This window comes from Melopsittacus undulatus, chromosome 1 (assembly GCF_012275295.1).
Source record: "Melopsittacus undulatus isolate bMelUnd1 chromosome 1, bMelUnd1.mat.Z, whole genome shotgun sequence".
Lineage (NCBI taxonomy): Eukaryota > Metazoa > Chordata > Aves > Psittaciformes > Psittaculidae > Melopsittacus > Melopsittacus undulatus.
This window is the reverse complement of record NC_047527.1, coordinates 100,142-233,277: the sequence shown is the minus strand read 5'-3', so window position 1 is coordinate 233,277 and position 133,136 is coordinate 100,142. Positions and strand designations below refer to the sequence as shown.

At 50.9% G+C, this 133,136-nt stretch overlaps 2 protein-coding genes across 7 annotated transcripts; both read left to right on the top strand.

Annotated features, from left to right (window-relative positions):
* Positions 1-2,134: 2,134 nt before the first annotated feature.
* Positions 2,135-22,378, top strand: PUF60 (poly(U) binding splicing factor 60). Of its 3 annotated transcripts, none has more exons than XM_034074370.1 (11): positions 2,135-2,232; positions 6,598-6,693; positions 8,792-8,881; positions 9,825-9,875; positions 13,529-13,690; positions 14,087-14,179; positions 15,629-15,842; positions 16,612-16,802; positions 19,894-20,029; positions 20,454-20,689; positions 21,949-22,248. In XM_034074370.1, exons 1-11 carry the CDS (start codon positions 2,206-2,208, stop codon positions 22,246-22,248), a joined length of 1,596 nt encoding a protein of 531 aa, XP_033930261.1. In that variant the 5' UTR covers positions 2,135-2,205. The 3 variants fall into 3 exon arrangements, with proteins under 3 accessions (XP_033930261.1, XP_033930263.1, XP_033930257.1); XM_034074366.1 differs by having other exon boundaries at positions 2,184-2,253; positions 21,949-22,378; XM_034074372.1 differs by lacking the exon at positions 9,825-9,875 and having other exon boundaries at positions 2,183-2,253.
* Positions 22,379-25,098: 2,720 nt separating this feature from the next.
* On the top strand, positions 25,099-125,680 carry SCRIB (scribble planar cell polarity protein). Of its 4 annotated transcripts, XM_034070232.1 has the most exons (44): positions 25,099-25,343; positions 39,545-39,662; positions 39,884-39,962; positions 42,082-42,171; positions 42,938-42,994; positions 46,194-46,257; positions 47,741-47,815; positions 47,904-48,048; positions 48,579-48,697; positions 49,625-49,824; positions 50,611-50,777; positions 51,355-51,479; positions 52,641-52,766; positions 53,264-53,491; positions 54,276-54,593; positions 56,471-56,533; positions 69,511-69,600; positions 70,194-70,271; positions 73,247-73,561; positions 73,995-74,075; positions 79,739-80,002; positions 80,672-80,782; positions 81,299-81,475; positions 81,910-82,026; positions 86,225-86,413; positions 87,112-87,231; positions 87,413-87,469; positions 91,840-91,896; positions 92,610-92,693; positions 99,363-99,431; positions 103,089-103,130; positions 103,984-104,109; positions 105,693-105,800; positions 107,618-107,665; positions 107,895-108,060; positions 109,578-109,746; positions 111,234-111,323; positions 111,628-111,816; positions 116,356-116,520; positions 117,179-117,318; positions 117,709-117,746; positions 118,571-118,645; positions 120,485-120,536; positions 123,399-125,680. In XM_034070232.1, exons 1-44 carry the CDS (start codon positions 25,182-25,184, stop codon positions 123,557-123,559), a joined length of 5,514 nt encoding a protein of 1,837 aa, XP_033926123.1. In that variant the 5' UTR covers positions 25,099-25,181; the 3' UTR covers positions 123,560-125,680. The 4 variants fall into 4 exon arrangements, with proteins under 4 accessions (XP_033926123.1, XP_033926132.1, XP_033926137.1 ...); XM_034070241.1 differs by lacking the exon at positions 116,356-116,520 and having other exon boundaries at positions 25,100-25,343; XM_034070246.1 differs by lacking the exons at positions 116,356-116,520; positions 118,571-118,645 and having other exon boundaries at positions 25,101-25,343.
* The last annotated feature ends 7,456 nt before the right edge of the window (positions 125,681-133,136 follow it).

Here is a 133,136-nt window from a genome sequence, read left to right as displayed (position 1 = left end):
GCATGGAATGGTTTGGGTTGGAAAGGACCTTAAGATCATCCAGTTCCAACCCCTGCCATGGGCAGGGATGCCTCATGAGGGCATGAGGGATGAGGATCCTTGCCATGAGGGATGCCTCATGCTAGACCCTGTGACCCAAGGCTCTGTTCCACCTGGCCTTGAGCACTGCCAGGGATGGGGCAGCCACAGCTCCTCTGGGCACCCTGTGCCAGCGCCTCAGCACCCTCACAGGGAACAGCTTCATCCCAATATCTCATCCAACTCTTCCCTCTCCCAGCTGGAAGCCGTTACTCCTCATCCCATCCCTACAGGCCCTTGTCCAAAGCCCCTCTCCAGCTTTCCTGTAGCCCCTTTAGGCACTGGAAGGATTGCTCGAATCCCTTCACTGGCCTCTCTCCAAGCCCACGTGTCTTGTCTGGGGGAGCCCAGCACTGGGTCCAACACCCCAGATGTGTCTCCCTGGTGCCCAGCACAGGAAGGCTCAGTTCCCTTGAGCCTCTGGCATGTTTCCCCTGGTGCAGCCCTGATGCCACCGACCATTGCCACATTCACAGCGCTGGCTCACAGGCAGTTTGGTGTCCAGCAAGGCTGGCACCAGGACAGGGGGAATCCTGCCTGCACAGCTGACAGGCAGACACATTCCTGTCGGACAGGGAGGAGCTGTGTCCTCAAACACGTGGAGTTGAGGCTGAGCAGTTCATGAGGATTGTAACTGCTGCCCAGAGATGAGAGCTGTGCTGTGCACCCCTCTGAGGGTCCAGTCTTAACTGGAAGATGCCACAATGCAGGAACCCACTGTGTCTCCATAACAAGGTTTCTCAGGGGTTAACTGCTGTCACTTACATTTGGGCTTGAAATAATGGATGATTCTGTGTTCCACTCCAGATATTGTACTTTTATCTCCCAGATGACAGGAGCTTTTGGAGTGCAACTTTCTCACCATAAGGGTAACACGGTGTTAAGCCATGTTTTAACTGCCTTTGGTAAGCTTTACTGACCTGACCTTTTGAATCCTTTATACAGAAGCAGTCAGGCTCTGTAGATGTCTTTGGTCACAGCACTCTCCTGCCACTTTAACCAGTCATGTGTAAGGCAGAAGGCCATGAATCTCCATCCTCACTAAGGGTTTGCCTTTGATCAGGACTGACAGCTGAAGATGGGGTGTCTTTGGGGGGCTTGTTTCAGAGGAGCAATAGCAGCCGGTGACAGACCACCCATGCCAGGCTGTTCCACCAGCCCTTGCACTGGGAAACACAACCACCCAGGCTGGGAAAGAGCTGCAGGACCACACAGTCCATCTGTGCCCCAGCACTGCCAAGGCTGTCATTAACCCACGGCACCGAAGGCCCCGTGTAGCCGGTGTGTGAACACCTGCAAGGGACGGTGACTCCATCCCTGCCCTGGGCAGCCTGTTCCGATGCCTGAGCACCCTCTGGGGCAGGAATTGTTCTTCCCTGTGAGGGTGCTGAGGCACAGGGTGCCCAGAGAAGCTGTGGGTGCCCCATCCCTGGCAGTGCTCAAGGCCAGGTTGGACACAGGGTTTGGAGCACCCTGCTCCAGTGGAAGGGGTCCCCAGCAGTGCCCAAGGCCAGGTTGGACACAGGGTTTGGTGCTCCAGGGGAAGGGGTCCCCATCCCCAGCAGTGCCCAAGGCCAGGTTGGACATGGGTTTGCAGCAGAGTAAGGGGTCCAGGGCTCCAGGGGAAGGGGTCCCCATCCCTGGCAGTGCCCAAGGTCAGGTTGGACATGGGTTTGGAGCAGAGTAAGGGGTCCAGGGCTCCAGGGGAAGGGGTCCCCATCCCCAGCAGTGCCCAAGGCCAGGTTGGACATGGGTTTGGAGCAGAGTAAGGGGTCCAGGGCTCCAGGGGAAGGGGTCCCCATCCCTGGCAGTGCCCAAGGTCAGGTTGGACACAGGGGTTGGAGCTCCCTGCTCCAGGGGAAGGGGTCCCCATCCCTGCCCCTCAGTGCCCCAGCCCAGGTTGGACACGGGGCTTGGACCAGTTCACGATCGCTCCCGAGCTCCGGTAGCTCCGCCCACCCCCCTGCTTACGTCACTCACTGCCACGCCCCCAGACCACCCCTGCCCACGTGACCCCGCCTCTCTCGCGAGATGTCCCCTCTTGCCTCCCGCGAGAGTTTGAGTGCCGTGCGCACCTCACGAGGCTCTCGCGAGAGTCTGGCGCCGAGCGCAGGCGGGGCGGATAAGATGGCGGCCACGACCACCATGTCTCTGGTGAGCGGCGGCGGGGCCGGGGTGAGCCTGAGCCGGAGGTGGGGATGGGGTGAGGCGAGCCCCGGCCCTCCGGGTGTGTGTGTGTGTGTGTGCGGGGCCGGGGTGAGCCGGAGGTGGGGATGGGGTAGAGCCGAGCCCCGGTCCTCAGACCGTGTGTGTGCGGGGCCGGGGTGGGCCGGAGGTGGGGATGGGGAGAGGGGAGCCCCGGTCCTCCGGCTGTGTGTGTGTGTGTGCGGGGCCGGGGTGGGCCGGAGGTGGGGATGGGGGAGAGCCGAGCCCCGGTCCTCCGGGTGTGTGTGTGTGTGTGTGCGGGGCCGGCCTGGGCCTGAGCCGGAGCTGGGGTTGGGGTGAGGCGAGCCCCGGTCCTCCGGCTGTGTGTGTGTGCGGGGCCGGCGCGGGCTCCGCTCCGCTGGGCCCCTGTGGGTGCCGCGGCCTCCCCGCTGACGTCCCGCCTGCCTCAGCGGGGCTTCCCTCTTCTGAGCTGGGCCTTACCAGGCCAGCCGGGTCCGTGCCCGGTGCGGAGCTCCCGGGGCTGTGCCCGGTTCGGGGCTCCCGGGTCCGTGCCCGGTGCTAGGCCGGCTGTGCGGGGCTCCCGGGGCTGTGTGCGGTGCTGGGCCGGCTGTGCGGGGCTCCCGGGTCCGTGCCCGGTGCTGGGCCGGCTGTGCGGGGCGCTGAGCCGCTCTGGGCAGTGCTGTGGGAGGGAATGGCTCTTACCGGGCCGGGAAACGCTCTCGCCGCCTCCATGGGGCTGGGTTGTGGTTTCCTGAATTCCCTGTTCCCGAACCTCCCACCCGTTATCCGGTGTTCCCGAACCTCCCTCCCGTTATCCGGTGTTCCCGAACCTCCCTCCCGTTATCCGGTGTTCCCGAACCTCCCTCCCGTTATCCGATGTTCCCGAACCTCCCTCCCGTTATCCGGTGTTCCCGAACCTCCCGCCCGTTATCCGGTGTTCCCGAACCTCCCTCCCGTTATCCGGTGTTCCCGAACCTCCCTCCCGTTATCCGGTGTTCCCGAACCTCCCTCCCGTTATCCGGTGTTCCCGAACCTCCCTCCCGTTATCCGGTGTTCCCGGGTGAAGCCGCTCGTGGCCCTTCCTTGCGGTGCCCGGGGCTCATTTTGCATCTCCTCTCCCTGCTCTTGTGCGCCGGGAGGGATCCCAACGAGATGGGGTGTTTGGAGTTGTGTTTTCAGGAGTGCTCATTCCTCACTGGTGTGTGAGCAGCGGGATGCTCCTGTTGAAGGCTGCTTGTTTTCTTTGTGATTGGCCTTCAGTAGCAGAATGAATCTTTGCCCTGCTCAGCCTCCCCTGGAGTCCATGATTTACTGTTGTTATCTATGGAGGTGTGTAAAGGGAGATGTGAAACCTGCTGGTGTCGGTGTCAGGGCTGCAGGGAAGGAAGTCTCTGATGGAATCAATCCTAGAACCATGAAGGGATTTGGGTGGGAGGGACCTTAAAGCTGCTCCAGCCCCAACCCCTGCCAGGGCAGGGACCCCTTCCCCTGGAGCAGCTGCTTCAAACCTGTGTCCAACCTGGCCTTGAGCACTGCCAGGGATGGGGCAGCCACAGCCTCTCTGGGCACCCTGTGCTAGTGCCTCAGCAGGTGGCAGATACCAGGAGTGAAGGAACCTGAAAGGATTAGTGTTGGCTCATGTTGGAACATAAGCCTTGAGGTGCAGGAAGTGCTGCCTTTAGTTTGGTGTTCCCAGCCTGGGTGGTGGTATCTTAGTGTTTGAATGGCAAAGTGTAAGAGGTGCTTCCAGGAAGCAGCATTCCAGCTTGACTGCATGCCCCATGCTTTTAGCCGCTATGGGCTTGTGTAGCATTTGCTCTGAAAGGTCTGTCCTACACTTGAGTCTTGTTGCACCTCTTCAGGGAAGTCCTCAGTCCTGCCAGTGTCACACAGGGTTAAAACACCTTCTCCAGTAGGCTCTGTGTGAGCTGGGTGCCCTCTGCGTGGGTTGAGCTCCCATCTGTTGGTGCTGAGCTGAGCCTGTCCATCCCTGAGCACTGTGTCAGGATGTGTTTTACCTCACTAAGCTTCAGCAGCTGCCCCATGGCCTTGGTGTGGTCCCTGCAATGAGACCCAGCTCCGTGTCCCCACAGGCTCCCTGGATTCCTTCTTCTCAAGGTGCCCCTGTCTGTTTAAACCTCCTTTCCCTGCTGGAAAGGACATTGGCTGTTCCTGCTGTGACCATGGCATCAGCCTGAAGAGTCCAATGCAGCTGCACCAGGGCAGCTGCAGCCTTTCCTTTGTCCTAGGAGCATGGGAGTGGGGAATGCTGCCTGGGAAATACTGAGTTAGGGACAAGGTAACCCCGAGTAGCAGGAACTGAGCTCTGGGTTTAGGAGGCTCAGGCTTTGCCTTCAGCTGACTTCCTGAAGGGAGGTTTGCAGCACAGGCTCTGCTCCTGTTGTGGGACACACAAATGGGGAAGAATTGAAGCAGAAAGCAGAGGGGTTTCTCAAGGGCAGTGATTTAAGAACATGGAGTTGGGTCTTGGGAGTTATGACTGAAAGTCCCCAGAGCTTTGATGCTTTTCAGGTGTCCCCATAAACTGTCAAGAACCCACCATATGCTGGGGCCGGCAGCACATCTACTGAGAGCATGTGAGAGCCATGCAGCTGCACTGGAAGAAGGGTGGGATTTGTCACTTCTGTATTGAGCCTGTTGTTTCTCAGTGCTCCTGCTGCTGGGTAAAGCATCCTTGCTGCTAGCTTGGAATTGAGATGGGATTAGACTTGATACTGAAGTAGTTTCACAGCTCTAATGTGACCTGGTGTTGAGTGCTGCTGATAACAGCAACAGGTCTGTGCTGCTGTGGTTTGTTACCCAGAACACTAGTGGTGTGACCTGCAGGACCCAGGCAGGGATTGTGCCCCTGCACTGAGCACTGGTGAGGCCGCACCCCAGGTCCTGTGTTCAGCTCTGGGACCCTCACTGCAAGAGAGACCTTGAGGGGCTGGAGCAGGGCCTGGAGCCCAGAGGTGATGGGGAACGGCTGAGGGACCTGGGGCGTTCAGATGGAGAAGGCTCAGGGGGGACCTGATGGCTCCCTCCAAGTGCCTGACAGGAGGATGGAGCCAGGAGGGGCTGGGCTCTGCTCCCAAGGAACAAGGGATGGGACAAGAGGGAACGGCCTCAAGCTGCACCAGGGCAGGTTCAGATGGAGCTGAGGAACAATTCCTGCCCCAGAGGGTGCTGAGGCATTGGAACAGGCTGCCCAGGGCAGGGCTGCAGGCATTGACCCTGTGAGAGTTCATACACTATGGAGATGGGGCCTCAGTGCCATGGGTTAGGGGAGCCCTTGGCAGTGCTGGGCAATGGTTGGACTGGATGATTCTGAAGCTCTTTTCCACCCTGATTGGTTCTGTGATTCTCTGCAGCTTCTCAGCAGCTGTGGACAGGATCTTCTGCTTTTGAACACTGGAGCTTTCTGAGGCTTCAGGTGTGGCCACGTGAGCTGTTTGCTGCTCTCCATGTTGGTATCATGTTCAGATCTTGATGTACCCCTAAGATTATGGATGTTGTGGAGGACTCGGTGCTCCAGAGACATTTGTGCTGCAGGGAACATCCCAGCTGTGGCCAGCACGAGCAGTGCCATGAGCTTCTGTTCTGCAGGAGTTCCATCCAGTGGGACACCCGTGGGTCCTTCCCTGAAATTCCTGTTGCTTTGTATCAGCTTTCCCAAGGGCAGCTCTGTCCCAGGCTGCCAGAGCTGCTGCAGGGCTCTGGTCCTGCCTCTGCCCTGCACCTGCTGCAGGTTGCTCACGCACACACTTGTGGTGTTAGTGTTACTGGTCACTGGAGAGCTGAGGCCTCTCTGAGCGGGGGTTAATGGTGAACCCTATTTGAGCTGGGAATTGTCCTGGCACTTCTGGGATGCAGAGATTCTCCTGATGCTACAACCTGGTAGCTGCTCCCAGAGAGATGGGAGCTGCTTTGGTCTGTTAATCCTGGCCTTGGGTGGTTCCAGGGCCAGGTGGGATGGGGCTTGGAGCAGCCTGGGCTGGTGGAAGCTGTCCCTGCCTGTGGCAGGGGGTGGAGCTGGTTTTAGTTTTAAGGTCATTTCCAACCCAAACCATTCCATGTTCCTGTGCTGAATCACTTCATCAAAAGGCAAGTTGATACCTTGGAAGAACTTGCCAATACTTGATGTTGCAGGAACAACTGACCATGGGTTCTACAGGACAGACCTCAGTCGATGGGATAACTCTCCCATAGGGAGTGCTGGGATACCAGCAGCTTTTCATGGACTTTCAGCCGTTTGTGCCAGTCTGACATGAAGTGCTCAGGGGTGTGGGAAGGAAGGAATGGTCACCCCTGTGGGAATGGGTTTTCCATGACTGTTTCCTGTTTCCTCAGGGCACAGAGTCCATTAAGATGGAGAATGGCCAGAGCACAGCAGCGAAGCTGGGACTTCCACCCCTCACACCAGAGCAGCAGGAAGCTCTGCAGAAGGTGAGTAACCATCATGTGGGCTTGGTTATTGGTTGGGGGGTTCTGTTTGGTTTTGGGAGTTTTATGATGCTACAAGAGGGAGCCCACCACCCAAGAACAGGCCTGGGGTCTGGCCGTGCTGCGTGTGGATTCACGCTTCCAGTTGCCCAAGAATGACTTGGTTTGGCTTAGAGCTTGGAGATGCTTTTGGGGAGCATGATGTGGAATTTGCAATTGGGGTGGGGAGAGTGTTTTTAATTAAAATCCCAAGTAAATGACATTTGCAGTTGACATTGTAATGCTGAAGCAACATGCAACAGCTACAGGGCTCCTGGGGTTAGCAGTGTGTGCTCCACAGGGAACAAGTTTCTGCTGTGTTGCAGCTGCTCTTTGAGTCCATCCACACAAGAACACATCACAAAATGGCTATTTTCCCTTATGCTCTTTCCCATGTTCATAGAACCATGGCATGATTTAGGTTGGAAGAGACATTAAAGCTCCTCCAGCTCCAACCCCTGCCACAGGCAGGGGCACCTTCCACTAGAGAGGTTGCTCCAAGCCCCTGTGTCCAACCTGGCCTTGAGCACTGCCAGGGATGGGGCAGCCACAGCTTCTCTGGGCACCCTGTGCCAGTGCCTCAGTACCCCCACAGAGAAGAGCTTGTGCCTAAGAGCTCAGCTCAGTCTCCCCTCGGGCAGGTTCAAGCCATTCCCCTTGCCCTGTCCCTACAGGCCCTTGTCCCAAGCCCCTCTCCAGGTTCCCTGCAGCCCCTTTAGGCACTGGAGCTGCTCTCAGGTCTCCCCTAAGAAGCCTTCTCCAGGCTGAACCAGCCCAGCTCTTAGCCTGGCTCCAGAGCAGAGTTGCCACAGCCCTTGCAGTATCCTCCTGCAGTGGCCTCCTCTGAATTCACTCCAGTACCTCCACAGCACAGCCTACTTGTGCTGTTGCCCAAGAGCTGAACCAGGACTAAGGGGGGGGGAAAGGAAGGAGGAGTTTCTCCTCAGAGCAGTGAGGGGGCAGTCCCTTCCCTGACCTGCTGCTCACACTGATGTGAGCAGCCCCATTGGAAGTGTTTTCCCCCCATGTGAGCCAAGCTGGTCTAATCCAGATGACATCTGAGTGCAGCTCTTGGTCTGGGGTGCTTGGCCCTGTCTCCCACGGCGGGTGGGAGGTTTCTGCGGCCCTCCCACTGCGGGTGTGATTCCCAGCTCAGGAGAGAGGTGGAGCTGGGACTGGAGGGGCAGGAACCAGCCCTGCCTGTGCGGTGGCAGCTGTGCTGTTCCAGGCTCTGTGTGTGGCTCCCGGTGCGGAGCGGCCTCTCCTGGCTCACAGCTGTCAATGCCATTGTCCGTTTCCAGGTTCCGAAGCACCCGTCTCACATCCACGGTTTAGAGCCTCCCCAACCCCTGCAGCCATGGAAAGCAGGTGCCCAAGGGGTGGCTGAGTGCTGGGACCTCTCCTGGGAATAGGGTTTCAGGTGCTCCTTGACAGGGAGCCTCCATGGCAGCACCCTTGGGGTGCAGCTGGGGCCCTGTAGTGCAGTGTAGGGCACTGAAAGGATCAGAGCAGTGAGCCTGTGTCTGAGGCAGGAGGTAGAGAAACAGTGGGAGCCTTGTGTGAGCAGAGTGGGTGCCCCAGCCTAGGGCAGGCCAGGGAAGGGAGAGCCCAGGCCAGACTGGACCTGGTGTTTGGGGGGCCTTCCGTTCTGTAGAAACTCTTTGTCCAGATGTTCTCTGAGTGGAGAGGACTTGAAGGAGGCTCTGTCCTGCCCTGATCCCAGCAGGTAAGGTGCTGTGGTGGGATTTAAGGGGCAGAGGGAGGAAGAGGGGAGATGCCACGTGTCTGGTGCATGCTGCTTCCTTGATGTGGTGCCTGCTGCAGGTCGAGTCCATCTGCGCAATCCCTGTGCTATATTCCAAGGTGTATTCCAGAAATCCTAGGTGCAGAGCAGGATGTTGGTGAGCTGCTGGCTTATGTATGGTGCCGTGGTGCATAGGGCTGGAGTGCTGGAATGTTCCCTGCAGCCAGTGTGTGGATCTGGGGAGCTGTGTTGTGGAGTTAGATGCTGTTCCCTGCTCTAGGGTGTTGTCATATGACTACAGAGTCTGTTTCTTCCCAGGCAAAGAAGTATGCGATGGAGCAGAGCATCAAGAGTGTGCTGGTGAAGCAAACCATCGCCCACCAGCAGCAGCAGCTCACCAACCTCCAGGTGAGAGACCCTCCGAGATGCTCCTTCTCTGTTGGTTCTCCCCCTCAGGGTGGAGTTTTGTGCACTCAGAAGCAGAGCACAGCCCTGAGGCCGGGCACACTCGGCTGTTTCCACAGTGAAATAGCAATGCTCTGTCTCCAGCTCACTAAAACCACCCCAACCATTTGCCCACCTGCCCAAATTGCCCCAAACCTCATCCAATGAGTGAGTTTTAAAGCATTTCTCTTCTGCTGGCTGCCCAAATGCTTCTTGAAATGCCAGAAGCCAAATATCTTTCTGCAGGTTTCACTTTGAACTGATGTGTAAAGTGTTGTCTGGGGTTATTTGGAACAGAATCCTCTTACCATCAATTCTGCTTGAGGGGAGGGTCACTCTCTCCCCTCTCTGAGCCCCCATTTCCCTTTCCCTCACAATGTGGCAGATGTTCCATGGCTGTTCCTGCTACTGCTGGAATAAATGCCAGTGTGCTGGTCTGTACATCTCCCTCTTCAGAGGTGTCTCGGGTGCATCTCACTCCATGTGAGGGAGCCCAGAGCAGTGGCTGAGGTCTGCTGGATGGCTTCAGTGGAGGAGCACTGCTCACCCATAGGCAGTGTAGCCTCTCAGGGCTGTGCGTGTTTCTGAGTGTCTGACCCTAGGGCTCCTTTTTAAATGCTGGGGGTGAATCAACGACAGTGGTTACAGAGGTTACTATTGCCTTGAGTCCCCCCGGGAGAAGACCCTGCTTCCTGAGGCAGTGGCAGCAGCACAAGTCACCCTGGCCTGGTGGGACTGGACTCTGCGGGGTCCCAGCGCTGGACAGTCCTTGGGCCCAGGCAGTGAGGGGCAAGGAAGGAGAGGCCTCTCCGCAGGTTCCCCGTGCCGCCGCTCTGCTTGAGATGTGACAAACAGCCATAGTATGCTCAGCTCCAACAGACTGAACTCTGTCTTTACTGTCTTTCAGATGGCAGCAGTGACAATGGGCTTTGGAGATCCTCTCTCACCTTTACAATCGGTCAATAGACATATTCACTTCTTCTTGGGCACTTTGTCTTAGTCAGGGCCTAGAGTGGGGAAGGACGTAGTGGTAACGCAATGCTCTTAAGTGAACCCAGCACAACCCTCCACATACCCGTTGTGGACGAGCACAGCAAGCAAAGGCAAAGTGTAAACTCCCCAGAGGAAGACCCTAGGCCGGGTGCAGTCTGCTGTGACACTGGCACTGGGACATGGGCCACTGGCAGTCGGGGTCCTGGAGTCAGGTGGCAAAGCGAGCGTTAGATTTCGGCCAGTTCCGAACCCAGCCTGTGAAAGTGTGGGAGCTGCGTTTCTAGAGACGCTGCAGTTCTGAGGTGCTGACCCCAAACTGGCTGCCAAGGTAACTCACACATGGGTGATCTCCTGAGAACCACACTGAGAGCACTGGAGCCCTGCAGCCGCGGTGCTGGGAGCTCTGGCGCACAGCAGGTCTCAGCAGGGCTGCTCTGCAGTCCCCACACTGGGTGAATATGGCTTGGAGTAAAGGCAGGAGGGAAGGAACCACACTTCAGGGTGTACAGAGAACCCACACAGCCCTTCAGTGCAAAGAGCTTAATTCCCTGGGATTATTCATCCCCTTCTTTTCCCTGGACATGTTGGACAATGGCTACCGTGTGTCCTCTAAGCTCCACTCCACATGCAAAAGTTCAGTTGTCACCATTTCTGCTGGAACACAATATTTCTGCTTGGTGTCAAAGGCAACTGGATGCTTGTACCCCAAAATGAAAGCAGCAACTAAAATCACCAGCTTTCCCTCTAACAGCAGGGTGTGTCAGCAGGGGAGCCAAAGGAGGTTGTATGATGGAATGTAGAGCTGGAATGGGTTGGGAGCACACATCTCCCTGTGAATTTGGCACCCAAGAACCTCCTCTCAGTTCATGTGGATGTTCCTCAAGAGCAGAACCTCAGCACTTGTGCTTTGTAAAATGGTTTTGGCTCCTTATTCACAGCCGGGCAGTGAAAAGCCTGTGCTGGAAATGGTGAATTTCCTGTTAGCAACAAGGGCAGAATCTGGTGCTTCCTTTTCCTCAGCCATTCCTGTAGGGATGCTGCTGAACAGGACCCATAGGCAGGAACCTCCGCTGAAGCCTTCAGCTCTGGTGCTGTTCAATGCTGTTAAGATGCCCTGGTCCCAGCAAGTGCTTTATCCCAGAGCCCATCAGGAATGCAGAACACAGAGTCCTGTTTGCCCAGTGCTTGCTGACAAGACTGATCAGTTCCTCCGTGAGGATCGTGGTGCCTGGGATGGAAGCTTCCTGGCTCCTTACCCCTCTGAGCATTGCAGAACAGCATCTCCCTGTCACAGCAAAATGAGCACCTTTCCTGGTGCTGCTGGATTAGAACAAGCCAGTGGTGGTGATTTTGTATAGAGAATCAAGATGATGCTTTGGCTTGTCTTTAAACCTTCATAAGCACTTGACAGCAACATGACAACTATTAACTGCTGCCTTTATGAAATATAGAATCGACCAGGTTGGAAAAGAGCTTTAAGATGATCAAGTCCAACCATTCCCCAACACTAACCCGTGTGTCCCTGAGGGCAAGTGGAGGCTGCAGGTACTTCAAACTCCATTTTAGAGGAGGAGGAGGGCCAGTTACCAGTCAAATCTGCTTGGTGCAGCCAGTGAGGTTTCTAGAGATGAGTGTCTGACACTGTTATGTGCTTAGTTCACAGGTCCACTGCATCACCATGACTTGATGCTTCCAGGTGCTGTTAGTGATCCACATGTAGCCACAGTGGTTCATCCCAGTCATGTCCGTTTCAGGTCCAGATCCCAACGTTGCTGATGTAAAGGTCCTAAGGCCACCCCTCCTATTGCCCCTCTGCAGCAGGGTAAGATGTGGATTTCCTCCTGCAGAGGAGAGGACAGATGCCACTGCATTTTCTCCTGTAGCATGGATAAGGGGTGGAGAACACGACCTCTTCATGTCTCTGTATTTCAGAGGGTGAAGAGTCCCTGTGCAAGGCTGCACAAGCAGGGGCTTGACCAGAAGCACTCCCTGGTGAGACACTAGAGGTTTCTCACAGTCTGGGTGAGGTGGTTCATGATGGCTCTGACCCCTGCTGTGGACATACCATGTACTAAGGGGCTGGTGATCACTGGCTTTCCTGCACCCAAGCTGGGAATGTGTTAAGAGAACCTGGGAGACACCACCTCAGCTGTCCTGCCTGTGCTGTAGTGCTCCCTGTCACACCACAGTACCTTGAACAAGAGCTTGTTGTTAACAGTGGGAAGTCTTAAACCAGGCAAGAGGACCCTAAGGTCCAGGACCACCGCTGAGCTTAATGTCACATGAGGAGCAGCAGTGTGGGGTGAGAACTCTGTTTAGTATCCTGCTGAATTCCAGAACAGGAGCTGAACCTCTCCAGCCTGTCCTCCTGTGGCAGATGCAATCCCATCCTGTGGGTGCTGGGAGGGAGAAGGCTGTGACCCCCTGTCCTTCTGTCCTGCTGCTTGAGGTGCAGCAGCTCTGCACACATGGTGCTTGCACTGGTTCTGGCGTTCCTCAGACAGCATCCCACAGGGATCCCTCCTGAGCAGGGTGGTGGGAGGAGGAGGTGATGCAGAGCTCCCAGTACTGGGCTGTGGTGAGGGGCCTCCAACCTAATGCTGCCTTTGCCTCCCCTGCAGCAGCCCTTGGCTTGCCGCTAGCTCCACCAGTGCCACCAGAGCAGGAGCCTCCTGCCTGTCTCCAGCCACTGCAGTTCAGTCTTAGGGAGCTGCCTCCACACAGCCTGATTCCTCCTTGGTGCCAGGACACTGCTGGGCCTGGCCTAGCCCCTTGCCAGAGTTAGCAGCTCTAGAGCCACCCTGGGGGTCCCAAGGAATTGAGGGATTTGCTGCTTGTTGTGTATTTTCTGCTGGAAGGAATAATGGGATTTGTCTTGCAAACAGGTTTTCAGGCATATTTAGGAGAAAATAGCCCAGAGACCCTTTCTCTGCACCAGAGGGCAGAGGCTTTGGGGTTGTATCACTCTGGGCCAGTGGCAGCAGGCAGCAGCAGTACTGACACCACACACTGAGCTGGGAGGTCCCATTAACCCTTTGGTTTCTCTTTGCTTCAAGCAGTGGATGTGGTGCCCAGTCCTGGAGCTTGTCCTGCCGGGGGAGGGGGGTGAGGTGCTCGAGGGGGTGGGGAGGAGGTTCCCAAATCCAGCTCCTTTGCTGCCTGGGAGGGTGGATGGTGGGGGGTGGAAATCTGTGGTGGTGCCCAGTGTTGGATCTCTGTTGTCCCGTGTGGGAGGGAAGGGGAGGGCTGATGAATAGGGGCTGGGATGGAGTCCTTTGCTGCCTGGAGGGGGAACTGTCCCAGAATGAGGTGATTTCCTCCTGCAAGAGTTGCTGGAGCTGTGATGAGGCTGGGGAGGGTCAGACCTCCCGGTGGGGTTGGAGCTGAGGCTGGGAGGTGGCAGAGCCCATGCACTGCCCCGGGAGGGGGCCGTTCCTTGGCCACTCCTGCCATGTGTGCTCCGAGCAGAAGCCTTCCCCATTGGCACGTGTGCTGCAGCCTGAGGATGAGCTGCCTGCTGCTGGGCCATAGCTCCAGGGAGGGAAGGAGGAAGGGAAAGAGGTGCTGAGGTCCAGGGCCACGTCTGAGCTAACCAACCAGTTCTTCTTTCCAATACAGATGGCAGCTCAGAGGCAGCGCGCTCTGGCCATCATGTGTCGTGTGTACGTGGGCTCCATATACTATGAGCTGGGAGAGGACACCATTCGCCAGGCCTTTGCCCCCTTTGGACCCATAAAAAGCATTGATATGTCTTGGGACTCGGTGACCATGAAGCACAAGGTGGGATCACAGCCCTCAAATGATGCTTTGTTTTCTCTCCAAGGCTTTCCTGAATGTATGTGGGAGAGGACAGAGCCTTTATCCTTGCAGGGTTAAGCACTGAGCTAAAGATTTGTTGCTGCCTGTTCTGCTGAGCTTGGCAGGGGCAGATACGGGGCAGTGAGCATGGAGCACCATAGTGCTTGTGTTCAGTGATCTGTTGCTCTTGGCTCTCTGAGCAGGAGAGGCTCTGGAAGCCTGTAGCCTCCTCTCTACTTCCTTGTGCCATTTTCTTCCTTAATAAAAAGCTTCTTTAAGGAGATGCCTTCTCAGGCCACAGCAGGGATCTGGAATATGGGAAGTCCTGGCCATGAGGCAGACCTGAGGGGATTCAACAAGTGTTTCCTTCTGTCTTAGGGTTTTGCTTTTGTGGAATACGAGGTTCCTGAAGCTGCTCAGCTGGCCTTGGAGCAGATGAATTCTGTCATGCTGGGGGGAAGAAATATCAAGGTGAGTAGCAGGAATGCTCTGAAAGCTCTTGGTTCTCTCTCCTGTGAGTAATGGGTTCCTGCCTTGGAATGCTCCCCACGTGGAAAATAACCTGAGGTCTGCTCCATGCTAAACCTTGATATTCCACCTGTTGGGTATGTTGTGGCTGGGTCTGTGCCCCTGCACACTGCTAAAGCCCAGCAGCCAGTTCTGCTCAGCTGGCTCAGGCTTTTCCACCTCACAGAATGGAAGCCACTTAAGCTCAAACCAAAGGTGCTTCTTGATATTTTAGTGCTGCCTTGTCTTGGACCAGTGGATGCTGGATGAGCAGCAGCAAACTTGTGCCTATGGGTGGTGTGAGGGACAAGCAACTGGGAAATGGGAGTTTTCAACAGGAGCAATGAGGGATTGTAGCTGTGTGTTCTCAGGCAGTGAGAGGGGGTCTTAAGAAAGGGAAACTTTGGGGTTGAAATTGGGGGAAACTGGCACTTTCTGTTGAGTGTTTCATATCCTGCATTGATCCCTGACTCACTCTCCAGTGTTCGATGGCTGAGGGGGTTTAGAATCAGAGAATAGCTTGGGTTAGAAGGAACCCTAAAGCTCGTCCAGTTTCAGCCCCTGCAATGGGCAGGGATACCTTCCACTAGAGCAGTTTGCTCCAAGCCCCTGTGTCCAACCTGGCCTTGAGCACTGCCAGGGATGGGGCAGCCACAGCTTCTCTGGGCACCCTGTGCCAGCGCCTCAGCACCCTCATGGGAAGAACTTATATCTAATTTGAACTTCCCCTGTTCCAGTTTAAACCCATCACCCCTTGTTCTATAACCACAGCTGCTGATGAAGAGTCCCTCTCCAGCATCCCTCTAGGCCCCATTCAGACACTGGAAGCTGCTCTAAGGTTTTTACACAGCTTATCTTTCATTTGGCATATCAGGATACACAAATGGGGGGGAGGAGGAAGCAGGGTCCAGGCTCTCAGTGCTGTGGCATCTCCTGTGGTGCAGGATGTAGCCCAAGCTGAGTCAGCTTTGCTGAGCATGGCCTCATGAGTGGGGTTAGGTTTGGATGGGTGCTCAGGACACTTGTGCAGGATGGCCCTTGGGCTCTTGGCAGTGTGAGGATGGAGCCAGGAGGTGCCTGGTCTCTGCTCCAAGGAGTGGGACAAGAGGAAACGGCCTCAAGCTGCACCAGGGGAGGTTTAGATGGAGATGAGGAACAGTTCCTTCCCAAAGGGTGCTCAGGCATTGGAACAGGCTGCCCAGGGCAGGGCTGGAGTCACTGTCTGTGGAAGTGTTCACACACTGTGTGGACAAGTGGGTAGACAAGGCCCTGTGTAGATGGTGCCATGGGCTATTGGTGGCCTTGGGAGTACTGGGGAATGGTTGGATTTGATCTTAAAGGTCTTTTCCAACCCAGCCTCTGTGGCTTCATGATTCTGTGTCTGTGGCTCCATGATTCTATGGCTCTCTGCAGGTCGGGAGGCCCAGTAACATTGGGCAGGCTCAGCCCATCATAGACCAGCTGGCAGAGGAGGCTCGAGCCTTCAACCGCATCTACGTGGCGTCAGTACACCAGGACCTATCTGATGATGACATCAAGAGTGTGTTTGAGGCCTTCGGGAAGATCAAATCCTGCACACTGGCGCGAGACCCCACCACTGGGAAGCACAAAGGCTATGGATTCATTGGTACTGGGCTTGGGGGAGGCCAGTCCCCTGCCTCTCCCTGCATGTCCCTTGCCTCTCCCTGCATGTCCCCTGCCTGTCCCTGCCAGTCCCCTGCTTTTTCCTGCGTGTTTCCTGCCTTGTCCCTCTTTTCCTCTGTAACGAGTGGCAGGGTGGCATTAGACAATGGGCTGCAAGTCAGTTTGGACAGAGTGTGCCTGAACAGAGATACAATCACAGCTGAGACTTTTGCGCTCAGCTGTGCAGGTTGGGGTGTCCCAGGGCAAGTTGGTGTGTCCCCAGGCAGGTTGGGGTGTCTCTGTGCTGTTCTCACAGTGCAGGTTGGGGTGTCCCAGTGCAGGTTGGGGTAAGCTGTGAGGCAGTAGCTGCTGGTTGGGGTGTGTCTCTGCAGGATGGGGTGTATCTGCAGGTTGGGGTGTCCCAGTGCAGCTTGGGGTGAGCTGTGAGGCAGTAGCTGCTGGTTGGGGTGTCTCTGTGCAGGTTGGGGTGTCCCAGTGCAGGCTGGGGTGAGCTGTGAGGCAGTAGCTGCTGGTTGGGGTGTCTCTCTGCAGGATGGGGTGTATCTGCAGGTTGGGGTGTCCCAGTGCAGCTTGGGGTGAGCTGTGAGGCAGTAGCTGCTGGTTGGGGTGTCTCTCTGCAGGATGGGGTGTATCTGCTGGTTGGGGTGTCTCTGTGCAGGTTGGGGTGTCCCAGTGCAGGCTGGGGTGAGCTGTGAGTTGGCAGCCACCAGTCGGGTGCTGCAGCCTCACGTGGAGCTCCTGTATCCCTGCAGAGTACGAGAAGGCTCAGTCCTCTCAGGATGCCGTGTCCTCGATGAACCTCTTTGACCTGGGCGGGCAGTACCTGCGCGTGGGCAAGGCCGTGACACCCCCGATGCCTCTGCTGACCCCTGCCACACCAGGAGGGCTCCCCCCAGCCGCTGCCGTGGCTGCTGCTGCTGCCACAGCCAAGATCACAGCCCAGGTGAGGCCCCAGCACGGGGACGTGGGGTGACGCTGCTGGAGACAAGCGGGTGCTCCAGTGCCCTGGGCACTGCTGGAGGAGCAGTCCTTGTCCTGGGTCATACCTTGTTCCCAGCACTTCCCATGTAGGAGCTTAGCCATGAAGCTTGTGAGGATCTGCTATTCCAGCACTGCAGAATGAAGTCTGGCACAGCTGGCCAGGACTTTGTCAAAGGGAATGGAAGATGGGAAGGGATTCTTTGTCTGGAGAGGCAGAGCTGTGCCTGGGGAGCTGGTTGTGGTAGAGGCTAAAAGAACAAGGGAAGGTGCATGAAAGGGGGCAGGCAGTGAGGGCAGTAACAGTCCCAGGAGCTGATAAAAGACTGACTGTGGAGTAAAGTGGAAGGTGTCTGATGGCTTTAGGCTCTTCAGAAACAAGGAGGTGTTGGAACTAGATGAGCTTTAAGATCTCTTCCAACCCAAACCTCTCCATGATTCCAGGTAGTGATGGAGCAGAACTGGATGTTGAGGTAGGAGTTTTGGAGTTCTCAGTTTGCTTGTGGTGCCAGAAGCTCCTGGCTGTGCTTGGAGGAGGACTGTCTTTCAGGGCAAACTGCACATCTGTGTCCATTGTTCTCACCTTCAGCAGCAGGATCTCCTCTGTGCCACCACAGCTCATGGCAGAGACAAACTCTACCACTGCTGGGTACTTGGGTTCCCAGGCAGAATGATTGAAGTGAGCAGCCTGTGTGTGCTGCTGCAGCTGGTGCCTTTGTGCTTGTGAGCAGCTTCTTCTGAATTAACACAGCTCTGAATGGTGAGGTAAAGGCAGAGGTGGGAGGAGCTGCCTCCAGTGTGGGGTTTTCCAGTGATTCCTGTGTCCCCAGGTCTGGAACCTCTGCAGTCAGCTGAGGAAGGGAGTTGAGGCACCACTGGAAGGATTGTTGGCATCCAAGTCAAAACTGTTGACTCCTTTCTGGAGTGAGGCAGTGGAGATCTGTCACTGCCATGGATAAGTGTTCCTGTTTCTTTCCCAAAGTGCTGCAGGATTTGTTAATGTGAGGAACTTTGGAATTCCATACGTAGAAAACAGGCACTGGAAGACCTCAGATGCACTTAGCAGTCCTCATGCCATGTTGCAGATGTGGGTAATCTGCTTGGTTTTGCCACCTGAGATGTGGATGAGTAAGGATAGTTCCAGAAGGCAGGATCTGTGTTCCTGCACAGTTGTGGTAGGGAATGAAAGCACACACAGTGCTGATCTGCGGGGTTTAAACCCAAAGGAACCAGCAACCTCAGAGCAGCTGAGGGGATCATGAGCATGGGAGAGAAGCTGAAGACAGAGATAGAACTTTGGGTCTGGGGTCAGAACTGCAACTCCAGCCTGGAATTCTGTGCCAGCCAGGGAAGGTGGAGTGTGTCCAGGGTTATGGTGAACTCTGGAGGGGAGGTATTGAGCAGCAGAGACAGCTCATGTCTTGGCAGTGATGGTGGAGGAGTCTTGCAGAAGTAAAGAGTATTGGTGTAAGTAAGTATTGGAGTAAGTAAAAAGTATTGGAAAGAGTTTCTTTAAGTATAAAGAGGGGGCAGCTCATGGGCACTGGGATGGTCCTGCTGCAGCACCCAGTAATCAGGGGATGTTTTCCCTCCAGTAGGAGCATGGGGCAGGTCCAAAGCTGCCACAGGCAACTTAGAGATGTGCAGGCAGATGAGGAGAGGTGGGCAAGAGGTGCTGGGGGAGGTTCCCACAGATCCATGCACTCTGGTCACAATAGCAGTGGCTGCTGTAAACACTGGGAGGACATGTGGAGCTGGCTGTGGCACAGACAAGGGTGGTTTTGGTCATGGAGTATCACAGCAGGATGGAGTAAGATCCACGCAGCAGTTACTGCAGAGTGAAGGTGCTGCACTGAAGGGACAAAACTCTGCAAGTTTTTGCTCCCCAGTGGAGGATCTTACAGGAGCCCATGAAAACTTGGGAGAGAAGGATGTGAGCAGCTGAAGTGTGACTGAAAGAGCATGAAGAGCAATGAAAGCAAACTGTGATCCTGGGCTGTGTTTTGCACCCAATATTCTCAGTAGTTCTATGGAAGTGATGTATCATTTCACTCCATGTTCATCTTCAACGTTGTTTGACTCCATCATCCAGGGTCAGGATGTGTATTTGGGCTATAGAAGGTATAAAACAGAATTATTGGGAGGATTGGAAAACCTGATGTGCAGGAAGAACTTGGGAGAGTTTGACTTGTAGGGAAGTGCTGAAGGTGCTTCAGGTTTCTGCTCAGGTGCTGTGTGGAGGGAGGTGGGTGAGGGGATGAGGGAAGAGGCACCAGAAGTGATTATAAAGTGTTTCAAGGCTGGAAGCTGAAGGACGTTTCCAGTTGTGGACAGTGGTGAAGGACAATGGGGTTTCACCAGTGACAGGTACATGGTTGTCTCACGGGCATTGAGCTCTGCTGTAGGTGCTGGGTCACTAAGTCCAGTTTTGGTGCTGGGTTGGTGCCTGCACCTGCAGGATGGGGACCAGAGGCAGGGTTTCTGGTGCAGCTCCTTTGGAAGGTACAGTTGCAGGCAGCAGAGCTATGCTCTCCCTTGCCCTGTGCTCGCAGAGGGCATTTGACCACAGTGTTCCCTCAGACGAGGACACATCCATTAGGAAGTACTGAAGCTGTTCCTCAAGAGCCCTGGTGCTGTCACCAGAGGGGTGGGATGACAGCTCTCATCCATCTTTTTAAATGGATCACATTCCTTGGCATCAGTAAGGAGCTTTGCTTGTGCAGAAGGTGGAATCTAAGAGAGATTCCTCTTGCTCTGGAATTTCTGCACCTCTCAAGCCATGTATTGAGTCTCCTGGTGCTGTCAGTAAGCAGCAGCTTGAGAAGGTTGATGGCATTTGAATTGCAGAATGTTTTCATTCCAGGACTTGGTGTCTTCATGTCTCTGGGTGGCAACTGTCCTCTCACAGTACCAGTGGGAGCTGGCAGCTCTCGGTCACACAGCTGCTGGTTTAGGAGTGGAATGAGCTGAGCCATGGCTGAATGCACTCGGGGATGGGCTCTCGGGCAGCAGGACCAGGACCATGGGGTGATGTGTTGGGTCTCTCTGTCTTGCAGGAAGCAGTGGCAGGAGCAGCAGTTCTGGGCACTTTGGCCACCCCGGGGCTGGTGTCTCCAGCCCTGACCCTGGCCCAGCCCCTGGGAGCTTTGCCGCAGGCTGTGATGGCAGCACAAGCACCCGGAGTCATTACAGGTTGGTCACTCAGGTCCCTGCTCCACAGCATGTTCCCTGGAGCTGTAGCACAGGCAGGTTGAACCTGACACTGGATCCCTCCTTCCTGCCTGCCCTTGACAAGAGCATTTAGTATTCCAGTTGTGTAGTGTATCAGGAATTTATTTTGGTGTGCAATACATAGGACAGGACATGGGCTTGCAGCAGGAGTGCCTGGCACTGAGGGAAAATGGGGATCATTGTCACTCCATGCAAAGTCCTGCACTCTGCCTCCCTTCTGGGCCAGTGTGGGGTGCCTGTGTCCTGCTTTTGTATCCCTGGTGGTGTTGATGCAGAGCAAATAAAGCATCTGCATTCTGTGATGTTCTTACACTGCCTGATATGTACTCAAGGCTTGCAGAGCATCAGCTCTTCTCTTTATGCTACAGAGTTTGTGCTCTTGCAGGTGTCACCCCTGCCCGGCCTCCCATTCCCGTCACCATTCCACAAGTGGGAGTTGTGAATCCCATCCTGGCAAGTCCCCCAGCGCTGGGTCTCATGGAGGTCAAAAAGGAGAAGGAGGAGGAAGAGGTGTTCCAGGAGTCGGAGCGGCCGGAGATGCTGAGTGAGCAGGAGCACATGAGCATCTCGGGCAGCAGCGCCCGCCACATGGTGATGCAGAAGCTGCTCCGGAAGCAGGAGGTGGGTGCAGCATTCCTGGCTTTAGGACAGCCCTAAGTAGGTGTAATCTGTGGCCTCCTGCAGCACATGTTGTAGGTACCTCACAGAGCTGGTGCAGGGCTGTGAAAGCAGCCAGCTTGTGTGCTGCTTGTGATGGATCTTACACTGACTGTAGGATCTTCTCAGCTTCAATGAGGGTTCAGAGTAGTCACATGGTGAGAAGAGGATGGGCTGGGAGGTGTCTGTGGTGGCCACCACGTCAGGGGGGATTCTCCCCTCCTGCAGTCCTGGTCCAGCTCTGGGGCAGCAGCACAAGAGGGATGTGGAGCTGCGGGAGCGAGGCCAGAGGAGGTCACGGACATGCTGCGAGGGCTGGAGCAGCTCTGCCCTGGAGCCAGGCTGAGAGAGCTGGGCTGGGGCAGCCTGGACAAGAGAAGGCTCCTGAAGGGGAGACCTGAGAGCAGCTCCAGTGCCTAAAGGGGTTACCAGAAACCTGGAGAGGGGCTTGGGACAAGGGATGTAGGGACAGGCCAAGGGGAATGGCTTGAACCTGCCCGAGGGGAGACTGAGATGAGCTCTGAGGCAGAAGCTGTTCCCTGTGAGGGTGCTGAGGCGCTGGCACAGGGTGCCCAGAGAAGCTGTGGCTGCCCCATCCCTGGCAGTGCTCAAGGCCAGGTTGGACACAGGGGCTTGGAGCAGCTGCTCCAGGGGAAGGGGTCCCCTTTTGTGGCAGGGGCTGGGGCTGGAGGAGCGTTGAGGTCCCTGTCAACACAAACTGTTCCATGATATGTGAGAGGTCTGTTGCACATGCTCTGACTGACTTGTGTGGTTATCCCATGAAGTGGGAAGTATCTGGTGAGCCCTCACTTGTCAGAGGTGTGAAAGACCTGGTTGATACTGGTACTTGGTTTAGAGAAGTGCAAAACACACACTTGTGGTGTTGAAGAAGACAAACATAACTGAATAGGAGCAGCACAAGGAAAATTATGGTGGTCTCCAGATGAGCTGAGCTTCAGGGATGGGTCTAAGAGAAGCCAGGAATGGCCCAAGGCTTCCCTGCCTGAGGCCAGCCACACCATGAGGGAGGTTTGACTGTGCTTTAGGTGTCTGGGAAGAAAATATACTGATTTATCCCTGGGACATTGCTAATTCTCTCAAATATGCTTGTATGCTCTAACACTGGAACGTCTGGTGATGCTCGGGCATGTACAGGGTCTGGTGGGGCTTTGCAGATTTGATCTGAGTGTCTCTGGTGTATTAACTCATCCGTTTCTCTGCAGTCCACTGTGATGGTGCTTCGCAACATGGTGGATCCAAAGGACATCGATGATGACCTCGAAGGAGAAGTGACTGAAGAATGTGGCAAATTTGGAGCTGTGAACAGGGTCATCATCTACCAGGAGAAACAAGGAGAGGAGGAGGACGCCGAGATCATTGTCAAGATCTTTGTGGAATTCTCCATGGCCTCAGAGACTCACAAAGCCATCCAGGCGCTGAACGGGCGCTGGTTTGCAGGGAGGAAGGTGGTGGCAGAGGTGTACGACCAGGAGAGGTTTGATAACAGCGACCTCTCAGCATGAACTCTACTGAAGGACTTTGCCCCCAGCCCCTGCTCCTGCCCCAAGGGGGGCGCTAGCCTCATGTGAAGAGGGCTCTGGGGTGGGCCCTGATCCCTGGGATGTAGTTTGGATAAACACACAGAGAAAGCCACTGTGCATCGAGTGTGTTCATGGGGTGAGGCTCCTCAGCACAGGCCTGGTGTGTCCTCACAACAGCCAGAGCCTGAAGAGGGCTGGTGCTTCTGCTCCTGCCTTTGTGCTCTCATCAATTGGAGCTTCTCAGGTCATGATCCCACTGCAGCTTTTAAGGGGCTGGAGTAGCAGGCTCTTCAGAGAGGGGCCATAAATGTTAGAGTGGAGGAGGGAGTCCCTTCATGAGGTATTTCAGCAGCAGTCTGGACAAGGGAAATGGCTTTAACCTGCCAGAGGGGGAGACTGAGCTGAGCTCTGAGGCAGAAGCTCATCCCTGTGAGGGTGCTGAGGCGCTGGCACAGGGTGCCCAGGGAAGCTGTGGCTGCCCCATCCCTGGCAGTGCTCAAGGCCAGGTTGGATGGGGCTTGGAGCAGCTGCTCCAGGGAAGGGGTCCCTGTCTGTGGCAGGGGCTTGGACCTGGATGAGCTTTAAGGTCCCTTCCAACACAAACCAGTCTGGGATTCTAACCCTAACCCTTGTACAACACTAATTAAAATACTCCAACATGAGCAGAGCACGAACGGATGAGGAGGAGCTGACAAAGTATCATCCTAAAGAGAAAACCTGAACAAGCCCTGGCTGGTGGGGGGGGGCTTTGTTTACCTGGGGTCATAGAGTCATGGAATAGTTTGGGCTTACAGGACCTGCAAATGTCACAGTTCCAACCCCCAAATACTTCAATAGCTCTTAAGAGATCTGAAATTTGCCACATATGCTCATATCTAATCACAGAATCCCAAACTGATTTGGTTTGAAGGGACCTTAAAGCTCATCCAGTTCCAACCCCCTCCCACAGGCAGGGACACTTTCCACTGGAGCAGCTTGCATCAAGCCCCTGTGTCCAACCTGGCCTTGAACACTGCCAGGGATGGGGCAGCCAGAGCTAGAATGAGGATTCTGAAGTACGTGTAGCAATAGGCAGCATCAGGCAGGTCAGTACTGTGTTAGGCTCGGCCTAAGTGGCTGAAGTCTGGTTTAATTTGTGTTTAAAATGATTTATTCAGCAGAGGTGGGAGTGTGTGATGAGGGTGTCTGACTTGGGGAGCTCACATTCTAATTGTGGAATCATAGAATGGGCTGGGTTGGAAGGGACTTTAAAGCTCAGCCAGTTCTACCCCCCTGCAGTGACCGGGGGCACCTTCCACTAGAGCAGGTTGCCCAGAGCCACATCCAGCCTGGCCTGGAATGTCTCCAGGGATGGGGCATCCACCACCTCTGGGCAATCTGTGCCAGTGTTTCCCCTTGTTCACTGGACAAAGGATCTTCCTTGCATCCAAACTGAGTCCCCCTCTTTGAATTTAACCCCATCATCCCTGTCACAGCAGCCCTGTGAGCAGTGTCCTGCTCCCCAGCAACCCACAGGGGTGTAGGCATCTTTGGGTGCAGCATGGGTCTGGTATGAGCACAACAGGAGGTGGGTATCTCTGCACAGCCTGTAAGGCTTCAGTCTTGATACTCCTCTTAAGTGGCTGTAGACACAATGGCTTTCAGACAGGGTGACCAGGTAACTGTGTCCTTGAGTTACTTCATGCTCTTCCTATTGATGGAATCACAGCATCAGCTGTCTTGGAAAAGACCTTTAAGCTCACCCAGTCCAGCATTGACCAGCACTGCCAAGGCAGCACTGAGGGCATCAGCTGTGGGGGGTCTGAGTCTTCCTCTCCAAGCCAGGACCTGTCAGTCTTGCTTTGGATCCATCACTGCAGAGGAAGTTCCCAGCTGCGGGTTTCTCACCTGGCCCTTTGGCAGCTCTGCCCTTGGGGGGGAATGATGTGGGAAACGGGTTTGTGCAGATGTTACCTCAACGCCTGGATGCCACAGAGCTCCCTCCATCCTGGCAGTGTCCCAGGCCAGGCTGGGCACAGGGGCTTGGACCAGCTGCTCTAGGGGAAGGTGTCCCTGCTCGCGGCAGGGGTTGGAACTGGAGCAGCTCTGAGGTCTCTTCCCACCATTCCATGAACGGGCACTGAGCAGCCGCCGGTCCCGGTGTGTGTATCCGTTACCCAGGAGCCCTCCCGCAGGTCTCCCAGTCTGTGCCACTGCTCAGGAGCTGCTTCCCCAGGGAGCTGCGGGGGGTTCGACACCGGCACCCCCAGTTCTGCTCACGGGGCTGCTCCGGGTGCTCTCCCGGTGTCCTGGTTCCAGTGTGTCCCGATCCCGGTGTTCCCATTCCTGCTGTCCCTGTATCCCAGTGTGCCTGTTCCCAGTGTTCCTGCTGTTGTAATGTCTTGGTGTCCCTGTATCCCACTGCCCCGTATTCCTGAATCCCGGTGTCCCTGTATCCTGCTGTCTGTCCACATGTTCCTGTATCCCTATATCCCACTGCCCCGTATTCCTGAATCCTGGTGTCCCTGTATCCCACTGTCTGTCCCCAAGTTCCTGTATCCCTATATCCCACTGCCCCCGTATTCCTGAATCCTGGTGTCCCTGTATCCCACTGTCTGTCCCCATGTTCCTGTATCCCTATATCCCATGTTCCCATATCCCGCTGCCTCCGTGCTCCCGTATCCCGCAGTTCCCGGCGCGGGGCATGCCGGGAGCGGACTCGTTTTCCCAGCGCCGCTCGGGGGGGGCGGTGCTGCCGCCGGAGCCGGGGCCGGGGCCGAGCTGGGCTGAGCTGAGCTGGGCTGGGCTGTGCTGGGCTGGGCCGGGCCGAGCTGTGCTGGGCGGGCGCGGCGGGGCCGGATCGCGGCCGGAGCCAGGCCCGAGGCACGGCCGGACCCCCCGCTCGGCCGGGCCCGCTCCGCTCCGCTGCCGGCAGGATGCTCCGGTGCATGCCGCCGCTGTGGCGCTGCAACCGGCACGTGGAGGCGCTGGACCGGCGGCACTGCTCGCTGCAGGCCGTGCCCGAGGACATCTACCGGTACAGCCGCTCGCTGGAGGAGCTGCTGCTGGACGCCAACCAGCTGCGGGAGCTGCCCAAGGTGAGGCGCGGCCGGGCCCGGTGCAGGCCGCGGGCCCGGTGCAGGCCGGAGGCCGCCGCTGCCGCCTCCCCCCGGCCCTTCCCCGCCCCGGGAGCGGCCTCCCCCGGCTCGGTCCTCCGTGGCCTCGGCGGGGAACGCGGCTCCGCCTGCCCGGAGCCGAGTCTGGAGCCGAGCTCTGCCTGGCCGGACCCGGGGCCGAGTATCGGAGCCGAGTACCGGAGCTGAGCTCCGGAGCCGAGTCCCGCAGCCGAGCTCCGCCTGGCCAGACCCGGAGTCGAGCCCCGGAGCCGTTGCGGTCTGGGGCGAGGGAAGCCCCTGTGCCCGGTTGGGGGGGTTCGGGGGTTCCTTGTCCTGCCCGCGCTGTGTGAGCCGGCCCCGTGCGGAGCGGAGCGGAGCGGGAGCTTCAGAGCTCGGGTTTAACCTTAACATACAAAGGAGTCTGAGGAAGTTTGTTGAAAGTGAGAGAAAGCCTCTCACTTGTGTGGAGCTGCACTTGTGTGGAGCTGCACCTGCGGCTTGGTGCAGAGCCGGGGATGGACTGGGCTGGAAGGGACCTTAAAGCTCCTCCAGCTCCAGCCCTGCCATGGGCAGGGACCCCTTCCCCTGGAGCAGCTGCTCCAAGCCCCTGTGTCCAACCTGGCCTTGAGCCCTGCCAGGGATGGGGCAGCCACAGCTTCTCTGGGCACCCTGTGCCAGCGCCTCAGCACCCTCACAGGGAACAGCTTCTGTCTAAGAGCTCAGCTCAGTCTCCCCTCGGGCAGGTTCAAGCCATTCCCCTTGGCCTGTCCCTACAGGCCCTTGTCCCAAGCCCCTCTCCAGGTTTCTGGTAACCCCTTTAGGCGCTGGAGCTGCTCTTGCGTCTCCTTAGAGCCTCCCATAGTTCCGTTCATGCACAGAGCTCTGCACTGGTGACACTGGTAACACTCTGGGAGGCTTTAAGATGTTGCTGGGTATGGGATGTTCTGGAGGAAGTGTGCACATCTCTGTGGAAACTACTGGTTTATAAAGTGAGTGCAGTACAACCTGTGTCAGGGAGAGAACATGGGTGTTGCCTGCAGGTGTTTGAATGGCTCCTCAGTAACGATGGACAAAGTCACTGCTGCAGTGAAAAGCTTGAGAACCAGGTGATTATTTTGTGTTTGGAAGCCGCATGTTGAGTTATTGACACGTCAGGAATTGTGCCATGAAACCTGGGAACAGGCACCCGGAATCGTGGCTGAGGTTCAGGCCAAGGTTCTGTTTTGTCCAGCCAGGCAGTTTGTGCATCAATGCCTCCTGTAGGAGCAGCAGATTCCTGCTCTCATGGTTTGGGTTCCCTCTTCCCTGTGGATTGCTGTGAGCTGCTGCTGGTGAGGTTCAGTTGTGGGTGTGGAGATGCTCGTGTGATCCTTCATCATCTCTGTTCCATCGTGTCGCTCGGGGTCTTGCTGTACTGTAGTTCCCAAGCTATGGAAGATGTGTTCCAGCTGGTTGGGATTTAGGGATGAGGCTCTTTTCTGCAGAGGAGGCTGGTGGTGACACATCTGAACCTGCTGATCCTGGCACTGCCCAACTCTGCCATGTCCTGCCTCGTGGTTACCCTGGACCCGTAGGGCTGGGCCTTGGGTGGCTTTTGAAGAGCATCTTTTGGATCACATCTTATTTACCTGTGACCATATCCATATAATCCTGTGAAAGAGAAAACCCTGCTGAAAACCTGCCCTCACCCAGAGCCTGTGCTTGGGAGTGTTCAGCCTGGAGCAGCAGAGCTGCTGCCGGGGACTGTCCTGGACTCCTCTCTGCTCTTCGGCTTCCCCCGAATATTCAGGCTTGTCTGGTACAGAATGGTTAGAAACTGTGAGGGAAGCATCACTGAGGTCCTGCTCCTTCAGCCTCTAAGCAGATGTAGGGAAGCCGGAGGAGGTACCGGGCATGGGGAGCAGGAAGCAACATGCAACAGCTTCTGCAGCAGGAATAGGAACGTGGAGGGGATGTCTCCAGTCATGAAACCTATGGTGCAAGGTGGGGTTCTCCATCAGGTGATGGGGCTGGAGCATCACATGTGGCCTGGAGGGTGAGGACAGGGAGCGACTGGCCACACAGTTCTCCTTGCTTTGGAGGGAGGCAAGTAGCTCTACAAGGGGCTCAGTTCAGGACAAATGAAATCATTTTCCATGCGAATGGAGTTGAAGTGAGAAGGGACCTGCCAGGAGGAGCGATGGGTGCTCAGATCTGTCATGAGATCAGAGGGAACCAGTTCATGTGGGAGGAAGCGACTGAGAATGAGCATCTACAGAAGGACCACTTTGTGCTGCGTGTCCCAGGAGTGTGGGTTTGAACTCGCTGTGCTCACACTGTTCCTCACCCAGCACTGTCTGTAGCTGCTGTGGGCTGGCTCCAGCTGTGATGGTGTCAGCCCTACCCAACACTCACAAGCAAGGGGAGCATCAGACCCATGTGGCTGGGAGAAGCCTTTCCCCTTTTCAACCCCTTGCAGGTTTCTTCCAGCTGGTGCCACACGTGGTCTGGGGTAGCTGGAGAATTGCAGTGTGCTGGGGTGAGGATGCAGGGTTAGACCTACCTGAGGTTTTGACCCAGTGTGTGTCCTAATGTGCTGCTAGAAGATACTTGAGCAGTGAAGAGTTCTGCTCCTTAGTCCCAGGCACATGCATTGTGGGCAGGATGCTACTGCTGGGGCTGTGTGGGTCATGGAATCATGACCTGCACAGATCATGGAACAGATCATGGAATCATGGAATAGTTTGTGTTGGAAAGGAGCTTAAAGCTCCTCCAGCTCCAACCCCTGCCACAGGCAAGGACGCCTTCCACTAGAACAGGGTGCTCCAAGCCCCTGTGTCCAGCCTGGCCTTGAGCACTGCCAGGGATGGGTCAGCCACAGCTGCTCTGGGCACCCTGTGCCAGTGCCTCAGCACCCTCCCAGGGAACAGCTTCTGCCTAAGAGCTCAGCTCAGTCTCCCCCAGATACTCAATGTATGAGTAAGAATCTGCACATTATACAAGGTGGAGGTGAAAACTGCAAATGGATTCACCAGCTCTTCCACCAGGGAAGGAGGAGACAGCAGCACTCGGTTTGGGCACATATCTTCTCTGAAGGAGAGCAATGGGAGATGTCTCTGGGATGGGAGATGCTTCCCACTTGAGGAGCACTTAGTGGAAATGAGTCTGTTGTGTAAGAGGGACTGGGAGAGGATCTGCATGTCCCACCAGGGGAGGTTGGGACGTGTGCTGGCTTCCCAGGACAGGGCTGTGTGTGCCCATCCCTCTGGAGAGCAGTTCCAGGGACTGCAGGAGGGGCTGGGAGAGGAGATCAGCATGTGGAGGTCACTCAGAAACTGTGAATGAAAGTTGTGGCATTGGCAGCAAGTTTGACCAGAGCAGGTTCAGGTTTAAGGGCTGCAGCAGAATTGCTGGCGAGGGCTTCCATGTGGAGGTGAGTTTTGGAGCAGGAGGGAGGGTGGCTTTTGGAGAGGTCATTTTAGAGTCACAGAATGGTTGTTCCTGTTCTGCAGTCAGCAGAGAGCTTCCTTTGGGAAGGGCTGGGTTTACCTGGCCTGGCCCATGACCTGGCTGCCTCCGGCTGACCTGCTTCTGTTTGTCTTCATTCTGTTTGTCCCAGAGTCCAGAGCCACTGGAAATCTCTTTTCCCATGGCACCATTTCCTTCCATACCAGAACTTCCATGCCCCCTTCCTTGTCCTTGGTCTTGATCAGATGGGCCTGACACCAACAGGCCTCTCATTCCCAAACTGTGGAGGTGAACACTTGTTACCCTGCTGTGCCCAATGTTCTCCCTTCTGCTCTTGCTTCTGTTCTATTTCTCCTGGGTGGAATCTTCTCTGCTCTAATGGAAAATACAAAATCCCATTGGATCAGTTCTCTGAGCTCCTCACAAGGGTGTCTCAATTCCAGAGATCCGGAGCTCTCTTCCGGTTCCTGCTCTACCTGCCTTGCTTCAGGTGATCTCTGCAGGGCCTGGAGCTCCCGCAGTGGGATAAGGAGCAGGTCCTTCAGCCTGGTAAACCAGGACATCAGAGCTACGAACCCACTTGACTCATTCCCTCCACTCTACCAGCACTTGAGAGGTGCAGGTCTCACCAGAAAGGAATGAACACAGCCTGGAATTCTGCTGGAATTTGGAGGTGGCAGATGGAGCCAATCACAGACCAGGAGCTGCTCAACAGGGATCCATCCAGAGGCTCTTGGTGTGCTCTGAGTGCTCAGGTTTGGACTAGGGGAAAGCAACAGGGAGAGGTCGGAAGGGACCTGGGTGTGGAGCAGAGCCTGTAGGACCTGGTGGAGGAGGAGGGAGGAGCTGGAAATCATGAACAAGCTTCCCATTACCTGGCAATGTGTCTGCAGCAGAACCTTCTGTGTGCTGGGTGCATCCCCAGTGTGAGCAGCAGCTCAGGGGGGGATCCTGCCCCTCTGCTGCAGGAAGGGGAGAGCTGAGAGCAGCTCCAGTGCCTAAAGGGGCTGCAGGGAACCTGGAGAGGGGCTTGGGACAAGGGATGTAGGGACAGGCCAAGGGGAATGGCTTGAACCTGCCCGAGGGGAGACTGAGCTGAGCTCTGAGGCAGAAGCTGTTCCCTGTGAGGGTGCTGAGGCGCTGGCACAGGGTGCCCAGAGAAGCTGTGGCTGCCCCATCCCTGGCAGTGCTCAAGGCCAGGTTGGACACAGGGGCTTGGAGCAGCTGCTCCAGGGGAAGGGGTCCCTGCCTGTGGCAGGGGTTGGGACTGGATGAAGCTCTAAGGTCCCTTCCAACCCTAACCAGCCTGGGCTTCCATGATTCTATCAAGTTGACATGAAGAAGGAAGGAGACCTCTTCTGTGTCAAAGCCAGCTCCTTAAGTTCCTGCTTTCCCCCTCTCTGCAGTAGTAGCTTTGACACACAGTCTGGGAGTGGGGGTGGTGCTGGAGGGGCAAAACCTTGGGATGTCTAATGCACTTTCTGCTTTGCTTTTCCGTACTAAAGCTCCCATGACAAGTTGGACACTCCAGAGACCCTGTTTTCCTACTATCCAGTGAGCTGTTGTTACCTTGTATTGGAAGTTATGGGAGTTGGACACCAGGGAGAGGAGACCCTGTGGGTCCAGCGCAGGTTCTGTCCTGTTCTGGCTCGTTGCTGTTTCCATCTTGGTGGGGTAATTTCTGGCTGGTTGGAGAGTCTCAGCCCAGGTTTCAGTGACTCCTTGGTGGCCTGAGGCTTAAGCACCGTGTCCTTCATCTTGAGCTGGGTCTGGAGGAGGGTGAAACCCCAGTGCTGTTTGTCACTTTCCCAGGACAAGGTGGGGCCTTGCAAAGCTCATTAACAGCAGCTTTGGATTTCCTGGCATCTGGGGCCTGCACAGAGGACCTTGGGCTTCATTTACTGCCAGGCAGACTCAGGCTGCTCCTTTCATCCCTATGCTGACAGCCCTTCCTGAGTGAGCCAGGAGTCACCAGTGCCAGGCTTGTGCTGCCCAAGCTCCTGGGTGTGATGGGCACCTTTTCCTGTGCTGCATGTGAACTGTCAGAGCTGCATCTGTTTAACAAAACCAGTCCAGAAACTGGTTCCACTTGATTGTTGTGAGACCTCTGCTCAGAGCTGGCATCTCTCCCCATTCCTTCCGGGACTTCAGGAGCCGTCCCACTTCATCTACATGTGTTGTGTTTGTTGTCTTCAGAGGCAGGGTCTCCTGGACATGCTGCTGCCCAGAAGCTGACATTAGTGGAGACCATTTCACCCTCCTCCTTTGCTTTGTGTGCTCACACTGTCTGATGAACCCTGGGTGGTGAGCAGGCGGCTTGAGGGGTTGTACTGGAGTGGTAGCAGCTGAGTATGGGCCCAGTTGTGGAAAGAACTTGTACAACTCTTGATCATTCCATGCTTGGACATGCATAGAACCCCAGGCTGGTTTGTGTTGGAAGGGACCTTAAAGCTCATCTGATTCCAATCCCTTCCCCTGGAGCAGCTGCTCCAAGCCCCTGTGTCCAACCTGGCCTTGAGCACTGCCAGGGATGGGGCAGCCACAGCTGCTCTGGGCACCCTGTGCCAGCGCCTCAGCACCCTCACAGGGAAGAGCTTCTGCCCAAGAGCTCAGCTCAATCTCCTCTGATCCAGACAAGGGAGCAGGAAGGAGGAGCATGGAAGTGATTTCATGCTCAGGTCCACAAGTAAAATGAACTGTTAATATTCCCTTCCCTGTGAGCTCCAAGGTGTGGGGTCAGCTTTGCTGTAGACACTGGGTGGACATGCTGCTCTGTGTGGGTCTCAGAAGATGCTCAGGTCTTGGAGCAGGCTCAAGTGAGTGTGCCAGGGGGTTAAAGGCATTCTGGGCTGCAGAGTTCAGTAGAGCAGAGTTCAGGAGGGTTTAGGGACTCTGGCCAGGACAGTGCTGCCTCTCATCACATCTCCCTCTGCCCTGGCTTTGGACCATGTGGGAAGGTCACCAGTGGAGGCTCCCTCAGTCTGCCCCCTGGGTTCAGCTGCCGTGGGTCCTGTAAACCTCTCAGTGTCTTTCTGTCCTCCTGTGGTTAATAACATCTTCCATGTCTCTGGGTCGTTGGCTGCTTGGAATGAGTTTGTACCTTTGGGATTCCTCCTGATCCTTGGTGACAGTTACTGGTTCACCTTCCCTTGCCCACCCTCCAGGACACTGGTGACAGTTGTTGGTGCAGGTTCACCTTCCCTTGCCCACCTTCCAGGACACTGTTGCTCAAGCATAATCGTGGTATCAGTGTGACCATACAGATTCTTTGCTCATCCCCTGATCTGTTCACACCTTTAAGATCTTTTCTTATTCCCTTTGTCTGTTGCCTGAACATCTGCCAGAAATTACTTAGCTGGTGTTCATTGATGGTTCGAGGTGAAGGCAGGACCAGTGTAACGTTGTCAGGTCTCCTCTGACCTGTCCCCTTGAACACCCCTGGGCTTCACAACCTTGTTTCCCCATCTCCCTGATAGAGCTGGGCTGGGGCAGGGAGCAGTGGTGGGACTGGGCAGAGGGAGGAGGCACCTGCAGAGCTCCTGCATGAAGAGGTTCTGTGTGGATCCTGGCTCCTTGCTTCCCATCTCTAGTTCAGGGTGTTTAATGGTGTGTGTCTGAACTGTTCCTTGTGCAGCTGCTTTGGCTCCTTCCTCTTCTTCCTGCTCTTTAGGTACTGGGAGGCTGTTGTAAGGCTGTTAAATGCCCATTGGTGCCCCACATCTGCCGCAGGAGTGCTGATATGTTGGCGGCCCTCAGATGTGTAAGTGGTCCTTGGTGCCCTTTGGAGACCTCCCATCCCACCACACAGGGCTGAGCTGGAGCTCTCTTGGTTACTCTGGCAGGTTCTGCACTTGTAGCTGCTGCTTTTGTGTTCCATGTGCAGCCTGGGACCATGAACTGCTCCATCACTGGTCCCCATGAACCCTTGGCTGCAGAGGGGTGTTCACTGCAGTGTCCTGGTCCAGTTCTGGCTGGGGATCCCCTCTCTGGGCCCTGCTTTGGGTTGTCATTTCACTGGGAGCAGATTCCGCTGCTTCTGCACATCCTGCTGTCTGCAGGGGAACAGTTGCTGCCTCCGCCCCGGAGGGGGCTGCATTCCTTAGTCCCTGCCTAAAGGCCTGGGAAGGAGCAGCTGAGGAGCTTTTGGCCTGGAGACAACTTGCTTTGTTGTAGCTGGAATGTGTTCCTGACGCTTAAGTGCTTTTAGATGTTGAAGCACATTCCTGAGGGCCTGATCCATGGGGTTAAATAGTCGGAAATCCGGGCAATGCGTGAGGGAGGGCTGTGTCCCACAGGAGCAGCCCTTGTGCCTGTCATAGAGTCATGGGATGGTTGAGGTTGGAAGGGACCTTAAAGCTCCTCCAGCTCCAACCCCTGCCAGGGCAGGGACCCCTTCCCCTGGAGCAGCTGCTCCAAGCCCCTGTGTCCAACCTGAGCACTGCCAGGGATGGGGCAGCCACAGCTGCTCTGGGCACCCTGTGCCAGCACCTCAGCACCCTCATTGTACAAAGTTTTCTCCTCACATCCAGTTTGAATCTCCCCTGTTTTAGTTTAACCCCATCACTCCGTGTCCTGTGCCTCCATCCCTTGTCCCAAGCCCCTCTCCAGGTTTCCTGCAGCCCCTTTAGGCACTGGAGCTGCTCTCAGCTCTCCCCTTCAGGAGCCTTCTCTCCTCCAGGCTGCCCCAGCCCAGCTCTCTCAGCCTGGCTCCAGCCCTCACAGCAGCTCTGTGGCCTCCTGTGTACCCTCTTCAACAGGTCCATGTCTTTCCTGTACTGAGAACTCCAGAGCTGGAACTGGATCTCCAGGTGGGATCTCATCAGTGTCGGGTCAGTCTCCTTGAGCTTCAAGCTCAGTGTGTTCAGTGGGCTCAGCACCATCCTCACCCATGGGTGGGCAGGGGAGCAGCATCCCCATCTCATGTGCTTACAGAGCCACCCTCTGATCCCTGTGGAATGATGTGCAGGACTGGATGCACACCAAGCATTGCACTGCTCCATGGCACCAGCTGCTCCGCTCTGGGATGCCCTGGGCTGAGCCTTGCAGCTTGTTGTGTGCTAGTGGCCAGGAAGGGCTGAAGCACTTGGGTACCTGTGGCAGGTGCTGTGAGGTGTGAAGAGGGGAATGGCTCTGTCACTGAGGTCAGATCTTTGGGAAGGTTCCTTTGGGATGGCACATGGTCTGTGTCCACTGTACCCAGTGCCCAGGATCCGGCCCAGCATTCAGACAGCAGGTGAAGCACTGAACCCCAAGCAGTGTGCAGAGTTCTCTCCCCCTTTCTCCTCTACCATTCATCTTGCCCTGCCCTACTCAGGTGAGTCAGACCCACCTCTGGGTACATGGCACAAGGCACACCTCAGAGGTGTGAGGATCTACATGGGTAATGGTGGTGTGACCCTCGCCATGGCACACAGGTTGCCCCATGGGGCTGAGATGCTGGAGCTCCAAACTGATGCTCTCATTTCCCACCTTAGTGGTCACTGTTCTGACCTCTGCTACCAATAATTCTGTTATCCACACTAGATTTCAGGTGGAATGATGATCTTGGATCTCACTGTCCTGGGAGTGTATGGTGCTTGTATTGTTTCACAGAACCCCAGACTAGTTAGAGTTGGAAGAGACCTTAGAGATGCTCCAGCTCCAACCCCGTGCCACAGGCAGGGACACCTTCCACTGAAGCAGGGTGCTCCAAGCCCCATCCAACCTGGCCTGGAGCCCTGCCAGGGATGGGGCATCCTCCCAGCAGAGGGGAAGGTGTGTTCTGGGTTCCCTGCTCTGGGGATAGAGTGCAGTTTAAACCAGCAGTCCCGGCCCTGCTGCAGTGGCTGCTCCTGCTCTGCCCATGGAGCTGGTGACCTGCAGGGCTCAGCTCTGGAGAGGATCTGGCTCTGGCTCTGGCTCTGTGGCCTCACCTGTGAGGGGTTAACTGGAGCACAGGGACTCTGAAGGACTGAGCCTGACCAGAGCTGATCCAGGCACAGACCCAGGTGGAGCAGCCTGAGGAGCAGCACTTGGGGGGCTGGGGGAGGAGAAGCTCCCCATGAACTGGCTTCAGTGAGCGCTTGAGCCCAGAGCCCCCTGTGTGCTGGGTGCAGCTCAGTGTGAGCAGCAGCTCAGGGAGGGGATCCTGCCCCTCTGCTGTGGGGAGGGGAGACCTGAGAGCAGCTCCAGAGCCTGAAGGGGCTGCAGGGAACCTGGAGAGGGGCTTGGGACAAGGGATGTAGGGACAGGACAAGGGGAATGGCTTGAACCCGCCCAAGAGAGGGGAGACTGAGCTGAGCTCTGAGGCAGAAGCTGTTCCCTGGGAGGGTGCTGAGGCGCTGGCACAGGGTGCCCAGAGAAGCTGTGGCTGCCCCATCCCTGGCAGTGCTCAAGGCCAGGTTGGACACAGGGGCTTGGAGCAGCTGCTCCAGGGGAAGGGGTCCCTGCCAAGGCAGGGGTTGGGGCTGGAGGAACTTTGAGGTCTCTTGCAGCCTAAACCATTCTATGATGTGGAGGATGAGGCCGAGGCTCATTCCTAAGCCAGGTGGGTTTTCCTGAGTTCATTCTGCTTGCCCATGGAAGAGCTCAGCACTGACTAAAGTGAAGCTGTGGCTTAACCTGGCATGTAAACTAAGCACAGGCAGAACACTTCCCATGTGCTGAGCTCGGTGGGATCAGGGACTTTGTGCTCTTGTGTCTCAGTGGATGAGAGGCTCTGCAGAGCGGGTGTTGGGCATCCCAGTGTTACCAGTGAGGAACGTGTCCTGCACCCGTGTGCTCACGCCTGTCTCAGTACACAGGTGTTTCAGTTCCTCAGCTGAAGCTCCCAAACCTGAGCTTGTGCTACCAGTGTTTCCTGTTCTCACAAACTGGCTCAACTCGTTGCTGGTTCTGTGGATGACCTCAGATGGAACCACACTGTCTGGAAGCGTTCCCTGAGTAAGACTCGCCTACCACTGGGGATGGATGTGTGGACAGGTTGGCTCTGCTTGCCTGGGTGAAACATCTCAATGTGAAGCTGCCATCTCTTTGCAGTGGTGATGGGTTTGAATGTCTGCAGTGATTCTGCTCTATTGGATCTGATATTTCTCTTTTACAAAGGCCATGTTCTGATCAAGAGTTTCATTAATAATTGCATTGGGTTCAAGCCTTCCCACTTCTGTCTGTATTGTCCTATTTCAGTGCTGACGTGGATCTTGTACAGCTGCTGAAGCATCACTCGTAGGTACAGCAGAGGTCTTTGTAGTTCCTTGGGGTTCTTTGGCCTTGCTGCAAGGGGGTGTTTGCTCCAGCAGGCATAGAACCAAGAGCTGTGAGGAATCTGTTGGCTTTGGGGAGGTTCTTGGGAAGCCAACCTGCTTACAGCAGATATCTGTGTGACTTCCAGGGGCTGGTGTGCTTAAACGGGGAGATATTTGTCACGGTTGGGGCTCTCCCAAAGGTTCGATGCTTCATGTCTGTTGTTTGACATAGTTCTGAGCTTCAGTGTTCGTCTGGCACCAGCGAAAACTGATGTTTGAGAGGTTTCATTCAGTTATGTTCTGAGTGTCACTTATGTCGGGTGTGATGGGGAAGGGCTGAGGGACCTGGGGGGTTCAGATGGAGAAGAGAAGGCTCAGGGGGGACCTGATGGCTCCTCCAAGTGCCTGCAGGAGGATGGAGCCAGGAGGGGCTGGGCTCTGCTCCCAAGGAACAAGGGATGGGACAAGAGGGAACAGCCTCAAGCTGCACCAGGGCAGGTTCAGGTGGAGCTGAGGAACAATTCCTGCCCCAGAGGGTGCTGAGGCATTGGAACAGGCTGCCCAGGGCAGGGCTGCAGTCATGGACCCTGTGAGTGCTCACACACTGTGAGGATGAGACCTCAGTGCCATGGGTTAGTGGTGGCCTTGGCAGTGCTGGGCAATGGTTGGACTGGATGATCGTGAAGGTCTTTTCCAGTTGTTGCCAGGATTTGATGATTCTGAGGACTTTTGACTGTGAGGATTGTCAGTTGTTGGAGCCAGGGGCCCAGAGGGTGTTTGGATCCTCCAGCACTGGAGGGTTTGAAAGACTTCACAAAGGTTTGAGCACCTACATCTGAATTCCCACCCAAACCATTCCATGATACAAAGTAAATGGGATGGGGTGGACTGTGGGATTGTCACGACAGTCTCATGCTGAGGTGTGGTGTGACGCCGCTCACAGGGTCTGTGGTGGTTTTAGGGTGTGTGGGTTCTTGGTGTGACCTCACTCACAGGCTCTCTGGAGGTTCTGGTTATCTGCAGTGAGGTTGTTACAAAGCTTTGAGTAAAAGCTCTGACTAAAAGACTGTTACCATGAGCAGGGCAGTTCCTTCAGGTGCATTAGACACATGGTACAGCCGGGCCAAGGAGCTCTCTCTTGGTGACCTTGGTGGTCCAGCTGTGGAAGTGCAGCCCAGGCACAGGCAGAGCTGCATCAATGGTCACAGTCACCTCCAAACCTCTGCTGTGTCAGGAGATGCTTCCCATGTTTATTGCAGTGAATGTGCAGTGTGCTCCTGGCTGGTTTATTGGGCTCTTTCTCAATGCCACATACCCTGAGCCTGCCTCAGCTGTGCAGGAGTGCCCGGACTGGGGCTGGGGATGCTCCCGTTGTTGTTCCCCAGCAGCTCACACAGTCGTGCCTGGAATTTCCTTGTGCTCTAAAATTAGGAGAAGGCTCAAGGAAACAATAGTGGATCCGGGCTCTGAACCTCCTGCCCTGGCGTGAACCTTTGTTGTCAGTTGGACTTTCACCTACTTCCTTTCCTGGGGAACTGATTTGTGTAGATAAACGGGGTAGGACTGTGCTGTGCAGTGGTGGGAGGAGCTGTTTGCTTCTGGTCTTACTTCTTATGGTCTGTATCACTTCAGGACATGAGGAGCACGACTTTCATGTCCCTGTTATTCATCCCAGGGCACTTCTCCCTTTCCCTTTGGGAAGGATGTGGAATGATGGCCCCAAAGGTGCAGCAGCACTTCCTGAGTGAGGCTGCTCCATGAAGAACAGCAGTGGTTCTGATCTCAGGCACAACCCTGTGAGGGTGCTGAGGCGCTGGCACAGGGTGCCCAGAGAAGCTGTGGCTGCCCCATCCCTGGCAGTGCTCAAGGCCAGGTTGGACACAGGGGTTGGAGTACCCTGCTCCAGTGGAAGGGGTCCCTGCCCTGGCAGGGGTTGGAGCTGGAGGAGCTTTAAGGTCCCTTCCAGCCCAAACCATTCCATGATTTATTCTATGATTCATGGTTGCTGTATGTCACTTTCTCATTCCTTATCCCTCCCTTGTCTGGTCTGTAGTATTGTTCTTTGCAATGTTATGAGTGACAATTGTGGGTGTCCCATCACCCAAACTTGAGCGAATCTCAGTATCCCCAACCCTGGGAAGATCTGTTTCCTCCCGTTATGCAGATGGATTACTGGAGAGGGCACTCAGAACAAAGGTTCAGACCTCACATTCTTGTTTGATCCTTCTCAGAGTGGTCTGTGTGAGCAGCCCAGGGCAGTTCTGGAGTCTCCATCATAGAATCATAGAATAGTTAGGCTTGGAAGGGACCTTAAGATCATCTAGTTCCAACCCCCCTGCCACAGGCAGGGACACCCCACACTAAAGCATGCCATGCAAGGCTTCGTTCCACCTGGCCTTGAACACTGCCAGGGATGGAGCATTCACAACCTCCCTGGGCAAACCATTCCAGTACCTCACCACCCTAACAGTAAAGAATTTCTTCCTTATATCAAGTCTTAAACCTCTGCTGTTTAAGTTTCAACCCGTTAGTCCTTGTCCTGTCACTGCAGTCCCTAATGAAGAGTCCCTCCCCAGCATCCCTGTAGGCCCCTTCAGATACTGGAAGGCTGCTGTAAGTGTTCTCACACCATGCAGACCAGGCCCTCAGTGCCATGGGTTACTGGTGGCTTTGGCAGTGCTGGGCGATCTTGAAGGTTTTTTCCAACCCAGTTGTTTCTATGATTGATGAACGTCATCATCAACCGTTCCCAGCTCCTGTAGTTGGCTTCTGAGGCTCCGCAGGTGTGAAGACGTTGGCTGTTGTTAGACTGGGAGGCCTCTAGAGGTCACTTCCCATTAACTTTCCCATGACTGCTGTTTCTAGGAAGGAATTTGCTCCTCTTTGTCGCTTGTGTCCTACAGATTTCCTGAGCCTTCCCTTGTACAAGTGAGGCAAACACTTTCCCTGTTGGTGTAGGCACCTATCACTGATGGGTGAGCAAGCTGGTCAGGTGGAAAGTGTCCCTGCTCATTGCGGGGGCATTGAAGGTCCCTTCAACCCAAACCATTCTATGATGTCCTGACAACAAGGCCTGCACCAGGATGTGTGTGGCAGCAGGGACAGGACCTCAGTCTGGAAGTCACCTCATGTGTCTCCTCTTGACCAGGCTCATAAGCTCTATGGTGTCTGCTGCATAGTGACTTCCTCTTGGTGCTAGTATTTAACTGCCTAAGGTGAAAGGTTGTCTTAGAAAACAAGGAGCATCCACTTTGATCCAACAAGGGAGAGAAGAGCAGTGTGATGATAGAGATTGTGAGTGAATCATGAAGCTAAACCCATGAAATGCCTTTCTGCTTCACTTGTCTCCTTGAGACCTCATGGGGTCCTCATCTGTGCAGCCACTGCTCTCTGAGGCCCTCCCCGGGACAGAAGCTCTTGTGTGCATGGGGGGAGGCTCAGGTTTGCCTTGAGGTGAGCAGACAGGTTCCCCCAGAGCTGCTGCTGACCCCCTTGTCTTCTCCCCTGTCACAGCCTTTCTTCAGGCTCCTGAACCTGCGCAAGCTGGGTCTGAGCGACAATGAGATCCAGAGGCTTCCCCCCGAGGTGGCCAACTTCATGCAGCTGGTGGAACTGGACATCTCACGCAATGGTAAGGTCAGAGCTGGATGGGGAGGGGTGCCCCACAGCCATACCGTGGGCACGCACCTTGGGAGTACCCTCCACAGTCCCACAGAGTGATCTCTTGGAGTTTTGAGCTATAGAATATGGGTGTCCTGCTGTATCTCAGGCTGTCAACAGGACCTGGTGTCCCATTTTCCACATGTTGGCCTCTGCTCAAGCCTCATTTTTTCTCTCACATATTTCTTCCAGACATTCCAGAAATTCCTGAAAGCATCAAATTCTGCAAGTCCTTGGAAATCGCAGACTTCAGCGGGAATCCTCTCTCCAGGTAGGAAGGCAAATGCAACCCTTTATGCAGCTGAGAATGAGAATTGAAGCTCCTCATTCTCCTGAGCTTTCTCTGGTCTTCATCTTGTCATTGTCCTTGTATGAAGTCAAGACCTTGGATCACATACAGGTTGGCTGCCAGCACCTCCAGGTGCCTGTTCACTTGGCATAAGGAAGAGCTAGTGTGTCCTCTACTGTGGGGCCTGTGGCTTGGATTGAAGAGCCTCTAGTCTAGCTATTGCCACTGGTGTGAGTGGTGTGAGGGCTTTTGTCCTCTTGCAGTGTGTTAGTCAATCCTTAGCCCGTCACCCTGGTGCACACAACCAGAATGGATGTGGACTTGTACTGCTCTGCTCTCTATTGGTCCCTTTTGCTCTGTGTGTTATTTATGTCCCAGGAGCTGTCCTTTGAGCTCTGTGGTCCTTGCCCTGATCCCTCAGTGCCCAGAGCTGTGTCCAGAAACTGAGCTCTCTGCCCAGCATCTTTGTATTCTTTCTCTTATTCCATGTTTTGGGAATTCAAGTGTGGTTCCTCTGCCTTGGTGAACCATACCCCAGGCACTGGTGTCTCCATGCATTGTCTGCGGTGTCTGACTCCAGATGTCTGCTGCCAAAGCTGCTCTTCATGCAGGACTTCCTTCCTGTGGTGCCAGGCACTGCCAGAATAGAACACACTTTTCTGTTGGTGGGAATCATAGAATCCCTGATTGGTTTATGTTGGAAGAGACCTTAAGATCATCCAGCTCCAACCCCTGTCACAGGCAGGGACCCCTTCCCCTGGAGCAGCTGCTCCAAGCCCCTGTGTCCAACCTGGCCTTGAACACTGCCAGGGATGGGGCAGCCACAGCTTCTCTGGGCACCCTGTGCCAGCGCCTCAGCACCCTCACAGAGACAAGTTTCTGCCTAATATCTAACTGAAACCTCCCTTGTTTCAGTTTGAACCCATCACCCCTTGTCCTGTCGCTGCAGTCTCTGATGAAGAGTCCCTCTCCAGCATCCCTGTAGCCCCTTCAGACACTGGAAGCTTCTCTGAGGTCTCCATGCAGCTTCTCTTCTCCAGGCTGAACAGCCCCAGCTGTGTACCATGGTGTCGTGGTTTAAACCCAACCACACAGCTCATTCACTCACTCCCCCCTTTCTCCCCCAACTCCCAGAGAGCTGGGGAGGAGAATCCAAAGAATGTAGCTCCCATGGGTTGAGATAAGAACAGTTTAATAACTAAGGTATAACACAAATCACTACTGCTACTACTACTACTAATAATAATAATGATAAAGGGAATAACAAGTGAAGAGAATACAACACCTCACAAGCCGCTGACTGATAACTCACCCCACCCCGCCCATCCGAGCACCGACCGATACCTCCTCCAACCCCCCAGAGCCCCAGCCCTTCCAGATAACTCCCGGTTACATCCTGGGCATGACATGCTATGGTATGGAATACCTCTTTGGCTAGCCTGGGTCAGGTGTCCTCTCTCCTTCCTCCCGGCTTCCCCTCCTCCCTGGCAGAGCATGAGGCTCAGGAAGTCCTTGGACAAACCAAACATTTGAGCAGTAACTACAACCATAGGTGCTGTCAGCACCGTTCCCAGGCCGAAAGTCAAAACACAGCACTGCACCAGCTACCAAGAAGGAGAAAACATGACTGCGACTGCTGAACCCAGGACACATGGGAAGGACCAGCACTTCTATATTGGAAGTTCCCTATTAGAGTCATTTTGTGGCCCAGAGTTACAGGACGAGTGTCATGAGCTGTGGAACTGGCTGTGAACAAAAAAGGGTTTCTCCTTTTTTGTGTTAATCTCTCCTTTTGGTAGCTCCAAGGCCAGGTTGAACAGGGCTTGGAGCAACCTGCTCTAGTGGAAGGTGTCCCTGCCTGTGGCAGGGGTTTGGAACTGGATAAACTTTGAAGCCTCTTGCAGCCTGAACCATTCTATGATTCTATGGAAATGGGATGTATTTTGGATCAGGAGGCAGAGTCAGAGTCGGTTCTTGCTCTTCTCCTTTCCACATGTTAATACCAACTGGGATAATGCTGGCTTTGGGGAGATTTCAGTGAGGGATTGAAGGCTTGCTTTGTGCCCAGCTAATGGTGTGTTGTCCTCTCATGCTTTCACAGGCTTCCAGAGGGCTTCACGCAGCTTCGCAGCCTGGGCCACTTGGCCTTGAATGATGTATCCCTGCAGAGCCTCCCCAGTGACATTGGGAAGTGAGTATTCCCCTGTCCTCCTAACAGGGAGGAGGGCTGGGTGGGGGTGTCATTGGGGTGACACACAGATAGGGGTGATACCCCAGCAGTGTCACCGTGCTCTTGGGATGGTGACATCAGCAGGACTTGGAGGGCAAGAGCCTACCACCACAGTTAGATGTTGCCACCCTGCTGCACATGCTATGTGAGCACCTCTGAGGGTGCCTTTTGCTCCAAGACAACCTTCTGTAGAATGTTTTGTCCTGGTCTCAGCTGCTGCTGCTCTGCTGTGATGCATGACACAGGCAGGAATGCATCCAGGCTTCCCAAGCTCCTGTCTCCCCTTGTTTTATGAGTTTGCCCCTTTCCAAACAGTAATGGTCTGTCCAGTGATGCTGAAATGATTTATGCTGCTTGCAAATGGCCAAGGCAAAGCCCATGTGGGATTGTCTGTGGGATGCAGTGCCTTTCCATGGGATCTGGCTCCTACACATGAAGGGTTTTACCTTTGTGGGCACAGTCCTGTGTGACACCACCTTTCCTTGTCCTCAGTCTGGGCAGTGTTGCATCCCCATGGTGTTGCAGTAGCTGTCACCTTCATCAGAAGTCATTTAAAATCCTCCTTGGTTTTTGGTTTCCTTTGCCAGCCCCATCCATGTCTACACACTCATGTACATGCATCTGTGCAGGCCAGGAGGGGTGCTCCAAGGGAAGGGATATGAGCATCTCCATGTATCCCTGAAGCCTGTTCAGTGAATCTGGCTTCTCATTCCCTTTTCTCTTGCAGTTTGGCAAACCTGGTGACTCTGGAGCTGCGTGAGAACCTGCTAAAGACTCTCCCCACGTGAGTGTCTGGTGGCTTCAGGAGTCTCCTGCCTGATCCTTCTTACTGATTTCTCAGGGATCTGCTGGCTCCAGGACTTTGCCAGGGAGGGCTCAAGGCTTTGCATAAATCAGCCGTATCTTTTGGACTAGTGTAAACTGGGGAGATTAGAGCTGGGCTTAGAGCAGGGTAGGATGTTCAGAGTCTACTCAGCTCTGTGCTGGGATTGATTTGGAGTAAGAGGTGGTTCCACGAGAAAGCTGCTGGAAATGGTGAGAACATTTTTCCTGGAGAGGTGGAGCAGATGATGGATTCTTTTGGAAAAAGAGAGAATGATGGGGGCAGAGGAGGACCTCTGCACAGTGAAGTTCATTTGAAAAGCAGCAGAATGTGGCTGAAGATAAATCTTGTTTCCAGCATCTGTTTTCCTGGTTATCCTGTCTGATTGTTGTGGGTGAGCAGAGTGTGGAGCTGGTTGGGATAACAGGCTTCCTGTACCAGGCAAAAGCTAAGGCAGCAAGGGAGAAGAGGTAAGAGATGTTGAATGTTGCTGAGAATTAGGGACAGGTGGGTTCCTGGAGAGCGTCTCGTTGGTACCACTGATGCCATCAGGTGGATGGGGCATGGAGAACTAACGATTCTGTATGTTCATTCATCTCTGGCTTGGAGCTCATGAGAGCTGTTTGTTGAGTTTTCTACCTACCTTAGCTCTGTCAGCTTGTTTCTGCCTGCTTATCCATCTAACTGATGATTCCTCATGTCTTCTGGGAAGATATGCTGGAAGGGATCTACCTGGTTTCTGTCCGAGCCAGCAGTGTGGGTTTGGGCATACATGGATTACATCTGCTTGAGGAGTTCTGTGTCAGCTTTGACCCAGAGGAAGAGGTGCTTCCAGAAAGGAGCTGAAAGAGCCTGCACTGGACAGCTCCCAAGCACCACAGCTCGTGGTTACTCCGTGGAGAGGCTCAGTTCAAATTAACAGTGTCATCTTGCCTCTGATGCCAAAGTCACTGGATCTTCTCTGCACAGAAGTTGTCAGCATTTACACTGTCACAGCCCAGCTGAGATGGCCCCAGGTGGAATACAGCCCGAGGGAGGACATGAGAGCCAAAGCTCCTTCTGGCAGATGAGACAAGCAGGAGAAGTTTGGGTCCTGGTACTGGGACCAACTGCTGCATGTTGCAAATGTGTTCATACCGACAGGCACCACCACTGTGATACTGTCTATATGAGGAGGTGCAATAGCTACATCCAAAGTTGGGCTTTCAGACGGCAGTGAAGAAGGTCCCAAAGACTTTCCACCATCTAAGAACCAGCAGGAATCCACAGTTTGAGAATTGAGTCTGTGACCAGCTCCATGAGGTTTCTGGGGAGCATTCTCATGCCCAGTGCTCCCTCATTTCCCTATGAGTGCCCTCAGCAAGATGCTGGCAGCATGACAGGAGTTTTTTCCTGAGATAAGTCCAGGCCTGACACTCACCCTGCAGTTCAATTCCAGCTTCTTCTCATCTTTCCCCAGTTCCCCCTCTGGGTGATATCTGAAAGTAGAGGGAAGATCTTGAAGGTCAAGGCAATTTTTATCAGATTTGTCAATCAAATACAAGGCTGAAGTCAGTGGCCAAAGAGATCTCAGTGGTGCTCTCAGGTCTACCCAGGGCTGAAGCTCTTGTGCTTAGTCTGGCTGCAAATTGTGCCCAAGAATGTCTTTGAGCAAGTCCAAGTGATGTTATACAGAGATGGTGATGCTTTCAGTTTTCAGGGTTGCTGAGCCTAGGAGGGAGATGGGCTTTAGTATTGTGAATGTGTGAGTGCAGATGCACCTTTTGGTTTCGTTGTTGTTGAGCTCCTTAAAAGATGCAGCTTGAAATGACCTTTATGTATTAAAACTTGATCTAATTGGTTGATCTTCTGCTGTCAGTTGAGTTTTCACACAGTTCCTCTCGTCCAGCTGATCACTGCTCCTCCTCGTCCCATGCAGAGCATGTGATGTGTTCCCATGAGACAGTGGAGGGGGCTCTCAGCTGAGGCATGTTGCAAGACCTTGTACATTGACATGGATTCCACAGCTCGCTTGTCCCTGTTTTGAGAACTCCAACTGGGAAGGGACCATCAAAGCTGCTTCACCCTTCAGAGAAGGCAAAGAGCAGATGAGCAGTCATGATGGGAGACTGCTACACTGCTTTTGGTGATGCTTTTGAGAAGCCTTGGCTTGAGTTAGTACAATAGCTCAAAATCCACCAGCTCTAAAGTAAGAGCTTGCTTTTCCTGCATAGCCCAAATGTTGTCATAGTTGGCTAGGCAGGATGGATCTCTTCCTGCTTTCTCACAGCATGGAGATGTGCAGCTCAATTCCAGAGGAACACAGAGATTTCTGCATTAGGAGAGTTCCATCTGAAGAGAATAAAGAGCTGCAGACCCTCCCTGCTGGGTCAGAGCTGAGATGGCAGCTCTGTCCCAGTGTGAAGGGAGAGACAGACCCCCTGTTTGGGGCATGACAGTTGGTGGGTCCCTGAGAGTTGAGTGAATGTCAGAAGTGAATCCTGGTTTTGTGGGGCTGCAGGTTGCAGCTCTTCATATCACCAGCTCATAACGTGTTTGGATGCTCAGGCTACATCCAGGACCACCAGTGCTGATGGGCTTTGGCTCCTCTGTAGGCTTCTCGCAGCATCTTGCCTAGTGAGCTGCTTCTCTGTACATCTGTCTCTTCTGAGACATCACCATAGACATCATCATCATGTCAGCCTTGTCTTTCCCTTCAGCAGCATCAGCATCCCACTGGGGGAAACTGAGCCTGTTGGATTTGTCATTCCTGCCTCTCCCTGCAGCTGTGTGCCCCTGACTCCCCAGATACTGTCATCTGCTGATTCCTGTTACCTGTTAGTTGGTGCCCAGGTCCCCAGCCTTGCTACAGAAAGAGGCAGCAGTATTAAGGTCGCTTGTCATCTGTCATGGATTTGCTGAGTATTTTGTGGTGGGAAGGGGAGAAGGTAAATTTGGGATAGAAACTGGTGGAATTGGGATTGCTGGTGCTTCTCAGCCCAGTGCATGGACTGGCTTGGAAAGGGTGCATCTCCCCTAAACTGCTTGGCTCAGAGGGACAAGCTCAGGATTGTCCCTGGTTTAGGAGTTATTGCACATGATGTAATGTGTGAGATGTGCATCCAAGATGCTAACCTTCATTCATTCTTTCTCTCTTCTCGCTGCTCCCTGTGTCTTGCAGGTCTCTCTCCTTCCTTGTCAAGTTAGAACAGTTGGATCTTGGTGGCAATGACCTGGAAGTATTGGTAGGTGAGGGATGGTGGGGAGGGAATGTGGGTGGTTGGCTGGGGCAGAACCCTGCACCACAAGTGGGTTTTCATCTGCAGTGCAAAGAAACAGACCCACTGTTTGTTTGGAATGATCCTGATCTTCCCACTGTGGCCTTGTCATCGTTCTCAGCATAATGTTCTCTTTACGTTGGCCCTTGTGCCTGTCTTCACGCACAACTTGCTCTGCTCTTTCGAAACACTTGTGCTCTGGGATGTAATCCCTGATGTTAAGCCAAAGGTTCTTCTTTTTCCAGTTGGGAATCCCTGGTTCTTCCCTGCTCTTCAGTGTTGTGCTGTCCCCAGCTGTTTCTCACCTCTACTTGGCCAACTTTGCACTTTTCTCCTCTCTGATTTGGTTTCCCTGCTGCACAGTGCAGGACCACTTGTGGTGTTCCTGGCTGTGGGATCAGCCAAGTGAGGATGTGTGTCCTCTGGGCTGGGTGCTCCATGAGCTCCAGTGTGCTGAGAGCCAGTACCCAGCCTCGACATGCAGCTTGTCTTGACATCCAGGGGCAGCCAGTGGTGTTTAATTCTACAGCTGTGGATTAAGCTGTTACTGGATCCTGCTCTTAACACTCTGGAATGCTTTCTGGCAGAAGCCCGTCTAAACTGGGAGGCAAAGGAGCTTGTGCAGCTTGCTTGGGGGAACAGTTGTCTGACACTTGAACCATGCTCCAGTGGTGCCTTAATTGCAAACCCAAATGCTCATAGAGTCATAGAATAGTTCGGGTTGGAAAGGACCTTAAGATCATCCAGTTCCAACCCCCCTGCCATGGGCAGGGACACCTCACACTAAAGCATGCCATGCAAGGCTTCGTCCAACCTGGCCTTGAACACTGCGAGGGATGGAGCATTCACAACCTCCCTGGGCAGCCCATTCCAGTGCCTCACCACCCTAACAAGAAAGAATTTCTTCCTTATATCCAATATCCAATCTAAACCTCCCCTGTGTAAGTTTTAACCCGTTACTCCTTGTCCTGTCACTACAGTCCCTAATGAAGAGTCCCTCCCCAGCATCCCTATAGGCCCCCTTCAGATACTGGAAGGCTGCTGTGGTGTGGTGTTTCTGGAGTGATGCTGTGAACGTACATCCACATTGATGATGGTGCTGCTGGGTTGTGTGGAGTTGGCCAGTGTCACCCAAATGCTTGTTTTCATGCCTGAGAAGAGGAAGAGGAGAAAGGTTCATTTGTTCACTAAGGCCAGAACTTCCAAACCCTGTTTAGTCTTGCCTCCTACCAAACAGTTCCTGCTGTTGCTTCCTTATTTGCTCCTGGGAGCTCCTTCAGCTAGGATGCTGTCCCAGACACACGTGCTGCTGTCCATCTGGGAAATGGTTCTAGGAGGTGTGAGCACAGGAACAGTTGGCTTTCCAGAGGTGTGGGGTGGTTTGGTGTATCCCAGAGCAGCTTCTTCCCTATGGAAGGACTGATGCCATCCCTGTCCTGCTGTCTTACAGCCAGATACCCTGGGAGCTCTACCCAACCTGCGTGAGCTCTGGCTGGACCGGAACCAGCTCTCAGCCCTGCCTCCAGTGAGTACCAGTTCGGGCCCTTGAGCCACCCCTCTGCTCCCTTCTCCAGTGGCCCACTCGAGCCTCAGTGTCTCGTTTCTGCCCGCAGGAGCTGGGCAATCTCCGCCGCTTGGTCTGTTTGGATGTGTCAGAGAACAAGCTGGAGCAGTTGCCCAACGAGGTCAGTGGGCTGGTGGCCCTGACAGACTTGCTCCTGTCCCAGAACCTGCTGGAATGCATTCCAGATGGGATTGGTGAGTACTGCGGGATGCAAGCAGTGCAGAGCTTCACTGCCCAGCACAGGGGCTTCAGGCAAGCGTGTGTGTAACAGGGTGTTAGGGTGTGATGAACACAGTCACCATAGATGGGTGCAGAAGCAGTAAGTGACACACTGGCACAGGGTTCCCAGAGCAGCTGTGGCTGCCCCATCCCTGTCAGTGTGTCCAAGACCAGGTTGGACACAGAGACTTAGAGCACCCTGCTCTAGTGAAAGGTGTCCCTGCACATGATGTGGGGTTGGGACTGGCTGATCTTAAGGTCCCTTCCAATCTAAACCATTCCATGGTTCTGTGATATGCTGAGCAGAACTCTACAGGATGAGTTCAGGTTCTTGATCTGCAACCATATGTAGGTGAACCTGTGAACAAGCCTGGTGGGGAGGAGAGATTGTGCCTGTGCTGTTAGGTTGGGTATCCCCCGATGTGAGGCATTTTGGCCAGATGGACATAGAACAGCATCCTTGTGTCTGTGGCATAGTTCACACCCAGCTTGTTGCCCTGGCCAGGTCAGCTGAAGCAGCTCTCCATCCTCAAGGTGGACCAGAATCGGCTGACAGAGGTGACAGAGTCAATTGGGGACTGTGAAAACTTGTCAGAACTCATCTTGACAGAGAACATGCTGACCGTAAGTACCCCAGCAGGACCCTGCATCCCCTGGGCTGCTCAGGGTAGCCACATGCCAGGGACCTTCTCCCATCTTCTGAGCTGCATTTCTGAGGTGCTTCAGCTTCTCTGCTGCAGAGCTCCACCAAGCTCACAGCCCCTGAAAACATCCTGGTGGAAACTGCTTTCTCCCCCTGTTTTCCTGAAAACCTCTCCAGGATAGCTGAGCTGCTGCTCTAGGATGAGCAGTGCTGAGGCTTGTCCAATCCGATGGAGCAGGACTACATCCAAAGCTGCATTTGGCAGTGGAATAGTGCAATTTAAAATGGTCCTGCCGCAAAATGCTCATGGTCTGACAGTTAAAACACACGTGCTGGGAATAGGCAGATGAACATCCTTCTAGTGGAAGGTGTCCCTGCCCGTGGCAGGGGATTGAAACTGGATGATCTTGAGGTCCTTTAGAATCCTTTTGAGTCCTTTCTGACCCAAACGATTCAAGACTCATTCTATGCTTCTAATAAGAAAAAAGTCCTGACCAGTGGAGTTCTGGGTGTGCTGTGTGAGGTGAGGAGTTGGCATTTCACAGTCTGAGAACCTGAGGGAGAATCTGCCGCACACTGTAGTGAGAACTTGTATTGAAAATGTGTTTGTTAGAACAGAAGGCAGCTTTTTTTCTTCAGGTAGAGGATTCTGTGCCTTTCTGACAGTGCTGAGGCACTGGCACAGGGTGCCCATAGAAGCTGTGGTTGCCCCATCCCTGGCAGTGCTCAAGGGCAGGTTGGGCAGGGCTTGGAACCACCTGCTCTGGTGGAACAGGTCCCTGCCTGTGGCAGGGGGTTGGAGCTGAAGGAGCTTTAATGTCCCTTCAACCTAAATTCTATGATTGATTCTGTGATAGCTTTATTCTGCTGCTCCTCCCTTTGCAAGCACCAAGTCCTCTCCTCCCCAGGCCCTACCGAAGTCCCTGGGCAAGCTGGCCAAGCTGACAAACCTGAACGTGGACCGGAACCGGCTGACGTCCCTTCCATCGGAGATCGGAGGTTGTGCCAACCTGAATGTGCTGTCCTTGCGGGACAACCGCCTGGCCCTCCTGCCCCCAGAGCTTGCCAACACCACCGAGCTTCATGTCCTGGACGTGGCTGGGAACAGGTCAGCAGCAAGAAGGGTGCAGCAGGCTCGTGGGCATCTTCCTACGGAGGCCAGTGTGAAGGAGCAGTGTGTGCTGGGCCCTGGTGTATTTTGGGATCTGTGCTGCTCTCAGGATCTGTGGTTTGGAGAAGCCCAGCCTGGCTGCTGGATCTTAGAAAGAGGGCATCTGGCTCTGAAGCTTTGCATCTTAAGCCCTTCTGCACATTACTTGAATACAGGGCAGAACTGATGCAGAAGTGTGGGGACATTTTGTCACATGTGAAATAAAGAACAGGGGAGATCCCTGGTCCAGTGTGTTGCTTCCTGCAGATACTGCAGTTTCCTGTCATCAGTCCTCAGGTGACTGATGCCAAAGCCTGTTCATGATGTACACCACCAAGGGGTGCAGATACCTGTGATCTGTTCTGCAGGATGCTGCAGGTTTTAGCTGTGGTTCTGTTAGCTGAGGCTGGTGGTGTTTGTAGCAGTTGGAAGCTCACCAGAGCTTCTGTGTGGAACACTGTGTCCAGCTCCCTGCAACCATTATTTTCATTGTCTTCAAACCCCTCTCCAAAGTTCAGTTGTCACCCTGTTGATAGGAGTTGTCCTCTGTTAAACACTGCTGAGGGTGGGCTGCCTGACCCAGTTTCTGACTGTGGCAGAGCCCATGCAGCACGAGCTGCTTCAGTGCCTGTATCAGTGAGGTACCCTGCGGTGCTGTGGCTCCTGCAGTGCTGATGGGGCAGCCTGGAGCTAAGCTGAAGTTCAGCTGAAGTTTAACCAGCAAGTTCCTCCCTCCTGTTGCAGGCTGCAGAACCTCCCGTTCGCGCTGACAAATCTCAACCTGAAAGCTCTGTGGTTGGCAGAGAACCAGTCCCAGCCCATGCTGAAATTCCAGACGGAGGATGATGAGAAGACAGGAGAAAAGGTTCTCACATGTTACCTGCTTCCCCAGCAACCCTCTCCCAGCCTAGGTAAGAGAGCACGTCATGAAGGGTGTCTGCAGGTCTGTGTACTTGGGCAGTGCTGTAGGGAAGAGGCCATGAACTGTCTTCTCTGTGCTCCATTCCTGTGATACCTGTAGCAGACTTAAGTTCCAGAGTGGCTGGTGGCCACTTTCCAAGGCAGAGGTAGTTAAAAGTGAGAAATTGCTTCTCTGCCAGGTGATAAAGAAGCTGCAGCCTCGATTTAAAGTCTTCTGCTTTGATCTATTGACCAAGTACTTGCTTGTCTGTAAGGTTTGCTTGCCATAGTGATGATATTCTTGTGTCAGTACTTCTGGTTCATGCCTTAATCCTACCTGTTTCCTTAGTTCTTGGGTAAGGAGTGCTAGAGCTGAACCATCTGGGTCCTTCTGTAGAGGCTGCTGTAGATCTGGTGGGAGCTGTACAGGAGGTGACGAGATCTGGAGGCTACATCCTTTTTCCTCAAGGCCTCTGTGCTTTGATGCACGTGTTGATATAACAGGATGGGTTGAGGACTGTCATTCACCCAAGCCTTCAGCCCTGCTCATTCAGAAGGTAGCTCCCACCGTGTTGTCTTTCTCCCCAGAGAATCTTTTGCAGAACAGTGTGGACGAGAGCTGGACAGACACCAACTTAAACAGAGTCAGTGTGATTCAGTTCCTGGATGAACCCAAAGGAGATGACGAAGAGGAGTCAGGAGCTGAGAGAAGGGTAAGAAGAGTTTCTGGAGGCTTGCTTGCTCCCTGTTGGAGGCACAGGCACAAGCTAAAGAGGTGCCTAAGAAGCGGAGGCATTGTGGTGTCTGTGTTTCACTCTTCAGAGACGTGCTGTGGTTTTGCAGGGCAAAGAGCATTTGGTGCCCTGAGGAGTTAGTTACGCAGGTATAAAAGAGAATTCCCTGAGAGCCACTCTGGTGCTGTGCCATGGGAGCTGAGCTGTGACTCCAACCCTACCCATGGAGCATTTGGGTAGTCCAGACATCCTGAAAGTCAGAGCACTGTCAGGACTGGACTTTACTTGACCCCTCATGGGAAAAAGCTGCTCAGTCAAACCCGAGCCAGGTGATCCAAGTGTGGAGCTGGAAGCCTGTGCTGTGGGATATCCCATCACTAAAGTAGCTGAACACTGTAGGCAGCCTCAAAAACTGAGACAGATCTTTCTTCTGTAATTGCAGATGCAAAGGACAGGGTGAAAGTTCCAGTTCCCAGCAAGAACTCTCCTGGGTTCAGTCTCCTGCAGGATTTTTTCCCCTTTTCATCTTGCAGAGACAGATTCTTGTTGAGTTCTGAATCCTTCTAATAAATGACATTTGCATCCATCCTTGCACCATCTGGCCTTGAGCTGGTGTTGGCAGGGTTTGTGAGTGGCTTTGATTGGTTTATTAATTTTAGAATACCATTTTTCTGGCCTCTCAGCTGGGATGGAACCAGCATCACAAATTCCAGAGCAGGAGAATCATAGAATCATTGAAGGCTTTGAATTGGAGAGGGCTTTAAGGCTCCTCCAGTTCCAACCCCTGCCACAGGCAGGGGCACCTTCCACTGGAGCAGCTGCTCCAGGGCCCTGGGTCCAGCCTGGCCTTGGGCACTGCCAGGGATGGGGCAGCCACAGCTTCTCTGGGCACCCTGTGCCAGTGCCTCAGCACCCTCACAGGTAAGAGCTTCTGCTTAGTGTTGTAACACCTAAGAGTGAGCTCCAGACACTGTTCCCTGCCTCCATTCCTTTCCTCTCCCTGGCTGTAGCAGTGGAGAACCCGAATCAGATCCTGCAATGTGACATTCAAGTCCTGTCCATCTGGGTTCTGACACTGATGTGGTTTGATGTGGCTCAGCCCTGAGCCCTCACTGAGCCTCCATGGTGCTTCCTTGGCAGGGTCTGCAGCGCCGAGCAACCCCTCACCCCAGTGAGCTGAAGGTCATGAAGAAGGTGATGGAGGTGCGGCGCAGTGAGGTGTGTGCTGCCAGGGCCGACGCCAACAGGAATTCCCCCAGCTCCGAGGTAAGGCCTGTTCCCTGACTGGAGAGCATGGAGTGGGCTGGGAGCGTGTGTGAGCTGGGCTGAAAGAACCTACCTTGGGTAGGTGAGCATGGGTTGCCTGGAAAACAAGGGTTGGGAATCTGCCTTGTGTCAGCTGGGGACACTGGGACAGAGCAAGAGCTACAACCGGAGAACAGCATGAGGGGAGCTGTGAGCATTGGTACCTCTTCTGTCATAACACAGGAAGAGGAAAAGATTATCCCAGTAAAGAATGGTGGGAATGGGGTATGTGGAGGAGGCATCTTGCTGCTCAGGTGGGGTACTGAGAACAAATGCCTAAACTGATGGTGGAACAGGAGTGGACCTGGGTGAGGTGCTTGACAGGGAAAGCAGTGGGCAGCCTGAAGGAGAAGCTGGTTCTGTTGGTGCTGGATCATTCCCCACCTTGCACTAGCCACATGACATTGCTCCATCTGCTGCTTTGGTTTTCATCTTGACCTTTATGACCCTCTTCCCAGGAGAAGAGGCTGAGCGCCCTATCTAACCGCAGCGAGGATTCCCACCTATCCAACAGCACTGCCTCTGCTGACTGCAGGGGAGAGGAGCTGGGAGAGGACAGGGAGAGGAGCTGGCCAAATGGGCAGGATGTGAGGGACCTGGAGAGGGAGGAGAAGCCCAGGGCTGAAGAGGAGCGTAAGGAAGCTGCTGACCAAGAGGAGGAAGATGTGGAAGTGGAATACAATGAGGTAGGAGCCTAGGAATTCCAAGGTTCATGGTAAAAAATTGAAGGACTTGAAGCCTCTCAGGGGGGACCTTATCACTCTCTGCCTGCCAGGAGGGGCTGGGCTCTGCTCCCAGGGAACAAGGGATGGGACAAGAGGGAACGGCCTCAAGCTGCACCAGGGCAGGTTTAGATGGAGCTGAGGAACAATTCCTTGCCCAGAGGGTGCTCAGGCATTGGAACAGGCTGCCCAGGGCAGGGCTGCAGTCACCATCCCTGCAAGTGTTCACACACTATGGAGACGAGGCCTCAGTGCCATGGGTTAGTGGTGGCCTTGGCAGTGCTGGGCAATGGTTGGACTTGATCTTAAAGGTCTTTTCCAACTTGGTTGATTCCATGATTCAGTGATTCTGTGAAAGTTTCAAATAAAATGGTAAATGGATTTACAAGTCTGGGCATTACTGAAGGCAAATAATGGCTGTGGAAGCCAAGTGCAGATAGATCCAGGCAGCCTTTGGGAGCTGGGTCCGTGGGAGAATAGGAGGGAGAGTGTGGCAGTCAGACAGGGAATATGGGAAAATCAGGGGTTCGGGTTTGGGTGCACTCAGTCCCTGGAGCTGACAGAAGATGTGTCTGGGTGAAGGGGACAGGAAAAAGGCAACTGTGGAGAAATGCCATCCTGCATGTCCTGCAGCACAGCAGCAGCACTGGCTTCCCTGCACTGGTGAGGGGGACAGCAGGTTTTGCTCTGCCTCCAGGTATTTCCATTGCTTGAGGTTCACAACCTTTCTGGGACTTTGCCATTGTAGCCCACTGTACACTTTGCTGAGGACACACTGATACGGAGTGAGGATGAGGATGAAGATGAAGAGCGACCATTCCCAGTGGAGAAACAGAGGCTCATCCGCAAGGACACACCCCATTATAAGAAACACTTTAAGATCACTAAATTGCCCAAGCCAGAGGCAGTGGTGGCACTGCTCCAGGGGCTGAGCACTGATGGAGTCCCCAGAGAGGAAGAGGAGTTGGGAGGCTGCAATAACAACACAGAGCCTGAGGATCCAGAGGAGGCCTGGGATGAGGATGACAGGAAGAACGGAGTTTTATCTGCTCAGCCACCAGTGAAGGTAAGGCCTTGTGGGGAGGGGGTAGCTCAGAGGGATGCCAGACCTTCCTTCTACTCTGAACTACCAACCAGGCTGATGTGGTACCACTGGACACATTGACAGAAGGCTCCAGCCCTTCAGGACACACATGCATAGGGATCTGGGGCTCAATGGTTGTCCAAGAGCTGTGCCATGTTGCTCCTGCCTGACTCCTTGCACCCTCCTGATTATGTGTGGTGTGTTCTGTACTGCAAGATCAGTTCCTGTGTCCTATCCCTGACAGGTCCTTCCATTCCTTTCAGTCTCCTCCTCACTTGCTGGTTGTTGTACCTCATCTGCAACAGGATGAGCTTTATTCCTGGTGGGTCTAATCTCAAGCTGATGTTGAGGCTGCTTACACTTGTGCTGAGAGGAGTGGATGGGGAGGACAGACAGGAGAGAGCTGGCTCCAGATGCAGCCTGACAAAGAGTGCTGGGTTTAGGGGAACTTGTGCTCTAGAGTTTTGCCATTGCCCTGGACCACAATGAGCTTCTCTGGTTGTGCTGGGGGCTGATGAGATGGGAAGCCCTTTGTTCTACTCAGCTGAATCACCATGTCTGGTCAAGAGGGCACAGAGATTCTTACCTGAGAAAGATCCTCACAGTGGAACAGGAATATTCTGATAAGGGACCCTGCATGAGGTTAGAGCAGTGCTGACTGAAGGCTGCTCCCAGACTGATGGTTCTGGGAGGTGTATTTGGCAGGCAGGGGTTAGATGTGGCTGAATCTCCATCACAGTCTGACACCAGCAAACCTCATGGGCGAGATGTGGGTCTCTGAACTGGTGGAAGGTGTTGGAGTGGAATCTGTTATTCTGTTACTGCACGTTGCAGGCTCTGGGGTCATTTCCACCCTCGCTGGAGTTCAGGCTGCTCAGGGGAAGGTTCTTGCACTCACGTTTGCTTTGGAGCCTTTCAGTGGCTGCTTGCCCTGTTGTGTCCGAGCTGATGCAGCTCATCCCGTGCTCCCTGGGGATAAGGCTTTAGTCTCCTTACTGCCTGTGAAGTTCTTCAGAACAAAAAGGAGTTGCTGCTGCTTGTAAGACTGTGTGAGGCCATCCTGAGCCCCTTCATCCCAGACCTGCCATGCTTGGAAATGCCCTCACCCAGAAAGGTTCTTCCAGTCAGGGTCTGCAAGCTGCAGATGCACTGACTGACCCGCTGGCAAAGCCTGTACCAGAGTTACCTTTGTTATCAGCCAAGCCTTCTGCCTGGAAAGCACAGTTCTCCTTGTGGGGCTGGGCTGCCGCCTGCTCTGTGAAGGATTTATTAGCTTGCCTCTTGAGCTGTCCTTCGGGAGTGGGAATGTGGGGAGCAGCGTCCCTGTGCAATGGAGTTTGAAGAGGTGCTGCACGCATGGAAGGAGGAGGTAGGACAGGATGCTCAAGAGGCTGAATCCTTAAACCAGAGGGTGTTTTGCAAAGACAGTGGCTTTTCCAGAGAAGTTCCAAGGTTTGTGTATTTGGGAGTACTGGCAGGATGTACTGCTCCACCAGGGAGGCTCTTCCCTTTGCAGGAGGGACCATGCAGTTTCATTTGGGATTGCTTCATTCCTGTGCAGCAGCTGGATGGCACCAGAGGTCCCTCTGTGCTTTCTTCCATGTTTAATCCTTCCTCCTTCACTGAATGACTTGGTCCTCATGGGTTAAGATCAGCTTGTGAGGTGGTGGCCACAGCCTGAGAGGGTGGCACCCTGTGAGCCCGGCAGCCCCGCTGGCACTTGCTGGGACAGGAGCGGTGTGAGTGGGGTACTCTGGTGCTGCGTGGTGTGTGTCTGTTGGGTGGTGGTGGTCGTGGTGGAGGGTTTGGTTTATGCTCCACTAATCCGCATGCCTCTTTGCTGGTTCCTGTCCTAACAGGGGGTGTCGTTTGATCAAGCCAATAATCTGCTGATTGAACCTGCTCGCATTGAGGAGGAAGAGGTCTGTACCACTCCCACTGTTCTCTCTGCCAGAAATCACCCCGTCTGCTTGATTTGCTTCCCAGGCTCACCTGTTGTTGTAGGGGTACTCTGATCTCTCTGGGTCAAGTGGCTTCTGGACCTGGCTGATCACAAACACACAATGATTGTTTCCTCCCCTGCTTTCACCTCCTTTCCCTACTTTTCCATACCTGAGGTGAGAATGGCTGCTGCAGATCAGGAGTGAGAGGGAAGACATGTAAAAACAAACCCAAAGGGGCCAAGGTGGAAGGTTCAGTCCCTGCTTCCTGTGCACTCAGGAGAGAAAGGTGGAAGAGAATAAACGGATACTTCTGGGAGTGGTGGGTAACCCTGAAGCTGAGAGGCCTCAGGAGTCTGCTGAGTGCTCTGTGTGTTCCTTTGGGAGAGGGAGGAGGATCTGACTCAGGACAGTGCCATGGCATGAGGAAGGTGGGCTGGAGCTAAGGATTTGTGCACCTCGTGCAGAGTCCCCTGTTGAATCCCCTCCAGTCCTCACATGCAGCACTTTGGGATGTCCGAAAGGGGCAGGTGGCACTGAGGGTCCATAAAGCTCCTGGCACCATAGTGATCTATGCTAGCATCAGGTCCTGTGTCTCAGCTCATCCTCTGACTGTGATCAACTCCCTGAGGTTGTTTCCAAGTGGGTTTGCCTGATCCTTTTGGCCAGGCTTTCTGCAGGCAGCATTCCAAGGAGCTCTGGTGGCACCAGACCCATATCTTACTTGAGTGCTGGCTGGTTGTCTCTGTGAACCTGGCTTTTGGCTACTCCCTTAGGTGTAAGATGGAGACTTTCAGTTTTGGAGCAAGGCTTTCCAGGAGGGAGATGAGAAATTCCCTCCCCTCCAGGTGAACACAAGCTGGCTTGAAGTGTGCTCCAATGTCAGTGTGTCCTGAGGATTTGTCTATCTTGGCTCTAGATCATGTGAAAGCATATTGATACTTGTAGTGTTGCTCTCCTGTCACTCAGAGGTAACACTGAGTATAGGCAGATGCTTCCTGATCCCATGTCTGGGAATCAGCACTCTTGGTCCTTTTTCCCAGCTGTCAGATGTCATGTTCCAGTTGCAGTTTTCTTGCTCCTCGAGGTGCTGGGTCCAGGAAACCTCAGTCTTGTACCAGGAAACAGCCTCTCTGGTCCTGCCTTGCTCCTGCCTGTGCTCTGACTGCATCGGGTGGAAGTGCTGGAACTTTTCTGGGTGGCTGTGAGAGGCCCCATGTTTGCTCTGTGGTCCCTCCAGTGCACTCTCCTTTGTGCAGGTCTGTTCTCTCACTGTAAGGAGCAGCTCCCAGGGACAGGCATGGTAGAGACCCCCCACATGGGTGGTGGTGGCTGAAATCACCCCAGAGCTCAGGTCAGTGCATGGATCCAGTCAGGGACACTTTGTCAGCCCAGCACAAGAGGAACGTGGAGCTGCTGGAGTGAGGCCAGAGGAGGTCACGGAGCTGCTGCGAGGGCTGGAGCAGCTCTGCTCTGGAGCCAGGCTGAGAGAGCTGGGCTGGGGCAGCCTGGACAAGAGAAGGCTCCTGAAGGGGAGAGCTGAGAGCAGCTCCAGTGCCTAAAAGGGCTGCAGGAAACCTGGAGAGGGGCTTGGGACAAGGGCCTGTAGGGACAGGCCAAGGGGAATGGCTTGAACCTGCCAGAGGGGAGACTGAGCTGAGCTCTGAGGCAGAAGCTGTTCCCTGTGAGGGTGCTGAGGTGCTGGCACAGGGTGCCCAGAGAAGCTGTGGCTGCCCCATCCCTGGCAGTGCTTAAGGCTAGGTTGGACACAAGGGCTTGCAGCTCCCTGCTCCAGGGGAAGGGGTCCCTGCCCTGGCAGGGGGTTGGGACCAGATGAGTTTTAAGGTCCCTTTCAACCCAAACCAGTCTGGGATTCTATGATGCTGTGATTTTAGTGGGATCATGGTGGGATCTTCCAGGACTGCAGCTCAAGTGGAAGATAAATTCTCCAGAACCATCAGTGGAAGCAAACTGTGGGACTCGGGCCAAGGGTGCACTGTGCGGCTGGGACACCTCATTCGTGGGCAGAGGGGTTCCCTTGTCTTTCCTGGCATGTTGGTTGTGAAAGGTGTGTCTGTCAGTGAATGGGTGGAGGACAGCAGGGGAGGTATTCAGGGCCTTAAAGACTACTCAGCATCTGAGTAGAGAATTAGCTTGGGAAGTGACTGATCCCAGAAACAGCATCTACCTGCAGCTTTTGGAGATGAGTTTCATGGCCTTGAGAAGAAACCAATGGGCTCATGAAACTGAGCAAGACCATTGCAGAGTGGAGACCATGGTATCCCTTGAGCAGCAGTTTAGGTTCATGATGCTGCTGTCACATTCCTTGTGTAATTTTATACAGCTCTTAGAGAGAAGGAGCTACTGGTGGTGTGTTCTCTAAGCCTAAACCATCATCCTGTGTCAAAGACTATGAACCTTACCAGAGCAGAGCTGGAGACATCTGCCCAACTTGTGTCAGCACGTCAACATCAGGGTGCAGGGAGCCTGGTGCTGTGGATGCAGCTGGTGCTTCCAGAGCTCCAGTAGCTGCTGGTGCCAGAGAGACTCGACCACAGTGGAAGAAATGATTTTGTTAAAGCACACGATGCTTTACATGGTGCAGATATCTGATAGGAGGTATCTGGAGCCCACTGCTGACTGGTCAGTCTCCATCTGTGCTGCAGAAAAGGCTGAGGCTGTATCAAGGCTGTTGGAGGAGGAGGGAAGCTGCTCTCTGAACGCATGAGGCTGCACCTCAAGTCTCCTGTTTTCAGACAAGTTTTGAAGAAATCGTCCAGAACGAGCTGGAGGATGTGAATGGAAAGAGGGTCCTCGGTTCTGTTTGAGTGATGAATGCTCCTTTGTCTGCAGCAATGGCTCATATGTTTGCCCAGGTTAACCTGCAGAGCAGCTGAAAACAGGAGTCTTGAAGGGCTTTGCCTTGGCAAAGCTTGTGCTCATCAAGGAGCTTTATAGGATTTTCTTGTCTTGTGATGCTTTCTCCCAGGAGCACAAGGCTGTCCAGAATGGACATGCTGCTGCTTTTCCTCCCTAGGAGAAAATCAGGCTGGCAATAGATGTTCCAAGTCCCTTTCCCCTCCTTGCAAGGGGCTCAGCTTTGGAAGGCTGGGGCTGCCCTGCCATTATGAGCAGTCCTGTCATAGCAGTGATGCTGGAGCAGTGTGGTTGTGTTGTGTACTGGGTGAGAGCACGAGCCCTTCAGGACATTGTCAGGGTCAGAAGTCTTAGGAAGTGAATTTGATTTTGCCACAATGTGACCTGTAGGTTTTAAGCCCTGGAAAGATCAGTAAACCTCTCAAGCTCACATCGCCTGTATCTGCTCAGATGGCTTGACTGAAATGTACCTTCTGGCAGAGCAGAGTCCTTGCAAGGTCAAGGAAGGGTAAAACACTCCTTGCTCTCATTTACTTTTTTAAATGAGTAAAATTCCTATTGAGCAAGGAAAACTCAGCCATATTTTCTGTTTGACTTTGGCTTTTAGCTTATGGCTATAGGAATGGTTTTGTGCCCTTTTCCTACTGGCTTGAAGGGCCCAAGTATTATTCTTTCTGATGCTGTGATCCTCCAGCTTTGGAGGTGGGGACTGTAGTCTGTTCTTGCAGATGTCCAACTTCACATTCATGGCTGTTGAGGCACAGTTTGAATATGATTCACCAACAGCATGAGAGAGCTACTTGTGTGGTTGCTGCTTATTCGTCAGCATCTATCACTCTGGGGCAGCAGCAAGTTTTATCTCATCTGGAGCTTTAAGGACAAACTGGCAAACTGTGGAATGGTTTCTCATACAAATAAAGAACTGTCTGCAGAGTTACCTTTTCCCTTGCTTTGCTCTCTCAGAGCAGAAAGCAATAGGGAAGTATTCTAAACAGAGAGAGAAGATGCTGTGTTTAAACACAAACCTCCACTGTGACTCTGTTGTTTGCTTTTGAAATAGCAACAGGTAAAGTATATAACAGGTATGGGTCTTGTAGAATCCTTGTCCTAAGCAGCAAAATAAATAGACATTAAAATAGCCCCTGCAGAAATTAATTGGTCTTGAGCCTTTGTCTGCCTTGAAAAACTGGCCATAGAATGGTTTGAGTTGGAAGGGAGCTTAAAGATCATCTTGTTCCAACTGCCCAGATTTGAACCCAGTTTACAAGCTCAGTTGGTCCCAGTTTGCAAGCTCACCAGTATTTTCTGGCTGTGTCCATAGAGGAGATAGATAAACTCCTAGAATGGTTTGGAGACCTTGTGCTGGATGACAATCCCCCTCTTGGAGCTGGGCCTGAAACAAGGCGATGCTGGGATGGGATGGTTCCCATTTCTGGAAGATGTGCTAATTCAGGAGCAATGGGCTGAATGTACAGCAAAGACAACAAGGATTGTTTGGATAAATCCCAGAGTGAAGCCTCCTTCCACCACTAGCAGCAGCCTCAGGATCTCATGAGTCAGTCAAACTCTGTTGAGCATAGATTGTTTTTCCTTTTACTGACGTGTATGCACATGCTCAGCCTCCTCCTACTGGGAGGACCCAAAGACTTCTCCAGGTTTCTGCCCCACTTGCTTTCAGGCTGAACTTGGCTTTGTTAATTCATTGGTTTTGTTATATTTTATCTTGAAAACTCTTATTTCCTGCTGTCTGACCCTTTGTTTGTCCTTGGTACATTTGCATGGACATCACCGTCCTTCAAGCCTTCATCTCACTAGAGGAAAGAAACCAAATGCTTCCAGTATTCTGTTGTCAGGAAGGTTTCAGTTTCTTGTCTTTCTCACTGCCTTTCCATGCAGCTCTTCTGATTGGATACAGGTTTATTGACTGTGGATAACATGACAGAGTTTATTCAGACTTTAGTTCACTAAATTCTATAGTTTTTCTTCCACTTCATACGTGGTTCTTTCTGTTCATAGATGAGAATTCTCTTGAGCCACCCAGTTTTTGTTCCTGCATTCAACATCAAGGTCCTCAGGGAGTTTGGTTCTCAAGACTGTTGGTGTACATAAGGTCTGTGTGCTTTAAAATAAGTGATGTCAGGTTTGGTGCAGGAATTCCCATTTATCTCCCTGTCACTGTGGACAAATGCTGCCTGCCCTTAGAGCAGAGTTAAGTCCTAGTTCAGAACTATTCTGTAGTCAGAATGGTGCAAAATGAATGACTGTATCAGTGCTTTTACCACACAAAATGAATCGGTGAGAACAGGAATAAGAATTCTTCATTGCTGAAGAGAGGAGGTAACACAGCATGCTTCAGTGTCACCCATTCCAGCTGAATCCACAGAACTACTAAGGAACATGAAAAACAACAGGGTGGTTGGTGACAGCCAGCAGGGCTTCACTAAGGGGAAATTCTGCCTGACCAATTTGGTGGCCTTCTATGATGGGGCTACAGAACTGATGGACAGGGTGGAGCAGTTGATGTAATCTACCTGGACTTGTGCAGAGTGTTTGACGCTGTCCAGCACAACATCCTTGTCTCTACATTGGAGAGACATCAATTTGATAGGTGGAGCACTCGGTGGGTAAAGAACTGGCTGGATGGCCACATGCAAAGAGTTGTGGTCAATGGCTCAGTGTCCAGCTGGAGACCAGTAACGAGTGGTGTCCCTCAGGGATCGGTGTCTTTTAATGCCCTGTTGCGTTCCATAGTGTAGCCAACCCAATTGCTTTCATGATCCCTTCTTTCACTGTTGGTGTTTCCATGCCTGTGGCAAACCTGGGTGCCTGTCATGATGAGAAGAAAGACTAGCTTCTTCAATCCCTATTTCTGGAATTCATTGGTGAAAGAACTACTCACAGAATCATAAAACAGCCCATGTTGGAAGGGACATTGGAAGATCCAGCCTTTTGTGTTAGAGGGAGCCTAAGTAAGATGATCTAGTGCCTGGTCCAGTACCGTCTTGAACCCCCACTGATGGGAACTCCACCACATCACTGGGGAGTTTGTTCCAGTGAATGATTGCTCTCAGTGTAAATGCTTTTTCCTTATATTGAGATTAAATCATATCTCTGTGGACACACATATATAGGTATAAATATTTGTATATATAATGGATAAATAATACAGGATTCATGTCTAGATGATCGTAGAATCACAGGTTTGCTTGAGTTGGAAGGGACCTTAAAGCTCATCCAGTCCCAACCCCTGCCAGGACAGGGACCCCTTCCCCTGGAGCAGCTGCTCCAAGCCCCTGTGTCCAACCTGGCCTTGAGCACTGCCAGGGATGGGGCAGCCACAGCTTCTCTGGGCACCCTGTGCCAGCGCCTCAGCACCCTCACAGGGAACAGCTTCTGCCTAAGAGCTCAGCTCAGTCTCCCCTCGGACAGGTTCAAGCCATTCCTCATTGTCCTGTCCCTACAGGCCCTTGTCCCAAGCCCCTCTCCAGGTTTGGTGTAGCCCCTTTAGGCACTGGAGCTGCTCTGAGGTCTCCCCGGAGCCTTCTCCGATGATAGCTGCATGTTCATATCTGTATATATTCACATCAAGATTGTATCTGTATGAACCTATTTTTTATTAATGGTTCCAAAGTCTTCATACTTAATGTTCAGAAAATGCATCCTTCCTTCATCCTTACTGAGTGAAATGTTGGAATCTCCTTGGGGAAGGGGATCTGCAGGAGGACACCAGAGCTTTGACGTTGCCTGGCCTGCCTGCTCAGTGTGCTCACTGATACCAGCAAACTGCTCTTATTTCCACTCTCTGGTTAGCACTAAACTGGGTGCAGAGGAGTTCAGTGAGTAAGTGCTTGACTCTGGCCTGATCCCTGCCACCTCTGCCTTGCCAGTGGCCATTCCGTTGGACGCTAACCCCCATCTGGACAGAAGAAGAGGTCGCATCAGAGGCAGGATCTTTTCCCATGGTTGGTTTTAGCTGCCCACCGCTCCCGCAGGGATCTCCCACCTTCCATCCGTCAGTGGCATTTCCAGCCCATCCCTTGTCCTCAGAAGCTGCTGCTGACGGAAGCAGGATGGATTTAGCTCTTCTCATCTTTCCTGGTGAATCAGTGCCCTGGCCCCACGGCTCCTGGGGATCGGGGCTCCAGGCTGGGTAAGAACCCTCTTTTGTTAAGGTGTTCCAGGAAAGGGGAATGTGGTGTCTGTATGAAGGCATCTCCAGTGGGGACTGTGAGGGGATTCCTGCAGGGATGAGGAAGCACAGACCTGAGCAGGACTTGGGGACCCTTTCACTGGTGTTTCCCAGCTCCTTCCAATCTGTAGTTTGGCATTTCTGGACTGTTGTACTGAGCACAGTGGAGCTGTTGTCTATGAAACTCTGTGATCTCTCCAATCCCTTTTGTACATTTCAGTTCCATGGTATTTAGTGGTAATAAATGATTAAATTTATTGTGCTTTATATTAAAAAGCATTTTTTTTAAGCCTGCTGCTGAGGTTCCAGTGGGTATCCAGAATTCCTTTGTTGTTACAAACATGGAATAATCATTTCATGGAAGGTTATTAATGGCATGAAAAGATGAAATTCCTTCCCCTCCCATTTTTGAAAGCTCCTGCCTCCCCTTGTATGGAACTGGTAAGACTTCTACTGTCACTGATTTGGAGTAAGCTGAAGCTGAACCCAGCTCCTTGGTTTGTCTCCCATGACTGGAACTGGACCTCTGCTAGTTCTTAGCTTGTATCATACGCACCTAAACCCAGCACTGTATTATGTCCTGTGAGAACAAGTATCATGGGTTACAATATTCTCATATTAAATCCTTGGGTTTACTTCACCAGCCAGGTTGGGATTCTTGTCAGAGGAGGGAATTGTGCTGGGTTTGGGTTCTAAGGGACCCAGATCTCCTGGGATTCAGCTGTTTGGCACAAGTGCTATTTCTGGGTGCTGGGTAAGGGGCATATTCTCAGTTACTGTTCTGGAACTGGTGCTAGGAATGAACTGATCACTACAGCCATCACCCTGTGTGATCTTGTAGTCTAACAGCACGATGTAAATGCCATTTCAGTGTTCAGGCTGGTGTGCCAGTGCCTCACCACCCTCACAGGGAAAAACTTCTTCCTAAGACCTCATCTAACTCTTCCAGTTGGAAGCTGTTACTTCTCATCCCATCCCTCCATCCCTTGTCCCAAGCCCCTCTCCAGCTTTCTTGTAGCCCCTCTAGGCACTGGAGCTGCTCTCAGGTCTCCCCTTAAGGAGCCTTCTCTTGTCCAGGCTGCCCCAGCCCAGCTCTCTCAGCCTGGCTCCAGAGCAGAGCTGCTCCATGCAGCCCTAGGATCAGAACCAGAAGGATTTAGAATCATAGAATCATAGAATAGTTAGGGTTGGAAAGGACCTCAAGATCATCCAGTTCCAACCCCCCTGCCATGGACAGGGACACCTCACACTAAACCATGGCACCCAAGGCTTCATCCAACCTGGTCTTGAACACTGCCAGGGATGGAGCATTCACAACCTCCCTGGGCAACCCATTCCAGTGCCTCACCACCCTAACAGTAAAGAATCTCTTCCTTATATCAGATCCAAACCTCCGCTGTTTAAGTTTCAACCCGTTACCCCTTGTCCTGTCACTACAGTCCCTAATGATTAGTCTCTCCCCAGCATCCCTATAGCCCCCTTCAGATACTGGAAGGCTGCTCTGGGCCTTCCACGCAGCCTTCTCCAGGCTGAACAGCCCCAACTTTCTCAGCCTGTCTTCATACAGGAGCTGCTCCAGCCCCTGATCATCCTCGTGGCCTCCTCTGGACTTGTTCCAACAGTTCCATGTCCTTTTTATGTTGAGGACACCAGAACTGCACACAATGCTCCAAGTGAGGTCTCAGGAGAGCAGAGCAGAGGGGCAGGATCACCTCCTTTGACCTGCTGGTCATGCTCCTTTTGATGCAGCCCAGGATACGGTTGGTTTCTGGGCTGTAAGCACACACTGCAGCCAGCTCATGTTCATTTTCTCATCAACCAACACCCCCAAGTGCTTCTCCTTGGGCTGCTCTGAATCTCTTCTCTGCCCAACCTGTAGCTGTGCCTGGGATTACTCCGACCCAGGTGTAGGACCTTGCACTTGGCATGGTTAAACTTCATGAGGTTGGCATCAGCCACCTCACAAGCGTGTCAAGGTCCCTCTGGATGGCATTCCTTCCCTCCAGTGTACCAACCGAACCACACAGCTTGGTGTCATTGGCAAACTTGCTGAGGGCACACTCAATCCCACTGTCCATTTCACTGACAAAGATGTTGAACAAGACCAGTCCCAACACCAATCCCTGAGGACACCACTTGTTACTGGTTTCCAGCCGGACATTGAGCCATTGACCACAACTCTTTGCATGTGGCCATCCAGCCAGTTCTTTATCCACCGAGTGCTCCACCTATCAAATTGATGTCTCTCCAATTTATAGACAATCACGTTTGCATTTTCTGTGTCCTCTCAGTCTCATCTAAAATTTCTAGTGATGTAGATCCAGGGATTAGACACACACGCATCCAGATGTATCACAGGTTGCAAACCATTGCCTGTGCATGCAGAAACCTGCTGCTTTCTGGAAAGAAAGCCCTTAAACCTGCACCCCCCTGGGTATGTCTGGAAGAACAACTCCATCTTCCAGCGGGTTCTGAAGTACAAGAGCTCCCTGCTTTGGCAGTTGGATCCTGTGAATGTCTCTTCCTCTGTGTCTGCTGTGCCTGTGTCACAATCAAGCTGCAAAACCCCTCAGCAGGCAGTTGCAAGGCGCAGTGTTGAGTAGATTCACGTTTATTGGGCAATGCTCAGATAGCCTTGGCTGCTCCTGACAAGTGACCTGTCCATGTGTGCAGCATTTCTAGTGGCTCCAGAATGGTGTACACTTCATGGAATCATAGCATCCCAGGTTGGAAAGGACCTCAAGGACCATCTGGTCCAACATTTCTAGGCAAAGCATGGCCTAGACAACATATCTCAGCACCCTGGGGTATGCCAGCTCTTAACAGTGTCTAATGTTGGGGAGTCACCACTTCTCTTGGGGGGATTATTCCAGTGGCTGATTGTTCTCACTGGGAAAGAAATTCCCATTGTGTTCAACAGGAATCTCCCCAGGAATAACTTATGCCCTTCACCCCTTCTCTTTTCCTTGTGTTTCCTCATAGAAAGGGGGTCTCCATCCTCTTTGTAGCCACCCTTTGGTTAGTGGAACACTTAACTACAAGTTGGAAAATCTCACAGGATCAGGTAAATCTGTTAAAAGATGGCTGTATTAAGAAATGTATGAAAAATAGGTTGAGGTGGAATCAGTCCTTGTTGGAGTGTGTTCCCTGGAGACAGAGGTGGTACTGAGAGGGACAGAGGAGGAGGAAGGGCGGTAGAGTGGAGGGAGATACAACTGCTTTGTGGCTTGTGCTTTGGTGCCATCAGTGAGAAATGGGTCCTCCCTAGTCTCCAGTGGCAGTTCAGGTTGATGAGCAGCAGCTTTTCTCCTTCCCCAGTAGCACTTTCCTATGGAGGGCATGGATGCTGCTTTGCCTGGAGGCACTGGGAAGAAACCTTGCCCACTTAATGCAGGTTCTGCCCTTGCTACAAAAGAAGGAGCCAGAATCAGTTAAGCAGCATATTTGCTAAGTGGGATCACAGATGAGCAATGGCTGCACTGCTGCTGACATGTGGAGCCCTGCTCCTAGGAGAAAGGATGCAAGAGGAATATGCAGGGAAGCTGCTGGCCAGAGGGGTTGCAGGGATGGGTGGGAGCTCTGCTCTGTGCCAGCAGGGTGGTGCTTGCTGTGGTTCCAGAGCATCGGCTGCACATCGTGGAAGGCAAGGGTTAGTGCACACAGCAGCACCTGGGCTGAAAGGTGGAACTGGATCAGCTTTAAGGCCATTAAAAGCTGCAAGGCCATTACAGGCTGCTGGATCCAGTTCCTTCCTGCTCAGGTGCATATTCACGTTCCTGATTCTTTTCAGACTTCAAACACACAGTTGCCAGTTCAGGTTCTTACCTGTTTTTATGGGAGAATTAATTTGCTTTGGGAGTTTGAAATCTTCTTTCCAGCCTAAATGTATTTATGTCCAATTCAAGCCCCTTTGCTGTTCTCTTGAGTTGAATAGGGTCTGATTCCTCCTGGGTGTTTTGCATTTTCAGTGTATGCTGATAGACAGGAGGGTCTTAACCCTCAGCCATTTTTCTGGCAAATTTCCCCATATTTTTGGTCTGGTTTCCATGAATTTGGGAAATCCATGGGGTTTGTTGTTGATCTTGCAGCTTGTTTGCACAGTCAACTTGGTGTGCAACAAGAAGTGGCTTTCTGTAACCAGTGACATTATATATTCACTGTCAAAACCAGCAATCCTGTCCTGTTGATTCAGGCACTGAGAAAATCCATCAGCTATCCTACTTGGAAATACTTGGATCCTGTTATTAGAACACCCTCCAATCTTTGTCTGGAAGCCTAGTTTTCTATCATTTTTAGAAGTTCTCATGTTGAATAAGGACATAAGTCTTAAGAGCATTACTAGGATCCAGCAAGACTGGAAGGATAAAAGTGATATTTGTAATAAGAGTTTAACAGACTTCTTCCTACAAGAATCCCAGGCTGGGGATTGGTTAGAAGGGACCTTAAGGCTGATCCAGTTCCAATCCCCTGCCATGGGCAGGGACACCTTCCACTAGAGCACGTTGCTCCAAGCCCCATCCAACACTGCCAGGAGTGGGGCATTGGAAGTGTTAGTCTAATCTATAACTGGGTTAACTTGTGCTGTCCATGACATACAATCCTATCTTATGGCTATCACATTTCTCTGTCTCACCTGAATTATCCTTGTCTTTCAGTACTTGGATTTTACTCAGTCTCTTGTTCTTGCACCAGGGAGGATGTACTCGTGCTCTGTCTAGAATCAGGGATTTCCTTGTGAAGATCTAGCAGCTTTCAGCTGCTTGTTGACTGGGCAGCAAAGGAAATGGCAGGAGCCTTGTAGTTCTGCACTCACTGTGGTGGTGGTGGTTCAGGTTTGGGTTAAGCTTAGCAGAACATGAAGCCCACAGGCTGTTGCTTCCATCACTGTAGGAAATGAAGAAGGATTTGGAGGGATGTTAAGGAAAGCAAATCTCCTGCTGCTTGTGCTGCCCAAGCTGTGGCCAGCCCAGGCCAAGCGACCTGATGCTGAAAGTAGACAACTCTGCAGCAGCCGCTCTCTGCTCTGGATGTTGTTTCCAGAGAAGGGACATCTGGAGGGCAGCAAATTTGGTTCTCTCCAGGAGTTTTATGTCATTTCTGTCACTCCCCTCACCAGCTCCTTGGTCCTTGGCCCTGACAGATCCCTGAGAGAGTCCTCTCCATGCCATTCCTTTCCCTGTGTCCTACCACACGCTCCCTGTCTTTGTCTCATGGGCAACATGAACAGTTGGTGTCCTGAAGCAATTTTAGTTCAAGGTTGACCAAAAGTTTTGCTGTTGTAAATGGGCATAATTTGGTTTGTTGAGGGGGGAGACAGGAATAGAAGAGATTTCTGGACTGCACAGATACAATCCTGAGCCTGCCTGTGCCAAGGGGAGAAGAGGAAGGAACCAGCAGGACAAAGCAGATGGCTTTTCTGGGATCACATATTGATTTCCATTGGTAGAGCAAAGCTAAGTGTCTGTCCAGGGTATTATGGGAGAGGCACCACTCTTGTTACTGTACACTGCATTGGGGTGACCCCCAGTCTCACAGCAGTTGTATGGAATCACACCCCAAAGGGAGCCATGTGGTAGAGCTGGGCTGTGATGTGACCATCCCCGTTTCTCCATCCAGCCCCATCCCACTGCTGCTCAGTTTACTTGGTGGTGGACATCTTGTTCAGAGTGTTCATTACAAGCAAACTGACTCCTGGTCTTGAGAGATGGACTCAAGTGAAGAAGAATCTTTGTTAATGTGTTGTGAGTTGGGTGACTGAGGCGTGGACACCATGGCTCACATGAGTGTGCATGCACATGAAGTTGATTCTCTTGTGCTTGTTCTTTAAGTCATCCCTTGCTCTTCAAGATGTTCTCCTGCTCTGACCTGTCCCCTGTGTCCCTTCTGCTTCCAGTTGACACTGACGATCGTGCGGCAGACGGGGGGGCTGGGCATCAGCATCGCGGGGGGCAAGGGCTCCACCCCCTATAAGGGTGACGATGAGGTAAGACCCTGGACCCACTTTCAGGCACTGGTTCTCTGTAGCTGGAGGTTGGGTGTCCGTAGGTGTCAGCTCTGTGGCTGGCTTGGGCTTCCAGAGCAAGGTGGGAGCAGCCCTCGCTCCAGCCTGAAACAGGAGCCTGGAAGGGCTGAGCCAGCTCATGCCTCTGGGGCACAACTAGAACCTTCCTGCCATGACCACCAAAAGCAGCAATGAGAAAGCTGCTTCCTTCCTATGGGTGTCCTGAGATACAGGACTCACAAGGCAAAGAGAATGGGGTTGTCATCCACACACGTGGTGGCATCAACTGTGTCATATTTTCATCCCACTGGAAAAGGATTGAAGGGTCATCATTCTCTTCTCCCCTTTGTCACGTATAGGGTAGCCCTGCAATGGGATTTCTTTCCCTTTTCAACCAGCTCATGAATGGGGTGATGTGGTTGTCTTGTCCCCACATCCCAGGGGATGGGATTGGTGAGGGATTGCCCTTAAAGTGGCCAGGATGGAATGGTGTCTTAGGTGGAGCAGGGTTGAGGGGTCTCTTAGGGGGTTGAGGGGTGGGCTCCACCCCTTCTAACAGGTACTGTTCTTTCCAGGGCATCTTCATTTCCCGTGTGTCAGAGGAGGGTCCTGCAGCTCGTGCAGGCGTTCGTGTTGGGGACAAGCTTCTGGAGGTAAGGACATAGCTACTATGGAGAATGAAATCCTGATGAGGGAAGGGAGAAGTGTGGGTTGGGATTTCTTGGCATCTCCCTAGTTTGAGGCCAAGTTAAACATCAGAAGTTGTGCAAGAACAGATTTTGAGAGATGAATGATTATTCCCTTTCCCTACAGTTCAGTTCATAGCACCCAATTATTTTGTGTAAAGTGGATCCCTCTTCAGTTACAACTTTGGAAAAGGCTCTTTTTTTCCCCACTCCTGATTCACTTCCCATGGTGCTTATTCACCAGTGCCTCCTGCAGGTGCCTGGACCTGCACAACACAACTCAGAGTTGTGATGTTCCTTCTAACCCACGTGGCTGAGGCACATCAGGCCTGGGTTCCATTCTCTTGGCTAGGAATTGCGAGGAATAACTCTACCCGAGAGCAGGGATGTGTTGGTCAGTAATGGAGACCATGATGGGAAGAAACCAAAAGTGCCATGAAGTGGAGGAGATAGATTTGAACACAGTTTCAGGCTGAGAGGCAGGCAAGGTCTCCTGAGAGCGTGTGTTAGTACAAAATGAGATAGCTGCTGGGAAATGCTTCATGGGCCCCACTTTGCATTTCCTCAGTTTCTGATGTGGTAGGACTTCTTCCTGAAATCATGGGAGCAACAGTGAAGGCAATCGTGTCACTTCCCTGAGAGCTGCAGAGCCTGGTGTCCTCCCTGCAAATATGTTGCTAGTTTTGCATGGGGAGGGAGGAAATAATCATGGAATTGTTCTGGTTGGAAAAACTCTTTGAGATCATCAAGTCCAGCCATAAACCTCACCCTGCCAAGGCCACCACTAAACCATGTCCCTCAGCACCACATCTGCACCTCTTTTAAATACCTCCAGGGACAGTGACTCCCCCACTGCCCTGGGCAGCCTGTTCAAGTGCTTCATAAACCCTCCCAGTGAAGAAGTTCTTCCTAATCTCCATGTAACCCTCCCCTGGTGCAGCTCAAAGCCATTCCCTCTTGTCTCATCCCTTGTTCCTTGGCAGGCACTTGGAGGGAGCCATCAGGTCACCCCTGAGCCTTCTCTTCTCCATCTGAACCCCCCAGGTTCCTCAGCCCTTCCCCATCACCCCTGGGCTCCAGGCCCTGCTCCAGCTCCATTGCCCTTCTCTGGCCCTGCTCCAGCCCCTCAAGGTCTCTCTTGGAGTGAGGGGCCCTGAGCTGAACACAGGATTTGAGGTGCAGCCTCAGCAGTGCCCAGTGCAGGGGCACAATCCTGCCCTGGCCCTGCTGCAGCACTGGTGCTGATACATCAGTGTATCATGTGTGTGGATGCCATTGGCTTCTTGGCTGCCTGGGCACAAACTGCTCATGTTTGGCTCTGTCGGTCAGTGCCCCCAGGTCCCTTTCCATGAGCAGCTTTCCAGCCACTCTTACCTAAGCCTGGAGCGTTGCATGGGGTTGTTGTGGCCCAAGTGCAGGACCAAGCACTGAGCCTTGTTGAACCTCATCCCACTGGCTTCTGTTCCTGGATCCAGTCTGTCCAGATGCCCCCAAAGAGCCTCCTGCCCTCCAGCAGATCAACACTCCCACCCAGATTGGTGTTGTCTGCAAACTTAGTGAGGGTGCCGCCGATCCCCTCATCCACATCACTGATAGAGGTTAAACAGAACTGGCCCCAGTCCTGAGCGGGGGGGAGCACTGCTTGAAGCTGGTGCCAACTGGATTGAACTTTATTCACCACCACTCTCTGGGCTTGGCCATTCAGCCAGTTCTTTACCCAGTGAACAGTGAATGAGTTTACCCATTCAAGCCATGAGCAGTCATTTTCTCCAGGAGAAGGCTGTGGGAAGAGGTGTCAAAGGCTTTACTGAAGTCTGGATAGAAAACATGCACAGTTCTTTCCTCATCCACTAAGTGTGTCACCTTGTCATAGGAGATCAGGTTGGTCAAGCAGGATCTGCCTCTCATAAAGCCCTGCTGGCTGTGCCTGATCGCCTGCTTGTCCTGCACATGCCATGTGCTGGCATTCCAGATGATCTGTTCCATGACCCTCCCCAGCACCTAGTCATTCTGACAGGCCTGGCTGTGTCAGGGTCTGAGGAGGTGGATATCCCTATTGAAGGTGAACAGGATGTTGTACTGAGATTGGGTAGAGGAGGCAGTTCTGGGTGAGTGATTATCTTGGAGTTTCAGAGAATCCCAGAACGGTTTGGGTTGGAAGGGACCTTAAAGCTCCTCCAGCCCCTGCCACAGGCAGAGACCCCTTCCCCTGGAGCAGGTTGCTCCAAGCCCCTGTGTCCAACCTGGCCTTGAGCACTGCCAGGGATGGGGCAGCCACAGCTGCTCTGGGCACCCTGTGCCAGCGCCTCAGCACCCTCCCAGGGAACAGCTTCTGCCTAAGAGCTCAGCTCAGTCTCCCCTCGGGCAGGTTCAAGCCATTCCCCTTGTCCTGTCCCTACAGGCCCTTGTCCCAAGCCCCTCTCCAGGTTCCCTGCAGCCCCTTTAGGCACTGGAACTGCTTTCAGGTCTCCCCTTCCCACAGCAGAGGGGCAGGATCCCCTCCCTGAGCTGCTGCTCCCACTCTGAGCTGCACCCAGCACACAGGGTGGTTCTGGGCTCAAGCAGTCACTGAAGCCAGTTCATGGGGAGCTTCTCCTCCCCCAGCCCCCCAAGTCCTGCTCCTTGAGGCTGAGTTAGTTTCCTGCAGGAGTGATACAGGTGATGGGGAAGTTGGAGCTCCCTATGGGGGGACATTTCCTCTTGAAGTTCTTTTACAGTGCTTGGCAGGAGCTACCTTGGACTGGGACAGGCACCTCCTGTGATGGGAGCTTTCTGTGCTGTGTGAGTGCAGGGAAACTCCCTCCAGGGCAGCATATGAGGTCTGGGTGTCCCTGTTGGAACAAGGTCTGGTTGTCCTTGTGGGAACAAGGTGTTGCCCCAGCTCTGCAGGGAGATGTGCTTCCAAGACCTCCCCATGGACCTGAGGTTGTGCCCATCCCCAGGTGAACGGTGTGTCCCTGCACTGTGCGGAGCATCACGTGGCGGTGGAAGCTCTGCGTGGATCAGGAAGCTCTGTGTCCATGACCGTCCTGCGGGAGCGGATGGTGGAGCCGGAGAACGCCATCACCGTCACAGCGCTGCGCCCCGAGGATGACTACAGCCCTCGGGAGAGGAGGGGTGGCCTTCGCTTCCCAGAGCGGCCTGAGGGAGCAGCTCCCACCGAGAGATATTCCACCTGCCTCGTGCGCAATGAGAAGGGTCTGGGCTTCAGCATTGCTGGTGGCAAAGGCTCCACACCCTACCGCGCTGGTGACACGGTCAGTAGTGATCCCATGGCAAGGGAGGTGCTTGGTCCTGAGTCTTGGCACTGCTGGAGCAGTGCAGGGTCTTCCTCACCCCTTGGGTGCTCAGCAGCGCAGCATGGCCCTGTGATCCGAGAGCTCTTAGGTCAGGGAAGGAGAGTTCAGGAGGAGGTGGGGTTGGGACTCACAGTCCCTGCCAGTGACATTTAATCCTCCCACTGCCCTCCTGACATATATTCCAGGCTCTCGGCCACGTGGAGGCTTTGCTGCAGCTGGAGTTTCTGCAGAAGCAGAAGAGGGTTTGTGCGGAGTGAGGAGCAGATGGGAAGTGCCAGGACAGGGGAGGGGAAGGGGCTGGGATGTTCCTGGTGTCCTGGAGTGATTGTGGGCAGCCAGGCCGTGGTGACAGAGAGCTCGGGCTGCTCTGACCCTTGTGACTGTGTTTCAGGGGATCTTTATCTCACGGATTGCAGAGGGTGGCGCAGCCCATCGGGACGGAATCCTGCACGTAGGAGATCGGGTCATCTCGGTGAGTGGAGGCATCTCACTCAGCTCCCTGCCCTCCCTCACACTTTTCTTGCCATTACAGCTGGATTTTGAGGGTCCTTTTTTCAGCTCCTGAGCCTTCTGGGGAACAGTTCATCTTGGTGGTCCTGCCCCTGCCTGGTGGGTGCAGTTAATGCTTCCCTTCTCCCCACACACTCCGTGTGAATTCTTCACCATTGGAAGCTGGTGTCTCTCCAGAGCTGGTAGGACAGCCTGAGAGGGCTCTGGGCAGCACGGTGTGTGTGGTGGGAACCCTCTGGGAGCAGCTGACTGTCTCCCTATGGGGAGCAGGGTGGCAGGGGCAGCAGAGGGAGGCTCCATGGGGTGGTGTGGAGCTGGCAGAGCATCCTATGGTGCTTCCCTCTGCTTCCATGTGAAACTCCAGCCCCAGTTTCCCTTCCTGTCTGTGCTGGTGGTTTGGATCTCGCCACTCCCTCTAACCTTGAGTCTCTCTGCCTCACATGTCACTTGCTCCCATCCTGTGGGAGTCTGCTGAGCTTCCTGACCCTCTTCCCAAGCTGCATGCTGCCTCCGAGGGAAGGCTCCTGCATCCTGCTGCTGGTGGTGGGTTTCTGGTCCAGCTCTTGTGGTAAGAGCATGTATTACCACAGAGCTGGCGTGAGTAAACACTGATACAGCCTTGTCAGTGCTGGCTTCTGTCTGCTCTATCCCTAGGCTGAGGGCTGTGTTATATTTGCTCTGGCACAGAATTTCAGTGGAGCTCTGGCCCAGGTCTGGCACTGGTGTCGTGGCAGAGACTTGGACTTGTGCAGCATCTCTCCCCACATCCAGTGCTCCCCCTTTCTCCCCAGATCAAGCTCTGACCTTGATGGTTGTCAGATAGCCTAAATATTTTGGATTTGCTCATTGTGTGATGCTCTGCTGGTACAGAGGCATGACTGAGAGGCATGACTGAGAGGCATAATTGCAGACACAGAGCCTATCACATATCACTGATTTGCTCTACCTGTGGCTGAAAGGAAACAAAGGACCTCAGAACAGAGTCAAAAGTCAAACCTTTCCACCCCCCATTAGCAGTTCTATTTATATCTGTGTGGAGCTTCATAGGAAAAGCTGATGCAATTCCCTAGTTAGAGCTTTCAGTGTCTTCAGACTGCAGTGTCCGGGCTCAGGTTCACACAGCTCAGGGCCTTTGCTAGATGTGGATGAATCATTGGTGGCTTTAGTCCTCTCTCAGCCCCAACAACAGTGATGAGTTCTGGCATAGCTAGAAATATGTCCATGCTGGAGACCACGGTCCTCTGCTCTCAAGGGCGTTACCTGTGCTGAAGTGTGTGTAGTCATTCAGAGCTTGGAGCTGAGCATTAGCTGCGGATCCAATCTTGTGCTCAGTTATGATGGAAGTGGGAACAAACCATTATCTTCCAGCAGAACATTTCCCTGCTCTGGACTATTCACACAACTTCTGTGCCTTCCAGCAAGTGTTTTGCTCCTCCAGCAGCCGTGTCTCTGGGCAGCAGTTCCCTTAATGCCTTTTCTGCTGGTGGGGTTCCCTGCTAAGGGTGATACCCATCATGTAGTGTTACGTCCTGAGGCCTCTCATATCTTCAGTGACATTTGTCCTCCGGAGTATCTACTCTCTGTAAGAGGAACGTGAGCAGCTCTCTGAGTTCTGCTGTCTCTGGTGAAACCTGGTGCTAGGTTGGAGCTGTGGGGCTGTGCTGGCCCAGTGGTGTTGAGTGCCTGTTCTCTTCAGAGCAGAGCCCTTATAGCATCACAGGAAGCCCCTCTTTACCACAACTCTTTTGAGGCAGTGGTTGCCCATTTTTATTGGAAAGCTTTTCAGGATGTGATGATTCCTGGGATGTGCAGTGCAGGTTGCATGTGTTCCCCTGGGTCTGTATGGGGAGAGCAGGAGGGGCCTTGTTAGTATCATGTAATTATGGAATGGTTTTGGTTAAAGGGATCCAGCCCCAACCCCTGCCACAGGCAGGGACCCCTTCCACTGGAGCAGGGTGCTCCAAGCCCCTGTGTCCAACCTGGCCTTGAGCACTGCCAGGGGTGGGGCAGCCACAGCTTCTCTGGGCACCCTGTGCCAGCGCCTCAGCACCCTCACAGGGAAGAGCTTCTGCCTAAGAGCTCAGCTCAGTCTCCCCTTGGGTAGGTTCAAGCCATTCCCCTTGGCCTGTCCCTACAGGCCCTTGTCCCAAGCCCCTCTCCAGGTTTGCTGTAGCCTCTTTAGGCACTGGAGCTGCTCTCAGGTCTCCCCTTCAGGAGCCTTCTCTTGTCCAGGCTGCCCCAGCCCAGCTCTCTCAACCTGGCTCCAGAGCAGAGCTGCTGCAGGGCAGGATAGAGGTGGTTTCATAGGTTCTGCAGGCAGAAGCCCATTTCCAAAGCCATACCCTCCTAGTCATGCCTCAGTTCTCATTTTTCCAAAGGGTTGTTGTTTTCTTAGGAAAAGCAGTACAGCACAGCCTCATCCTCTTCCCCTGTGCTCTAAATCATCCTGGACTTCTCTGCAGAGGAAGGACTGGGATAGCTCCTTTTATTTTCTTAAGGGAGCTTTGAGTACATGGATTGAAGAGCCCAGCCTGGATCTCTCTTCAGAGTTAACACCCACAGAACTCACCATTAACTCCCGACCTTTCTGTTATATGTATTATATTGTGGTGTGTCTTGAGAGTCATTTGGGTAGTGAAAGAGTTGGGCAGGGAGCTGCAAGGGGGGAATGCTGGAGAGTTTCTGTTGTGGAATGGGAATCCAGCAGGGAGAGTGCAGGACTGGGAGTAGTGGCTAAGGGCAGCTGGTTTTTTGGGAATAGGACTGGGAGTAGACTGAAGTAAACTGATTCTGGGGGATTTAGGGCAGCAGGAGCACCAGGCAGCACATGGGATCCCAGTGATAGCAGTCTGATTGCTGAGGAATTTGGCAGAGTAATACAACTCCTTGGCACATGGAAAAATTTGTGGAGCAGGGAAGGACAGATGAAAGTCCCCCTTCCTCTGGGGACTCAGGTAGCTGGGCTGCACTGGTTGGCCTTATTCTCTTGCAAAGCAGAGACTTAGCAATAAGGACCACTGCAAACTACCTGTCCAGAAGCTGGGAAGGCATCACGATTGCCAGGTGATGGAGAAGTTAGTGAGAAGGGCTGTTACATATGCTATTCCTCTGACTCAGGATGTTCTGTGTCCCTTTCATTAGCCTGGGGAAGTATCACTGGATACTTTTGCTCTGACCAAGTCTGACCATTCTCATCTTCTTGTCAACGGCAGAAAGTGACAGTGGGGATGTGTAGGTCAGGAGCAGGAGCTGCTGCAGCAGGTCTGTCTGGGGAGTATCTGGGCCTTGGTCTGGTGATCAAAACCTGGGACCAACCCTCTTCTGTGTGTCATCTTGGTTAAGAGTCAGTGTATCAGGTAGACAGGAGGACCCAAGGAATCCCCCTTCCCAGTTCACTGGACACAAGGCTGCCACTGTTCCGTGTTCCCAGGTCCAGCCATCAGGAAGGTTGTATGCAGATTCCAGAGGTGAAACATCCTGCAGCCATGGCTGGGCACAGATTTACACAGGCAAGAAGGAGGGCAGCACCTTCACAGGCACCCACATAAGCACAAGCAGATCCTTACAGGGCATGACCAACACAGAGAACCCTGTTTCTGTCCTCTGGCTAATCGTAGAATCATGGAATGGTTTGGGTTGGAAGAGACCTTAAAGCTCATCCAGTTCCAGCCCCCTGCCACAGTCAGGGACCCCTTCCCCTGGAGCAGGGTGCTCCAAGCCCCTGTGTCCAACCTGGCCTTGAACACTGCCAGGGATGGGGCAGCCACAGCTTCTCTGGGCACCCTGTGCCAGCGCCTCAGCACCCTCGTGTACCATTGGAGTGATTCCATTAATGGTCCATCTGTGTCTTGAGTCTTGTCCCCATGAGCTGTGTTTCACTGAGCTCTGTGCACTCGTGTGTTTATTATCTTTCCTGCTTATTACCTTGTCTCTTGTGCTCAGCAGCCGTTACCCAGGTACCTTCACATCCTTACCCTTCCTGTGTGCCTGGACAGGCTGGAATTGCCTCCACATCCTTGTGCTCCTCCTCTGTGGCTGGTGCCAAAGGTGTCGCTTTGGGGACAATCCTTTGTGTAGAGGAGATACTGTGGGGCTGAGAGTTCCCTGTCTGTCTCCACATAGTGTGGGGTGTTTTTGTCTGTCTTATTCCATGTCATGAGCAGGTTGGGTCAGGGGGTGGTGATGGAGCTTCTGGACAAAGCCTTGTAGATTGTTTGCAGTCAGCATTGTCCAGAAGCTGTTCTTGGGAGAAGCTGGGGAGTAACTGCAATATTCCTGGGAATCAGTGAGGAATCAGGCTACAAAATCCACTTGCTGTGGCTGTTACAAAGTCACATTATTATTTCATCAGCTGATCAGACTCCATCTCAACAGCTGTATTTTCATGTCCTCAGAGTTCATTTTGGGAAGCTTTTCCAGAACCTGAGGACTAGAAACCTTGTAATTCTCAGCTTCAGCTTTGTCATGGCAAGTTCCATCCTTTGGCAGTGTTTTAGCTGAGCTCTCCTCTCAGCATTCTGTCCCTCAGACATTGATGGAGAACAGCCACATCCTTTCTGGTGCTTTGAGTTCCCAGGCAGGCTAGTTTAGATGTTAATGTAGAAAGACTGCCTCTTGCATCCTGTGAACTTATGTTAGATCATTCTTGTGTGTGTGAAGGATGAGAATCGAACACAGGTTCAGCTGAGTTCTCTTCAGTGTTTGGTCTGAATGTCTTTGGCTTCCCTGCCTGTTTTGGAAGTGCCTCTTTGTCTTTCACTGATATCACAAGTTGTATTCTTGAAATTATTTAGCAGAGTATATTGGACAATGGGTTCTTGTCCAAAAGAATTCCAGTTTTCCCCTTGTGTCCACACTTGGTCACCGTGGATCAGCAGTCTCTTTCTCAGCCCTTCCAAGTGTTTTTAAACCTGGGGGGCATTTTTTATGGCTTAAAACTGACGTTTTCCCCAGCCCACCATGACCTTGCCCAGCATGGGCAGCCCAGTGACAGGTCCTGGCACATCAGCTCATGCTCTCCAGTGCCTGTGTCTGGGCTTTTGGAGTGATTGATGAGCTCAAATGGCTGAGTGCAAAGGCAGCTGATGCAATAGTACATTAGTGTGCAGTGGCATCACTTGTGGGAATTGCTGGGTTTTTTTCATCCCATGTTGAGATCTCTGGAGCCATTCCTTTAATGCAGTCTCTTGGGCTTCTTTTGCCATGATCAAGTAGGAAAGCTGGAATGCAAAGCCTGAAAGGAGTGGCAGCGACTCTCCTGGTAGTGCTGAGCCACAGCATAGCCAGGCTTGTGGTGCTCCAGGAGGTACAAGGGGCAGCGTGCTTGAACTTCATGATCCCCTGGAGCATCACTGGTGCCTTTAGGGCTTGGAGGTGTACAAGAAGGTGGAAAAGGGGCTAGTAGACTGCCTAGAAAGGGATTGTGGTCAGGTAGAATCAGCAGATGCCTCTTTCTTTTGCAGTTAGGAAGGAGTGGGGTAAGTTACAGGGTGATCTGGGGAACAGGCTCTTGAGAAGGGGCAGTTCCAGCAGGACACGAAAATACGCCCTTAGTGTGCTTGGCTGCGTGTTAAATGGCAGGGTGTACTCGGGCCACAGTCTGACGCTGTTTGCGGGTTGTTCTAGATCAATGGGGTAGACATGACAGAAGCCAGGCATGATCAGGCAGTAGCGCTGCTTACCGCATCCTCCCCCACCATCGCGCTGCTGGTAGAGAGACAGGGTGTGGAGCAGCTCAGCGACGGAGATGCGCCCGGCACAGCACGGGCACGGATGCACTCACCACCACCGCCCCCCGGCCCTGGCCCCGGGGACAGCCCACACGAGGATGCACCGGTGCCGCTGAAGAACCACCTCTCCAAAGGGATGGAGGATCAGTATCCCATTGAGGTGAGGGTCTGCTGGAATCAGAACCATGGAATGGTTTGGGTGGAAGGAACCTGGAAGCTCAACAAGTTCCAACCCCTGCCATGGGCAGGGACACCTTCCACTGGAGCAGGTTCCTCCAAGCCCTTGTGTCCAACCTGGCCTTGAGCACTGCCAGGGATGGGGCAGCCACAGCTTCTCTGGGCACCCTGTGCCAGTGCCTCAGCACCCTCACAGGGAAGAGCTTCTGCCTCAGAGCTCAGCTCAGTCTCCCCTCTGGCAGGTTCAAGCCATTCCCCTTGCCCTGTCCCTACAGGCCCTTGTCCAAAGTCTCTCTCCAGGTTTCCTGCAGCCCCTTTAAGCACTGGAGCTGCTCTCAGGTCTCCCCTTCAGGAGCCTTCTCTTGTCCAGGCTGCCCCAGCCCAGCTCTCTCAACCTGGCTCCAGAGAAGAGCTGCTCCAGCTCTCTGGAATGTGGGATAGTATAATCTTGAATATTTTTAATTTGAAAAATCAGTACTCTGATGAGGGCTGGCAGCTGTATTACTGGGGTGTGGAGAAGTAAAAGGGAACCTTCTTGTTCTATGGGTATTTATCTTGTGCTCACACCTACAAAACATCCCTGACTCTGTGTTTGTTTGTGCTCCTTACAGTATCCTTTATTACCTTTGACTCTGCTTCTTGTTCCCTCCAGGAAATTCATCTTGTGAAGGCAGGTGGTCCCCTGGGACTCAGCATTGTCGGAGGCAGTGACCATTCAAGCCATCCATTTGGGATTCATGAACCTGGTGTCTTCATTTCAAAGGTAGAGTCTGAGCTCTTTAGTTATTGGGTTAAGATGAAGGATTTTGATGCAAGAGTGTGAGAAGTACAGCATAGGTTGAAAACATGGGGTGTGGGAGGGATGTGTGCACATGTGAAATGCTTATACCAGACATGCTGCTGCTGTTGTAGGAGTCTAAATGGCATGTAGAAGTCTCTGAAGGTGATCTGTTTGGGGAGAGGTAGCTTTTGAACTTGCTGAGGTTGTGTTAGCTTTTCATGAATGCTGGAAAGCTGCAGACACACAAAGCCAGTCATCACGCAGCGAGTTTTCATGGGGTTCAGATGAAAATGATAATATGATAATAAGAATATATCGAATTAAAGGAAATCTTTCTTCATTCTTTGCCAGTGTTCACAAATTGGGGAACTTGAGTTGCAGAGAGAAAAATCAAAACAGGCCTCAGAGGATGGGAGGATGGGACACAATCAGTGTCTCTCCAAGGACAGATTGACTTCCCTTCCCTTCTCTGGTTGTAATATCAATGCCTCTTTACAGGTGATTCCCCGTGGACTGGCATCTCGCAGTGGGCTCCGGGTAGGGGACAGGATCCTGGAGGTAAATAGCATTGACCTGCGCCATGCTACCCACCAGGAAGCAGTCAATGCCCTGCTCTCCAACACCCAGGAGCTGACCATGTTAGTGAGGCGAGATCCACCACCACCGGGTATGCAGGTATGTTCTCAGTAGGAGAACTGGGGAGCATCACACTCCTCTTTATAGAAGAAACACTTCTGAAGGCAGTTTCTGATCTAGCTGGAAGTCTGGGACTAGGATACAACCAAACTTCCAGGTGAAATTGCCTCATCTCTTGGAAGAACCCAGTCTCTTGTAAGTACTTGTCTAGTTGAGGACTGTGGAAGATCTCTTGCCATGCCAGTGGTGATGCTGTTATCAGAGAGTGATCAGATTTCATGAAGACCAGACTTGAAGAGGAGACAGAAAAGAGCAGAGCCTCATCACAAAAATAAACTGTGCCCAATGAGTGCAAGGTCAAATTCAGGTCCTTTTCAGGGTGTTTAGAATATGACCAGCTACTAGGAGTGTTTCATCTACAATTTCAGTGTGATCTTGATCCAGAAACAAGGAGACCTGTTCTGTGTTCACAGGAGATATGCATTGAAAAGGCTCCAGGAGAAAAGCTGGGCATCAGCATCCGGGGTGGAGCAAAAGGTCACGCTGGAAACCCATTTGATCCCACTGATGAAGGCATCTTCATTTCTAAGGTACCAGACACTAACTCTGCACTTGGCTGCATGCAAGGACTGCTAGGGAAACGGGAATGCCTGTGGAATTTGATGTGCTCTCTCCACTTTTCGCTGGGTACATCAGTTCTCCTGCAGTATTCAGAATCCACTGAAGGTCATCTCTTTGCCTTTATTTTGCCTTGGGTTTCTTCTCTTGACTTTGTTTTTTTATCGTGAATCTACGTATCATTCCTTTCACCCTCCATTCTTGTTGCTTTCCCAAGTGCTTATGGCCTTCCTGCTCACTAAAACCTGCATGGTCTCCTTTCCTTACATTCAAAACATTATGAATTGCTCACCCTTCTCCTGTGCAACACACTGTGTGATTCTGTTCCCTTTCCTTTGTGAATGACAGCTTGTCCCTTTTTCCCAAGAAATATTACATACTTTCTTTTCAGCAATACCCTATATAAGCTTATGCTCCTCCTGACCTTTACCAAAAAATATTGCCTCTTCTTTCCTGCTAGCACAGAGCATAGTGATAAATGGTGTCATTTTTGGTCTTGCTGCTGACCAAAAGGGGACTCTGGATGTTTACATTAATGTCATTTGTTCCCTCTTTAGCTCATATAGTGAGGTAGAAATTGTGCTCTAGCTCTAGATGTCTTAATAGTCACAGAATCACAGAGTGGTTTGGGGTTGGAAGGGACCTTAAAGTTCATTCAGTTCAAAACCCTCTGCCATGGGCAGGGGTACCTTCCACTAGAGCAGGTTGCTCCAAGCCCCATCCAACCTGGCCTTGAACCCTGCCAGGGATGGGGCAGCCACAGCTTCTCTGGGCACCCCATGCCAGCACCTCAGCACCCTCATAGGGAAGAGCTTCTGCCTAAGAGCTCATCTCAATCTCCCCTCTGTCAGGTTAAAGCCTTGTCCTGTCCCTACAGGCCCTTGTCCCAAGCCCCTCTCCAGGTTCCCTGTAGCCCCTTTAGGCCCTGGAGCTGCTCTCAGCTCTCCCCTTCAGGAGCCTTCTCTTGCCCAGGCTGCCCCAGCCCAGCTCTCTCAGCCTGGCTTCAGAGCAGAGCTGCTCCAGCCCTCGCAGCAGCTCCGTGGCCTCCTTTGGACTCATTCCAACAGCTCCACATCCCTCTTGTGCTGGGGTCCTCTTGCGGTTTAAGCCCAGCTGGCAGCCCAGAACCATGCAGTCACTCACTCACTCCCCCCGCTTCTTCCCTCTGCTCTCAGAGGGATGGGGAGCAGGATCAAAAGAATGTAACTCCCACAGGTTGAGATAAGAACAGTCCAGTAACTAAGGTATAACACAAATCACTACTGCTACCACCAATAATAATAATGATAAGGAAACAACAAGGGAAGAGAATACAACCGCTCACCACCCACCAACTGATACCCAGCCTGACCCAAGCAGTGACCTAGCCCTTCCAGGTAACTCTCCTCAGTTTATATACTGGCCATGACGTGCTGTGGTATGGAATACCTCTTTGACTAGTTTGGGTCAGGTGTCCTGTTTCTGCTTCCTCCTGGCTTCCCCTCCTCCCTGGCAGAGCGTGAGACTCAGAAAGTCCTTGGTCAGAGTCAACGTTACTGAGCAGCAACTAGGAACATCGGTGTTATCAGTGCTGTTCCCAGGCTGAAAGTCAAAAACAGCACTGCACCAGCTACTGCTGAGCCCAGGACAGGTCCTCATTCCTTGCTCGATGGTGGACACTCAGAGTTGCCAGTTAACTCTTTCTAATAATTGGCTGCCTTCACAGAAATAGTTATCATTTGTTATTACTTGGGTATAGTTTCTTTAGCTGAGTTTTAAAAGAGGAAATTCACTCTATCAAAGCAATAGTTGCCCATTGAGCTGCAGTATCTGTAATAGCAGTAAAAGAAAACTTGAGTTTATTGTAACTTACAGTTATTTTTAATTATTAGAATCAAAGAATAGTTAGGGTTGGAAAGGTCCTTAAGATCATCTAGTTCCAGCCCCCCTGCCATGGGCAGGGACACCTCCCACTAAACCATGTCACCCAAAGGTGTCATTAGGTGTCATGAGGTTTGGCTTTATCTCCTTCAGGGGGTTGGGGAGGTTTACAAGTTAGCCCCATTGCAGGGTTAGTTTACACCCCCCACTTTTTATTCTCACTAGTGGTTGTTTTGGCCTTATGCTCTACCTTATCTGTGTCACATCACCTTGATCTCTCGTATCTGTCCTAACCCTGGTGAGTTCCTGCTTCTCCCATTTGGGCTGTATATTTCCAGTAACTGAGAGACAAAGTAATGCTTTTGCTTCTCCGTCTCCCTGTGATGTCTTAATTTCCACTTTCTGTCTCCTGAGTTTTCCTTAATTTGCATTTCCATTGAGTCCCTTAATTGTCATTTTTTCTTAAAGTTACAATGAGGTTTTTCCTTGGTAAAACTTCTCAGTGAAACATTAGGAGTTGAAGACTATGAGTGGTATAAATTAGATCTACAGGTTGAAATCCATGGTGTGTCTCATTGGGGATAGCTCAGTGTCCCTCAGGGATGTAACAGATGACAGTTGGCTTTCAGGACATTTTTCCTACATTAACTTCACCTCCTCCCATTATTTCTGGGTGTTTTACTCTCACACTATGAACTTGCTGTCCCTGGAAAAGAAACTGTGAGTACTTGGTCTTGTTCTGGTCAGCTGCATGTGGCCGCTTCTGTGCATGCACACACACATGCTTCCATGTTTTCCTTCCCAGCCCTGAGGAATCATGTGCAGCGTGCATGGCTGCTTCACCTCGCCCCAGTCCTTAAAGCGAGAAGGGCTGCAGCATGTTTTCTCTCTTTTTACAGGCACTTTATTAAACATGTATCCATTGGATTTTCTCCAAAGCAGCTCCCATCAATCCAGTACACCCTCATGCCTTTGCTTTCATTTGGGGATTTTTTCCTCTCTGGGTCCAACAATACATGGTGTGCAGTATCTTTACTTCCTTTCTTTCCTTCCTCTGATGTTACCTGTGCCTCCACCCTACACTGACGACCAGCCACATAGGTCCTTGCATTTCCCATCCCCAGCCACCAACTGTGTGTGCCCTTGTGCTCTTCTTAGCCTCTTGTCATAGCCCCACAGACTTTGCTTGAGATCCCTGGCACAGGCGCACTCTGCAAAGCCCTGGTGTAGCACTGCTCATCACTCTCCTTGGAAAGCTTGGTCATGTTGTCCTTTGGCTCTACCCACGTCTCCATTTCCAGCCTGACTCTGTACATCCCATTTTCTGCCAGCCTCTTTGCTTTCCCATTAGAAAAAGCAATGCCTGATGGTGATTGTCTTCCTTTCCCTAAGGCGCTTGAAGTTGTATCTGGTATTTCTGTGAGTTCCTGGTAGTAGCTTCTCCTATAGGCACTGTTCAGTTTTTTCTCGCTTTCCCAGCTCACGTCTTTCTCCTGAGCCTTGTGTTTGCTTGTGTTTTGGGGGTCTGGTTTTTTTCTTTCACTCTATGCCCACAGCCAGTCCTGTTTTCCTGTTCCAAAAGGAAAAAGAAGACTACAACTCCTTGCCTTTCCTGTCTTTGTCTTGGTGCCAGAGTTTGCACTTGCATTTCATTCTCTCCTCAAACATACCTGGATGCTTGCACTCATTCAAACAAGCTGTGACTTTCATGTTGCTTATCAATATACTGCATGTAGTTGCTTTCCCTGTGACTGCTTGTGTATGTGAGGTAAGTGGGAGTTCCTGTCACTTGCTGAGGAAAGAAAGCAGGAGTTAGACATTATTTCCCTGAAAGAGAGGCTGAAAATCAGACAGGCATCATTATTGGTTGCTTCTGTCTCTGCCTCAGTTATCTTTATCCACAAAAGTTATTCCTATCCCATTTTCTGCCTCTCTCCCAATAAAAAATTCCTCCACTTTCCGTGAAGATAAACTGGGGACAAGAGCTTGCTTCCTCACCCACTGCACTGACAAAACAAAAGCAGTTTCTTTCCTTGGAACAACACATTCCAAAAAGATTCTTTTTATCTCCCAGAATAAATTCCTTCCATGCCTCTTTCCTTTACCAAACTGTTCACGTTCTTCCTTTTCTGCCCTTTCTGTAACTAGATGTAAGTACTTTCAGACGCTTTCCCTGACATGTAGCTGCAGCCTTTCCCCGTCTCCTTTGTATCCTGTCCTACTTCATCCCTTCTTCCCCATGGTTCCCAAGCTGTCTGATCCTCTCTTACCTCCTTTGGTGATATCTCAATTCCCCACACTGTGTTCCAGGTGAGCTCCTCTGGGGCTGCAGCCCGGGATGGTCGTCTGAAGGTGGGAATGAGGATCCTAGAGGTGAACCATCAGAGTTTGCTGGGAATGACGCACACAGAAGCTGTGCAGATCCTCCGAAGTGTGGGTGATGCTCTCCTCGTGCTGGTGTGTGATGGCTTCGATCCCAAGGCTGCTGCTGCCATTGAGGTGAGGACTGAAGTGCAGGGTCCCCTCGCAGTGACCGGTGCCACAGGGATCCTATCTCTTTCTTCAGAGAAGGTTCCTGGATTTTTCCAACTGGTTGCTGCAGGTTATTTTTGTTGACTGGGTTTTGAGGCCCCAGTCTCAGTGTCTGGTCTCCTGCTCTATGAACTGGAGGTGATTGCCAGCTCATAAAAGCAACAGTATCAATAGACTGTCTCTTGTGCTGCTCGCAGAAGTGTTCACAATGTCCCTGCACTGGTTGGAAGGAGACTGTTCACACTAATTTTCTCCAGGCTATTTATGCCTGCTTTTTCATGTGCTAGTGTATATTTAAAGCAAATTGTCTATTTATTGGTGCCTTTCCCTGCAGGGAAGCACTTTCCCGTAGCAGCCCTGTGCCTTCACAGCTTGCTTTTTTCAGGGATTAGCAAGTAAGCATTTTTATTCTCCACCGGAATGTGTACCCAGTCACTGGTCACGTTATTCCATGGCTGTACCTGGTTCAATTTAAATTCATCTTTCTTTAGAGCTCAGGTTCCTTGAGAAATTGACAGCTGAAATGAGGTTTCAAGTTGTGGAAAGCTCTGACTTGCCTAGGATTGATTGTCTTGGTACTCTCTATTTGGGAGCCCAGGATGCAGAGCTTTTTGTATGGCACACTGTGGGCTTCCACCATGTTTGACTGTCTTTTTGCTTTCTAGCTGTCCCCAGGAATTATTGCAAACCCTTTTGCTGCTGGTATTGGGCGCAAGAATAGCCTGGAAAGTATCTCTTCTATTGATCGGGATTTAAGCCCTGAAGAACTGGAGATCCTCCAGAAGGTGGGTGTTCTGGCTGCAGCTGGGAGGAGGATGGGTAGTGGACTTCCTTCTTATGGGATCAGCAGTTCCCAGCACTTTTGTCAGGAATGCTCTAGGATGGGACTCAAAAGTCTTCATGAGCTTACAGATGCTCCAGTGGGAGAGCACCGGGTGAAGTGGCTCTAACTTTGGTCTCTCCTAGGAGATGGAAATGGTGAGAGAAGCAACTCAGTGGGAGAGAGAAGAAATGGAGAAAGTGGTGAGAGACTTTTTGTGTAGCAGAGTCTGTTCTTGGCAGCAGTTCTGCCAAGCCTGTGAGGCCCAAGGAAAATGCCACAGCTCATCTCTACCCAGTCATTCATGCTATGGGGGCTTTGGGCCTTCCCTCCTCATAGTGCACTGCTCAGTTAGCTGCTTCTTGGCTTTGCCATCCCTTCCTGTGCTCCTCTGTGGTCGAACTCTCCTGTTATTTACAGAGTTCATCTTTGTTGCCTGCTGGTACCTCCTGGCCAAGCTGCAACTTGGAAAACGACAGTCTGTTGGCTGGGAAGTGCCACATTCAGTCGGTTCTCTCTGTACAGCCCTTCATGACCTGGCAGAGCTTTTCTGAGCAAAGATGAGAACACACAGCTCAGAGCTGCCCTGAAGTGAAGCTGTGGCCCTGTGAGTCACGCACACACTTGTGCCCCTCAGTTTACGTGGTCATTTTTGTGATTCGTTATGAGAGTTCTATGTTCCAGCACTTGAGTCTTTCACAGGGAGATGAGCAGGGCCAAGCCCTGAGAGGACTTGGGATTTCCAGTTATCTCTCTTAAAACTAATTTATGCAGTCAGATTCTCTTGAAAGATGAAGGGAAGTGGAATTCTTCAGTGTTCTCAATTAGGAATCTGCTTTCCTGCCTCTGTTTTGCAGGTGTTTCTCCAGGTTTCCAATTCAGACAATCCTAATGTTTCTCTAGGTTCTTCCTGTAGGTACAATCCCTCATCTTGTTTCACATTTGCTGCCCCACAAGAGTGTGGTTATGTTGGAAATTCTGGATGGGGGTGATCTTTGAATTTAGTTAATACTTGAGATTTTACTTGATTTGGACAAAATGGCACAGGCTGTAAGAGGAGACAGCAAAGAACAAGGCTGGATTAAATATACATGTATATATTTCATATCCCTATAAGCCTGCTCTACCTTTTGTCAGTGAGTGGAGTGGGCTGTGCAGGATGTGACTTTATGGATGATTGGGGCAGAGAGACAAAAGGCATTCAGTGTGTGGCAGAATCCCTTTGAAAGCTTTGCATTATCCTCGCTGGCCTACAGATTAAGCTAATGTGGGCACATGCCAGAATTAGGCATGGGATTTCTGTCCTTAAGATTGGCAAGGTGTCCTGATGGTTTTTGTGATGTGTACTTAGACAGGAGATCTTCCAGTGGAATGATCTTACAGAATAATCTTAGAATCATAGAATCCCAGACTGGTTTCTATCGGAAGGGACCTTAAGATCATCCAGTCCCAACCCCTGCACGGACAGGGACCCCTTCCACTGGAGCAGCTGCTCCAAGCCCCTGTGTCCAACCTGGTCTTGAACACTGCCAGGGATGGGGCAGCCACAGCTTCTCTGGGCACCCTGTGCCAGCACCTCAGCACCCTCACAGGGAAGAGCTTCTGCCTAATATCTAACCTGAACTTCCCGTTTCAGTTTGAACCCATCACCCCTTGTCCTGTTGCACAGTCCCTGATGAAGAGTCCCTCTCCAGCATGTAGTTGAAGATGTCTCTCTTATTGCAGGGGGGTTGGATTAAATGACCTTTAAAGGTTTCTTCCAAGCCAAACTCTTCTGTGATTCTGTGAATCATTTGGGTAGGAAGGAACAGGTCACTTGGTTCAGCTCAGAGCAGAGCCAGTTTAGATCAGATTTGGGTTTTTTCTATGAAATGTCCGGTTCCTTCCAGAGGAAGGAACTGAGAGTGGTTTGTTGTGGTTTCAGAAAGCCTCATTTTGTAGTGTTGCTGTTACAGCAAAGGGTTTTCCTACCAGGCTTAGGTTGGCAGCATTTGGGTCTGAACACTCTCCAGGAGTCTTCAGGTACTATGTGTCGTTACCAGCATTTCTAATACCACTGGATGAAACAAGAGCAAGTCTGGCCCAAAATGTCTGTCTGAGCAGGCTGAATGGGTTCAATCTTAGGTAGATAAAGGTTCTCCCCAAATTTATGCTGAGATAAAAATACCCCAGAGACTTCGTCAAAAACCAAACCAGAAAAACTTTCCCTGTTGGTAATATGGCCTTGGTCATATCTCATTTCAAAAGTGCTCATGTTACTATGATAGCTTTTGATGGGAAACTTGCACTTGACATTTTATTGCAAGGGTTAATGTAAAAGAAATCAGCTCAGCAATGACAAACCATTCAGCTGTATCAGCCATAGTCAGCAATGTTTCAAAACACTGGTGGGCCTCCTCTAACAAATATCCAGTATTCTTCCTGGATGCTGAGCAACCCCCAGTCACGGTGCTTCCTCCTTCTGAGCTGTTCCCCTTTTGAAAGACTGTAAGATTCTGATTTTAATTTAAATTTAAGATTCCAAGATCGCAGTGACACGTATTTAAGGAGCTCTGAGGTCTGCATTTCCATACACTGCCTTTCTCCCACTACAGCAGGGTTCAGTGTAATGAGTGTAGTATGTCCAGCCTCTGCAGTATGTCTGTAGCTGGTGATCAGCAGAGGCCAAGACCCCCTCCAGAATCGTTTGTGCCTCGAAAAGATTCCACATTTTCTGCTGCCCCTTCCATTGGGGTACAAGGAGGAGGTGGCACCTGATGTTTCAGGCTCCTCTGACATCTCATGATCCGTGGTCAGAGACCCAAGAGCAAAGATATTTTTCTGCTGCTGCCTTCTAGCATGGCCTTGAAACTGGGAATCTGTTACTGGATTTGATTATTAAATTTGTAGCAGTGATGGAGCCAGCACTGTATGGTTGCCATTGTAATAGTGGAGGAAGTTCCCACCTCAGTCCCAGATGCTCAGTCAATCTATTTGTGTCATCATTTCTGTGCCTTTTCTCTAATGCTTCAGCATTTCATGTTCAGTCTTGAACAAGAGTGAAGGAGACCAAACGTGTCTCCTTGCAGTGAGATTGGGAACTGGAGAAATGGGAAGAGCTTTGTCTTTGCTACACTCATCTGTAGAGGTTTTCAGACACCGCTGTTGCATTCACTGCATCAGTCTCTCAAGTTCAAATTCAGTTCTTTGATAATTCAGTTTCTGATAGAAATACCAGTAATTTGGACTCTTCACGGTGCACTTCTCTATCCCAGCTCTGTAGCTGCAGTTATTTTTCTAGTCTTAATCCAGAGCTTCCCCAGATGATGAGCTCAGAGCTGAACTTTGAACATTCCACAGCTCCATCTAGGCTGGCTCGTGCTCTTGTCTCTCTTCAGCTGAAGACCTCAGGGGAGGATCACACATCCAAGATTACTGTCAGCATGAACACTTGGCCAAAAATAGCACTTGCCAAAATAAGCATAACCAGATTCAGAGTAGACTTTAGCTTAAATATCCCTAAATATCCCTTTGGCTCTTGTGATCTTCCAGAGCATTAGTGTCTTTTCATGCTGCTCATTACTGTCTGGAGATTGGGGGGTGTGATGTGGGACACTGGTTTTGGCAAAGCTGAGATGCTTTTGAAGGGGAGGGCCCTATCAGAGTTTTTAGTTAGCTCCTCTCTATTTCTCAGCTACCTTCCACCTCCCTTCCCTCCAGCCTGGGGACTTCTGGACATGGGGTTGCAGCAGTCAGGAGGGCTGCAGTAAGCAACAGAACAGCAGAATGATGCTGCTTTTGTCCACAGCCCTCGCCCAGCAGCACAGGAGCCAGGCAAACAGACACAGAAGTATAAATGCACAGAAATCATTCTTCACGACAAGTAATGTTATGACCTTCCTCTTCCAGCTTGGAAGTAAGCCCGTAGCTGGGGCTTGTGGGATTAGTCCCTGGTCACTCCTGTGCTCTGCTGGTGGCTGGGAGCTGACCAGCTTATTTTAGCCTGCCTTATGCTTAGACAGTTCTTGTCTCTACATAGAGTCTTTTGGCTGTGATGCTATTAACAAGCATGTGATTTTTTTAGGTCTTTTTCCTCAGTGACATCTAGGCCTGTGCTCTGTAGAGTTGTTTTCCCATTTCCTTCCAGCCTATCCAGTCTGTGCTCTGTCAGGATGTCTCTTCTAGGAATAAGCAATGTTCTTTTTTCCCTCAGTGATGCTGTAGCTTGTGCTTGGCCAATGGGGGGGGGGGGGGAGGGCTTTAGCTCTCTTCACTGTTCCCCAGGAGTGACCCTGCTGAGGATCTTGGAGACATCTGCTCTCTAGCCTTCAGCTGGTAACACTCTGGCTGGTGTTGTATGGGGTGTCTGTGCCCATCTGTTTTGCTGGTGATAACTCCTGCAGAATTCCAGCTCCTATTTCCCCAGGCCCAATGTATGTGCTGGGTTTCTGCTCATCCTTTCCCTGTCCCAGCACTGCTCATGCTCCTCTGTCCCCCCTCTGGAGTTCCTGCTCAGCATGGTGATGACCTCTTTCCATCTTTCTTTGCCTGTGCTGCTTGGATGCTGCTCTGGCTCTGTCCTATCTCATGGAAGGAGTGGATGCGTAGGGAGCGGGAGGCAGCCACCCAGCAGCTTGAGGAGGAGGCAGAGGTGAGGAGCATGGTGGGAGGGTTGGAGAGTCACAGAAAAGGGACACAATTGGCCTTGAAGGCCATGGAAGTATCTAAAAGTGCTTGTTCCACATAACTTCTGTTCTTCATTCTCTGCATTCCCCCAACAGACTTGACTTTGTGGTATAAGGGAAGATAGCAGAAATGAGGAACTCTGTAATGGGGTTCAGGAAGGAATGGTGAAAAGCAATGGTTCAAAGTAGAAAGGCAAATGGGAAACAAAATTCAATGAAATTACACATGAAGTGTGAGTTAAGGTTGAGAAAAGATACAGTAGAGGAATTGTAGATTTGCAGTCTCATGTGCCTCCAGATCCAGGCTGGGAGCCTCTCTGGATGCTGTTCAGAGAAGATGGGTACATATGTCACATTCTCCTCTCCCCCATGAGGAATGGACATGTACATGTGAGGCAGGAGAAATGGGGGATCTGTGCACTGGTGGGTGACCAAGGGCCGGAGCCCATGTTCTCTGCGGGATTTCTCAAGCCTGGCCCGTGTCCTGGGTGCTCATGGTTGTGTTTGGAACAATTCCAGGTTTATTTCCAGGCAATGGGAGCTTCCTGCAGAGTTTGGAGACAAGGCCTTGGTTGTTTCTAAGGGTAGTTTCCTTCTAATCGCTCTTTCTAGCTGATGTAGTTGACTTCAGACCTGATCTCTTCCTGGTGGTTGTGTTTTTGTGCTCCTCCCTCTGCAGAACATCACCAGTGAACCTTTGAGGCTGGACTACCGGACCCTGGCTGCTTTGCCCAGCACTGGTCTACAGAGGGTAAATCGCACTGTAAGTGGGGCCTGTGGGTCCGTGGGGCGGGCTGTGGTTGTTCTGTTGCCCTGTGTCCTGGGTGAGAGGTGACATCTCCACAGAGGAGAACCAGGAAGCAGAACTGTCATGGACTTTGACACTGTCTGAGGCAGGAGGTGGCCACAAAACATCAGAACAAGGAAATGAGCAGAGCAGAGAGCCAGGTCATGTTCAAATGGCCTGTGTCATTGCTGAGATGCCAAAGAAAGTGTCTCAAACCAGGCAGAGAGAACAGCCCAGCAGCAGAGGACACATGAATGGGAGAGTACAGCAGGAATATCATGGAAGGAGGCAGCTACTGCAAATTGCAGAGGAGGGAGGGGAACAGTCTTCCTGACTCAGAAGATGACAGTGTTATGTGCATGGCTTAGCTGGAAATTCATCCTGAGGCAGTATTCAGAAAGGAGGAGGGATGCTGGGTGCTGATACCAGAGGTATTAAAAGAACATGAAGATCCATCTGGGACTGCAGAAGGCGAAGTGGCAGTGACTGCATGTTATGGCTTAGCACTGACACAGCCTTGGCTATGCCTCCTCTGAAACCTGCATTTAGCCCCTGATTTTTGGTGGCAGCTCAGACAAGAGAAAATCTGTATTTCACAGACTTCACAGATTGCAAAATCATCTCTCTCCCCTGTGTTGTTTAAAATCCCACCCCTCCATCCTTGCTTCCTTTGGTCACGTTTTATCTTCTCTGCATCATACCTATTGCAATAGGTTTCTCCCTGCTTCTTCACACACATTCTGTCTTCACCTCCATTCCTTTCCTCTTATTGCAGCAAGACCACCCTTTGCTGTCACCATCAGGTTGTGCATTCCTGGCTGTTCACACAGCAAAGGATTATCAGGAAAAGGTTTAATGTATTTTTAGTATTTCTTGGTGTAAGTCAGCAGCTGGAAACAAGGGGAGAGCCAGCCCCATGCAGGCAGCTGCCTCTGCTGCTCAGCCCTGGTGTCATCCAGAGCAGAGCAGCATTTGTGTGCAGAGCAGTCCATGTCAGCCAGGAATGCTGGGTGCTGGAATGTGGGGCCAAACACGCTGTAATGCCGGGCTGTATGGGTGGCATCTATAAATGTTCCGTTTAGGGGGAAGAGCCAATTGGTGCCCACGCTGATCTTTTTCCAGCTGTCATTTGCTCAGCCCTGTCTTTGCTCTGATCCTGAGTGCAGGGAGATGTGGGCTGCAAGGACAGGGATGTTCTGGCATTCCTTCAGGAGCTGCCCCTGGCCCGTTTGGTGACTGCCTGTGAGGAAGAGTCTGGCACAGATAAGTGTCCTGTTTGGTCAGCAGAGAAGCACAGGGTTCATTTAGCAGGTGGCAGACAGGGTGACTCAGTTACGTGACTGATGCTATTGCCTGATTCCCGTAGTACTGTTTCTTTCTCTAGGCCTACGTTCTCACATGTACCTCCTCCTTTAAGCAGTGTCTGTGTATCCTTTGCTGCTGCCCAGCTCCCTGAAAGGAGTCTCAGGCCCTGCTGTTCGCACACTGCTGAGCAGGAGCTGCAAATGGATTGTCTGGATTGTGTGTGGAATTTGTCCTGAGGTTTCCCCAAGCATGGCCCCTGCAGAAGGGGCAGATGGTGTCTGTCTTGGGTTAATCCTTATTGCTGTGTATTGGGCCTTTTGTGAGCCAGAAGAACAAGGGCTGACTGAGCTGCAAGCCTTCTTTGTTTGTAAACCTCTGAAACCCCCATGCAAAACTCCAGTTGAAAGCTGCATGGAAAGCTGATCTGGGTGATGCCCTCAGGCTGTGCCAGCTTCTCAGTCACTTGATGTCTGCAGAGTTTCAGATGGCTGGGTACTGCCATCACCTAATAAAAGAACTGTTGTAGCCTCTGTCTTCTCCATAATACAGGTTTGAAAGCTGTAACCATGAAAGACAGCTGCTAGCCACAGCAAAACATTTAGAATCGTGACCGTAGGAAATGGAGATTTTTACATCTCTCAGCAGTGTGTTCCCATGGTCAGTTCATTAACAATCTGCACTTTCTGTCCTGAATCTGTTTCTCTTCAGCTTCTTGCCATTGATTCTTTCTCTCTCCTTGTCAATGAGATTTCAAATTAGATTTGTGTCGGTGGCTGGGGCAGTGATGGATCGGAAGTGCAAATGCATTTCTTCTGCCTTTGCCTTGGCAGACACAAGGTAAAATGTAATGGTCCTGCCTGAGTGACAGGCAAGGTTGGGAAAAGCACACGGCATTGCCCAAATCTTTGCTTACCCCAAATGGAAACTGCTGCTTGTCTGATAAAAATAGCCCCTGTGAAGCAGGGGGAGCAAAGCCTCCTGCACTGGCACACACTGCAGCAGCACTGGAGATGAAAGCGAGGGGTAGATGGAGCTCAGTTCCCATCATTCCCATGAAGAAAACAGGGGTTGAGGCTCCCCATCAGACTTCATGCAGGCTGGATGAGCTGCCCATCTCCACGGTGCCCTAAGGGCATCGTTTGCTTTTTCACTCTGTGCAAAGCAATCAGCCCGGGGGGGGGGGGGGGGTGGGTGGATATTGTTCTCCTAGAGCCTGGCTGTGCAGTGTTTGTGCTCTTCTGCCTGCAAGGGACAGGGGTAGCGGTGTTGAGGGGCCTGCCCGGAGCACCGACAGACCCAGTGTGTGATGGTGGGTGCCTGGCTCTGCTGCCACTACAGCATCCCCAGTGAGCTGATAATGTTCCTGAAAGCGCTTTTTGCCTGGTGTAACTTAATCTGCACTGGACCTCTTACTGGTGTAGTCTGTGGCACTCTGGGGAAAGAAAACTGGAACTGGGAGGATTTTATTGGGGTTTTTTTGGTAGGTGTTTTTACATTGGAAAGTCACATAGCTACAAGAGCAAAATATCTAAGGGTCACACAGGCTTCATGGTCTGAGGAAACAGGATATGACCCAGGGCCCTGCCAACGACTGCTTTAGGTTGGGGTGGGGGCTTGGGAAGGGCCCCAGACATTCCTGAGCCTCTCAGCTGCCATTGTAGTCACCACCCAGCCCTTGAGAGCTATTTTTGTGAGCTGCCATGACAGAGGAGCTGGAGAATGTGCTTTGAGCAGAAGAGCTCTTTCTGCTCTCTGGCAGGCGCTCGGGTAGAAGGAGATTTGATCATTGCTTTCTGATTATCTCTGCTTCCCTGAAGAGGACTTTGGCTGGGGTAACAAACTCTCTTTTATGGTATTCAAAGAAGAAAGGTCAGTGCTTCATCTTGGATGGGTACAGCTGGGCCTAGGCAGAACTGGAGCTCTGTTTTAGTCCTGCCTTCAGGAAGAATGTTCAAAGGGATCTTTGCTCTGTTGGCTGTTATTTAGCTCTCTGCTAGTTGTTGAGGTGTATTTTGATGAAGTGGAGCCATACAAGCTTGTTTGCCCATGCAGGTGTGATGCACATGGGTGGTGTGATGCTCTGGTGATAAGTGTTTGACTGTATGGAGGTGCACTGGAGGGAGGCAGGGGGTGCTCCTCTCTGTGGATCTGCTTGAAAGTATGAAGGGTGAGACAGCTGATGTTTGACTGTGATGATAGAGTTGAACTGAAGATGTGCTGCAGTGAGATGGCAAGGATGTGCTTGCGCAGGTTTTAGCAGTCAGTTGCTGGAGAGCAGTGGTGTGAGCTGCTGGAGTGTGGATGAGAGCTGGAAAAGTGCAGGGAGTGTGCTTGTGCCTGTCAGCTACTTGGTGTGTGTGTTGCATGCTGACTGTGACTCTTGCAAGGAGCATTGGGGATCACAGGAGTGGTGGTAGAGTAGAAGTTCTTCTCTCCCTGTCCTTCAGCATCAGCTCTGTATTTTCTTCCTCCTCTCCTTTACTCTGTTCTCCTTATTTCTTTCTGATCCTTTTGTTTTCCTCTCAGCGTGCTCTGTGTAATAAAGCCAGCTCCAGAATGGAGGGTGACTGCACTGTGCTGTCCGTGCTGGTGGCACAGGACAGCCACGATTCATGCCCGGATTCTTCCATCGGAAGCATGGCTGCCCTTCCTCGGGACTCAGCATCGCCCAGCGCAGGCACGAGCGGGGCAGAAAAGCCCCTGGTAGACAAGCAGGACCCTGCAGGTGCCCCCGTGTCCCAGGAGCAGATGCCAGAGCAGGAGTGCCTGATCGACTCCCAGCCCATCCTCTTCAGCCAGAACCCCTTCGTGGTGGCGAACCGCAGGGGCAAGGCCGGGCTGGGCGGCCCTCCCCTGGGCTATGGCAGGGAGGGAGTGCTGCAGACCAGCCTGTACTCCAAGGCAAGCTCCAGCATGGTGTGTGGCATGCAATCACGCAGGCAGGGCTGCCGGCACTCAACTAAACCCTCTGCATGCTCCAGTCCTGCCTAACACGAGTACTTTGGAGCGTGGCCTGCAGGGGCTGTCGGGCACTGATGGGCACTGAGGTGTCTTCCAGCCACTAATGAACCCTGTTCTTGCCAAGCGTGCACTGCTGAGCCCTCTCTGAGGGGAGGCAGCCACATCGGGCAACTTAGCAATGCCAGTCATGAGTCCAGTTCTGCTGTCCCCAGCATGAGGACATGGAGCGGTTGGAGCAAGTCCATAGGAGGGCACAAGGATAATAAGGAGGCCAGAGCACCTCTGCTCTGGAGACAGGCTGAGAGAGCTGGGTTTGTTCAGCCTGGAGAAGGGAAGCTGCATGAAGACCTCATAGCAGCCTTCCAGTATCTGAAGGGGGCTAAAGGATGCCAGAGAGGGACTCTTCATTAGGGACTATAGTGATAGGACAAGGAGGAATGGCTTTAGCCTGCCTGAGGGGAGACTGAGCTGAGCTCTTAGGCAGAAGCTGTTCCCTGTGAGGATGCTGAGGCGCTGGCACAGGGTGCCCAGAGAAGCTGTGGCTGCCCCATCCCTGGCAGTGCTCAAGGCCAGGTTGGACACAGGGGCTTGGAGCAGCTGCTCCAGGGGAAGGGGTCCCTGCCCTGGCAGGGGTTGGAGCTGGAGGAGCTGTAAGGTCCCTCCAACCCAAACCAGTCTGGGTTTCTATGACTTCCCCTGTGTCAGTCTTGGTGGGCAGGAGTCAGGCTCATAGCTGTGGTGTTCCCCATCTGCTGGGTTGTGAGTAGGGCTTGTAGAAGAATGGTGGTGGTGCCACATGTGGGTATCTGGGCCTGAACACAGCCGTTTTTAGACCTGTGAAAGCTAAGAAGCAGTGCAGCTGACATGGTTTATCTGCAGCCCAGGAGCACACTGCTCCTTGAGGAGACCTTTTAGTGTATCCAGACTTTCCAGTTTCAGGGGAGAACTTTCTGCTCTGGGAAATCCATGTTTAACTTACTCATTGTTGCACAGGAGACTGTGGCAGAGCAAGGACTAGACCCAAACATACTATGTTCCAGGTTAGCACTGGGCAGGGTGCCCAGAGAAGCTGTGGCTGCCCCATCCCTGGCAGTGTTCAAGGCCAGGTTGGACACAGGGGCTTGGAGCAGCTGCTCCAGTGGAAGGTGTCCCTGCCCATGGCAGGGGTTGGAACTGGATGAGCTTCAAGATCCCTTCCAACACAAACCATTCTATGAAGAAAAGCAGTGGTCACAAAGCAATTTTTGAAGGTAGACTATGTCAGATCAGCTGTCATCAGACTGGAGGTGGGTGTCACAGGTAGCAGAGCCAACCTAATTCCATGTAGCTCTCAAAAGGGATCGTTTCCCACTGCCTGCATGTTCTGTGTGCTGGCACAAGCCCTAGAGCAGTGATGTCAGATGGATTAGGGAGCTCGAGTCCCTGAAAGCAGTACTGTAGAGCAGCTCCTGCCTTGGGGGTTGGCAAGCTGATGTGCTGGCACATGGTAGGACTTGGACAGCAGTAGCCAGAAGCAGGTTGAGCAAGAACATTCTTTGCAGTGGGGGCATGGGAGCGTATCAGTTGGTCCTGCTGTGTTCTCTGTCATTACAGTGCTAAGGAGGATCAGATGTTTTCTGTGCTCCAATATAAGCTTCAGATCATGTCTCCTGGCTTGCTCAGTAGCTAAGGCTGACTCAAATCAAATTGGCATTATTCACTCCTGCATGGGTATGGTATTAATGACTGTGGAACCCTAGCTTTGCTCAAAGTTCTCTACAACCCAAATGACCTGTTCCCAGCTTTAGGCATCTAAAATACTGTTTAAATCATGCTCCTGAATCCTGTGAATAGACTGTAGGGAATGACTGGAACTCTGCTGTCTTGTTCTAGCTGTTAGGGCTCGCTGCAGGCTGGTTCAGCCTGAGCACTGGTGACCACAGGGTTAAAACCCTGTCCTTCCCATGCTCTGGACTACTTGGAAAGGACATACCAGGAGGCCCACAGCAGTGGCTGTGGCTGGAGATGAATCTTGTTTCCTCTCAGTCGGAAGTGGGTTTTATGCTCCATGTCCATAGAACAGGTAGATTGCCTGCACTAGGCCCAGCCTGTTGAGGGGCAATGTCTTACAAGGCAGAAGGCTTTAGCCTGATTCAGTTGGCCTTGATGATCTCCATTCTAACATTTAATTCCTTTGCTGTTTCCAACACTTTTCACAAGTTTCTGCAGTGTGCCAGCTGCTATTGGCCCCTGCTGAGTGTTCTATCGTGGTGAGGTGGCCCCTAGCTGGCCTCAGCTGGATGTCCATGGTCTCCCTTGTCTCCCAGCCTCAGGGCTATGGGAGAGGCATGGAAGTTGCTGCTGTATAGTAACTATCCAGCTTTGTCTTCTCTCTTTCAGGCTCCTGCGGGCGAGTCGGGGACAGGAAATGCCAGGCGTGAACCCCCCTATTCTCCTTGTAACCAGCAGGTGAGAGTGTCCCAGGGGAGGCAATGTGGGAAGAGGCAGGGAGCATGCTTCCAGGGCAGGATGGTACCCGGGCACAGGGAGCTCAGGGTCATTTCCATCCCTGAGGTGAAGGAATGTCAGTCACAGGAGGAACTAAAGAACTGGGGGGAGAGCTCTGCTGTTTCAGAATGTCTCAGAGACCCAGCAGTATAATTAACTAGTCATAACCTCAGTGGAAAGTTGCTGCTCTGAGGGGTAATGAGCAGGGCAGTGCCTAGAGTCACTGCAGAATAGGAGCTGTATCTTTTGAGAAGTGGCCTCAGCAATGCCTTTTCCAGAGACTATTTAATTTGGCAATACCAGAAGAAATTGAGAAGTCAGGATATGGAGAATCATCCTAGATCTGTAAACCAGGAGAACCATCTCAGGTCTGTAATGCAGAAGAACCATCCCAGGTCTGTAAACCAGGAGAACCATCTCAGGTCTGTGATGCAGAAGAACCATCCCAGGTCTGTAACCCAGGAGAACCATCTCAGGTCTGTAGAATAGTGCTGCTCAGTCTCCCAGAGGCCTTGGTTCTGTTGGTGATGCTGCCAGCTGCCCACATGAGATGTTGGGAAGAGAACAGGAGGATCCTGTAGCAGTCACAGGTGAACCTCCCCTTAGGGAGTATTTTCTAGCACTCTTTGGTACGAGGCCAGCTTTCACTCTGAAATGGGAAGTTTCTGTATTCCTGGTGATTTGGATTTCATGGTGGGTTTGATAAGCATTACCTGTTCTCACAAGCCATTCTTGGTTCTCATTTCAACTCTGTTATCTTCTTTTAAATTGTCCCAAGTCTCTGCGTTCACTCCTCATCCTGGGGCAGGAGGTGCCAACAATCACTTCAGCCTTTGGAAGGTCAATATTCATAAATAGAATTTTTGAAATTTTCCCTTCAAAGTCAATACATGTTCCTGTTTTTTCTGCTGGGGGCTTTGTTCTCCCTCCTTAGTCATCCTGGGTCTGTGGCATTCCTGGGGAATCTAGATATTCACTTGCTGCTTGGAACAGGGCCATAGAAGGGCAATGGAACTTGTGCAGGGCCTGGAGCACAAGTGTGATGGGGAAGGGCTGAGGGACCTGGGGGGTTCAGATGGAGAAGAGAAGGCTCAGGGGGGACCTGATGGCTCCCTCCAAGTGCCTGCAGGAGGATGGAGCCAGGAGGGGCTGGGCTCTGCTCCCAAGGAACAAGAGATGGGACAAGAGGGAACGGCCTCAAGCTGCACCAGGGCAGGTTCAGATGGAGCTGAGGAACAATTCCTGCCCCAGAGGGTGCTGAGGCATTGGAACAGGCTGCCCAGGGCAGGGCTGCAGTGACTGTCCCTGGAAGTGTTTAAAAGATGTGCAGATGTGGCACTTAGGGACATGGTTTAGTGGTGGCTTTGTGCAAGGTTCGTGGTTGAACTCCATGATCTTAAAGGTCTTTTCCAACCTGAGTCTGTGATTAATGATCTTCAGCTCTCACATGAAAATGTGGCCCAAATCCCAACGGGTGGCCATGCAGCTGTTCATAGAACAATCTATGGAGGATGGCCTGGTCTAAAAGCACAGTCTGAGCAGGTCCAATTAGATGAGGTTACTCAAGGCCATGTGCAGATCAGTTTTGAACACCTCTAGAGATGGGAATTCTGAATCTTTCTGAGTCCTCCATTGTGATTTTTTTTAACTTGTGTTTGGATGGAATGTTCATCATTCCAGTTTGTTGTAGGCAACTCTCCTAGTACCCTTATGCTTCTGTTTATCAGTGTTTTGACACCGGAAGGTCAGTGCCAGTGTCCTTGCCCCTAGCAACCATCTAATGCCATCTGTTCTTCTAAACCATGATGGGCTTGCTCAGTGATAAATTGTCTTTAGAGTCCAATGTCTTGTCATTATCCCGTTCCTGTGGCAGCAGCGACAGCTTTGTCTCTCACAGAAGTCACTGCTCTGACAGTGGAAGCTTCCCAGGTTCATTCTGTCCTCCATGGCTCTTGGGAAGAGTCAACAAGGTCTCACTGATACATTCTGTGGAGTTAAGAGCATCCAGGACCTTTTTTTTTTGTAGGTGCAGGCATTTCCTCTCCAGTTTTAGGCTGGATGTCTCAAATTCCTGTTATGTAGCACTTGCTGTACTTTGTTCTGTCACTTCAGGGGTTTTGTATAATGAATTCTCTGTGGCTTGAGCAAAGTATTTAATGATCTAATAGCCAATTGCATGACTTTGTCCTTTGTTTTAGCCCTCTGAAGCCATCAGCAGGTTTGCTCCCTGCTTCCATTCCTGAGTCGGTGTCTACCTTCCAGAGCCTTTTTCCTTGGTCTGTGTCTGTTGTGAATTAGTGCCACTGGCAGTTGTTCCTGAAGAAGCCTTGGTGTCCAGTGCTGAGCCCTTAGTCATGCCAGTGGCATTCTCAGCCCCACACTTTCTACATCAGCTTTCTGTCACATTTATATGATTTAGTATTTTCTCGATCGGAGCTTTACGCAGGAGCCTCCTGTGTGTCAGGTAGAGCTGTATCTAGTGGATTTAGTTCTCTCTGGACAATGAATGTTATGCAGAATGGAACAGGTCCAGCAGATAACACTGAAGGACACAGGGCAGTCACCAGCCTTGGGGCTTGTACATCTGGTGGGGCTTCAGGAGACTTGCGCTTCACACTTGCTCTGGAGTACAAGTTCCAAGGAGTTGCATCTCTAATTCTCTGCCACCATTTATTTTTAATGTAAATTCCTTGATTTTGTCATCCTGTACTCCAGCCAGAACTTAAGGCGTAGCTCCAAGATGTGTGGGACCCTGGGGGAAGTGGGCTTGCTGAAGGAAGCCAGTGTCATGACAGCCTTGCCTGGCCTTGAGTTCTGGTGGCTTCCTGTGGGGGAGCAGCAGGCGAGGGGAGAAAGGGGGTGTGTGGTGGGTCTGTGTGTGCCAGCCGAGGGGGGCCGAGGGTTCCTCCAGGGCAGGAGCTGCGTCGGGCGCTGCCCGCTCCGGGAACGCGGTTCCGTGCGGGGAAAGGCGCTGGTCTCACGCGGAAATCGCGGTCTCTTTTCTCTCTCGGTCTCTCCCCCGACGATCTCCCTGGCACTGCCCCTCTCCAGACGCCGGCAGCCCCTCGGCCTGCTCACCTGGCAGGCAGGGAGACCCGCTTTGTAAGTGCTGCTGGTGTGCAGTGTGCGCTGCTGCTCCGTGCTGCTCCCACCCGGCGCCGCCTTCCCTGCCCCTGGGCTCGGTGCTCGCTGCCGGGAGCAGCCGTCGGGTTCGAGGGGCCGTTCCCTGCTGGCCACGGCTGGGATGGCATCGCCAAACGCTTCCTGGCAGCGTGGAGGCTTCCTGGTGCCTTTGCTCAGGCTCGGTAGCAAATGCAGAGGGCAGGGGATGCAAACAAGAGCTGGAGCAGGGAAGGGGAAGGCGGGGGCCACTGCTTGAAGATGTGCAGAGAGCTGTTGTGCCTTCTCACGTAGCAGATGAAGCTTCTGTGGGTGGGCTCTGGCCTGCGCCCCATTTGAAGAAGGAGGTATGGTGGGGGTTAGTGTGAAGCTTGGGGGCTTTTCCCTCTATGGGGCAGGGAAGGGGTTGGAGTTTTGTATTTCTGCTTTTATGGAGCAAGGTAAACTAAAAGGTTTCCTGTGTGGACTCCAAATTTACACCAGTATTTCTGTTTGCAGGCTTCCATTAACTTCATTACATCGCAGGATGAAAGTAAATCTGTAAGTACATCTACCATGAGACCTTCTTATAGTGTCCCTGTGCATCATCCGGCACATAGAGCTTGTCTCTTCCTTCTGTGTGTGCTCAGTTCCAGCCCTGCAAGTCTTCACTGTTGGCTTGTATTCTGTCTTCTTCAGTTCTCTGTTATACCTCAAATTTGCACATAGCACCACATCTTAAATACCATAAACTTGAAAACTTGATGCCACTGTTTTTGCAGCCTTTATTCCGATTTACCCTTGCAGCTTTCACACCTGATTTTTTCCTGGCTTAATCAATTCCTGCTTTTATTCTCTTTAGTACTGGATGTTTTCCTCACTTCCACATGGCATCCAACAGTGATGACATCTAGGTCAAAGCTCAGACTCTTGTCTCTGCTCTTACATCCGCATTTCCAGCTGCAGCCCTAGATGGGCCTCAGTTCATTTTCCTACCCAGCTTTTGCCAATACCCATTTCTGGCTGATGTTTCCCTACTGCATCTTCCATTCATGACACTTAGATTCTGCAAGCTTTGATATACTCGTGCCATACCCCTCTGACCCTTGTAGCTGCTACTTGTATGGCAAATTCTTCCTTGTGTCCTGGCAATCTCTATGACCCGCTGGTCCTGTTGTGACCCTGACTCGTCTGAACCTCTGCCTGTCCAGAGTACTTGCACCAGAGTCATTGGTTGGTGTTTGCTTCAGTAGCTCTCCCTCTTGAGCTCAGGTGCATGGATTTGTCTTACTCACTTGCATGGCAGAGACATCTTGCTGCCCTAACTGCTCATTTCTCTCTCCCCCATCCTCTCCCTCTCTCTCCTGCCGTTCTCCTCTGGCTCTGCTGCGCTGTGGGGCACTGACACGAGCAGACCAAGCCAGGCGTCATTCAGCCTCTTTCCCGAGTGCGACAAAATGCTGCCTCACATAATTCGGAGGACGGGGACAGCCCCAATCCCTTCCAGCAACCTGAGCTGTGCTTCAGTATCCAGAACTCTGTAAGTGGCCTGAGCTCCTCCTTGCTGAGCGGTGTCTATCTGCCCCGGGTTGCTAAAGTGCCACTTCTCCTGGTGGGTAGGTGGCTTGGTCATTGAAAGATGACATGCCTTAGCTAAGGCTGGTCCTGTTTGTCTGTCACTCTGGATGCCCTGGATAAGAACTTCTCACAAGTAGAATGTCATGGCTGCCCCATCCCTGGCAGTGTTCAAGGATGGGGCTTTCAGCAACCTAGTCTCTAGTGGAAGGTGTCCCTGCCTGTGGCAGGGGTTGGAACTGGATGAGCTTTAAGGTCATTTCCAACCCAAACCATTCCATGGTTCTATGATTCTATGATTTTTCTAAAAAGGATGTCACCAGTCTGTGTCTTCACTTAGCAGTTTGAGAAGTTAGCAAACTGTAGCAAAGAAGTTGAAACTGTATCGTAGCTGAAATTCCCTGATCAGATACAGATTTAGATCATTATTTATGAGGTGTTGCCTTCTGTTGAGGCATAAATCTGTCAGGACCTTTGTCTGTCATGTCTTGCATCTCAGAGCGGGAGCTGAGACCAGCCTGCTGATAGTAAGTTTTATGATTTGCAAAATGATCAGTTTTGAAAGATTAATATTCCCTGGGCTGTATGTTGATGGGTAAAAGTTTCAGGTATTTTGGTCTTTGTCATGACAGAAGACTGTATACCTGCAGTACAGCCCTTCTCTTTTCATATAAGCTTGTATGACATGAGACCAAATCACACCTGATTTGCAGACAAACAGCCATATACACCCATTGGATGGGCCAGGATTCACATATTTACAATCTCTTCTGATCTTGATGTGCTGTTCTTTAGCCTATGCAGAATGGAACATCATCAAACAACATAACTTTGCCTCAGTCCAGGACACAGAAAAATCACAAACACCTGAAACGGAGTTAGTGCAGCCAAACGGATTGAAAAAATGAAGCAACTAAAGGGGGTTTCCTTTCTAGTAGAAAGAAAGGTGATGGTGTCATTTACTCCCTACTCCCATGCATCTCTGTGGTGCTTTGAGCAGGTCTTCTCAACTCTTCCTCCCCGAATGTGATAGGAGAGATCACAGGGAAGATAAGAGAAGAAAAGCCCTGTAAAGACAAGCAACAGGAGGGTCCTCTTGGACCATATTAGATGTTTCTGAGTAAGTGGAATTCTGTGAAGGGAAAATTTGAGATCAAAAGCAGATCTTCTCCAGATTAGAGATCCCTGAGTGAGCTGCCACTGATTCCACCAGACACATGCTAGTTGAATTGGGTGGAACTCCACGAGGACTGTGACAACAGTGTGGCCCCTTGACCAAGAGATCAGTCACAACATTCTGGTCAGGTCAGGGAGGATCTGTACCACCGAAAGTATCATTCCTTCACTACCCAAGAAGTAAATCAGGGCTGTGATACATGTTCTGCTGTACATAGCATGTATACAATATGCTACTCATGTTTCTGCAGGAGCTGTGTCTTACATACTCCACTCCTCAGGCTTTGCAGGCTGAGGGCTGTGCTGTGTTTCCCCTGTTGGTTTTTTTATAATACCTGTTGTTATTCTTACCTTCTGTCTTTGTCCTTGTAGCAGAAGCCACCTTCACCACCCTCTCCAGACGAGATCCCCTTCAATGTCAAGCAAGCATACAAGACCTTTGCAGCAGTGCCCTTGTCACACCCTCTGCTCGAGACACAGGTAACTAGTGCTGTCTGGGGCTGTTAAACCAGCAGTGGTACAAACTGTTTGTACGGTGCTTGTACACCAGCAGCGGTACAACGTGTTTGTACGGTGTTTGTATGCTGTTTGTACAGACTGTACAGCTGTACAGACTGCTTGTACACTAGCAGTGGTACAAACTGTTTGTACACTGTTTGTACACCAGCAGCGGTACGAGCTGTTTGTACACTGTTTGTACACTGGCAGCTGTACAGACTGTTTGTACACTGTACACTAGCAGCGGTACGAGCTGTTTGTACACCAGCAGCTGTACGGACTGTTTGTACACTGTTTGTACACTAGCAGTGGTACGAGCTGTTTGTACACTGTACACCAGCAGCTGTACGAATGTTTGTATGAGTGTTTGTACACCAGCAGTGGTACGAGCTGTTTGTACACTGTACACCAGCAGCTGTACGAATGTTTGTATGAGTGTTTGTACACCAGCAGTGGTTCAAGCTGTTTGTACACTGTTTGTACACCAGCAGTGGTACAGAAATGTGCATGAGCACTGCAGGTAAGCAAGGGAGGTGTGAGAACAGGAAGGAGGTAATAATCTGGTTCCTCTCATGAATGAGGGACATGTGGAGGGCCCCTTGGGAGTTGGAGTCTGTTCCTTTTGTGGATGGTCATCCTGCAGAGTCCTGTCCATAAACATATCAAGTCCTGAAAGCTCACTGAACTTTGCATTGCTGTTATTCTCCCACTGGGATGCTGTGGAGTAACTGTGCTATTGTGAGAAAAAGAAACTGAACTTCCAGAGTCCAGGGCCAGGCTAAACCTATTCTGAGGATGTTTTTCTTAGATTTTAACTTAATTGGAACTGTTCCTTCTTCCCTTCATGTACTTGAGTCATGGAACCATTCAGAATAGACAAGGCATCTGGAGGTCATCTGCTTTGGTCCCCTGTGCAAAACAGGGCAAAAGGCCCAGACTCCTGGAGCCTTGAATTTCTAAGAATGGAGATTCTGATGCTGCTGTGGACAGCCTCTTCCAGTGTGGGACCACCTCTGCTGTGAAGAGGGTTCTTCCTATGTTTTATCAGAATTTCTTTTACCACAATCTGTGTCTCTCCTCCTTTTCCTGGGCACCTCTGAGGGTTCTTGTCCTCATTCAGTGGAGTGGGAGGTACCTTTTCTTCTGGTAAATACAGCTTTTTTCTTATCTGAACATGTTTTCACTTCTTAGAGGTAAAGCTTTGATAGTTGCATCTGTGATTTAAAGTCTAAGCCTCCTCCATCTCAAGCTGAGCTCTCTGCTCCCATTCTGCTCCTGTTCCTCCAAGTTTTCCAGTTTTTTTGCTCTTTTAAAAGTTGTTGCTGCTTTTTTCACAGAATCCCAGACTGGTTTGTGTTGGAAAGACCTTAAAGTCATCCAGTTCCAACTCCCTGCCATGGGCAGGGACACCTTCCACTAGAGCAGCTTGCTCCAAGCCCCATCCAACCTGGCCTTGAACACTGCCAGGGATGGGGCTGCCACAGCTTCTCTGGGCACCCTGTGCCAATGCCTCAGCACCCTCACAGGGAAGAACTTCTGCCTAAGGGCTCATCTCTATCTTTCCTCCATCAGTTTAAAGCCATTCTGTTTAAAACAATTTAAAACCACTCTGTTTAGCCCTTTATTTAATGTAAATCCTTATAACTCAAAATTGGCCATGTCTTGTGTTAATTCTGGGGCTGTTTTGTGAAGCAGTCCATCATGTCCGGACTGCTCCTGTTCATGTGGCATGGCTGGAGGGCAGGAGTGGTGGTAGGAAACTTTCTGTTTAGAACATGCCCCTTTCTCTGTGTCCTTAGGAGCTTCCTGGTCAGACCAGCTCAGAGAATTCCAAAGCTGCCCTGGAGGTGAGTTCTGGTGGCTGGAGCTGGCGGGAGGATGGGGACTTACAAAGGATTCAGGCTTTTGGGACAGTGGCTGCAGGGACAGGAGGACAGCATGTGTACATGCTGTTGGGGAAGGCTGGGGAGGAAGAAGAGGAGGCTGTGGAGGACATGGCAAGGGCCGGGCACATGCTAGGGGTGATGGGGGTGGTTTGGCTCAGTCACTGTGGCAGTGCTGGTGTGGCTCTCGTAGGTGACCACGCAGAGCCCCAGTGGCCTGCCCAGCCCTGAGCAGAGGTCCTTCCGTGAGAGGCAGAAGTACTTTGAAATTGAGGTGAAGCAGCAGCAGATGGACAAACCTCCCAAGCGTGTCTCCTTGGTGGGAGAGGATGACCTGAAGAAAATGAAAGAAGAGGAAGGTATGTTGGAATGTGCAAGGACATTTGGCCTGTTCAGTGAATCCTTTCTCCGTGGAAGACATGAGAGCACCCACACCAGAAATCCAGCACTTCCAAAAGCTGGATACAAAGCTGTTAGTCATAAGGCCTGGTACTAGTTTGAAGTAAGTGGATGTGAAGGAGTTTTTGGATGCTGCACTGTTGCTGTGAGAACTGGAGCAAGTGCTGTGGTGTTGGAGCTTCCTCTTCTTACGAAAAACCTCAATAACATTTTAAAAGCTACTACAAATGATGATGATTCTTTGTAAGCTGCTGGGACTGATGTGCAGGAACAGGGGCTGCCCATGGCACCCTTCCATAGTATCTGACAGCAGAGCTTTTATTGCTCAGTGTGCTGCTCTGATTTTGCACAGGGCTTGCAACAGGAGGGAAAATGACTGCTATAGTTTTTGATGTACTTTCATCCTGCTTGAGAGTTGTTTTAAAAGGTGATGAGGAACAATGTTAAGTGGAAAAAAAGGCTTTTGCTGAAATCTTGGTATGTTCAATAGGAAAATGCAGCTGGAATTGGACTCCTGGGTTTGAGACTTCTGTCTCTGTTGCTTGAAAAATTATTGTAGAATTTCTTTTCTAAATTGTTGGGTTCTCTGTTGTTGTCCTCTGGACACATTCAAGAACCTTCACATCCTTCGTAAATGGTGGGGCCCAGAATTGCACCCACTGTTCCAGGTGAGGGTGCACCAACACTGAATACATCAGGACAAGCCCATGTTTTGACCATGTGTCTCTGCTGTGGTGGATGCACCCCAGGATGTGTTTTGCCCTCTTGGTGCCAGGGCACACTGCTGGCTCTGCTGATCCTGCTGCCAACCAGCACCTCAGGTCCCTTCCTGCAGGGCTGCTCTCCAGCCACTTCTCTCCCTGTTTAGACTTGAGCCTGGCATTACTCTGTCCCAGGTGTGGAACCCAGCACTTTCACTTGTTAAATGTCATACTGTTGATGATGGCCCAATGTTCCAGTCTATCTAGATCACTCCATAAGGCCTCATGTCCCTTGAGAGAGCCAGCAGCACCTCCCAGTTTAATATCATTAGCAAACTTGATAATGGTGATTCAACTCCTACATCCAGATCTTTGATAAAAATACTGAACAGATCTAACCCCAGAATTGAGCCATGAGGAACACCACTGGGGATTGGTTACCTGCAGAATACCTGCTGCAGAGTGCACAGAACTTCCAGTTTGAGGATGCATGCAGTCAGCATGATGAACTGCTGAAATCTGTTCTGTAGAGCATCCAGGAATGGAAGTTTAGTGAGTAAGGAAGGAGGGACTGACGGAATGGTGTAGAGTTTGTTGCATCTGAAGCATTAGTGGAGTGGAGGAGAGACAAAGGCATCCAAGGAGAGGGTATGGACTTAAAACATCACAGACTTGGACAGATGATGAGCGTAAGGACCTGCCCAAAAGGTTGCATCCTTGTGTGGGGGCTCAGGGAGTGCTTTGTGGTGCAAGATGAGTCTGTCTTATTTTGGCAGCTCGAAAACTGCAGCAGAAACGTACCCTTCTGTTGGAAGAGGAAGCAGAAGAGGATGAGGTGGTGAAACAGGTGCCTAAGATGAGCATGCAGTCCAGTGTCATCATTGAAGGAGTTGAGTACAAGATTGAGAAACTAAATGGAAGGAACATCCAGGCTTCAGCAGCTCGGTAAGACACAATTGGTAGCTCAGAACCACCCTCATGTGTCAGGAGTGTCCCAGTAGCAGTGATATTCAGGGTAGAGGGCTGGGGACAGAAGCAGGGAGGCTTTTCTGGCTCGTGCTTTTCAGCAGAACAGCTTCTTCAGGTGTGCACTGGAGTATGTAGAGACATGGATTTTCAGAGGTAGCTCATTTAAGGTAAGCTCTGATTCTGAGCCTGGGTTTGGGAGTTTCTAGGCTTTTGTTTCCCAGTTCTCCCGGACTTGTCCTCCAGGTTGCCTTGATGTGTGTTTTTCTAATTCTTGGGCATAGAACTGGGGAATGAGAAAAGACTTCAGACAGAAATAAAGATACACAAGGATAAAGCTGAAGCTGTCTTTTTCTAACTCTCCCTCCTGACTTTTTGCTGCAGACATTCTTCTTTTCACTAACACTACTACTGCCAGTCTTACAGCAGCTGGCGTTTTGAATCTTATTTCTTTCACTGTTTCTGTCCAGTCTGTGTTGAGGAATTTCTCACATGAGGAGTGCTTTGAGACCTTCCACGTCCTGCGGTGACAGGGAAGGACAGCAGCCAAACGCAAACCAGCTTCTTGATTTGATGTGAAGGCTTACTTACCCCTACTGTTTTCACAGTGAAGTGTGGGAAGTTAGAGGATAGTAAGACCAGATCCATTAGGTGACTTCCCATTGTTTCTTATCTGTGCTTGGGCGAAGGGCAGGCAGTGAATTGAGTGGGTTTCCTGAATTTTTTTTTTTTGTCATGCCAGAGCAAATACTGAAATTTAACCAAAAGGGACTCGAACAGTAAAAATAAGGGCTCAGAGTAATGGTGAACTGTAGGCATGTTCCTAATCTGTGGGAAACGGGCTTGGGTGACCTCTTTCATTACAGACCAGACTGAGGAGTGTCTGCATGTGCACAGCCTAAGAATGCAGATGGCAGCTCCAGCTCAGCTGATCCAAAGCTTGCCGGAATTTGGTTACGAGCACAACAAAACCTGAGCATGTGAAGCAGTTGTATAGAGTGGCTACACCAAGAATCCCTGTTCTGAGATCACTCAGGATTCATCCCTAGCCCAGATGTTCCTTCACTTACAGCCCAGGAGTGATGTCCTTTGTTAGCATTCAGGCATCCTGACACCAGCAAAGAGCTGGAAGCAGCCAGACTGCCCATCACAAATGGCACCTGGAAATAGCCAGGCTAAAGCTGTGCAGGAGCTTGCCAGCAAACACTATTGATGCATTATATTGAAGAGTGTGTGTGTTAGTGGATGGTTGGCCTCCAGATGAAGAAAAGTTCTCATGATGAGTTGGAGTGTCAACATTGATGAAATCAACAAAGAAACACTTGCAGCAGTGGGGCAGGAGCTGTTGAACAAAATCATTAAGGGTTACACCTTCAAAATGAACCAGCTGTCTGGGGCTTGGGTCTGTTCCAAACCTTTCTTGAGTCTTAGCCTGTAGTACTATGAGTTGACTTGTTTTGCTCTAGGCCCTCTGAGGTCAATGAGAACAACAGTTCACAGAGGAATTCACTGGAAGAGGGAATCAAGCCTGAACAGAGAACCAACTCTATGTCTGGGTAAGTGGATCATCAGCATCCTTTGCCAAGGAGCTGCCAAATAATGGAGTAGATGCCTTTTCCTTTTAGCAGCTCCAGGGTATAAAAAGATTTTGTGGAGAAAAGGAAACTGTGATCAGAACCAGCTTGTTACAAGATACTCACCTCTGCTGTATGTACTTCTGTCTCCCACAGTGATGTCCTAGGATGTGCTACTAAACAGTTGCTTGGGGGTGTCAGTCATCACCTCTTATCTTGAAAACAGGCAGTGAGAGCTGTGGTGGCCCAGGCCAGCCTACCTCTCACTGTTTCTCTCTCTGCCTAGGCTGAGTCCGTTATACCTTGGAGCAGGGGATCCAGTGGCACCGGTGAGGACAGCCAAAGCCGAGCGGCGGCACCAGGAGCGGTTGCGAATGCAGAGTCCTGAGCTTCTGAGTGGTCAAGAGAAGGAGCTTTCTCCAGCAGAACGTCGTGCTCTGGAGGCAGAGAAACGAGCCATGTGGAGAGCAGCACGGTGAGACACAGCTTCACTGTTCTCTTCACTGCACTACATCAGGAAAAGGGGACCTGCTGCATGTCTTTTGGATTACACTGTATTAAACCAGGGACTAAGCAAGCCTTCCTAAGGCAAGTGTTAGGGGAGGTTATACAGTATCTGTTCAAACAGCGTGAAGCGTCCACTGCTTGGCTGAGCTGCTTCTGACAGCTACATGGGTGAGATTCCTCTTAGAACTGGCACAATCATGAAGACAGTGGAGTGTTATAAAAAAACATAAACACCTTCATGTGATGGTGGCTGTTTTCTTTCCCTCTCAGCACACAACTTCCCATTTCCTTTGTAACATGTAAAAGATGGTATTTATTGAAGTTGCAAGGTGACATACTCAAAGTGGGAAATGAAAAGAGCATTTCACATATCCAGTGCTGCTAGACTGGAAGACTTGCTGAAGCCAAGAAATTAGCAAGTGAGGGCATTCTTATCCACACAAACTGTTTCATCAGCTGTGAAAGAGTGATTAAAAGTTGTTTTGGAAGAAAGAGAACTTCCTAGCTCAGAACTTAAGACTTGAAGCTAGTCCAATCACTTACTATGTCATGTAATTCCTCTCAAAAATTAGTCAAGCTGCTCCTATAATTAATTACAGTTTTTTTTCCATAATGTTCCTGTAGGAGACATTCCAGAGACAGTCTGAAACAGTCTTTTAGGGTGTGAATGTGAGTTTTTATATGAACAGGGCTGTTAGTGGCTCATCCTTGCCAGCTTCATAGATAAGACACTGGAGGGATTACAGTGAGTTGTGATACCACTTCGCATTTCCAGTGTTTGTGCTTAGACATGGATGATAATGGTGTTGTCATCTTCTGGGAAAGCGCTGAGTATGTAGAAATATCTAGTGAAGTCCTTAATGAGAGCTTGCTGATTATCTAGGCTTTGAGGTTACAGAGCTTCCCTTTGTTACTTGATCATGTAACAGATCTGCTTATGGTTTATTTAGAGTTGGACTAATGTCCCTTGTACCGGGGCTTTTGCCCTTCAAGCAAAACTTCCTTGCTATGTCCAGCTTTTTGCCTTGACAAGTCTGTCTCAGCTGGAAGTTTGTTTGTGAAACACAGCCTTAGTTTCGTTGCACTGCCCTGTAATACCAGAGAGCTGAACTGGTCACTGAAAAGCCTTTTTGTTCTGTGGAACTTTGTTTTGGAAGAGATTGGTTTCTGTCATCTTGTAGCATGTTTGTTAGACCTTTGAAGCTGGCCCTGCTTCGAGCAGCTTCTGGTTCAGATGACCTCCAGAGGTCCCTTCCAGCCTGATTTACTCTGTGAGTCTATAGTTAGTAATCTCTCCTTTCCTGCTCCCCACTGAGGGGGATGCCTGCAGATGAGTCATTATGTCAGCAGAGTGTGCTCTGCCAGGATTGTTTCCACCGTGTGCTATTGTTTCGTGCTCCAAACTGTGGGACTCTTGTCTGCTGCTCTGATTCACTCAGTGTTCTGCTGTAGTTGGCATCTCACACCTGTTCTGGTTGACGCTGTTTCTGTGGTTTGTGTCACAACCTCTCAGCATCATTTGTAAATGGAAGTTCCCTATTGTCACATTAAGCCAGGAAGCCATTTACAGAACTACAAGTGGAAGAGAATTTGCAAACAATGCCTTCCAAGACAGACCCAATGTCCTTGTGTTACAGGGCTAGAAGCTGCACAGGGGCTGCAGAGCCAAAGTGTGCTAAGAAACCATAGCCCAGAAGAGACTGGATGGGACCGAGATGACCCAAATTCTTACTTAACTGTCCTTCTGTATCCCTATATCCTAACACAACGCAGGTGCACAGAGAGGTGCCTCACAGGAAGCATGTAAGCATTGCATACATCAAAAACTTGACTGTCAGTATGGTGCTGTGTGAGCACCACAGTGCTGTCAGGAGCAGACATCTTGCAGTTGCTGCTCAGTCTTTCACCTAAGAAAGAAAAAGCTCCACTGTTGTATTTGATCCAACAAAGCAGAAGCTGTCTGTTGGGCTCTTCCTCCTGAAAGCAAACACTACTACTGGGAGAGGTGGTACAGACTGATCTGTCACCCCTGCCCAATTAGACACATGGGGGTTTCTCTCCCTCGTGCTTCCACTTTTCATGTGTATTTTCTCATATGATGAGGTAGTGTCAGATCTGATTCCTCCTGCCTAAGGATTAACATATCCAAGGCACACTTTTCTGTTTCAGATGGTAGAAAGGAGAAACATGACATTGCCTGTGCAGACCTTGAAAGCAAAGCCATGCCAAGGACATGACTCGTGTCACAGGACGTGCACTGCTTGCCTCAGGGCTCTGGGTTCTTCCGTGAACTTGCTGCTGTTGCCAGCAGATAAATCTGACGAATGCAGGGGAGGAGACAGGATTTTTAGGTGATCCTGGAGCGTTACTAAACATCTGAGTGAGTCTGGATTAGCTGGGGTCTCGCTGACATTGCTTAGGGCACAGTAAACATTCTGCATTAAACTGTAGAAGGGTTAGTAAATGTTGAGCATAGTGGGTTTGTCCATTGTGAGCAGGAGAGAGATCCCTGCATTCCAAACCTTCAGCCTGTTATCTTCTAAGCATGTTTTATTCATGGCAAATGAACTGGTAAAGGAAGAGCCTTTTAGAGGTAAGAGAACATGACAAGGGGAAGCTATTTGCAGCCATCTTGCTTGTCAGTTACCAGATCCAGTGTTACTAGTTTTAAGTTCTGCAGACCAGGTCCTCAGCTGCACTTTGCTTCTGATACCAAGGTGTAGCTTTTTATTCTTTATTATTATTTAGGGGCTGGAACTGGATGATCTTTGAGGTCCCTTCCAACCCAAACCATTCTATGACTCTGTGATTCAGTTGTTGAAGTGCCTGGCTGATTCCTTGGGTAGGGATAAGGCTTGGCTTATTTTGGCATTGGCAGGAATAAATCAGTCACCATAATGTGCTTCTTTTTGTAAGACAAGGATGGACTGTCCCCTGCTACCACACATCTCCCAGGGTGATCTGGTGGTCTTAGGATCCCTCTTCTGTAACCGTAACACACTGATGTGATGGAAGCCAGGGCTCAGGTCTTATTTCCAGAGGCCCCCAAGCAGCACCACATGTGTGCTGTGGGAGGGAGGACTGTACTGCCCTGCACATGATGCTGCAGCCTCACTAACATGAATGTTCTTTAAGTGCATGTCACTGATTTTATTACTTTCTTTCTAATCTTCTATCTTCTGCTTCTTTCCAGTTCTCTGGTCTGTGTGCTGTCACTCGTGACCCCATCAGTTTGCACCTTCTTGGGCTTTCCTTTTTCTCCCTGTGTCATCAGTGCTCTGCCAGGACATGTGTTCCCCCACCCCAGCACATCCCCCTGTGCTCTGCTGGGACAAACACACTGGGACCCCACCTATATGAGTGTTCTGGGCACACACAGCTGCTGACATTCGTGCCATAGGAAGAGTGTGATTGAGAAGGTACAGGCACATATACAGAAACCACCCATGTGCTGGGCTGCATCACCACAGCATGAGCAGCAGGTCAGGGAGGGGATTCTTCCCCCCCAGCTGCGTGAAGGGGAGACCTTAGAGCAGCTCCAGTGCCTAAAGGGGCTACACCAAACCTGGAGAGGGGCTTGGGACAGGGGCCTGTAGAGACAGGCCAAGGGGAATGGCTTTTAGCTGCCAGAGGGGAGACTGAGCTGAGCTCTTAGGCAGAAGCTGTTCCCTGTGAGGGTGCTGAGGCGCTGGCACAGGGTGCCCAGAGAAGCTGTGGCTGCCCCATCCCTGGCAGTGCTCAAGGCCAGGTTGGACACAGGGGCTTGGAGCAGCTGCTCCAGGGGAAGGGGTCCCTGCCCTTGGCAGGGGTTGGAACTGGGTGAGCTGTAAGGTCCTTTCCAACCCAAACCTGTCTGAGTCTATGATTCTATGATACTGAGGGGGGCAGGTGTCCAGCAAAGGCTGTCTGCATCTTGGCAGTTTTCCCACCATACACACACAGTGTTACAGACACACTCACCTCTTGTCTGTGTTCCAGGGCCTGTGGCAGAAAGACCTTCTGTAATGTGCTTGTTCGTTTTGCTTCCCCTTTTCTCGTGCTCAAAGGTGCACACTAACATGTGGTCAGATGTATGTATGCAGTGTACATTAAGAGAGTGTCATCAGCTGTGTGCATGCACACTCACTCATGCCGTGTACTCCCTCAGTCTGCTTCACATGTACACGCATACCTTTGTAACTACATCCTGGGCCACCTCCATTGGTCTGCTGGGGGTTTCCAGTCCTCTCCTGCTAGCCATGAGGAGGGCAGTCTCTAGATGCTGAGGCTCTCAAGGCACATCATTCCAGATTGCCCTCTAGAGTTTCCTGCTTCTTCTGCAGCAGTTCGTGTTGGACAGGGTCCTGTTTTAATCAAGGCTACCCCTATATCAGACCCATATTTCTCCTTGCCAGGGTATGTTCCTGTATCTGTTTCTTTCTTTCCCTGTGCTTGTCTGCTGCGATGTTCATCACCATCATCTCCTCTTCCTCCTTTTCCTCCTCCTTTTCCTCCTCCTCCTCCTCAGATCCTCAGCTTTTGAAGACAGTATTAAACAGTACGAGCAGGATCTGGCCAGGAAGCTGTACCAGTCCCGACAGTGGGCTCCTGCTCCTGGGGCCAGGCCAGCTCAGATGTCTAGTGCAATGCAGAGTCACGCCTCAAGAACCCCTGGGTCAGGAAGCCAATCCAGGTGTGCACAGCCCCTTCCCTGCCAGCTGCATGTGTCTATCCCTACATCCCAATGCAGTGCTCCCAGCTGTGGCCTGCCAGGGGTAGGGAGGAAACATTAGTGGTTGCTGGTGTTCATTCCCTGAGGTCCCACAGACTATTGGCAGTTGTCTTACTTAGGATGAGGGGGGAAGCTGGGTCTCTTTGACTGGGAGACGGGAGCAGACATTGCTGAGGGCAGAGCCTACTTTTTCTTAGTTCTCTCTTAATGTCCTGATGGCTGAAGAGGGTTAAGATGCAACATACTGAGAGCACAGAGAAGAGCAAATCCCTGAGAACTGATCTTCCTCATTTGAACCCTTGCAGTTCCTTTCCCAGCCTGGGCTGCTCTCCCATTGTGTATGGCACCTCTGGGAAGGCCTGCAGCTTCTCAGTGTGTTGATGCTTAGCTCTAGGCTCTGTTCAGCACGTACATGTGTGTTTCAGGGTGACAGCAAACCAAGCCGTTCTCTCCTGCTTTGAAAGTCTGTCTGCCTCAGGGAACCATGGGTGCTTGGTTTCACCTTTCTGCACTCAGCCTGTTGACTGTGGTCTGGCTGCTGGGCGCAGAAGGTGGCATTGTGTCTTAACAGGAAGGCAATGTCTGATGTCTTTTTCTCCCTCCCTCATTTCTGAGACAGGATGAAATCACTTGAACAGGATGCTCTGAAAGCCCAAATGGTTATTGCCAAGTCTAAGGAGGGGAAAAAACGCAGCACACTGGAGCAGTTGGCAGAATCACCTTCACCTGTCCCCACCCCGTCACCAACACCACTGGAAGGTACTGTACAGCCGTCCCTTCCCTGAGGCGAGAAGTTAAGGCTTCTCTAGCTTTTAACTTTCTTGAGAGCAGACCTGCTGGCAGCAAGTGCCTCCTTCAGCCTGGATTGCAAGATTCTTTGGGGCGTATGAGATCTCTCAGCACAGAGGATGGGCCTGATCTATAGAAAACATGAGGGGAAACCTGAAGGTTGCAGGGAACCAGAGCAGAAATAAAACCAGAATTATGACTGTTCAAAGAAGAGAACAAGGTGTTCATTCTGAGCAGGCAGCATCTTTCTTGAGCAGAGTCTTTCCTCACACCCAAGCTGCAAAATGGAAGAGGCAGGTCTGGGGAGCTGTGGCACAAATACAGACCTTCACTAAAGTGCTTCTCTGTTAACTTTTGCAGATTGTGGTCCCAGAAACATCACTTCACCAGGAAGGCTGGTATGAAATCCTGCTTGCTTTTGGTATCTCGCCTATCATCCTGGGATTTCTCAGTCACTTGGCTTGGGTGTGGGCCGTGCGTCTGGGCCATGGGATCCCAACTTAAATAATGCATGATAGGTGAAGAGAGCACCACCGCTGGAGCTCTGACATACCCATTGCTAGAGGGATCCCTACTCTTTTGCAACTATGATGTAACAGCTGGTTTCTGTTTCTGTGTTTTTATTATTTCATCCTTTTCTTGATTCTTCATCTCTGTGGTCAGAAAGCCATTCGCTTCAGAGACTTTGCCCCTTGTTTCCTCAACAGCATAAAACTGAGAACAGCAGCTGAAATCAGCATTTTCCTTTTTCTAAGCATATCTGTATAAATGCACCAGGTCATTGCTGCAGAGAACTGTCAGCATTAGTAAGGCAAATGGAAGAGTGGAGCAGCTACCCAGAAAGGAGACCTGGTTTTACCCAAGGCTGTGCAAGCAGCCAACTTTGTATTAAACCGTGACTGTGCCACAGCCATCAGGAATCTTGCCATGAATCTTGCCATGAAAACAGGCTTTCTGCCTAACCTGGTGTGCAAGTGCATTTTACTGCAGCACATGTTTTCTCTGCAAAATGGGAGACCTGCCCTGACACCAGAGCAGTGTCCCAGAGATGCTTCAGTTTCAGAGGCTGTATCCTGGCACTCTTGGCAGTAACTGGGAATGATGCTGTGCTTCTGGTTTCATCTCTGCATAGAGTGACTGCTCAGTTTGCTGCTGGTTTTCCATCCATTTCTCTCCCCTTATTCTCTCTTCTCTGTTTCTTCTCCTTTGCTGTCCCTTCTAGTCCATGTCTGAAAAGAAGTTTGACTACCGGGAATTTGCTGCTATTCCTTCCTCCAAACCTGTTTACGAAATCCAGGTATAAACTGCATGCTGAGCTGTCTGTCACATGGGTCAGGGTTTGCACATGAAGCAGTGACCTTCAGAGCAGAGGCTCAATGATCTGAGGATGTCTTTTTCAAAGGTCCCTGCCTGTGTGGAGGCAGTGAGGGCCTGATGTGCTGTATAACTGAGAGTTTACTGATTACTTCAGTCAGGTGGAATTGGGAGAAAGTTGGTCCAGTTTTAAAATTAATGACAAAAGCTTTTCAAATAGAAAGCAGCTGCGTGACCTGGTTTAGTGTGAGGTGTCCCTGCCCATGGTGGGGGGGTTGGAATTAGATGATCATAAGGTCCTTTCCAACCCTAACTGTTCTATGATTCTATGATACATCCTCACCTCAGTTGATCCTGAAATGGTTTTAAGTGAAAGATGAGAACTAAAAAGGAAGAAAAAGCTGTAGAAACGATGGCAAAAAAAAAGTAAGTTGGTGCAAATGTTAACCTCACACATCCATACACATCATATACACACATATATAAATATCCAGCATCCTGCCCAAGCAGCATATGTGATGCCAATTCTCGTATGTTGTAACTCTGCTGTAGATGAACCGTGAAGTTATCATGTGGTAAGAGAAGACCAAGTTTCGAGGGTGAGCGCCGTGGTGGGGTGGTTCTCCTTCCTGAAAGAACCTCATTTCATTTAAGCTGCTTTGTCACAGAATCAGAGAACATTGGGGTTGGAATGGACCTCTGGAGGTCACCTTGTCTGACCCCCTTGCTCAAGCAGGACCACCTAGAGCCAGTTGCCCAGGACTGTGAACTGCCTTTCTCTTGTCATCTGAGTTAGTCATTAACTGATTGGCATTTGTCACATCTGAGCAGATACCGAATGGTTATGATGGTTTTTTTAGTTTCCTGTAACAACAATGAAGCAATACGTGCAGTTACCTTTGTGCTCTGTGTGGAGAGCTAGCAAGTACTCACATGTTGGGCTTTAATTTGCTGTCATGACACAGAGATCCCAGGTCCAAGGTGTCATCCCCAAAACCAGGCTGACTTTGACTTTAGCAGAGTTGCAGCTTAAGGATTCTTGGGCAGTTAGCCATTATTAGTTGTCCAGCTGGAGACCAGTAATGAGTGGTGTCCCTCAGGGATCAGTGTTGGGACTGGTCTTGTTCAACATCTGTGTCAGTGCCATGGACAGTGGGATTGAGTGCGCCCTTAGCAAGTTTGCCAATGACACCAAGCTGTGTGGTTCGGTTGATTTGCACTGTGAGCAAAGTTACTTTCTTATGATGGTGTCGCTCTGATGTGATGAGCTACATGCAGCTCTGGTGGTTGGAGACTTCGTTTTGTGAAGGCTTTAAAATCAGCAGGAGGTGGTGGTGGTTTCATGATTATCTCTTAGCTGTGTCTCTGCCTGTGTTGGATGTAACTGCTCCCTGTCCTACATCATTCTCTACACACACCTGAACAGAAAAAAAGGAAGTTGTTTCTGTTTAAGCAACTGGGGCAGAATTAGGGACTCTCAAGGAAATGTAGTTCATCTTTGCTGTCCTCCCACATTTCTGTGGATTTTCTATGGTCTCTATGCTTTCTGCCTTTCATGTTGCTTCAAATCCTCTTCTTCCTACACATGCACAGAGAAGGGAGAGCTCTGATGGGCAGGCACACAGCTCATCCTGCAGTTCAGGCAAGGGGCTTCTTGACTTAAGCACAGAGGAGTAATGTTGTAATCCTGTAGTAATTCACTGAGTTACCAGCACTTTTGAGGGCTAAAGGTTCTCTGGAGTGTGTTTGAATGCTGGAGGTGGGAAATTACCTAGCACTGGTGTTACAGAGGTGGAAGCTCATGTCTTCTGTTCTCTTCCAGTCACCTGATGCAGCTGATGACCTCAGATACGTAGATGACAGAAATAACTCAGGTAAGCTCATGGCCAAAGGAGTCATCTCTGTACTAGTTGCTTCCCACCATGGTTCTAGAGGGTTCCCCTTTGCTTCCTTCTGGAATCAACCCTGAGGACTTCAACTTCTTGCTGTTTGAAGCAATGTCTTATTTTTGTCCATTCCAGAATGAAACCTCCAAACTCGCCACGTTCTGTTTTGGGTAGGATATTTGCATTGTGCTCTAGGGATGGCTAATGATGAATGGTGTGTAACAAGCATGCCTGGTTTTCTTCTGGTTTTGTGTTCTGGAGTAAAGAGAGTAAACATAGGTGGGAAGTTTTGGCCTCTGTTACCTGCTGGAAGTGGGTGACATTCATTGGGCAGGGTCTGCCCCTTTTGCTAGAGCAGAGAATCCTGCAGCCTGCAGCAGGCAGCTGCAGATAAATTCATCCTGGTTTAAGAGTTGAGAGATTTGGTGCTCAAGTACCCAGGCAAGTCTCCAAGGCTGCACTTGTGGATCTATGTGTGCAGTCCCCTAACTCAACAGGAACTGAAGCTTTGCCTGCTGTATCTCATCAGGCTCTCCTAGCTATGGTGTGTCCTTCTGTCCACAGCTAGAATAGACAGGCTCAGACTATCTCCCACTTCAGTCTGGATGGTGGCAGTAGCAATGTGGAGCTTGGCAGGACTTCCCTGCTCCTTAGGAGTACTTCTGCTGGTATTTTACTTAATTCTGGTTTTTGATCATTTCCTTGGCTCTTCTGGGGTGCAATGAATAACTGTGTCCTATTCCCTCTTTCTGTACCTTTCTTGCAAGCAAGTATCCTAAAAATTCTTTTTTCTAGGCTCAACAATCCTATTCTTTATTTATAGGAGTTGTTCCCATGTCCCTTTGGACCTTTTTTATTTCATCTGTGTTATTTTTAAGGTAGAGAAGGGCTGCAAGCAATTCTGCAAATATAGGTACATGGCAGAAAGCATTCTGTATGTTCTCACATCTTTTCCAATATCTAATCCTGAAATGAAATGGTCTTGTCGAGAAGTGCCAGCATTTTCAGAAAGCTCCCCCTAATGACAACAGAATCGTAAGCTCATTTTAAGGATGTTGCTTTCTACGTGCAGTCGGGGTCATGTTACTTTTACTGAGCTTAAGCATTATCCAATAGCATAAAAATAAACCCCCTGAAACAGCACGAGGTTCTGCCTGCTCCAGTATTGTGGCTGATGCAAACTACTGGGAATGCCAAGAAAAGAGCATAAAAGAAGTATAAAGTTACTCCTTTGAGAATACTACTACGGGCTACAACGTGTGCTTTAGCACTTCCTAAGCCAGAGGCCTTTAACCGTAGAGCTATTTATTTCTTCCCTGAATCTTTTCACATTTGCAGTAAATTTCACCTTCCACATCACTGCCCATTCAACTCTGTAAAATCATAATGCTCTTCTGTGGAGTTGAGTTTCATTTGACTGCCCTGATACCACTGCTTGGTACCACCAGCAGTTTCTCTTAATATAGCCTTTATCACTTCTACTCCTCATTAATTACTAAATACTGACTAATACAGATAGCTGCTCTGTGTTGTGATAGTAGGTTTTCTGTGTTTTAACCCTAAGGAATGTGCTGCCTTATCCCATGGCAGCTTGTTTTCATTAAGAGTTTTGGCTGAGGAGCAGTTAGCAGGTTGTAAAAGTTTTGTTTGCTGTGTTGAGAACTTGCATGTTTAATGGCTCTTTTGGCAAATTCTAGTCAAAGAGGTTTTAAAAGGAATGAGTTCCCTCCAAGCCACACTGATTTCCTTCCCCCCTCAATATGGATTTTTACCTGCATGTGTCCATGCCATTCATTTATGCCTGTCTGCCTTATCTGGAAGTCAGTCATCTGCTTTCCAAGTCCAGAGTCCTGCCAAGATGTCAGGTTTGTCACTCAGGTTTGTCACCTACATTTGGTTCTGAGGCCTTTTCAAACAACAGGTTCATGCTACAGTTAACACTCCCAGAAGGATTGTGAATTACAACAGCTACTCATACTTGGGTACTGTAACAGTGGGGATGTTGCATCTTGGAGTCTGGCTCTAGAGCAGAGGACGGGCCACTGAGTTTGGTAGACTGCAGCTTTGATCTGGTAGATCTTCATAGATAATCTGCCTTGTTCAAAGACTTTAGAGGCTTCCCAGGAGCCAGTTTGCATTTGAAGGGAAAACATGGGTTTGTGGAACTTTTCCCTTTTTACTCAAGTATCTCACAGTAGTTGTTCAAGCCAAATTATCACAAAGGGCAGATGTCAAAGTGCATCAGATACAAGCTCCTTTCAGGAGGTTGAGGATCCACTTTAACAGCAGTGTACTTTACATGCAGAACACATCCTAAAAGGCCTGAGATCAAGTTAACTGAGGGTCTGGCCCTGCCCCAGTGTATCTTTCCTGGCGAGTTCCTTTGGTGAGGGACACAAGTCACAGTTTAAATTTACAGAAAGGACTTAGTTGTGTAACTTCAACACTAAGCAAGGCCACAACTTTTACCTCTAGATACAGCAGCTATAGCTGGTGGTTTACACACTGCTCTTTAGTGCACACCACAACTGAAACTAGTGAGATGCTGGGGACACCAGCAGACACCCAAGTCCTCTCAGCAGACTTGATTTTTGCTATGGCACTTTCAGTAATTTTCAGAGTTGGGGCAGGTCTCATCTCATGCACGTGACTTCCCAGAACCCACAGAGGTCAGAACATGAGCTACACATCACTTAAAAGCTCTGGGCATGGGATAACTGGAGATCACTAACACTTCAGTGCAGTCTCAAATTCAGCACCTCGATGTACCCTTATGTCTGTGTTAGCTGCATCAGCTCTATGCTTAACCTGGCACTTCTCTTAGAGCCTTACCTGTTCTTGTCCTCACAGTTCCCCAGGAGGAGGATGGGCAGCCAGAGGAAGAGGAAATGTTAGTGACACGTGATTCATCAACACCCACTTCATCAGCACTGGAAGAAATGGCCCTGTACAGCAGCAAACGCAAACTCCGACACAGCCGGCGCAGCTTGGAGGCTGCTGTCCCTACGTAGATCTGATGGACCTGGGCAATGGAATAGCCCGGCACAGGCCTCTTGAGCTTCCTGTGCTCCAGGGACAGCACTGGACTGCCCACACTGCAGCCTCCTGGACTCTGGATGGGAACTGAGCACCCCAGGGAGCACTGTGGTCAACTAACTTCAAGGCTGTGAACCGCCCTCTTTTCTCACCCAAGGATGCACTGGGGCATGTCCTGAACAAAATGGGACAACACTAGACTTAGTGGTGGCAAATTGAGAGGAGGTGTGGGTAGGACAGGGGGCAGCTGCAGCTTGTTAGCCTGTAAATAGTGTGTGTGGGGAAAGGGTAGGACAGGGAGAATATGAGTGTGAGAGTGTGTTGGGTTCCAGCTGTTACTTCCTCAACCTGGATTTTTTAGTGGTTTACTGTGGGAGCTTCTCCTCTGGCATGAGTTAGAAGGAAGGTCCAGCCTGCCTTTGCTCATACTTAATTTCCAGTCTTTTGCCAAAAAGCATCTCCTCCCACCTCTCCCTCCCATGTCACCTCACTTGCTTTTGGGAGCGTGTGGAAATGGGTGGCTTGGAGGCAAAAAGAAGAAAGAAAAAAAAAACCAAACCAAAAGGAATTCCGGTGAAATACCTGCCTCTGACCTTGATACCTGTGTGCTCAAGCAAAGACAACTGACTGAGCAGGAGCCTGTGCCAGCTCTGTGCCACTTACCTCTGTGAGCACAGCAACCTGTCCTGCATAGGAAGCTGCTCCTGAGAGCATTCTGTGCTCTTCTGGGGGGCAGGTACTGCCTGGGTGTACACATAAGGTGTGTATCTCGTGCATGCAGTGTGAACCCCTCAGCAAGCACACTGACTTGTCAGAGGAGGCCAGATAGGCAGCTTCTGTCAGCACCAGGACTGATCTGGGATAGAAGTGAGAGGGGAGCTGAGCAGCTGTAGCAGAGTGTAGAAGTGTGCATGTGTGACAGCAGTAGAGAGCAGGGTAGTTGGGGATTAGGATATGGTGGCAGAGGTAGGAGGTGTAAACAGCAGATAAGATAGTGGGTTAGGATTCAGGAAACAGGGAAGGGTAGGAAGTGGCATTGCTGGGGTCAGGTTAGGAGTGAAGAGGTCTTACAGGTAGGAGGATACTGGTGGGTGACTTACCTGCTAGCTGTGAAGTGAAATGTGATGTTACGAGGTGCCCGGCTTGGAGCTCTGGAGGAGTAGAGTGAAGTACAGTGGGTCTGGCCTATGCCTTGCAATAACTACACAGTTCTACTGTTTGCAAACTTGTTGGCTTCAGACCCCTTTTCATGTAGCACGGGGAGGATACATGCTTGCCCAGGCAGGAGGGAGAAAATGAAAATGAAAAGGAGGGTGTGATTCCCGGTTTCCATGGGTGGAAGAAGGGCTGTGAACAGATTCTGTATCAAGTGAGCTCTGCAGACATGGAGGAGACAGATGCTGCTGATAGCACTGAACTTGGTCTCTGCTGCCCAATGCTGAAATAAAACATCCCCCTTTTTTTGTTTTCTGGTTTTTTAATGCCTCTAACAGGGAGAAAGGTGCCCGAGCTTGGCAGGGACCCGACCTGTCCAACCTGATACATTGGTGCTCCCTGCTGAACCAATCCAGCAGTAAGACCAGAGTTGGACCTTAAGCCTTTCAGTGGCTTGGGAGTGACAGGTACTTCTGCTTGTGTATGTGCTGAATGAAAGAAATGAAGTTTTTCTTTTAGTTGATACTCTCCCTTCATGCCAAAATCCAGTGGATCATTTTAACTGATTTTGTATGTTTTGATTTTACAGAGCTTTGAAGGGGGACTCTGATAATCTCAAACTGCAGCTGTGGCTGCTTCCATCATCAGCAATTTGAGCTTTTCCTTTTTAAATCTAATTTTAGCATTTTCTTTTTAACAACAGCAGTTTTGGAAACAATCCTGGATTGGGTTTGGTGACTAACTTGTGATTCTCTTTTTCTTTCCATTTGCGGTACCTGGTGCCAGGCTCTGGGTTCTCTCCCATTCTCTCCTGAGAGACTCTGAGGGAAAATTAGCGCATCAAGACTGTAACTAGTGAAATTTGTACAACCAAAGAAATCTATTTTGTTGTTTAAGGATAATAAAGTTTACTTTACATTTTAGAACCTTTAGTTAACGTAGTTTGCCCTGTGTGAAGTCTGCATTTCCTATATCAACGTGTCAATTCTTAGCCACCCTATAACGTAGCAAGCATACCAGTGATTTTTCTGGTTCTGTGTGCAGAAATTAATGATCACCTAAATCAATGCCAACTGCAGAAATATCAAAGTGAGCATGTGCTACTTGTGAGTTTGGGGTGAGATGATGCATGTTGAACCCAGCATTTCAGTTACCACATTCAGCACTGGCACGGATTTAAAATCCAACATCCTGCTTAATGGCATACAAGAGAGGAAGGTAAATTCAAGAATGAGAACAAATGCTAGAATATGCTGCTTGGTGTTACAAACTTTAAGGCAAGTACCAATGCCAACTGCAGAGAGATTCTCATTCCATCCATAGGAAGGGCTGGAGGCAGGGAATGTGCCCATGGTCTTGACAGGGTATCCCAGCACCCTGCCCAGCTGAATCTTACAAGTATCTGATGCTGGGAAATCCCTCACTTCCCTGGGGAGATTATTCCAGTGGTTGATTGTTGTCCCTGGGTAAACTTTTTCCTCCTGTGTCCAACCAGAGTCTCCTTGGGAGTAACTTATCCCTTCACCCCTGTCTTTTCCATGGGAGTCCTTGTAAAATGGGAGTCTCCAGCTTCTTTATAACCACCCTCTAAATACTGGAACATCGGACAAGGTCTCCCCCGAGCCTTCTTTTCTCCAAGCTGAATAGTCCCAGCTCTCTCAGCCTCTTCTCATACACTGCCCAGTCCATGGATCATCTCTGGGGCCCTTCTCTGGACCCTCTCCAGCCTGTCCATATTTTTTTCATAGAACAGGGACCAAAACTGAACTCGGTATTCCAGGGGTGGCCTAAGAAGCACCAAGTAGAGCATTTTAGTATTATAATGAAGACAGTTCAGGTAAGGACTCCAGGATCTTGTACTCTCGCCAAGTTGGTGAAGTATTTGAAACATCATGAGTCTACATCCTTGAGTTCAGCCTTTCCAAGATACATGCTTGAGTAAAGAATGTCAAATGTTCCATCCCAGTTAAGGAGTCCTTAGTCTGACAAACTTTAACATAAATGACTTGTTAACAAGTTATTATGTCCTTGAAACTGTACATCAATTCTATGGACATCGACAGGAAAACTGCAGCTTGGCCACACAGGTACATCATGACCAATTGCATGTGGACAAAAAGCAGATACTGTCTTGCTAAGAAAAAAACTACCTACCCAGCTAAACCAGAGCTAGAGTTTCCTGTACCAAAGGCTGTAACTGGCCCTAAACAGCCGTCCTGACTGACAGCCAGCATCACAAAGATGCAGCCCTTCCTGGGAGGAGCAGGTAACTGTCCTCAGCTCTGCCATAAAGGATCAATACCTCACTCTGTGCAGTCAGACACCTGCTCCACCCCAAGCTCATTCCCCTTCTTTGAGTTTTCCCCTACTTTTTATGCTGCATGTACAAAGTACAAACTCATTTTGCACCTTGTATCACAGCCAAGCAAGGGCTTACTAAGGGTATAATTAGAGCATTAGTTTAAATCAACTTATTTCACTTTGAACTAAAATCAGTCTATAAACGTGCATTCATATGGTATGTACCTGCATAATTACTACCTGTATCTTACCTGAGATAGATAGCACTAGCAAAATATCAGCAGTAATAACATATTGCTGTAAGAGGGAGCCCCTAAAACCACCTATAGCTGGTTCACACATGAACATGTAATCTTACCTCAAATTTCATACATATAAGAAAATGATACTAGAACGATTACTTTTATAAATCTTAGAGCTTTTCCCCCACCTCTGCTACTATGGTACACAAGCAGCCTTCCTTATCAGGAAGGTAGGCTGTCAGGTTTGGGGTTTGGGTTTTTTTGTCCATCCCAGAAGTCTCTTCTCTGTATTGGTACTGATACCACTGCTTGATGAAAGTTTGATAGGACTTCTCACCATATACGAATACAAATTACTTCAGACTTACTGTCCACTTGTGAGATATACAGGGGTTTTGTCTCCAGCATCTTCAGTAGTGCATCATCTATCTTCTGGTTCTGTAATTCCTTGCAGAAACCAGAATGCTGAACTATGGACCCACCACCACACTGCACTTCTGCTCAGGAGTTTTCAAACCAAGCAAGCAAGCATGGCTATCAGAATTAAAGAGCAAACCCAAAATCTCTTTTTATATAGCCAGGTTTAAGGAGGAATGAGTAAGTGCTGACCAAAAGGCTACAGATTCTTTTCTAGTCAGGGGAAAGAGCTATCAGAGGCTATGCGTAGCAACACGTTTTCAGAACGGAAGATACACAGCTCTTAGAAACATATCATCAAATGCTTTTCCTGCTCTGGAGAAGCAAGCTCCTGAATCTGAGGTCATAAAAAACCCCACAACATTTTAATGTTATGTGGTAATTTATGTGGTGATTTCAAACGTGAACCCGTCAAGAAACCTGAGGGTGCTGAAACATGTAACTCTACTTATGCTGCCTGGTCACTAGTGTTGAGATGATGAGGCATGAGTAACATTCAGTTATTACAGAATACTGGTTAGTGAGCTGCTCTAGTCACACAGATAATCCAGCACTTACCACCCTGCTGATGCTCAGTAGAGCAGCCAACCAGCTCCCCTCTTGTGATTTGCCTTTGAACACTGAATTTGTGCTTACCACCAAATGCTGCCTCAGTTTAGAACCACTCAAGAGTGCTAGTTTCAAAATTCTTTATTTATGACAAATAATTAGTTGAAAGAAATGACAAATCAAATCAGTAGTGTGTGAATTCTTGAAAAGCTGCAACATGCCTTGAAAAAAACATTCCTGCTTCATAAGAGGAATATTCCTAAGACATAAGTAGCAGCAAGACAGTAACTGATTCCTGGAAGGCCCTATGGAAGGACTATACTCATGACTTTTAAAAGTTTGAGAAATGAGAGGATGATCTAGTTCAAATAGTAAATGTTGCACAAAATATTGAGTTTGATGAAAGAGATATTCAAGAATTTACAGAAGTGAATGAAGAAGTGTTACAGGAAAATTAATTAGAACAAACTGCAAATATAAAAATAGAAGATTGAAAAGCATCAATAATGGAAACATGGACACAAGTATGTAGAGGAGCGATAAGAAGTTCAGTGAAGGAAGCTGGAAAACATACTCCCTTTCCGTTTTAACAGTTTAATTGATGTGAATTTACAAACTGGCTTAAGAACACATTTGTCAGTTGTAAAGGGGAGGTACTGTAGTGACATTTTAATGAGAAGGGATAAATGAACATGAATGGAAATAGGAGGTTTTTCTCTCCTGATTTGTGCTCACAATGGCAAAACTTTCAACATTGAACAATGTACCTCAAAAAATATGGCTCAGAATAACCTCTACTGACAAAAAGCTGAACTGCCATGTGCGGTTCCATTGACAGAATTCAGCAGAGGCTGAGTTAAGGAAAGCTACAGAGCTTTTTCCACATTTAAAAACAAAGTATCACCTACCTTGGCCAAGGCCTGCTCCAGCTGTCAAGAGAAATACAGCTTGGACAGATACACAGTTTAGTCCAAACATCTTCAGATGGATGGCTCATATATATGTATATATATATATATATAAAAAAACTTCCATTACTAGGAAAAAAATATTTAAGAGAGAATCTTATAGAGAGAATCATGAACACTGAAAAAAAGCAACAAACCACCTGAGAAAAAGCGCACAGAAACAGAAAAAGGTAACTGTGAGTTGTTCGATTTATTGGGTGCCTTAAAATGTATTGGAGAAAAACTGCTGGATTAGTATCACACCAAATCAGAACAAAAATAAAACCTGCTTGACAGAAGACATGGAAGAACTCACCAAAGCCTCTCTCTGGATACCCATGTAAAATGCTGGCCATTACTCACTAGCATTGTCAGGAGGCAGGACATTAATAACTGATACAAAGCAATAATGAAAATATACAAATTAGTCCTACAAAAGCAAAAGAAAACCTAAATCTAAAAATCAGGAGCAGGTTTCTCTGCAGGGAGCTCTCTCAGCCATAGGTGAGGTGCTCCATTCCCTTCATCATCCTTGTGGGGCTTCACTGCTCTTTCCAGCATGCCCATGTCTTTCTCACAGTGATGGGCCCTGAACTGGACCCAGCACTCCAAGTGTGGCCTCCCCAGTGCAGAGCTGAGGGGAAGGATCCCTTCTCTCAACGGCCAGCAACACTGCTCCTAATGCAGCCCAGGGTAAGGACACCATTCGCCTAATTTGCAGCAAGGCCCCATTGCTGCCTTATGTCTACCAGCAGTCCTAAGTCCTTTTCTGCAAAGCTGCTTTCCAACTGGTTGTTCTCCAGCATTTGCCAGTGCATGAAGTTATTCCTTTGTAGGTGCAGGACTTCACACTTTCCCTTTTCAGTTTGGTGTTGTCTTCAAACCTGTAGATCATTAATGAAGAAGTTGAACAGAACTGGGCCCAGTATCAACCCATGGGGTACACCACTAGTTAATGGCCTCCACAAGGGCTTTGTTCTGCTGATCACTACCCTTCGGGGCAGCTCTTTTCAAGCCAGCTCATTCTGTGTTCATCCAGCCTATACCTCATCAGCTTTACTATGAAGATCTTATGGGAGATCATGTCAAAGACCTCAATGGAGTCCAGGTAAAAATATAACACAAATGTCTCAAGACAGTTCATTAAATCACTGTATTTATTAAAGCAACTGGCTATAGAAAAGCAAAACTAGAGAGCAAGTGTGCTAGGCCCTATTCATAGAAGTAACAGAGCCCAAGCATGATTCAGTTAAATATTACAACACTGATATTGATCTCAAATTCACTAATTATAAATTGACCTAGACTATAGCAGGAGACACCCATCTCACATGGTGATACCTGAATTTGTGCACCTTAAACTGAAACCCTTTACACACCTTACAGCTCAAGAAAAAGAAAGCTGTCAATTCCAAAAGGCACGCACAGAAGGACACCAGTGCATTACCAAGAGTCAGCAGACACTGAACAGGAACAAGTATGATTCTATGATTCTAAGTACTATGAGTTACTGACCCAGGCACAGGGACAGCCCCAGTGCTTCTGTCAGAAGCAATTTCTTGAGCTTTAACAACAAAGTGGTCTCTCACTATCCCCACAGTGGTAATCTAAAGAGATAAGATGCACAAGCTCCTTTGATGTAGCCAAGTCTTTCCCATTGAGGTGTCTCAGAGTAATGGTGTGATGCTACATTTATTAAGAAAACTTGGTAACAAATCCCCTCCTTAGCACACACACAGGACAGCAACAGTTCTGAAACAAAGACTCTCAGCTGCCTTATCCCCTTTGGTTTTGCTTTATGAGAATTCTTGCACTCAATGATACCCAGCTGAGAATGATTTGTCAGTGTAACAGAAGTGATTTTCAGAGCCCTTGCATGAGGCCAGCACAAACAAGTGTGGTCTGGCACAACTCTGCATTCTTTTTTCATATTAACCATATTTCCACTCTCTGAAAGGACAGGCAGGAGCAAGCAAACATGCCTCTGGCCATTTCCCAGAGAAGAAACAACATTTACAGGAGTTGAAGTTATTTAATTTCACTTGTTTTGGAAAGACAAAAACCCAACAACAACCACAAACATGAGTTTCAGGTGGTCTTTACCACTGTTCCGAGGGCACAAGCAAGGTAAACAGTAGACTTTCCTACATAGATGTTTGCCTATATTGGCCCCCTCATCTGAGCAATTCTCAAATATTATCACAACCATGGGAAAGTAACACCTCATTAATTTGGGGAACCTGAAGTAAATGCCAGGGTAATTGTCATCTGGCTAAAGCAGTCTGAGAACTACAGAAGCTTCTTTTGGGAGAAATGAGGCAGGAGTGGATGATAACTATTGCCCTTTCTCTGCTCCTTCCACTACATCTCAGAGGGAGACTGTACAAGAGAGTGTTCAGAGAGACAGGGGTTAGGAAACTGCATCAAGTTCTCATAAAGAAATTATGAAAGAGAGACAAAAAACAGGTAAAAGTAATGCTTTAAGGCTCATTAATATCATGCTTTCAGTCACATTTCTTCTAACACTTCACTTAATTTTGTTTTATATATGCCTCAACAAATGATCACATGAAGTGTCATGTTTTCTGCAAAACTTTATCTGGGTTAGATCCCCTCTGACTCAGCAAACTTTGTTTTTAACTTCCCAATGATGCTAAATCAGAAACCACAGCAATAAACAAAAGGAAACAGGATAGAAAGAGGCAGGGGAGGGAGATCTGCAACTAACCTTCATGGGAAAAAAAACCAACCCAGTTTGCTCTCTGCTACAGCTACCACAGTCAAATAGGTATTAATTTTTAATAAATAAATAAAAAGTATGAGTATTTCTCAGGAAAGCACTTTACCCCAGCCCCTGTTTAAGTTATATGCCCCCACTCTGGAAACCTTGCCTCTTTCCCAGAATATTCCTGCTTTTTCTTCAAGAAACCCAGTAAATTCCTTCCTCCCCTTCACCATGTGGTTATCACCCCCCTGGTATCTCACTGCATTGAGCTGCTTAATACCATTCCCATCAGCTCCAAGAAAGAAAGAGGCATCAGGGTGGGAACCAGGATCCCAGCTTTCACCACACTCCTTTGTGATTATCTCACCATCTCTTTATCCACCAATGTTAACTGAAGCACTCACTGCAATATTTAGTCACTGCAGAATGCTGACCACATTTTACTCCCTTATTTCATCACGTATTCAACGTTCAGTTAAAGAAAATACAGAAACTGAGATGAGCAGCCTCATCTCCAGCCTTTCCTCCTCTAACCAGGATGCCCAATGCTTGGTTTGCCAGTTAAAAGAGCAGGTTTTCACTTGCCTATTACTGCTTACAGGAAGGATGCTGAATGAGGCCATATCACCTGGGTTGCAGAATGCGACTGTGGTGCAGAAACTGGCAAAATAAGAACAGAGCTGCTAAATTTTCACACTACCTCCAGTAACTATTCTTCCTCCGTTTACATTTATAAAGCCCTTTCTATTCACCATCACATGCTGAACTCCATAAGCTAGAAAAAAAAACAGAGCTTCTATTCAAAATACAATGTATGTTTTAGAAATTTTCCAGAGTAACACTTCAGCAGCTGCTGGCACAACCAGAAATGTCAGTCTTCAGACATGACCGCCTCCAAACCGAAAAAGTATAAAAGCCCAGAATTCTGATAGTATTTGAGGACTTCTATTCTGTGCCTGACACATTTTGCCCTCATATAACAGCTCAAGGCACACTTGTATTCCCACAGAATCCAAAGTCTATGACAAGTGAAAATGTCTTGCACTCTTTATCTCACTTCACCTTCTTAACTGTACTTGCAACTAAATGACCTGAAGCTTTTGCATTCCCCAGATACACCACCATCAGATGCTTCAAGCAGGGAACACACCCATGTGCTGTCAAAAGAAGAAAATTCATTAGGTGAAATATACTCCCAGAATCCCAAGGCAAAAGC

What these genes read in the sequence shown, in the direction of transcription:
- PUF60 (XM_034074366.1), top strand. Translation starts at nt 2,206, where the DNA reads ATGGCGGCCACGACCACCATGTCTCTGGTGAGCGGCGGCGGGGCCGGG. An exon ending in AGCACCCGGAGTCATTACAG is followed by an intron (nt 20,030 to 20,453) that starts GTTGGTCACTCA and finishes GTGCTCTTGCAG; the next exon opens with GTGTCACCCCTGCCCGGCCT. An exon ending in AGCTGCTCCGGAAGCAGGAG is followed by an intron (nt 20,690 to 21,948) that starts GTGGGTGCAGCA and finishes GTTTCTCTGCAG; the next exon opens with TCCACTGTGATGGTGCTTCG.
- SCRIB (XM_034070232.1), top strand. Translation starts at nt 25,182, where the DNA reads ATGCTCCGGTGCATGCCGCCGCTGTGGCGCTGCAACCGGCACGTGGAG. An exon ending in GCAACCCTCTCCCAGCCTAG is followed by an intron (nt 50,778 to 51,354) that starts GTAAGAGAGCAC and finishes CTTTCTCCCCAG; the next exon opens with AGAATCTTTTGCAGAACAGT. An exon ending in AGTCAGGAGCTGAGAGAAGG is followed by an intron (nt 51,480 to 52,640) that starts GTAAGAAGAGTT and finishes CTTCCTTGGCAG; the next exon opens with GGTCTGCAGCGCCGAGCAAC.